The sequence below is a fragment of the Microtus pennsylvanicus genome, chromosome 7 (assembly GCF_037038515.1).
Source record: "Microtus pennsylvanicus isolate mMicPen1 chromosome 7, mMicPen1.hap1, whole genome shotgun sequence".
NCBI lineage: Eukaryota > Metazoa > Chordata > Mammalia > Rodentia > Cricetidae > Microtus > Microtus pennsylvanicus.
In genome coordinates this window covers 83,922,711-84,066,889 of record NC_134585.1, presented here as the reverse complement: position 1 = coordinate 84,066,889, position 144,179 = coordinate 83,922,711, and the positions used below count along the sequence as shown (strand labels likewise).

The 144,179-nt window shown below is 41.2% G+C and overlaps 1 protein-coding gene and 1 pseudogene across 1 annotated transcript; one reads left to right on the top strand and one right to left on the bottom strand.

Moving 5' to 3' along the window:
- The first annotated feature begins 55,464 nt into the window (after positions 1-55,464).
- Slc39a8 (solute carrier family 39 member 8) lies at positions 55,465-110,843 on the top strand. Its single transcript, XM_075981273.1, has 9 exons — positions 55,465-55,615; positions 56,066-56,529; positions 79,156-79,318; positions 84,638-84,807; positions 87,051-87,173; positions 87,655-87,825; positions 106,641-106,848; positions 107,014-107,198; positions 109,353-110,843. The coding sequence occupies exons 2-9, from the start codon at positions 56,311-56,313 to the stop codon at positions 109,500-109,502; spliced, it is 1,389 nt and encodes a 462-aa protein (XP_075837388.1). The 5' UTR covers positions 55,465-55,615; positions 56,066-56,310; the 3' UTR covers positions 109,503-110,843.
- An 8,938-nt stretch (positions 110,844-119,781) lies between these two features.
- LOC142854029 (transmembrane protein 126A pseudogene) lies at positions 119,782-124,070 on the bottom strand (annotated as a pseudogene).
- Positions 124,071-144,179: the final 20,109 nt, after the last annotated feature.

Genomic DNA, 144,179 nt, shown 5'->3' with positions numbered 1-144,179 from the left:
GTCTACAAAGTGAGTTCCAGGATAGCCAAAGCAGTTACACAAAGAAAGCTTGTCTCAAAGAACTGAACATAAGTAGGTAAATAAATAAAAAATTAAAAAATGTGTTTCCTCAACATTTAGAGGCTGGAAGTCTATGATCAAGGTAATAGCATGGCTGGTTTCTGGCCAGTCCTTTTTCTTGTCTTGTAGAGGGCTCGCTCACTTCTCATGGCAGCCCTACCTGAGTGGTTATCCCTATGATCTCTCTTAAAGAATGCTAATCTTATTAGAGTAGCCCCCATCCTATTTGACATTAAACTTTAATTACCACTTCAAATGCTCAGTTTGCACACCCAGTTATAGGAAAGGTTATAGTTCAACTTAGGAATGCAGGAAGGAGACACCCAGTGAAGTAACTGACGGCACAATAGGTATTCTGGAGGGAGCTGAATATAGCTTAGAGTCAAGTCAAGGCTCCGAAACAAAGAGGCAGAGTGTCTGATATTTGGTACTTAGAGTCATGCGGTGGACTCTTAGCTCTGGTGAATTATGTGGCCAAGTAAGTCACTCATCCCTTTATCATCTACCATAAAATGGAATATAGTAATAAACTGTTTATGAAACCATAAAGAGCAAAAATTGAAGCTTGTGATACATTAATGGTTGATTACAGTGAGGCTAATAAGTTTTACTTTAGCAGCCTAACAAATATGTATTGCTTTTTTCTGTTCTAAACCCTAATCCTTTAGCACCCATCAGTGTGTCTCAATGGTCCACTCTGCAAACTTCCTTCAGTCCCAACCCTTCCTGAGCCTGACTCTGTGTTTGAGGTCCACCCTGCACGGTGCCATTCTCACCTCACATATCTGTGGCCTCTTCAGAAAAATTCCCCAAATAGCTGAACCTGTCTCAAGTGTCCTGTTTCAGGTGGTTCGCGTTGACGGCTGGCGTGAACTCAAGGAGACAGGGTGGTTCCCAGAGACTCTCCTTTCAATTAACCCCGAACACAGAGCAGCCTGCCCTATGTTTTAAAGACGTTTTGCTTTCTTAGCCTTGTTCTGCACCTCTAGGAATTCAGCTCAAATATTTGCACTTGGCCCACCTGTCAGGCAACCCTTACTAAGTAAAAGAATTGGCAGGAGGCGTAGGTGAAAGGTGACTTTCATGCTGTGTCTGCCCCTGCCCTCTGCTGATGGGCTGACACATTCATACTCACATTTGGAGAGAGAATTTCTAACCTAGCAAACCTAAAATTTAAGATATCATAAGGAATAAAGGATATGATAAACTTTAAAACTTGATGCCTACAGAATTTTCCTATTGAGTCTGTTCCATGGCACTCATTACCCAGCTCAGTCATGAGAATCTTGAGATGTCAACTCAGATCACCTGACCCTCGAATTCTAATGTTTCTGTTATTAAAATGCGTGTAAAGATGGTAGTTCATCTTTCTCCCCTTAAAAATAACTGTCAGCATAGTAACATGTAGAAAACTATAATACTTGAAGGTGTGAGTCTGTGATGTCATTTCCCTCAATGGCCTAGCGTCAACTCACTTTGGAGGGTTAGACTAGAAATAATCTCTGTGGGCTCTCATTTCCCCTTATCATAATCACTGGCTGGAGGATGTGGAAAGATTTTCTACATTAGCCACCAAGACTCAAATGGATCAATATTGAAAGTTGAGATAATTTGCTTGTGTCTTACAGGTAACAGTAAACACGTGCTTTTCTAGTTGGGGGTTACCCACCCCCAGGTCCTTAGCACACAAAGCAAACTTCTTCTTTCTTCATGCTAGCCACGCCTCCCTTCAGGGGATACGGAATGCACACTGTGTAGAGTTTCAGTCTTGATTCTGTGGACATCTACCAACCGCACTTAACCTTGAAAAGCCTTTTCACTTCTAGAAATTGAGAATCCTGGAATCTGCTGCACGTGGTCAGAAAGACCAGTGTTGCAGAGAGTCCCACAAGCTATGAGTGCTCAGCGTGGGCCGTTGTTGTGACGTCTGTTATCACTGCTGTTGTCATCTCTGCAGAGCGAATGAATGATAAGGCAGTCTCTGGCCATGTGGCTTTGGGTCAGTGATCCTTCAGGGTGTTTGTGGGTGTGGGCAACCTTGTTGGCACAAAATAAGGCAAAGGGGGTGGAGGCTGCGGAAGGGGAAAGAGAAGGGGAGGAAGGAGAAGACATGGACATTTGTGTTTTTCCATGGTTGCTGATGTTGTTGTTTAAATTATATCTACCCTAAATCGAGCCCTATCCATCAAACTCACAAAGTTTTATATTATTTTCTAACCGGGTGAAATCGGGATCCTGAAATGTCTTTTGTGCATGATCTTTGTTTTATGGGCGGACAACTTAAATGACATCTACCGAGTGTGTGTGGAGGTAGGAGATTGATTATCGTGTTCACCTGACCCAGAGAACAATTGCGCCTGACTCTGGATTCCTTTGGTCTGCTCTTACGGGAGAGAACAAAGCCAGGTGCTGTCTGGATGAGGGCACTTGGGGGCAGCGTGACAGGGAATAACTTTTGTTGCATTGGGTCTGGAAGGGTTTTTTTTTTTTTTTAAAGAAAATCAATCACTTTGGCTTCTTTTTAAATATTATTTTTTTAAATCAGCTTACAAGGTAACATGTTTCCTTATGACTTTTTTTTCATGTTTGTTTAGTTTTGGTTGGTCCTGCACTGGTCTTCTTGTCCCCCATTTCCTGGCCCACTGTGGCCTTCCACCCCCAGTTTTCCCCTTTCACCACTGTATCCATGAGTTCATTCCATCCCTGCCCCTTTCCCTTGAGGTTTATTTTCCCCTATCTTGCTGTGGGCTTCCTGACGGTTTCCTGGCCTCTACCCACACTTATTCCCACGTAAGTACAAGCATGTAATAACTGGAACCCAGAATCCACGTATGAGAGGAAGCATGTGTTTTTCTTCCTAAGCCTGAGTTGCCACGCTTAACATCATAATATTCAGGTTCACTCATTGTCCTGTGTTTCTCATAATTTCAGCTTTCTTGCAGCCGAACAAAGCTTTATTGTGTGAATACATCACATTTTTTATGACCCATTCATCTGTTGATGAGCATCTAGGCTGTTTCCATTTCCTCGCTATTGTGTCTAGAGCAGAAATACACACGAATGTCCGAGGGTATCCGCGGCAGGTCATAGAGTCCTTTGAGCAATCGCCAAGGAGTTTTACAGCTGGGACAAATGGCGGTGCTATTCTTGCCTTTCCTGAGAAGCCTTCTGACTGATTTCCAGAGGGGCTGCACCAGTTTGTTCTTCCCCAAGAGTGTGTAAAGCTCCATCCCCTCCCCCATGCCCTCACCACATCAGCCACCACTTGTTTTGGGGATGGCGGCCATTCTAACTGGTGTGACACAGAACCTCTAGTTTTAATTTGCATTTTCCTGAGGAATGTTGAATAGTTCCCCCAATATTTACTGATCATTTGTATTTTGTCTTTTGAGCACTGTCTGTTTGTTGGCAGGTGTCCAGATTTAATTTTTACAGATCTTTATATGTTTTAGATATTACCTCCTTGTCTGGCAAAGGTTTTATCCCATTCTGTAGGCAGTGGAGAGTTCCTTTTGCTGTCCAGATGCTTATTAATTTCAGGTGATCTCATTTGTCAATTTTGGGGGGCTTTTACCCTTGCTATTGAGAGATTCTATTCAGAAACGCATTGCCTACACTTGTAACTTGAAGTATATTCCTTGCGCTTTTCTTTGGAAGCTTCAGGTTTTTGGCCGAGTTCTTTGACTCACTTTGAGTTGGTTTTTATGCAGGGAGACAAATGTAGTTCTAGTTCCATCCATCGCAGGTAGATTCTAGTCTTCACGTGGCCTTTTCATTTCTGGTTTTCTTTTTCTGCCTTTGTCGCCTTCTCTCAGGTCTATTTTTTTGTGATTTTACTTTGGTTTACTCATCAAGACGAGTTTCCCTTTTCAGTTTATGTCATTATAAACAGTACACCAACGTTTTATTAGGTTTATATAGGTGATAGAGAGCTTCTCTGAGAGACTGGCCACGTGGTCAGGACATTGCTAAATTCTGATGGGATAAATTTACCCCTAGTTTGAAATGCTTTGCTTCCTGGGTTGCTCTTGGAAGCAGCACAATTGCTGGGGAAGATGCCACCTGGGCTTTGATTTCATGATGCAAATGACGATATTTATGTACCACATCCACATTTGGCTCCATTAGAGAGGATCTCATAGCCTTAGATAAAGAGGATGCCCTCCACCCCATTTTGTTTCTTTCTATCTCAGTGCTAGAGCGATGCGTCTTAGGCTGGCAGCCAGGCAATGGGATTTTCTGTAGCCTATTCCTGCTTGACCTTTGCCACATTTGGGTTTCAGCTCCAGAAACAATCACTTTCAGTCCTGTCCTCTCAGGACTTCTACTTCACTGCCCTTGCTGGTCTGGACTTAACATTGCCATCACCTCTTTCTGCTCCCCTGTATCCCATGCCCACATGGCAAAGTCGTATTGATTCATAATTGATAACATATGTAATCAAGTGTCAGTTGTGAGTCGAGTCACTTTCGGGAGATCTAGACAAGCACCCGATGATCATCACAATTGTGATGTGAAACTTAACCCCACCTCACGAATCCCCTGTAACCTTGCTGTGTCCCCCTTTCCTGGTGCTTCCCCTGTCCCTCGCCCCATCTCCTGACAACTGCTGACCTGCTTTCTGTCAGCATGATCTTGCCTTTTTCAGAATTTTATTTGGACAGAATAATTTTATTGCATGGTTTTCTGAAAGACCACAAGAATGATTGTGTGGCATCTTTTACTTAACACATTGCGTTTGCAATTTATCCATGTTGCTCCATTCAGTTTGTTCTGACTGCTGCGAAGTATATAGCTGTGTAGATGTGCTATATATATATATATATGTTTTTATTAATATTTTATTAATCTATGCAATGGTTGATGGGTATTTAGTCTTTAAGGTTTTCCTAGTTCCTTTCCTGGGTCTCCAGTTCTGCTCCACAAAACCAGAAAAATGAAACATTTTACTTTACACCTCCAGAAGTGATCATTTCTTATTTTATACTGCTTATACTTACTCATCCCTGATTACTGTGACTCCTCTAATGGACCTTTATTGCCTTAAGAGCAAAAATAAGATTCAGTCACCCAGTTGTCTTCAACACCCCCTGCTTCTCAAACTCTCAGTGCAGTGGGTCAGATGTGACCAGGGACCAGGCATAACTTTTCTACCTGGTCTACAGGTGAAGCTAAAGCAGCAGGAAGGATGGGAATTAGCGGGCTGTCATCATGGAGATGTGAATTTGGCTATGGTTTTATGAGACAGACAATGGCATAAGGAAGGTGACTGGAAGGTGACTGAAGAAAGAATTTAAATGTTCTAAGGCAAAAAAAAAAGTGCCTGGGACTGAATGTACTAAATAACCACCCCTACATAGTTTCAGGTTTACAGGTCTTGAAGGAATTCGAAAAGGGTGTGGGAATGAAGCAATAGTGGAAGTTCCTAGAACCAAATGGACCAAGTATTTTAAAATTTGCACAAGCTTTGAATATGGCCCAGCCATTTTCAGTAAACTTGTATGATATTTCTCAATTCTGGGATGACTGAAAATCAAAGACGGGAGGCAGGGGGAGAAGAGGCAATTTATGAAAAGACAGAAAATGCTTCTAGCATAAAACTGAGTAAATCCTATTTTGCTCATGATGTGCCTAATAGTGACTGTGAGATACAGGCCAGTTTTAGCATCCCCCCTTCTGTGGACAGCCTTACCCACAGATAGCGATGGATTTAAAACAGGCAGATGCAGAGTGGCTTTAGAGGAAATGAACTGACAAGTAGCTAGGCCTGTGCCAGTGCCTGGGCTGTGCATCTTGTCTCTGGGAATGTGTTTTGGGTTTAGGAGAGAGAAGAATGAACACACGGATTAAGAAGTGGGAGGCGCTCAAGTTTCCCTCCAGCTTATGGCCTGCCCCTTCATTTTGAAACACCTTTGAATACGCATAATTGAGAACACGGGCCTCAGTGAAAAGTTGACAGAATATTGAACACCTTTAAATCAGGAATGTGAGAACTTGGTCTCTTCTGTCTCCGTTTCTTTCTCTGAAAATGGAGCCGTTAGTAATTAGCTATGTCTTATTGCACATGTGTCAAGGGTCTCACGTTCAATGTCATCTCAGAAATCTTCTAAATGGTGAACTAGGGAAAGAATAAGATACGAAGAGGTTACCAAAACACAGGGAACCATGCGAGTAGTTGAGCTGGTGCTGGACTGGAGTCCCTGGACTCTATAGCCTGCTCTGTTTCTGCACAACGCAAGGCCTCAACACTGCTTCCTGTCTGGTGGCGCCTCTGCGAGGAATGAAGACTGAGCATGCTCTCTGGAAAGCTGATACACAGGAGGCAAGAGAAATGTTAGTCTCTTACCTAAAGGGTCCAAATCCTCAAGTCCTGCCCTTATCAATATTGCATCTCTAGCTGTGTGCGCGCGTGTGTGAGAGAGAGTGTGTGTGAGAGAGTGAGTGTGTTTGTGTGAGAGAGAGACAGAGAGGGGCTATTCATGGTTTGGTGGTGGCGCTGTTGTAATTCATCGCGAAACAGATGTTCAGCTGTGGATCATTTAAATTTCATTTCTTTAAAGGAGATGAGATTTTATTATTTGTTGCACATCAGGCATAGATAGAGGGGAGTAGGAAAATTTGAGATGTTCATGATGATAGCTAGCTGAATGGAGAACTTTGACTCTGCTCAGCACATAAGGCAGCAATGGGGGACTCCTTCCACAGGGTCCTCTTTATGGGAGCTCAGAATACATTGTGTGCTGCCGGACAGGACTTGCTGGATCACTGGGCAGTGGGGGATAATCATTCCATTTTAAGGACTGTCAGCTTGTAGGTCAGAATCTTTCAGTGCACCAGGATTTTTAGTTTGAGAAAATGGAATACTTTGGAGAACTGGAATTAAGACTCCTGAGGGCCCCTGGGGTAATTTATTCTCTGGAGGGCCTTCAACCAGATCCGGCTAATGTCCAACCTGATAATTCCGAAGTTGAATTTTGACTGATTCTCTCATCCAAAAGAACTTTGAACTGCAGTTTTGAATTAGAAAAGGAAGGAAGGAAGAAAGAAAGAAAAGAAATAACAGCCAAAGAAAAGAAACGCTGACAGTAAATCTGGCTTTAGGGCAGGCTAATGTATCGCAAACGTATGCCAGGAGCTCACACTCGGCACGCTTTCCTGCAGACTTCAGTAAAGACTTTTGCCTCATCTTATGCTTTGTGTAGTAGAACACTTCTGTTCTTATTTTACCAAGCTTAAAAAGTGCTTTCTGGGCAGAGATGGCCTGCAGGACAGCTAAGTTTCCTGCTGTGCAACCTACCTTGCCCTCAGGCCTGCTAACTGCCAGCCTGTGGCGTGGCCGTTTCTCTACCAGCCTGACAGCCCCGGCCATCGAGGGAAGAGAAATTGGTTTTAACAGCACCTGTTCTTCCTTGCATTGATTCACCACTGCAAAAACAATAACAAGTAAAACACAAGAAAGAAAACAAAATCCCACGGCAGAGAGCTGGTCACCTCACCAGGGGAATACTCGCTGAAGTGGGGAGTAATGCTGGCTGAGTAGCTACCATGGGGGGGCTGTTCCCACCTGCGAGTGTGGCCCAGACATGCCATTCGACTTAAAGAACTAAATCCAGGGGTTTGGCGTGGGGATGAGTTGTGGGGCATAATCAGTGGGTGCAGACATTCCTGAAGCCAGAGTGACCTGTGCAGGTTAGGCGCCTGAGCTTTGACTTTGGCTTCAAGGTTTGCTGTGGTCCTCTTGTCTGAGTCTTCTCCAGACTTTTCTAGTCTTTTCCATTCAGGAAGGGAGGAAGGCTTGAGATTCTTGAGTAGCATTTTTTTTTTAAAATGTTTATCCTCTTAACTCAATTTTATATCTGATTTCTTTTGCACATTGAATCTCTAATTGCAGCCTTTGGTTGAACACTCTGGTGTGTGTGTGTGTGTGTGTGTGTGTGTGTGTATGGAGGAAGGGCACAGATGGTGACTATTTCTTCTTTATAATTCATCAAATTCTTAAAACAGTAATACTTTAATCTGGGTGTGGTGGCACACACCTTTAATCCCAGCACTAGGGAGGCTGAGGCAGGTGTATCTCTGTGAGTTGGAGGCCAGTCTGGTCTACAGAGCAAGTTCCAGGGCAGCCAGGACTACACAGAGAAACCCGGTCTCAGAAAACCCAAAATGAAGCATCCCATCCATCGGACACTGTAAGCTACAAGTCCCACTCTACCTCCAAACCCTCCTTTACCCCCTGCCCACGATCTCAGTGGAACTCTGAAACACAGCCTGCTGCTACGCAGAGAAGACCAAGAGGTGAGTGACCACCTACCCAGTGGGACACTTTAGGCCCTCCATATCAGGGCAAAAATCCTGGGCCCCCTTTCCACCTGCCTCGGCTTCTCTAGTCAGCCAGCAAGAGAGTTTCCTGCAGGTAGGCTGCTCCAGTGCCCCATCCCATCCTTCAGACCCTGCAAGCTACTAGTTCCACTCTGCCTCTAAACCCTTCTGCCCCCAACAATGCTGAAACACAAGCTACAACTACACAAAGAAGACCAAGAGAGACCTCAGTGGCTCCCTAAGACACACAGAGAGTAACAAACAGTACAGAACAGACCAAGCACAGTTCCCAAAGACACAGATAGCCTCTACAAGGGTTGGACCAAAAGGCAAAAACACTGCCAACACCAACTGAAGGAAGAGATGGGTAGGTGGCAATGCAAAACTTCATCCAACAGCCTAAAACACAACATGGTACAACATCAGAACCCAGAGGTCATACAACGGGAAGACTTGATCATCCTAGCCTAGAAGAAGCAGAAGAAGACACTTTTAAATGTAACTTTATGAAGATGGTGGAGACCTTTAAAGATGAAATGAAAAATTCCCTTAAAGAAATAGAAGAAAAGACATACAAGAAAATTGGAAGAAATTAATAAATCTTTCTAATAAACCCAAGAAAACCAAGAAAAAACAAACAGGTGAAGCAAACAGTTCAAGACTTGAGGACTGAAATAGAGGCAATAAATAAAACACAAACCAAGGAATTCTGGATATGGAATATCTGGATAAATGAACAAGAACTACAGAGGCAAGCATAACCAAAAATACAAGAGATAGAAGAAGAATCTCAGGTGTTGAAGATGCTAAAGAGGAACTAGATTCATTGGTCAAAGAAAACATTAAATTCAACAAATTCTTAATACAAAGCATTGAGGAATCTGGGGACACCATAAAAAACCAATCTAAGAATAATAGGGATAGAATAAGGAGAACTCCAGCTCAAAGTCACAGAAAATATATTCAAAAAATCATAAAAGAAAACTTTCCCAACCTAAAGAAGGATACTCCTATAAAGGTACAAGAAGCTTACAGAACACCAAATAGACAGGAGCAAAAATAAATAAATCAATAAATAAACCCTCCCCATATAATAACCAAAATGCAAAACATACAGAATAAAGAAAGAACATTAAGAGCTGCAAAGGAAAAAGGTCAAGTAACATGTAAAGGCAGACCTATTAAAATTACACCCAACTTCTCAATGGAAACCACAAAAGTGGAAGGTACCTGGAAAGATGTGCTGCAGACACTAAGAGACCACAAATACAAGCTCAAACTACTATACCCAGCAAATATTTCAATCACCGTCAGTGGAGAAAACAAGATATTCCAAGACAAAACCAGATTTAAGCAATATCTATCCACAAATCTTAGCCCTAAAGAAAGTACTAGAAGGAAAACTCCAACCCAAGGAAGCTAACTGTATCCACAAAAACACAGGCAACAGATAACCTCACAGCAGCAAACCCCAAAGAAGGTAAATACACAAACACTACCACCAAAAAAAAAAAATTAACAGGACTTAACAATCACTGGTCATTAATATCTCTTAATATCAATGGATTCAATTCACCTATAAAAAGACACAGGCTAAGAGAATGGATATGAAAGCAGGATCCATCCTTCTGCTGTATACAAGAAACACACCTCAACCTCAAAGACAGACACTACCTCAGAGTAAAGGGTTGGGAAAAGATTTGCCAATCAAATAGACCTAAGAAATAAGTGGGTGTAACTATCCTAATATCTAACAAAATAGAATTCAAACTAAAATCAATCAGAAGAGATGGAGAAGGACACTTTATACTCATAACAGGAACAATCCATCAAGATGAAGTCTCAATCCTGAACATCTATGCCCCAAATACAAGAGCACCCACATATGTAAAAGAAACATTACTAAAGCTTAAATCAACACCCCACTCTCCACAATGGACAGGTCAACAAGACAGAAACTTAACAGAGAAATAAGAGAACAGATGTCGTGCCTCAAATGAACTTAATAGACATCTACAGAACATTCCACCCAAACACAAAAGAATATTTCTTCTCAGAACCTCATAGAACCTTTCTAAAATTGACCACATACTCAGTAACAAAGTAAACCTCAACAGATACAAAAAAGTTGGAGTAACCCCCTGTATCTTGTCAGATAACCAAGGTTTACAGCTAGAATTCAACACCACCACTAATTGCAGAAAACCTACAAACTCATGGAAATTGAACAGTGTTCTATTGAACCACATCTGGGTCAAGGAAGAAATAAAGAAATTAAAGACTTCCTAGAAATCAATCAAAATGAAGGCAAAATGTACCCAAACCTGTGGGACACTACAAAAGCAGTGCTAAGAGGAAACTAATGCCCACATAAATAAAGTGGAAAACTAGTTCATAGCACTAGTGAGCACACTTGAAAGCTCTAGAACAAAAAGAAGCAGACTCACCCAGGAGGAGTAGAAGACAGGAAATAATCAAATTGAGGGCTAAAATCAACAAAAATAGAAACAAAGAAAACAATATAAAGAATCAATGAAACAAAGAGCTGGTTCAACAAGATAGGCAAACTATTATTCAAACTAATCAAAAGGCTGAAAGAGAAAACATCCAAATTAACACAATGAGAAATGAAAAGGGGGACAGCAGACATTGAAGAAATTTAGAGAATCAGTAGGTCATACCATAAGAACCTGTTCTCCACAAAACTGGAAAAATGTAAAAGAAATGGTCAATCTTCTGGATAGGTACCACATACCAAAATTAAATCAAGACCAGGTGAACAATTTAAATAGACCTATAGCCTGCAAGGAGATAGAAGAAGTCATCAAAAGCCTCATCCCCCCTCCCCCCGCCAACCCTCCCCCCCCAGGGCCGAATGGTTTCAGTGAAGAATTCTAACAGAACTTCAAAGAAGAGCTAATATCTATCTATACTCCTCAAAGTATTCCAGGTATTAGAAACTTAAGGAACATTGCCAAACTCTTTTTATGAGGCTACAGTTACCCTTATACAGAAACCCCACAAAGACTTAACTAAGAAAGAGAATTACAGACCAATCTCATGAAATAGACAGGATTGCATGACAAAATTAGGAGCATGGGGGTAGGGGAAGAAGGGAGGATGGAAGGGGAAAGGAGGGGAGAAGGGGGAGGAGGGAGGAGAACTTGAGGGAACAGAATAGTTGAGATGGAGAAAGGACAGAGATAGGAGCAAGGAAAGAGATATTTTGATTGAGGGAGCCATTATGAGACTAGCAAGAAAACTGGATCTAGAGAATTTCTCAGGAATCCACAAGAATGACTCCAGCTAAGACCCTAAGCAATAAAGGAAAGGGTGCCCGAACTGGCCTTGCCCTGTAGTCAGACTGATGATTATCTTAAATATCACCATAGAGCCTTCGTCCAACAGCAGATGGAAACAGAGGCAGAGACCCATATTGGAGCACTGGACTGAGCTCCCAAGGTCCAGTTGAAGAGTAGGAGGAGTGAGAATATGAGCAAAGAGGTCAAGACCATGAAGGGTTCACCCACTGAAGCAGTTTACCTGAGCTCACCAACTCGAGCTGGACTGGGAAGAACAGGCATAGGACAAAGCTAGTCCCCTCTGAATGTGGTTGACAATAGTATGGCTGGGACAGACCAAGGGGCCACTGACAGTAGCATCTCTACTGCATGTACTGGCTTTTTGGAACCCATTCTCTTTGGAGGGATACTTTTCTCAGTCTAGATATAGTAGGGAGGGCATTGGACCTTCCACAAAGCAAAGTGCCTTACGGTTTCTTAGGATTAGAGGGGGTGGGGTGGGAGGGTGTGTGGAAGGAATGGGAGGAGGGGAGGGAGTGGGAATTTGGATTGGTATTTCTTTAAAAAACCTAATAAAAAAGAAAAAACCCCAAAAGAAATGATAATAATAACAACAATAATAATAATGCTTTTGCTTTGCAACAAGAAAAATTTATGTCTAAAAGAAATCAATTGTCAACTTATGAAAAGGTTCACTACATTATGATATTCCTTTTGATAAAATATTTTACAGAGTGTAGGTAACTACACTAAGACTATTTAAGGAAAAATACACGTACTTTACAATTCTTTTCTAAGTATCTTAATGGTAAAAAATATAGGAGTTAAGGAAAGTTCAATAAATTTTAGCTAAAACAATGATCAAGTATTATTTATAGAAAACCCACAGTGTGTTAAATGCTATTAATTAATTTAATGTTCACAACAACTCCAGGAAGCAAAGCAAATTTTATTTCTTCCTTTGGTGGTTAAAGGAGTTTTGGGAAAACTATGTCCAAGGTCAGGTAGCTACGGGGGTCGATTCTGGAGGAAGTTTCTCTGAAACCTGAGGTAAGCACCTCTGTTCCTCCAACAGTCTTAAAGTTTCTTGAATGTCACGTGGTAGCTATAAGGACTGTTGTCTGCAGAGGATGATTCTATGCATCAGTGCAGGCAAGTCCACAGTGCTCAGGTGTTTCGTCAGATGTGGGATGTTTCCATCTGATGAAGTAGAAGGGCCGCATCCGATTAGCTGAGGATCTTAAATGAAAAGGATAAGCTCTGTATCCCTAGACAGGAGAGAATTCTGGGAGCAGATAGATGCGACTCCTTCAGGTTTCTACCCTGCTAACTTAATCTGTAATATTGGCCTTCCTAGTGAGAGTTGATAATGTAAAACCACTCTCCTTTTTTTTTTTTTTACTGTTTCTTGGGAAAATGTTAGCATACTAGTAAATTTTTTTTCTTGCAAAACTTTTATTTCCTCAAGTCAAATGTCTAAGATTTCTGCTCTTTCCTATGCCTCTTAACTTCAGGAAAGAATTGCCTGATATATGTAAGAGAGAAGGTCAAAGAAGTTTAGAAAAATCCAGCTATTTATATAGTTAGCTGTTTAAAAGTTAACACTTAAAAATCTAATTATTGACATTTTCACATATGCATACAATGTACTGTGAATTCATCCACCAACTACCCTTTCTGAGCCCCGTCCGCTCCTACAGACCAGGCCCTTCTTCTTGACTTCTCTGTATCCTCCTTTCGTGGCTCAGCCACAGCTACAGTGTGTGCATGATTCCATTAGCCACGCCCGATCTGGAAGGCAATGTGTCACAGTCCCGGTAGCATCTGGATATCTTTCAGGACTACTAGTGTCTAAATAGTGAAATGAAATGGGAACTAGGACTTCAATAAGACCAAGAGGGGGCGAAGAACTATGCCAACTAGTCTTTTGTAGAAATTATACAGATGGCAAAGTTAAAAAAAAAAAGAAAAAAGAGTAAAACATGACTCTGCCTATTTAGCCGTGTTAAAAGAACACAACAATTTGATTGTAAAAGATGCATGCATTGAAGGAGATCAAGACTTCTAGAACCCAAGGAGAATTAACCACGCAACATTCTACAAACTGGGCCAATTAGTTTTAGTGACTGTGAGAAACCCAGTTGTTTCTTTTCTTATACATGGGCTAAAAGGCTGTGTGTATGTCCTCACGTCCCCTGTGTTAGTCCTTTGTTCGAGAAGCTTGTTTGACCAGGTGTAGAATTCCTGAGAAGAAGCTTCAAAGTCTAAACGCTGTCACTCATGCGTACTACCTCCCTTCTCTCCCTTTACTTGAGGCTTTCTAACTGTGGGTTGAGCTTAGTCAGAGAGGAGCTGCCAAGCTCCCTGTTGGTGAGGGTTAAACGAGAGAGATCTTCTTAGCCATGCGGCTACTCCGTGTTCTGGTCTAGGAATATGGCACACCCTTTTTACGAGAAGACCGCACCTTGACAGGTTCCATGCACTGTGTTCCTTTGCTAACATAACACCCGCTAAAGTAGAGATTACTATGTAGGGGGTTCTTATTTGCTACCAAAGTTTTCTTTAACGGAGGCCCTGAAGAAAGTTACAAATTTGTAATAAGGAAACAGAATTCCTTATGATGTGTGTAAACAGAAGCTTCTGGAAAGAAACTATGCCTTCCACCGAACCTTCTGGAAAGTTAAACAACTGGTTAGAACGTCACTGATTGTGGAGAGCTTGAATGTCACAGGCCCAAAGCCAAATTACCTTGGGCCATCTTTAGCATCTTAATAACCATATGTTGTCTTCCTCTGTGTCTCACTTAACAGCTTTGTGCCCATTAGGTAAATCCTTTGGGATATTCAGACAGACACTTAGCCCCACCAGCTAAAAGGTTCAGAGTATCATGAGGTAACATGTGAGGCTCATGACAGGTATTTCTCCTGCTTTGCTTTAACTCACCTAATGTTTCAACCAATATGCTTAAAAATGTCTTGATTTAGGGGATTTGAATTGGAAAGGAAGAAGTTAAACTTTTGTTATTTGCAGATGATATGATAGTGTACATAAGCGACCCCAAAAACTCTACCAAAGAACTCCTATAGCTGATAAGCACCTTTAGTGATGTGGCAGGATACAAGATCAACTCCAAAAAATCAGTTGCCCTCCTATACACAAAGGATAAAGAAGCAGAGAGGGAAATCAGAGAAGCATCATCTTTCACGATAGCCACAAATAGCTTAAAATATCTTGGGGTAACTCTAACCAAGGAAGTGAAAGATTTATTTGACAAGAACTTTAAGTCTTTGAAGAAAGAAATTGAAGAGGACACCAGAAAATGGAAGGATCTCCCTTGCTCTTGGATTGGGAGGATCAACATAGTAAAAATGGCAATTCTACAGAAAGCAATCTATAGATTCAATGCAGTTCCCATCAAAATCTTAACAAAATTCCTCACAATCCTTGAGAGAACAATAATCAACTTTATATGGAAAAACAAAAAAACCCAGGATAGCCAAAACAATACTATACAATAAAAGTACTTCTGGAGGCATTAACATCCCTGACTTCAAACTCTATTACAGAGCTACAGTAATGAAAACAGCCTGATATTGGAATAAAAACAGAGATGTTGACCAATGGAATAGAATCAAAGACCTGGATATTAACCCACAAACCTGTGAACACCTGATTTTCAACAAAGGAGCTAAAAAAATTTTTTTTTTGTTTTTGTTTTTTGAGACAGGGTTTCTCTGTGGCTTTGGAGCCTGTCCTGGAACTAGCTCTGTAGGCCAGGCTGGTCTTGAACTCACTGAGATCCGCCTGTCTCTGCCTCCCGAGTGCTGGGATTAAAGGCGTGTGCCACCACCACCTGGCCAAGGAGCTAAAATTATACAATGGAAGAAAGAAGGCATCTTTAACAAATGGTGCTGGCATAACTGGATTTCAACATGTAGAAGAATGAAAATAGATCCATATCTATCATCATGCACAAAACTCAAGTCCAAATGGATTAAAGACCTCAATATAAATCTGACCACACTGAACCTGATAGAAGAGAAAGTGGGAAGTAGTCTGCAACACATGGGTACACTTTATGACACAGTCTCCTGTAGCCCAGACTGGCTATACCACAGACACTTTCCTCTGTCTTTGCTTCCCAAGAGTTATAGTTCCTGGTATGTGCCATCATATCTTGTCTGTGTTTTGGTTTGTAGCCCAGGTCTTGTTATATAACCCAGCCTGGCCTTGAACTCAGGCTGGCTTCCAACTCCGAATCCCACGATCCTCCTGCTCAGATAATATGTGTGTATCTGTCACGTGCCTCTCCTGAAGGCAGGTACTAGGAGAGACCATAGAGCTTTTGAAGTTCACAGGAAAGTAATCTTAGTGCAGATCAGTAGCATGCAAACAAGTCAGCAAGAATACAGGCAACCAGTCACAGCGATGTTTATTGGTTAATTGATACGTCACTGCCTGTCTGAGTGATTGCGATGACCAAGAGAAGTAAGGAAGAAGACTAAGAAGCTAAGCGTAAGGTGTTCTGGAGAGAAGCAGTGCCTGTGTAGAGCTCTGATAACAAACTCTCTGGTTATCCATGGAGAACAGACCAAAGATGGAGACTCCTGAAAACAGTGACCCAGGGGGCCTGGGAGGCCTGTGCACCAGGCCTTGGTGCTTTGTTCTCAGTTGAATTCCACAGATTTCTAAATAAGGAATGAGATGAACTCATTTGCTATTTTTGATCATATTTTTTATTAGGGTCACTTTATTTTTATTGTTTATTTTGTATGTATTTACTCGTGTATGTGTGTGTGTGTGTACACTTGTGGTGGTTCAGGTCTGGAGGTCAGAGGGTAACGTTTTCTAGTCTATTGGTTCTTTCTACCTTGTGGATTCGAGAACTCTCACCCAGGTCACCTGGCTTGGCCGCAAGCGCCACCTCCCTAGCCCATAATCATTTTAAACATACAATCAAGCTGAAAGTTCACAATCTATGTGCTGTCCACCTTAGTCTTTGCATTTTACCCAATTTGTTTTTAGCATATTTCTACTGATTGGTCCAGCCCTCTAATCATCCATTCGTCTTTCAGATTTGTAGATGTTGTTTCGTAACAATCCATAGACTCCTTAATATTTATTCATAAATGATTTAATATGTATGTTACTACCTAGAATTGTGGGCTCTTTTCATTTTGTGAAATTTTATGTAAAATACAATGCACTAATTGTACATCTTGACATATACTTGGACCTGTGCAATTAGGCTTCTTTCAAAATGTAGCCCATTGCCTGCACGGTGGTAGGGATTAGGGTAGGAGTGGGGAACTGATCATTGGTAAAGCTCTTGCCTGGTGTGTGCAGATCTGCAGAGAAAGATAAGCAGATAAGTAGCAACCTTTCCCAGCAAACCTCCCTTGGCCACATACCAACTGCATACAGTACTCATAGTACTTGCTCCTGTGAATCTCTATACCACTGCCCAAATGACAGCTCCTATGCTGGTTTTCCCCTTTCAGTTATTGTATTTTGCTGTAAGTATCTCATAAGTATGTTCATAAGATATGTAGTCTTCCTTGAGTACAGCGCTTTTCAGTTAGCATAACCTTATTGAAATTTCTTCATGTTGTTCCATGTTTTGGTTATTTACCCGCCCCCATTTTTTGAAAATCCGGGTTAGCATCCAATGATATGAATACATTACACGTTCTCTTCTCTACTGATGCAAATTAAGACTGTCAAATTTTGGGCCACTTGAATAAAATTACAAAGAACATTCTTGTAGAATTTTTTTTTTTGCAAGCATATACTTTTTTTTTCCTTGGCAAATGTATGGGAACGGAACTGGTGGGTCACAGAGTAGGCTTATGCTTTAGAAGCTGTAGGAGATCTTTCCAAAGTGCACACACCTTTTTCATTTGTTTAAAAAGAGCTTATTTTGGTTTAAATTGGAGAGGATAGTAGAATAAGGGCCAAGCAACCAGGATATTATCAGTGTGCAGATCATTATGGAGGCTGTAGCCAGAACGTCTGTAAACTATTTGAGTAATTTTAATTGCAGGGAAAGCCGACATCTGACTCAGAAGGAGATAAGCAACAGCGGTGTGTTGGCAGGTATGAGAAGCATCTAGCAAGTTCCACTTACGGGAAAGCACTTTTCAGCTTAGAGAAAGGTATTTCATAGTAATGCTCACAGGAAAAACACCCCTTAGGCCTTGGTGCTGCTTCTCAAGTGGGTGAGGAGCAGATTAGCTAACAGTTGTATTGTTTTTTATTATAAATTAAATATGTATCGAGAAAAATTACATAGAACAAATGGTATAGCTTTGAGCTACTATTAGTTAAATACTTTCTACATCCCAGGTCAGCACATAAAGATTCAGCGTCCTTCTAGAAGGCCCTTCTGTTGACCTGTCCAGCTTACACATGCCCTGCTCTGGAGAGAAAGATGGTTCATAGGTACCAAGGAGGCTGGAGGGTGGTACTGTTGAGAGCTGAGGGCAGCCTGGGCTATCTAATGAGTTTCAGGTTAGCTTAAGATAAAGAATGAGACTTTGTCTCTCTTTTTGGAGGGTTTTGTGTTTTATGTCATAGCATATGGCTTTATCTTCTATTTCATTTTTTAACCTTATAGTCCCTCTGTTGATATATCTTGCACATTTAATATAGGTGTACCACAGACTTGGGTGTTTTGAGAATCTTACGATAGAGTTTAGCAACACAATCTTTTGTTCTCTGGCTTTTCCGAAAACAGGGACTTGACCAGTTTCTATTCTTCCCTAATGTCTGACTATTTGTCTCTTTATGACACAGGGAGACATTGATGTTTATTGTCTCAGCTTATTAATTCATTCAGACACTCAAAATGGTGATTTATGATGTAATCATTTGATTTTCCATTATGAATTGAAATATTGTTTAAAAGAAAACTCTCCAGGCGAGGGATAAAGCTTAGTGGTACAGCATTTGCCTAGAAACCCATGTTTTATCAGCAGTGTCACAAAAAGGGGTGTGTGGACTGAGCGAACAGATATTTATTTTACCTATTGACTACCTAGTAGTAAACCTACATAGAACAAGCAAGATGGATATTTGAGTATAGTTGTTTGTTTTTAAGTAATCAGTTACAAGGTAAAGTTATACAAATAGGTGAGAAAAAAAGGTATGCACACATATGTTGACATGTTTTAAAAAGAGACAACGGGTTTAAAATATGCTTTTTTTTAAATTTAATTTATTTATTAAGGATTTCTGCCTCCTCCCCACCACCGCCTCCCATTTCCCTCCCCATCCCCCGATCAAGTCCCCCTCCCTCATCAGCTCGAAGAGCAATCAGGGTTCCCTGACCTGTGGGAAGTCCAAGGACCACCCACCTTTATCCAGGTCTAGTAAGGTGAGCATCCAAACTGCCTAGGCTCCCACAAAGCCAGTGTGGCGGTTTCTCAGGAAATTCGGGATCAACCTACCCCTGGACCCAGCAATACCACTCTTGGGAATATACCCAAGAGATGCCCTATCATACAACAAAAGTATATGCTCAACTATGTTCATAGCAGCATTGTTTGTAATAGCCAGAACCTGGAAACAACCTAGATGCCCTTCAATGGAAGAATGGATGAAGAAAGTATGGAATATATACATATTAGAGTACTACTCAGCAGTAAAAAACAAGGACTTTGTGAATTTTGCATGCAAATGGATGGAAATAGAGTGAGGTAAGCCAGATCCAAAAAGAGGAACATGGGATGTACTCACTCATATTTGGTTTCTAGCCATAAATAAAGGACATTGAGCCTATAATTCACGATCCTAGAGAAGCTAAAAAAGAAGGTGAATCCAAAGACAAACATAAAATAAGCTTTAATCTGCTTGGAATGCTGGCAAGTACACTGTTGACTTCCAAGTTTGCGATAAAAGCCCAGCTCCAAGGGTCTCTACAGACTGTATTTAGCCACCAAATTCTGAGGGTCCTGATAAGCTGGGCCCAATCACCCATCCCCAAATACCATTTTTGTTAAAGAAAAAAAGAAGAATGAGGAGATTGTAAAGGGGTTCAGTGTGCCCCACAAGACTGTCTTCAAGAAACTGGCAGGAGAGTTGGGTTTAAATGGAGGAAGGATGTGGTCACAGGGCAAGAAGCTACATATAATTGAGCAGTTGTGGCCAAAGCGTGTCTTGATGACCATTATCTCAGTTCTGGTTCTGCTGAGGAGCAATCTGGTTCCTTAAAACTCCTGTTTCTGGGTTCAATTCCATCAGCATAGATAATTGCTCTCATTTTGGCAGATGATCTGTGTACTTGCCCCTGTTTGTCTTTGTGTGTGTGACATCCCTCATCATAAAGGTGTGTATCGATCAGTCTAGTTCTTAGTCTCCTCAGTGACCGTAGAGTGAAGACAATGACTGGACACCACCTCTTTTTCTTGCTTTTAGTCACTTGCTAGACTCAAGTGAAAGAAGTCAATGCTTTAAAACAACAGAAACTTCTAAATGATTGTTACACTAACATTCCAAAGAAAATGGCTATATTGCCAAGTTACACACTGCATGTAAACTTGCGTGTGTCTATGCCAAAGGGGAAACACACTGACACAATAAAAACACTAACAAATAATTGATCTCATGAATAGTGAGCATGGCTAGTACTTTTGTTTCACATAAAGTCATTTTTCAGTAAATGAGACGAATACCTGCTGCTTGTCTGTACAATGACATAATAGCCTGGATTAGACCATTATCTTCTTTCCTTTCTACTCGTCTCTGTGCTGGGGCTCAACACCAGGACCTTGCATGTGATAAGCAAGATCTCTACCCTCGAGCGCCTACACCATTAGTTAATCTCACCTTCATGGAAGTTTCTGCATATATATATATATATATATATATATATATATATATATATATATATATGTTTTCAAACTAGCTTTTTCCTTATGTTACCAATTCTGCAGCAATATGATTTTACAGTTGAACACACAGTCTCAACTCACTTCTTGCACTCAGGAAGAGTAACTTTATTTCCTACAGTGAGAGAAGTAGCTGGGTTTCACAAAGTCATGGTTCTTCAGTGCCCCTGTGCTGAGGCAAGGAATCGTAGCTCTAATCTCGGCTGAGCCGCACCCAGGTGGGTTGACTCCTTTGCCCGAGCCAAATACTACTTTACCTCTTAACACAGCACTCAGATTAAGGAATGTGGGTTTATTCTTCTCAGTGGCATCCTCAGGGCTTCAGGGCTCAAGTAAACAAGCCATTTTTTTCAAACCTTAAGTAGATCGGCCAACAACACAAAGCAACAGGGCAGTCTTGTCCCTAGGAGCTTTTTAGCTGAGCGTCTCCTTAGACTGGCTCATGGGATTTATAGAGATTTAAAATAATTGCCCAACTTGGTTTTATTCCCCCAAATAATAAAGCAGTTAGGGCATCTATTATAGTACCCAGCCCAGTGGGCTTTGTCAAATCCCTCTCATGCCTTTGTTCAAAGACATCTAGTAGCGACATGCATAATTGCTAGCCTTTTACATAAGGGAGCTGTGGAAAAAACATTGTTTAAGTTCCTCCCTTGCTGTCCCTGAGAAACAAAACAAAACAAAAAGAAACCCCTTTATACTGGTGACATTTGGTGGCACTTTTGTAAATCTATGGATAGTGCATCAAAGTTCAATGCTGAAATTCTTTCCGATTCTAAAGTTAAAATTATTTCTGTCCCTACTTTTGGCTTTGTTTTAACTAAATGTTAATTATTTCCTAAGTGATATCTTCTATTTAATGGAGTTGAAGAATAAACACAGTGGGTGCAATGTGATGTAAAAGAATACCAAATGTTTTCTGGTCTATGGATGAGGGTAACCTGATCTAGGCCAGTTTCTAAGGCCTGAATTCTCCATCTACTGAGTGATTTAGTGCTGAAACTGCTATTGTTGAGAAAATAAGAAGCTAGAGCTAATAGGCCAAACAGTGATGTAATTAACATGGTTTCTGTGTTATTTCGAATCTGGGCAGCCAGGAACAAACAAGTGTACTCTTACAACATTCCGTCTGATAATAACTTATTTTTATTTATTTTTAATTGTATTTTATGTCTTTATTAAGCTATGTATTTTTCTCTGCTCTGCTTCCTTCCTCTCCACTTTCTTCCTCTCCTTCCCTTTCTACCTTCTCCCATGGTCCCCATGCTCCCAATTTACTCAGGAGATCTTGTCTCTTTCTACTTCCTGTACAGATTAGATTCATGTATGTCTCTCTTAGAGTCCTCTTTGTTGTCTAGGTTCTTGGTGTTTGTAAATTGTAGACTGATTTTTCTTTGCTTTATGTCTAAAAGCCACTTATGAGTGAGTACATATGATATTTATCATTCTGGGTCTGGGTTACCTCACTCAATATGATGTTTTCTAGATCCATTCATTTGCCTGCAAATTTCAAGATATTGTTATTTTTTTCTGCTGTGTAGTACTCCATTGTGTAAATGTACTACATTTTCCTTATCCATTTTTCAGTTGAGGGGCATTTAGGTTGTTTCTAGGTTCTGGCTATGACAAACAATGGTGCTATGAACATAGTTGAGCACATGTCCTTGTGGCACAATTGAGCATCCTTTGTGTCTATGCCCAAAAGTGGTATCTCTTGTCATCAAAATTAATATCTGATTTAAATTTTTTCTTAATATCATGAAAAACCTTGATTTTCTATTTACTGTCTTGAAATTGAGACATAATTTAAATATCCAGTTGGGTAGATGAGATAACTTCTAATTTTCTAAAACTTTGTGAAAAACTGTGATTGACAACTGACTATTTCAAGATGAGGAGCAGTGAGGGTTTTGGGGGGGGTCCCTCAATAAAAAAAAACAGCCAAGCATCACAAGTTTCTGTGGCCACACATTTACAGATCCACTTAAATGTCGCAAAGATCCCTGAAAATGCTTAAAAATTAAAAGTAAAAAATAAATAATATCGATCTTTCATTTCAGAAAGTAAAACTGTATGGAAAATAAAAAAACATGCCACACAGTATTTCTCTAAATTAATGGTCAAATGCTAAGGTATTAGGTCATGGTAATCTTAGCATCTTGTGCAGTGCAGGAGCAATGCATCATTAAGCTAGTTTAGGAAGGTCTTCAACTGTCAGAGCTGTGGGTGGCAAGAGAAACCGAAGCATCTTTTTAAAAAGAGCTTGTGATCTCCTTAAAGGGTAAGACAAAAACATGGGGAATAAAATATGAAGTATGAGGACAGCAACAATGTGGGACCACGGAGGTAAAAGATACCGTACCAAGGTTTTCCAAAAGAAAGAGGGGGAATGTGATTGAATGAGTTCCTTGGGAGGGACAGTGGTTGTGCCTTGTGTGCTGTGCCTTGAAGGGAGTGTGGTTCAGAGGATTATTAGGATGCCTGGTGAGCACGGTGCAGGGATGCTGCTTCAGACTGCAGCATAAGGAAAGCAAGGCATGAGCCTCTGCGCCCCCCCTCCCCCCAGGCAGAAGCGACGGAAGTAAGAGACCAGAGGGAAAGTGAGCAGCCACAGGATGCCACACTGCCAGATGGTGGAAGCCAGCTTCTTTCAGAGAGGGTTGGGAGTTAAGACGGAGTCTGACTGAGGAAGGATGTTCTTCGGAAACTGTCAGGAGCCTGAATGATGAAACACGCTGAAGTTATGTTGGCTTCTGATCATCTGAGAACTTCAGAATAGAAAAGTCTAACCTAGGGTGGCAATGGTGAGGGTAAGGCTGGACATTATAATGAACGGATACAGGAGGAACCCCAGACCCATGGTAGCTCAGCTCAGCTCGGTGCTGGTGTAGATGACCCCCAAGTTTTTGATGTTGATATTTAACAGAAATGTATTTGTAATTTTCATGCAAACACACACACACACACACACACACACACACACACACACACACGGGCAAGATGGTGCATACCTGTAACCCCAGCACTCAGAAGCAAAAGAAGATAGAAGAAAGTCCAATGCCAAACTGGTCTATATAGTGAATGCCATGTTAGTTAGCTAAGTTACATGGCAAGAATCTGACTCAATAAAATGAAAAGCAATATACAAATATGTATCTATGTGGTTTACATAACAGAAAAGCAAATGACAATTCAAGAAAACATGCTCAGTTTCTTCCATTTTATTTATTAAATTGGTATTAACCCACTAAGATCCATAAGTAGATTGCCACCCTAACTTGAACGCAGTGTTTAGATTATTTACATATTTAAGTTACTATATGTATCTAAGTTTAGATAGTGAGGACATTAGGAAGCTATGCTTCTCCGAGAGCCTTGATTAGTGTCGTACTTCCAACATGGGTGTTCTGGTTTACAAGTGTCTTTGAAAGGGAACAAACTCAGGAACGTTTTACACCGAAGTTAGTGATTTATTTAGGAAAGCAAGTTGTATTAGGGTGAGTAGAGGTGATCTGGCAAGTTGCAATGAGTGCCTGACAGGCCACAGTCTAAGACAGATGTCAAGAGAAAAATGTCCCCTTCACTAAGTCGCCTAGTGGTTATACAGGGAGGACAGGAGAGAGCTAGCATTCCCGCTGAGGAAAGTGACTCATTCTCTGAGTAAGGAAGAAAGAGCCAGGGAAGGAGAAGCCAAGGCTAGAGAAGCTCTGAGCAGTGGATCTGAGCAATGTGGACATCCACAGGAGTGGCTGGACATGCCCGGAATGGTAAATTTGGTCCTCAGGTTTGTGAAGTTGTGTGGTTTGGTCCTCTGTCTTTTGTTACTGCAGCTCAATTCTACTAGGATAACCTGCTCAAACTGGCCAGCTTGTGAACTAGGAAAAATAGTTCCAAGGTCATCTGTCGTCTTGTTGGGATGCTAGGAGAGTTCTCTCCTAGAGCAGCAGTGAGATGTGGAAATAACCCGGGTGGAAGGGCCTGAGGCATAGCAAGGTGGTGTGTACCTAAGTGGTGCGTATGTATGGCAGTGTGTGTGTGTGTGTGTGTGTGTGTGTGTGTAAGACATATATATGGTAGTGTGTATGCATGGTGTTGTGCATGGTGGTATGTATGTATTGCAGTGTGTATGTTTGGTAGTGTGTATGCATGGTAGTGTGTATGTATTGTGGTGTTTATGTATGACATATAAATGGTGGTATATGTGCATGGTAGTGTGTATGTATTGTGGTGTTTATGTATGACATATAAATGGTGGTATATGTGCATGGTGGTGTGTATATATTGCAGTGTGTATGTATGATGGTGTGTATGTATGGTGGTGTGTATGTATTGCAGTGTGTTTGTATTTTAGTGTGTATGTATGATATGTCTATGGTGGTGTGTGCAGAAGGATTATTTTTTTTTTAGCTTGCTTAGTCACAGTTTGACTTTCCCAATAGTTTTCAAGGCACAACGTGGCTTGCTTCTCCTTGACTTCATCTGGCCTGGAGGAGTCCCTTAAGAGCATAGCAGGATTATTTTGTATGCATCCATTTTGTTAGTATGTACAACATGCAATCTTATCCTCAGGGCTGAGCGCCATTAAAACCATAGGCAGTCGGTGAGTCAAAGAAATGCAGCACAATAAGCATCAGATTTGGTCCAGTTCTGAGCTCTTGTTAGTTTAATTGTTCTGTCTTGTTCCTGAAGACGCATATGTGGGGAAGAAAGATCAATCTCTCTTATTTAATCAGTGCGGCATTGAGCTCACATATGTGCAACCAAATCCTCAAAACATTCTCTCAAAACGTTTTGTTGTCGATCCAGGGGAGCTTGCATAGCCACACAAGCTTGTTTATTTTTTTCTTTCTGCATTTGTGGAGGTGAGAGCCAGATGAAAAGAGGTACCCTCGTTCTTGCCAGCTCCATTTTCTCCTCCCAGAAACAGCTGCTCTTGTGCTTAAGGCAAAGCCCAAGGCAGTGTTCAAAGTCCGAGTCTTTAAACTCTGGTGGGAACTTGAGAGAAGCTGTGAACTTGTCCTACCAGCTGGAAACAAAGAGGATGGGGTGGGAGAATGTGGCCCACCTCCTCGCTTCCAGCGACTTTGCTCACAGTCTGCCTTGCCCCAGGAGTTGCCTCTTGCTGTCCACAGGTAGGAGGAGAATTTAGCTGCATGGAAACCAGGAGTCCTTTCTAAAGATTGTGTGCAAAGAAAACAGTGTTTCCAGTCTTCAAGTACAACAATCCACAGGTACCAGGTGAATCTGAGTCTTGGGAAATCACACAAATGCCCTTCGTTCCTACCCCACAGAGATACAGGTGAATTCTATTTAATCCAAACTTTAGGATGCTGTTGGCCTGGGGGTTGGGGCACGCTCCTGCAGATGCTGAGGAAGCCTTAGATGGACCACAGGGCGGGATCAGGGAGTCCGGGGCTTCCTCCGCGGGAGATCACTGAGTACCTTTCTGGGGTTTTCAGTGCATAAGGCACCAGTCTACCCTGGCCGCACTCCTTCCTCACATCGCTGACCCCAAGGGGAAACAATCTCTAAAGGGCTTCTGGAGAGTCTGGCCTGTGAACCCAGGCTCTTAGGTCTGTCTCACAGGAGCAAGGAGGAGAGTTTCAAGGAACTAAATCACACGGCTACCTTGGAAACGGATCCATCATCCAAACTCTATACTAAGTCCACTCACGTGTTTCGTTTCGCTTTACAACCACAGTGACAGACAGTAACAGGTAGTAATCAGTGACTCAACGGTGCTAGGTGCAAGATAAGGGGTTGGAGCAAGGAGTCTTTCTTCAGTAACCCCCTTCTGTTCTTGGGCTGGACTGGAAACACACTAGGCAACCAGTGAGTTCCAGATCCTGGGCTACAGGTATCAGGTTGTACACTCACAGGGGTACCATAAGAAGCACCACAACCTTGAATGAGATCAAACTCATTATATTTAAAGGAATTTTCCCTTGTTAAACCCTACGTAAGCTCTTGCTTTTTTAGAATAAAGTGTTCTTTCTTTATTTTTAGGAGATGGTAGAGAGTACGCTTGAGGCAAAACCCAAGGCGCTGTTCAAAGTCTGAGTCTTTAATCTCGGCTGACAGCTTGAGAAGAAGCATGTGGGCTTGTTTTACCAGCTTGAAACAAAGAAGAAGGGGTGGGAGAGTGTGTCCCTTTGCCTCTCTCTCTCTCTCTCTCTCTCTCTCTCTCTCTCTCTCTCTCTCCCTGTAGCATGCTGACTTGACAGAGTAAAAGTAGACATTTCCCCTGAAGGATCTCGAGAAAATATTTTTTTTTGTTGAAATTACAAGATCTGGGTAGCAGTGTTTGGGTGGTGTTTCTGGAACTGGAATCAAATCCATGTTATCTGTCCCTTACAGAACCCAAACAAACAGAGACAGCAAGCATGTCTTTAAATGGACAGCACACCCAGAAGACAACAGATTTGTATCCTAGAGATCTGCCTTCTGTCTTGTGCAGCTAACACATTATATGGCAGGAAGAGAGGCTGTCAATCATTCTGGAGTTTAGTCCTGTCCTTGACCACTGGTCTCTTGGTCAGCTACAGTGCTACAGTGTCATACTTGACATGTCTACTGGTACTTTCTGAACCATTGAGTCTTATCGATTTCCTTAGGAGCACTGAGGCAGGGAGTGGGGTTAACATAGAACAAATGAGACATTAATAGTGTATATATGTTCACCTTGTAGTGATATGTGGGTGCTGGTTCCTTTATGATATTGAGTATAAGTGTGCCTTTACAAATGCAACACACAGATGAAAGTGTTCCTAGTCATCCCTGCTGTCTGCTATTATTTAGAGTCCTATGTGTCAGAGCAATAAAATTAATCAGTCCTTTTCTGATACACACACACACACACACACACACACACACACACCAGGAAAGGAATATAGGGAATATGGAGTACCATGAAAAGACCAAACCTTCAAATTATAGTCATAGATTAAAGGAAAAAAAAAATCCCACGTCAATGATATAGACTAGATCTTCAACTAGACCATAGAGGGAAACTTCCTCAAGCTAAGGAAAGTGTTGTGTGATATTTTGTTTGCGTTCTGACAAATAAAGCTTGCTTGGAAATCAGAGGGTGGAACTAGCCATTAGTTAACCACAGAGGCCAGGCAGTGGTGGCACGTGTCTTTAATCCCCGTCCTTGGGAAGTGGTGACAGGAAGTGATTAGGTAGGTAGGATTTCAACCCCTTTTGGATGCAGGAAGGAGACAGGTAGGAAACAGCTGGCAGCTGCTCCAGGGTCTCTGATTCCCCCCCCCATATCTGACTCCCAGGTTTTTATTGATTAAGATTAATCAGATTAATACTTCAGGAAAGACATACCCATAACAGACATAAGAAACACACGGAACACCAAATAGACAAGACCAGAAAAGAAAACTCTATGGCATATCATAGTTAAACACTTAGTATACAGAACAAGGAAAGTGTATTGAAAGATGCAGGAGGGGAAAACCCCCCACAAGTCACATGTGAGGGAAAATCCATTAGAATAATAGCTGATTTCTTTCTTTCTTTTTTTTAAGTTTAATTTTTTGGTTTTTCGAGACAGGGTTTCTTTGTGTAATAGCTCTGGTTTTCCTGGAACTCTTTTTGTAGACCAGACTGGCCTCTGTCTCCCGAGTGCTGGGATTAAAGGCTTGTGCCACCACCACCCAGCTAATTTAAGCTGATAGAAACTTTGAAAGTCAGAAAAACCTGAATTAATGCATTCCAAGTCCTAAAAAGCTATGATAGCCAAACTAGACAGATACATTCAGGAAAACTATCTACCATAGTTGAAACAAGATGAAAAATTTACCATTGATATAAGCAGCCTTATTTTTTTTTAAAGTTAATCAGAAACGAAAGAAAATACAAGAAGCAATATTTTGGGCTGAAGAGAGAAGTCAGCACAGTGAAGAGACTATGGAAACCATAGTTACTAAAACACAAAGTACCACTGAGAACACAAACACCACCACCAAAAATCAACATCATAATGACTGCAAATAACGTACACATTTAAATAATACTTTAAATATTAATGACCTCAATTATTTTGTCAAAAGACAAAGGCTGGCTAAAAGTATCTAGTAGCAAAATCCATCTATCTGTTGTCCACAAAACCCAATTCTTATTTTTAAAGACAGGTACTACCTTAAAAGAAAAGGATGGACAAAATGACTACAATCAAATGGGACCAGGAAGCAAGCAGGCATCTTTACATTAATATCTGACAAAATAGACTTCAAACTAAAACTAATTAGACAAGAAAAAGAGTGATACTTCATTATAGTCAGAGGAATAGTTAACTAAGAGGTCAGTACTATCCTAAACATATATACATCCAACTTCGTAAAAAAAAAGTATTACTGGATTTAAAGATAGAGATTAACATCAACCCATTAATAGTAGGTGATTTCAATACCCCAGATAGCTAATCTGAACAAAGCAAGCTAAAGAAACAGCAGAAGTAAATGATACCAATTAAATGATTAAGTGGACTGAACAGATATCTATAAAATATTTCATCCAAACACCAAAGATTACACATTCAACTCAGTAGCCCATGGAAGATTTTCTAAAATAGATCACATCCTGTGCACAAAACAAATTTAAAGAGATTGAAACAGCTCCTTGTATCCAATGGAATCATAATGGAAAGAAAACTTAAAATTGATAGTCGTCTTAGGGTTTCTATTGCCATGAGGAGAGACCATGACCACAACAACTCTTATAAAGGAAAAACACTTCACCGGATGAATTACAGTTTTAGAGGTTTAGTCTATAATCACCATGGTACAACATGGTGATGTGCAGACAGACATGGTGTTGCTGAAGGAAATGAGAGTCCTATATTGTGACTCACAGGAAACAGGAAGTGGTCTGGGACAATGGATGTGGCTCCAGCCTATACGGTACCAAAAGATCTGCTACCACAGCTGTTGTAATAGGAGTGGCGGGCTGCGTCCCCAGCACCCGGCCGCCCGCACGGCTAGCTTTACCCGAAATAATTACACGGAAACTGTATTCTTTTAAACACTGCCTGACCCATTAGTTTCAGTTTCTTATTGGCTAGCTCTTACATATTGATCTAACCCATTTCTATTAATCTGTGTAGCCCACGAGCTGGCTTACCAGGAATGATCTTAACCTGCGTCTGTCTGGAGTGGGAGAATCATGGCGACTCCTTGACTCAGCTTCTTTCTTCCAGCATTCTGTTCTGTTTACTCCGCCTTCCTAAGGGTTGGCCTATCAAATGGGTCTAGGCAGTTTCTTTATTAATAAGAAATCACTCCCACATCACACAGTGACACACTTCCTCCAACAAGGCCACACCCATAGCAACAAAGTTGCACCTCCTAATAGTGCCACCCCCTATGAGTTTAGGGGTACCAATTGCATTTAAATTACCACAATAGTAAAGCAAATTTCTAGTAAACATACAAACTCATGCAGATTAAACAGTTAATCACTGAATGACATAGGGATCAAAGAAAAAAATAAGAAAGAAATAAACAATTTCTTGAACTAAATGAAAATAGAAATACAACAGAACCAAACCTCTGGGACACATTGAAAGTACTTGGACAAGGGCAATCGACAGCTCTAAGTGCCTACGTCAAAAAATCAGAAAGAACACAAATGAATTACCTAATAATTGCACTCAAAAACTTTTGAAAAATAAAAACAAACCATCCAGACTCCACTGATGTCAAGAAATAATAAACATCTGAGCAGAAATTAATGAAATAGGAACAAAACAGTACAAAGAATTAATGAATCAAAGATGAGGTTCCTTGAGAAGGTAAAAAAGGTTGACAGACCCTTGACCCAACTAACAAAAAGGAAGAAAGAGTGGACCTAAGTTAGCAGAATTATAAAGGAACAAGAAAACAAATGAACATCGCAAACACCAAAGAAATTGAGAATGTTATAAAGGAATACTTTATAAATCTGTACTCCATTAAGCTGGAAAACATAAAAGAAGTGAATGGATTTCTAGATTCTGTCATCCACCAAAATTAAACCAAGAAGAAGTCAACAACCTATACAGACTTAAAACAAGTAAGATTGAAATAGTAATGAAAAGCTTCCTAGCTAAGAAAAAGAAAAGAATCTGAGGCCAAATGGAGTCACTGTGGAATTCTGAGACTTTCAAAGAAGATCTTCAGCTATTATTCCTTCTTAAACTATTAAAAAGCAAGCAAGCAAGCAAACAAGCAAGTAAGCAAACAAGCAAGCAAGCGAAGGAACACTCCCAAACTACATCCCATCTATGAAGCCAATATCACTCTAATACTATAAACAGGTAAAGACACATTACAGCAAAAAAGAGAAAACTATAGTACAATAACCATGATAAACAGAGATTCAAAATGCTTAAGAAAAATACTTGGAAACAGAATGCAGACGTACATCACAAAGATTACCTACCATGACCAAGTTGGGTTTATCCCTGTGACTCAGAGATGGTTCATCATATAATAAATCAATAAATGTAATAAACCATACAAATGGACTTGAAGACAAAGAACCCCACATGATCATCTCAATAGATACAGCAAAATTCTTTGTCAAAAACCTACATACCTTCATGATAAAAGTACTAGAGAATGCAGGACTAGAGGGAATGTACTTTAATATAATAAAAGCTATATATGAAAATGTCATTGCCAGCATCATCTTAAACGAAGAAAAACTTGAAACAATTTCATTGAAGTCAGGAATGAGACGAAGCTGTCGCCTACCACCACTCCTTTTCAGTAGTTTGCCTGAAGCACTAGCTGGAGTGATAAGACAAGGGAAGGAATTAAAAAGGTACAAATAGAAAAAGAAGCAGTCTTGATTTGCATTTCCCTGGTCGCTAAGGAAGTTGAGCATGACCTTAAGTGTCATAGCAGCATTGTTTGTAATAACCAGAACCTGGAAACAACCTAGATGCCCTTCAATGGAAGGATGGATGAAGAAAGTATGGAATATATACATATTAGAGTACTACTCAGCAGTAAAAAACAAGGACTTCTTGAATTTTGCATGCAAATGGATGGAAATAGAAAACACTATCCTGAGTGAGGTAAGCCAGACCCAAAAAGAGGAACATGGGATGTACTCACTCATATTTGGTTTCTAGCCATAAACCAAGGACATTGAGCCTATAATTAGTGATCCTAGAGAAGCTAAATAAGGAGAACCCAAAGAAAAACATATAGGCATCCTCCTGAATATTAACCTTCATCAGGCGATGAAAGGAGACAGAGACAGAGACCCACATTGGAGCACTGGACTGAAATCTCAAGGTCCAAATCAGGAGCAGAAGGAGAGAGAGCACGAGCAAGGAACTCAGGACTGCGAGGGGTGCACCCACACACTGAGACAATGGGGATGCTCTATTGGGAACTCACCAAGGCCAGCTGGCCTGGATCTGAAAAAGCCTGGGATAAAACCGGACTCGCTGAACATAGAGGACAATGAGGACTACTGAGAACTCAAGAACAATGGCAATGGGTTTTTGATCCTACTGCATGTACTAGCTTTGTAGGAGCCTAGGCAGTTTGGATGCTCACCTTACTAGACCTGGATGGAGGTGGGTGGTCCCAGGACTTCCCACAGGGCAGGGAACCCTGATTGCTCTTTGGGCTGACAAGGAAGGGGGACTTGACTGGGGGAGGAGGAGGGAAATGGGAGGCGGTGGCGGGGAAGAGACAGAAATCTTTAATAAACAAATAAATTAAAAAAAAAGAAACAGTCAACCTGTTTCAATTTTCAGAGGACATGATATGGACATGATATTATACACGAGAGATCCTAAAAATTCTATCAGAAAATTTCTAGAAATGATAATCAAATTCATCAATGTGGTAGCGTATAAAATCAACTTATACAAATCCATACCTTTACCAGAAGAGAAATCATAGAGAAAAAGATTAGGTACCTACTTCTGTTCACAATAGCATCAAAGAAAGTAAAACATTTGGAATAAACCTAACAAAGGAGTTGAAAGACCTTTATAATACAAATTGTAAACTTCTGAAAAAGTATAGAGAGAAAGACACCAAAAAAATGGAAAGACATCCTTTGCTCATGGATTGGTAAAATTAACATTGTGAATGACTATTTTTCCAGAAGCTATTTACAGATCCGATCAATCTCAATCAAAATTCCAATTTCACTCTCTACAGAAATAGAAAAAAATACTAAAATTAATATGGAACCAGAAAAGACCCCAAAGAGCCAAAACAATCCCCAACAAAAGAACAAAGTTGGAAGAATTAGCAATTCAGATTGCAAGATATATTACAGAAACGCAGTAGTAAAAACCATGTGATACTGGTCCAAAAACCAACACGTAGATTAATGTAACAAGGTCAAAGACCTCAACACAACTACATTTATCTTCAGCAAGAGAAACAGGCAATTTCCTGTGAGATTATGTTTCCTAGGAATGGCAGTAGCTACACCCATGGAGTCTCACCAACATGGCTCCCACACGTGAACTGAGCAAGATCAGCAATATACGTGCTAAAATGAATGGGAGAAAGCTCAACAGGCCTCACTCAGCCCTCCAGGCAACCAAGGAATGCCAAGAGTGGGAGAAATAGTTTTACCCAGGGAAGAGCACACCAACTGGCTACCCAATGTCAAATGGTCAGCTCTTAAAATGGACTTACAAGTAACAGCATACAGATTCAGCAGGTTATATTTATGTATTTAGGAACATGCAAACACACACACACACACTAACAGCTAAGAAAAAAAAATTAGGCCCTGAATTTGAGAGAGAACAAGGAAGGGTATATGGGAGAGCTTGGAAGGAGGAAAGGGAAGGGAGAATGTATGTAATTATAAGTAAAAAAAAAAAAGGAATTATAATAAGGAACTTGGTGCTTCCTGCCAAAAGCCAGCAATAGTTTACTAGCTGTGAGAAGAAGCCATGTTAGCAGCTCAGCACTTTCTCTACCCCCGTGAGCCTTCAGTGACTGTCCATGTCCCCAGCATCTCGCTTAGCTTCCTGGAAGCATGACTCACAGTTATTCATGTGTGATATGCAAAAAAACATGAACTGGCACACGCTACTCCTCTAAAAATATATGACTTACTGTTGTAATTGATTCTGTAATAAACAGCAATTGTACCCTCTACATTTTCTCCATCTGTCAGCTTTAGAAAATTATTTAAGGACAATTATCAACCGTTTAAATTTTACAAAACTGATCTTTTAGAGAAGCTTTTACTTGGTTTAGAAAAGGCAAAAAGTACAAAGATATAATTAACCTGATTTACTCCAGGTTTCTTTACTTTGACATATTTGTCAAAACTTATGAGCCAATATTTGTGTGCTAAGTTTTGTTTTGTTATTACTACTACTAATACTATTATGTCAACATATCTATATTCCTCAGCCTGGCCTTGAACTGACTCCAATACCCCGCCTTAGCCTCCTCCTAAGCACTCAGGTTACAGGTGTGTGTCATGGCAGTCAGCTAGATGTATTGCTAGTCATTCAAGTCTATAGTTTATATTAAAGATCATGTTTCACATTAAATATTGGGGTTTGTATGACCTATAATAGCAGTCTTTAGCAGTACAGTATCATGTTGAATGATGTCTCAAAGCCTCTGTGCACTCTTTACCCCTCCCAATTCCTCTCCCCCTTTCCTCCTCTTCTTTAGACTTCCCGATTTAGTTTTATCTTTCTTTCCCAGGATGAAAATTCTGCAGGAGTTAAGATACCATAGTTATAACATCTACTAGTTAGAATTATGCAGTATTAAGGCTTTTATTTTCTCCCCCCCTCATATTTTGTGTGTGTGTGTGTGTGTGTGTGTGTACTGCAGTGCACATGTAGAGGTCAGAAAACAATCTGTAGGAGTTGGTTCTCTCCACCATGTGGGATCTGAGAATGGAGCTCAGGTCATCTGGCTTGGGTGGCAAATTCATGTGCTGTTGAAGTATCCTGCTGGCCTGGTATGCAGCCTTTCCAAGTGGGCTTTTTTAAATTTGTTAACTAATATTTCTCAAATATCCTCAATGACATTTCTGTGATTTGATAATCCATTTTTAATCTCCAAAGGATACCCCTTTTAATAGTTATTTTCTATTTATCTACTGAAGAACATCTTGGTTGTGTCCAGGTTCCATCAATTATGAATAAAGCATCACCTCAGTAATTTTGTTTTATATTTAAAAAATACAGAGTAATATCTATCGGCTACTAATAAATACTACTAGTATCTCACCTTAAAGATAATACTAGTAATTGTTACTGTACATGTAGATGCTCTGTGTTCCTCATTTCCTTCTGTCTGTCCATTTATCTGTCCATCTGTCTGTGGCTATATCTGTGTAAGCTTCTATTATGTTTGCTTTTTACAAACTTGGGAATCATACGTATTTGTTGTTTTTGTCTTCTAGTTTTTCCACATTTAGCATTATATCTACATATTCCCAATTGCTTAAATTTTGATTTTTGAAGAACATGGTATTTAATAAGTAAATATAAGGGCTTTGAAAATGAGCTGCAAATGCTGTTTCATTCTATTCTTGCTAAGATGTGAGTCTAGAAAGGTGAGATTTTTAGTATGTTTATGTTCACACACAGCTTCCTAAGGATATGCAAGAGAGCATGCATGGCTGGGACAACCCCCCCCCAAATATTTGTTAAATAAAAGAAAGAATCACATTTCTGAAACTATGATTTCATTAGCTACTTCTAGGATCAAACCAGAACTTCGTTGTGGTAAAAATGCCTGCTTGTTTACTGGAGGATCAGTAAATGAGCATGCGCTGTCATTCTCATGTAGTGAGCATGTGCTGTCATTGTAATGTAGTGAGCATGCGCTGTCATTCTCATGTAGTGAGCAAGCGCTGTCATTGTAATGTAGTGAGCATGCGCTGTCATTGTAATGTAGTGAGCATGCGCTGTCATTCTCATGTAGTGAGCATGCGCTGTCATTCTCATGTAGTGAGCATGCGCTGTCATTCTCATGTAGTGAGCATGCGCTGTCATTCTCATGTAGTGAGCAAGTGCTGTCATTGTAATGTAGTGAGCATGCGCTGTCATTGTAATGTAGTGAGCATGCGCTGTCATTCTCATGTAGTGAGCATGCGCTGTCATTCTCATGTAGTGAGCATGTGCTGTCATTGTAATGTAGTGAGAATGTGCTGTTATTCTCATCATATAAGAGGTGGAGGGACCTTCAAAGAGTGGGGCCATTCCATGAGGTGAGAGATTACAACAATCTCATTAAAACACTCATCAACATATGGGGTTGGATTAATTTATTTTTGTATTTGAAAACAACCGTTTTTAGCATAACTTTAAAGACTGCTTTCTAAGAAGTAGCATCTTTTTAAGAACTCTGCGTAGGTTGTATCCATGGTTATGTTGACAATGGCAGGGAAGATTTCCTAAGATGGAATTTTTTTGTCCCATATTTTTACCTTAGCTTTGTTTTGGTGTGCTTGAACTCCTTGTGGGTTGAAAGACTGCCTTTTTTTGTCACTGAAAATAATTAATAACTCAATTTAAAGTTTTTTTTCTTTTTTCGAGAATTTCTTGGATAAAATATATGAAATATTTTAGCTAGGATGTGAAACAGAGCCTTCAATTATTACCAACTGGTAACACACAAACATAAACATATTGTTAAAACTGCTTAATATACCTGAAGAATACATAAGGGAAGACCTAAGCAAAAGTTCATATCAAGGAAGGTTTTTAAGGACATGTATCATCTAAACAAGAAGTGGCAAAGACAAGAGAGGTGGTGCTGGGCATTGGTGAATGTGCCTCAGGAGAAGGAAGTAATAGAGGTCCTGAGGCAGAGGCCACACAGCTGGCCTCATTCATCCATAAGTGACCCGCTCATCCGTAGGTGACTCGTTCATGCCATAAGATGTTGAGATGGGCGAGAGACGAGACTGGTGTGGGACAAGCTGGCCTTAGGGAAGACATTAACAAGCCTGCTAACCACATCTTGTGAGCGATGGTAGGGAAAAATTGAAGGTTTTTATGAGTAAGTAAGATCGGACAGCCCATCTGGAAAGTACATGCTGCCTTTCCCGTGGAGAACAACTTGGTCAGGGGCAATTTGCAAGGCGTGGAGATCAGTGGAGGACAGCAAATTACCCAGCTGGAAGCTGGTTGTGGCTTTAGGCACTTGAATATCGCAGAATAACAGTGAGGATTTTTTTGTCCTTAATTTTTAAATCTCTAAAATGAAAATTAAGCATCACCATTTCATAATAAATAACACACACACATATCAACAGTTAAAGTTTAAAAGTTTAAAGACTTTTCAGTTTACCTTGGGATAGAAATTTTTTGATGATATATAGAATATTTTTGACAGAAGCTTTTATTTAGCAGCCTTCATAGTTTTGAAAAGCTACAGCGAAATTCTTGCAAGACTTCTAGCATCCTTAATCAGAGTGTTCTTGAATCCATATGGAAATCAAATTTGCTGCTGTAACTAGAATTCTCAAAGTAAATTTTTTTTTGGTTAATTTCCATGGAGAATAAAATGAGTGGCAGATTCTGGAACATGGTGAAGAAGAACCTGTCTTGTTGACCTTTTTGGAACTTAGTTTCTGGTGAGAAAAAGGCAGGGCCTACATTAAGAATGAAACATATAATGTCATAAAGAAAATTCACATAAGGGGTGGAGAGATGGCTGCATACAAGAACACTTGTTGCTCTTGCAGAGGACCCAGAAGCTGATGGCAGCTAAGAATCATCTGTAACTCCAGTTCCAGAAGATACAACGCTCTTTAGGCCTCTGAGGGCACTGCATATTCCTGTATACACACACACACACACACACACACACACACACACACACACACACACAAACAGAGGCAAAAAAATCTGTACACACTGTAAAAAAAATACCTTAAAAAAAAAGAAAATTGGCCTACAGTAGGCCCTTTGACAAAAGAGACTTTTGGAGAATGAGAAGAGGTGGGGTTCGGTACCAGGTGGAAGTGCGTGAGAGAGACTGGTAAGGGTGTGGGTTGTGACGATGATCCTGGGGCGACTCTTTAGCTGAGTTTACTTTCAAAGAGAAACCAGGTGAAGAGCTTGAGAGCAATGTCAGGCCAAGGGGACTTTGAAGAGATAAAAGATTGCACCGTGGGCTCACAGAAATAGCCTGCTATTCAGCAGCAACTGGTGGTATTTCCGTCCCTAGGGTTGCTGCGGCAAGAAGACTTTAACCCCACAGTAGTAGTTTAGCACAGAGGTCATGCTGCTGTTCTATATGTGATCAGATACCTCACATCTAATAGTTGCCAAGACCCTACTACCTCTAAAAGCTCGCGGAGATCCTTTCTTGTCTCTTCTTAGCTTTGGTTGGGCGACCTCAGCCCTTAGCATGTCTTGGCTTGCGTTGCCTTCCTCCATTCCTGCCTTCACCCTCACATAGTGTTCATCTTTTGTGTTCTCTCTGTCTTCTCTTCTCTTTTTACTACACCAATCAGATAGTGTCAGGATCCAGCCCATTCCACTATAACCTCTTCTTAATTGATTCCTTCTGCATTGACCATATTTCCAATTGAGGTCAATTGCAGTTTAACCTATAACACACAGCGTGGCAGCTTGAGGGAGAGAAGGGGTAAAAGCATTGGTAAGAGACGATGTTTTCTTTTCTTGAGAGTTATTGGCTACACAGATGAAAACGGGTGATGCAGTAAGAAGAAGAGGGATAACGCGATAAGGAGAGCTTGAGTAGAAACCTGAGGATGGGGTTCATTGTATCAATACTCAGGGGTGGGGGCTTAAAAAACTCATTTGCTATTATAGGAGAGAAGCTGGAATTCAGAGAAGAGTGGTCTGTATACTCATTAATATGAAGAGAATATTTCTTTTCTTAGTATATATACAATTGAGTGCTGTAAAGTAGTTTTGACCGATTATGGACAACATATACGACATTTGAATGAGAGCAGCCTCCAGGCTCATATGTTTGAACGTTTGGTCCTCAGTTAGTGAAACTGTTTTGTGAAACATTAGGAGATGAGGCCTTCTTGGAGGACGTGTGTGTGACTGGGGGTAGACTTTGATGTTTCAAAGGCCAACTCCAGTCTCAGTGTTTCTCTCTCTGCTTGCTGCCTGCAGTAGGATGTAGCTATCGGGTACTTCTCCTGCCTGCCACCATACTTCCTACCCTGACGATAACTGACTAACCTTCTGAATATTGAAGCAAGCCCCCCAGTTAAATGCTTTCTCCTAGAAATTACCTTGGTCATGGTGTCTCTTCATGGCAATAGAGCAGTACCTAAGACGAGTACCATAAACGTATCTCCACTGGTCGTCTGTAATACTTGCCTGGTTTGCATGTAGTGCTGGGTTCAATTACCAGTACTATATAACTGGGCACAGTGATGCATGCCTGCAGTCTCTGCACTAATGAGGTAGAGGCAAGAGGCTCCAGAGTTCAAGAAATGTGAGACCTGCATATACATGCATGCATACATACATACATACATACTACATATATACATTTTGAGCACATCAACTAGTAACTTGGTATCCATTTTAGTTTGTGCACAAAGTGATGTTCAACTGATGGTTAACCTTTAATGAATCATGTCTTAGAATGTACCCTTGTCTATAAGGGACATAGAGTTTTATTTTCTCAATGAAAAGGAAACTTGTTTCCTTCCTTCCTTCCTTCCTTCCTTCCTCCCTCCCTCCCTCCCTCCCTCCCTCCCTCCCTCCCTTCCTTCCTTCCCCCTTCCTCTCTCTTTCCCTCCCTCCCTCCTTCCCTCCCTCCCTCTTTTCCTTCCCTCCCTCCCTCCCTCCCTCCCTCCCTCCTTTCTTTCTTTCTTTCTTTCTTTCTTTCTTTCTTTCTTTCTTTCTTTCTTTCTTCTTTCTCTGTTTTTGTTTTAGACAGGATCTCACTATGGAACCCAAAGTAGCCTTGACCTTACAATAATATTTCTGCTTTGGTCTCTGAGTGATATGTGTAGGTATGTACCATCATGACTGGACCAGAAAAAAAAAGTTTAGAAATCAATAAATCCATGTCAAAAATTATCACCGATACTGTTTTATGGCATTGTGGTTCTGGGAAGAGGAAGATAGCTGAGAGTACAGTATGGTGCTTGAGTTGCACACACACACACACACACACACACACACACACACACACACACACACAGACAAACATATATGTTCATATATTTGTTGTACATTGAATAAGCTTATAAGTATATATTTATACTGAGTATTTACATATAATTTATTTTTTTTAAATAGTTGCCTTTGTTGGAGTTTCTGTTGCTATGATAAGCACCATGACACAAATAACTCTAGAGGAGGAAAGGGTTTATTTTAGCCAACACATTACAGTCTACTGCTGAGGGAAGCCAGGGTATAAACTCAAATAGGGTAGGAACCGGGAAGTAGGAGCTGATACAGAGGCCCGAGAGGAATCTGCTCACTGGCCTGCTTCTCATACCATGGTCAGTCTTGATACCATTCAGAGCCATCTGTCCAGGGTGGCACCGCCCATAATAATCATTCATCGAGACAATACCTCATAGATTTGTCTACAGGCCAATCTTATGAGGCATTACTCTTTCAAGTATGTCTAGGTTTGTGTCAAGCTGACAAAAACCAACCAGTCCAATGGTACTTCCTGGTCAAAGTCCTGGTACTTCCTCTTTTGTTATGTGCTTATGTAGGCTAAGAGTCTGTGGTTGTAAACACATCTTTTTGTTTTCAAGTTTTTTTTTTATGTAGTTAATACAAAATCAAGAAGAATAGAATTTTAACATTTTAGCTAGGCTGCTCGAGGGGCTGAGAGAAGGGGATTCCAAATTGGAGGCCTTTCTAACACGTGGTGAGGTCATGTGTCAAAAGAGACATATGAAAGAAGACATGCTCAGTGGTTAGGGCCTGGCCTGGCATATGCAAGGCCCTGGCCTCCATTCTAAGAAGCAAACAAACAAATGAAAAAAATCCAATGAGCCTTGAGGAGTGTGGTTCAGCCGTACAGTGAGTGTCAGGCAAGCAGGAAGCCCTGGAGGGGAGATTTGCAACATCACACACACACATGCACACACACACACACACACACACACACACACACACACACACACACACACACACACAGGGGTGGGGGTGAGAAGGGCAAGAGCTATTTTAAAAGGTCTTAAATATCAATAAAGAGAAACAAGAATGCAGTGATTAAAAGGGTTTAAAATAGCAAAGGCAATAACGCAGTGAACAAGGACACTGAGTTGGTCACAGGAGCTTCACGGGCTGATCAAATACTGTGGCCTCTTTGTACTTTAACCTGGGCTTGTTGGCAAGAATCCTGGTCAGTGTCAGTGTGGACGTTCTTCCAGTTTGTTGGTTTCTCCAACATAGATCAATTTGTCAGTTGGTAGTGGTATTTACTATCCATATCAATATTTATATCTAAAGGGGGGACTACAAATTCAAAAATGGTATTGTTTGTAATATTAAATTTTGGCCTGTGTTTTCAAAATGAGTCAACACTAAAACTAAAAAAATATTTTTTTTTTCTTAATTATGCCTACCTTTGACTTAAATTTACTGCTAAAACTTAAGAATATAGACTCGGTGCGAAGTATTCTTGTCTGGTTAAAGGAATAAGTTAATTTCCCCAATGTTTGCATACATAGGATTGGAATGTATGCTAGCAATTCACACGAGGTTGTTTGGGGGAAAAGAACATGTCAGATGTTGGTGGCAGTTGGCCAAGATTGCATTAATCTGAATGATATGGTGAGAATATTGTTTATTGTAGGTTTTGACCAGACCTGCCCCACAGGCAAACTCCCCCAGAGTTATGACATCACTATCCTCACTGTGGAGTCAGGAAAATAATTATAGAGAGGGCTTTTGTTCATAGCATTGGTTTTATCTCCATAAACATTGAATTTTAAAGTGTTCGCAGCAAACAGATGAGTAAAAACCACGCTGATATCATGGTGCTTAGTTCTCTGAAAACCCAGATCCTGAGTGTGGTGGCATGTGGCTCTGTCCTTTGGTTTTATGGGCCCTCAGGCCCAGGTGCAATGCAGATTGGAATGCCTCACATTTCTCGTCCCTTCCTAATTGCTGTCACATTTCTGGTATTTTTTTTCCCAGGCTTGGTTAAGACGTAGGTATTGAATATTGGACGATGTATGAATATATTCAATACCTGCATAATTAATTATATAATCATTATCTTACAAAAATCCCTCTGATAACAGAAAAGGCTGCATGGGTTCATGAGCACGGAAATTACACACATACATACATAAACACTCAGCTCTGTATATGATGAATTAATTTTGTCTCCCAGTTTTTCTCAAAAAGTTTTGGAGTCTTTCCAGAAAATTCAAATTCTAGAATCATAAAATCACAAAGAACAAAATAGAAATGGTTTTGTATTCTAAGGGCTGAAAACTTTGGCATAATGTTGGTAAAAGTTTGCTTTATAATTAAGTTTCTGTGGATTAAATAGCACGAAACAACTTGAAGAGAGTTCCTTTCAGTTTTAGATAATTCTGATGGAAGGTTTCAGACAACTTTATTTTGCTTGAATACTTAGTATATTAATTACATATTTTATATTATTTTGATAGTGGTATTTTAGATTTTAACTGTCCAAGCTAGCAACACTTTCTTAGTGTTATTCTGCAGGATCGTGGCTTGCCAGAGTTCACTGAGTTGTTCATTACCTGGCACTCACTTAGATGTTAATGTTTTCATCTAGATTTTCCTTCTAAAGGTGGGAGGGTGCAATTGCAGTAGGAAAATTTTATGAAGCATAACAGTTCTGGCCTTGAGGAAATCTTGTTCCTTGATAAATAGAGGGCTTACTGACTCAGCCCTTCTTGCAATGAGTTGAGAGCTCAGATGGATAGCAAATCCTCAAGTCAGGTCAAAAACAAAAATTTGGAAGCTGCAATTTGATACATCATCACATTTTTAAGTTCAGGAATATGTCAAAGGAAATAAGAGCTTACTTCACTGACTCAAACACGGTATTAAACTCACGTCGCCCTCTTCCGTTTTCTTCTCTTATCCCAAATTCACAAATGATAGGCATGAAATATTGAAGTAGATTGCATCTAAATGCCTGAATTTTCAGGAATGAATGTCACCAGAGCAGTTAATTTACATTCTAGATGAGAGAAGTCAGGTAATAGACCATGGGGCTTTGGAACACAACACCCATGTTTTTCTACTTTTTGCTAAACTTGAGAATTATGTTTGTTTGTTTGTTTTTCCGAGTAAACATTTGTACTTCTTTTGGCATGAAAAAATCCATCTAATTTAGTTTCAAGATCTCCATGTTAAGTAAAATGTTTAGTTTGAGAAAAAGAATAACCATGTTTGGGATAGCTTGAATGAAGAATTGTTCTGTAAGTTTCTACAGGACAGTCAAAGGCATCATAGAAGGGGCAACAAAGACCAGCGGGCATAAGGAATGCTGAAATCAGAAGAACCAGTCTTTCCCAGGGATGACATCAGTGATTGGATAACTAATTATCCAATATCAAGTGCTCAGTCCCGAGATCATGTACGTACAAGCAACATTAAGTTCACTCAACAGGTTATGTTTATAGGTTTTTACGTATATATTATGTAACACTGACAATTAAAGAAAAAGACATGAATTTAAGAGGGAAGGGGCAGACATGGGGTTTATTGGAGGAAGGAAAAGGAAGCAGGGAAATTATATAATTTTATTTTAATAAAAACATTTAAAAATTAAAAGAAGTGGAGCTAGGAAGAATTCCATTTTCTCTGACACAATGACGAATCCCACTCAGCCATAAGTCGCAAGGCTGCCACAGGAGGGGCAGAGACTCATCAAGGATTTTCCCCTTCAATTTTATCTCAAATTGTAAATAAATTTGCCTTTTCTTTTAAAATATGTTATAATATTTCCTCATAATGGAAGTGAACATCTGGCTTAGAGCCAGGCCTTAGCCCAAGGACAGTTTTGAAAGAACAGGAAGAATTCAGTATTCACCTGCTGCCTGTTGGGTGGCATTCTTTAAAATCAGATGACTTTCAGCTATGAGTTAATGAAGAGGAAAAAGAAATCGTTTTCTTCTGTAACATTGCCTGAAATCAGGAAAACAATGGCCTGAAAATGGGTCCTGGAGACAGCAATTGGCAGTATTGAATTCAGTCCAGTCAAGGAAAACTGCCTATACTGGCCAGGGTTCTCTAGAGTAACCAAACTTACAGAATGAATCTCTCTGTCTCTGAAAGGGATTTTCTGGAATGACTTACAGACTGTGGTCCAGCTAATTCAACAACGCCTGGCTACTGAGAAATTCTCAGTCCACGAGGCTGATGTCTCAGCTGGTCTTCAGTACACACTGGGGTCCTGAAGAAGCAGACTCTAAGGCTAGTGAAGAGCCAGGCCTAGTGAGGTGAGAACAAGCAGGCAGGCCAGGAGGAGCAGTGTTCTTTTTCCATGTCTTTATATAGACTTCCAGCAGAAGGCATGACTCAGATTAGATCTGGTTTAAAGATCTGGAGCAAGGGTGTGTCTTCCTATCTCAAATATTGGCTTAGAAGTGGATCGCCCCATTTTAAATAAAGCCAAATCCCTCACAAGTGTACCTTCGATTTTTGAATTTTAGTTAATTCCAGATATAGTCAACTTGATAATCAAGAATAACAATTGCGCTGCTACTGGCATTCTTAGGAATAGTTTGGCCATTACTTTTGTGTTTAGCAAGGGTTTATCCTACATTCTTTCATGTACTTAAGTTCATGGCAATATCTTGTAGCCTTTTAAATAATTTAATTTGGTTCCCTACCCCCAACTTTGCATGTTATTTAATCATAATGTCTAATTAAGGTGTCTGTGAACACCATTAGGACAACTTTTCAGCTCTATCTTCTTCTTTTTCTCCTCCTCTGTCTCTACCTCCTCCTGTTCCTTCTTCTCCTCTCTTCTGATGGCTATGGTTGCTCATATTAAGGTAACCTTTTCATTTCATGTTACTGGAAGTTTTAGGTGTAAATTCCTAGCTCATTTCATGAAAGAATCATACTTTCAAAGTGCAAATCCAGAGATAAGATTGCTTAGGGTTATTGATTTAGAAAGTGGTGAATAGATCTGTAGTGGAGGTAAAAAACCTTTGGGAAGCTGGCAAATGATGAATTTAGGTGAAATTGCAACATCTTTCTTATCTGTCTATATGCATGCTTGTGTATGTGTGCTTACACTTGCATGTTGTCTACATGGTACCAAGCTGAATTAACAATTAAATGACCATCCATACATTAGCAAGGAAGCAAATACTTATCAATGTTCAAGTGACTTGTTAAAATCTTCAGTAGGTAACTTGTTTAACAAGTTTGCTCTAATCACAAGCTGCTGATTATAATGCACCTGTGTATTTAACTTGATAGAGATCTCGCTTATATGAAGATGGTTTCACATCCACGTGTGAAAGCATGTTTACAGAATAGCTGGCTACTTTTGTTTAGTATCTCCAAATTTTCATGATTAATTTGGACAATTGTTGAGAATAAGTAAATTAGATGATAAATCTATCTATATCTCTCTATCTATCCATCTATCTGTTTATCTATCTATCTATCTATCTATCTATCTATCTATCTATCTATCTATCTATCTATCTATCTCTTTTTATCTTTCTATCTTGCTTTTTTGAGACAAAAACTGGAACTAGCTGTCCTGGAACTTACTTTGTAGACCAGGCTGGCCTCGAACTCACAGAGATCTGCCTGCTTCCACTTCCTAAGTGTTGGGATTAAAGGTGTGCGCCACCACTGCGCAGCAAATAAAAAACTATATATGCATTTATAAGTGACTTTTTCATGACTTCAAAGATCTCTTTCAGTAATTTGAAATCTTAAGGTTATGTTATACTAAACTAAACCATTGGTTAGATGTCTACTTAATTCTTTGTGTGTATGAATGGTGTGTGTGTGGGTACATGTTTATGTGTGTGTGAACATGAGTGTATGGGTGCTTGTGAATGTGTGCTTGTGAGCGTGGACTTCAGAAAACTAAAGTTTCGTGTCTTTTTCAATCATTATGCCTCAGTTTTAAGATAAAGTCTTTTTGAGAACCTAGATCTCAGTAATTCAACTAGAATGGCTGGTCAGCAAGCCCCAGGGATCCTCCTGTCTCTGCCTTCTCAGTACTGGGATTACAGACTTGTATCACTGCCTCTCCCCTTTTCATTGGTGCTAGGGATTCAAACTCAGGAACTCATGAGTGTGTAGCAAGCATCTTATTGACTGATCCACCTCCCCAGCCCCTAGGTGTTTCTAAGTTAGTTAAAATACTTAATAAACACATGTCTAAAGTCTTTGGCATTTTTCTTTGCATACAAAATAAAGTGAAAATAAGAAGTTTATTTGAAGCTATTTCCACATGTCGATGTTTTTAATGAGCCAGTGTAGTGAGTGTGCCTGTATTTACAGTGAGGAACTCTGGGAAATACAGGACTCATCCAGCTTTAGAACTGTATTGTGAACAAGTACTTATTTCTAAACATTCTTAGTCCACATATGGGTGGTGGCAGAGGTGCAGACATTGCTCCATACTGCTACCTGCAGTGTAAGGACTTAGATTGCCCTCTAGGAACCTTCACTCAGGTAAAGACCCTGACTCTGCTGCAAAAGAATTTCAGTAGGAGCCCGCATGAAAGAGAGCTGGAGTTAGAAGGAGACTCTAAGAAGCTGTTTAACCACAGGGGTTGAGAGAAAGAGAGGCACTTGGAAAAGTGTAAGGAGTTCTGGGGAGTATGGTTGTGGGTTTCCCAAAGGACGGAGAGAGGAGCCTGGAAAAGGGCTCCGACAGTAGCTGGAAGTACTATTCCTGAGGTTACATCTCAAAGGGTTGCTAAGGAACCTTTCTTGTTTTTTTTTTTTTAAATGAGATCATAGAATGGTTCCTGATATGAATCAGATGTGATTACAGCGTGTGAGGTAAGACCATAGCTCACAAGCAGGACAGGGGAAAACAAAAGTTTATTCTCTTGTTGGTGAGATTCCCAGGAACTGAGAGAGGAGTGAAATATCTATCTCGATCAGGATTGCCGTCTCTGTTTTAGCAACCCACAAGGTAGTACTGTCAACTATGCTATAATTCTTGATTCTCAGCTGGCTTTGGCCAGATTTCATTTCTCTTCCCATTTCCCTTTAATTTTCTCTGCCTATTTAGTCTGCCTTACATACGTCTGCTAAGTACTGGTGAAAACCACAACTAGGAAGCAGGCAACTTGGCCGGTGAGGAAGACAACATATGCATGTGTAAGAGGGAAGTTATCATGTATGAAAATGTCTTGAAGGAACATGAAAGTAAACTGTCACTGGAATGGTAGCCCACATCCTGGCACACAGGAAGCTGAGGCAGAAGGACTGTGAATTTGAGGCCAGCTTTGCCTATATAGCAAACCTCTCCCTCAACATGCACGTGCACACACATGCACACATATATGCATTCACACATGTGCGCACACGCACACACTCAAGGAAGGAGAGGATATTCTTCTGTGTCCTAAAAATGATTATGATTCCAAAATGGGAAGGAAGAGTATGGATAGAACCAAGAGTCAGGACAAGGCTTGAGAGAATTGTTAATGGGCTTGGAAAGGAGTGGGCAGACATTTTTGTTCTATAGGATAATTCCCAGTTTGTTTTTTTATTTTTGAGGCAGGGTTTCTCTGTATCATTCCCAAATTTAATGGTGAGCAGAATCTACACTTATTTGATGATGAGTATTGGCGATACTGATATAAACAGAATTAGATACAGTCATGGGAAAATGGTCCAAATCTTTTTGTCACAGAAGCTTGTGTGAATGTTGACGTTTCCTGAAAAGTATCAATTACAGAAGGAAAGGGAGTGTAACAAGACGCTATACCGTGGGTATGTGCTCATCTAGTTCAAATGCGCTGGCTAGATTTAGGAAATTCTCCCCACGTAAAGTTGATGATAACACTTACATAATATTTATCGCAGTCTTATTATTGTGTATGTCTATGAATTAGGAAGAAAATTTGTCTGTGCTCACAAAACTTACTGAAATTTGGATTTCTTAAATGTCTGGTCTTTTGAGTTTACTCCTCTTACTGTAAGTGTTTGTGACATGGGATGGGTCTTTTCATTCAGAAGCAAGGTGAAGCAATAACCGTGTTACTGTCCACAGATAACTGTGTTTGTAGTGTGACGGACCATTTATTTTCCTAAGCTGGAATCTGGTATAACATTAAAGGAAGATGGAAAATCAAATAGACATCAACGAATAAAAGGTTAGGATCAATCTTGTTTAGACATGTAATTAATCATACCATAGAATGTTAGAGCCAAGAAGTCAAGCTGGCAGGAAGAAAGAAACAGGATTGGAAGAAAGTGATTTCAGATACAAACATAAGCAAGGAAATACTTTGTAAAGTGTAGCTAGGTGTAGTTACAAGGGGAAGATGTGTTGTTAGGGAGCCAGGGCACACATGTGGAAGAGTGTGTGGCCGGGGAGGAAGCTGTCTCCCTTTTCTGCTATTGTCCTCTTCTTCAGGCTACACTATGCTTTGGATGATTGTAACTTGAGGTACCTCACTCCGATATGTGCTGCACAAAAGTGTTACATCAGATGCTCAGGACCTAGAAAGAAGAAAATAGAGAACAGAATCCTGATTGCTAAAACACCGCGATCCAGAGACTTCTTCCTTAACGAACTTAATGACAGCTATTTTCTTGTCCTGAAGATCCATTTCTTTTATGCATCCTCATCTCCGTCAGATATTAAGGATGGGCCTTTCCAGTTCCATGGGACACAAAACATTGACTTATCTGTGCATCCATTGTGGTGCTTGGCAACAGGGCGAACTGAAGAGCTGACGTTCTCGGACGATCCTTCCTTGTGTTGAATGAAGCTGCTGCAGACTGGTCCTGACCGAGTAAGAGCATCTTGACTGTGGAGAAGTGGAAGCCCAATTTACCTTGATCTGTCTTGGTTCCTCCAATAGTAATTTACTTTCAAACCTCCGTGTGTGACCTACCATCCTTGTGGCTGTAAAGTGAAACTCTCAGAGTGTGTCTCAATCCTTAGTGGTCTTTAGTCTCCTCCAACACCAGAGAATCTGAGTCCTGTACAAAAGATTTCCTTTCTTTCCTGTAGCTGACAACCTGCGCTTTCACCAAGGTTTTTATAAATATCTTGATTTATGATCTCTTGTTACATGTACATAGAAGTTCATATACCTCTTCCCCCTCCCCTTTTTTTTGAAAAAACAGATCCAGGATAATTTTGAATCAGTTTTCCTGGCCACTGTCAATCATTGGCTCATAACAAACTCTTTTCTTTACTTAAGTAGAATTATTCTAATTTGACATTTCATTCTACAAAGTTGTCTATGCCTGAGCATAGACATGATATGTATTTTCTTATCTTAAAGACAAAAACTACTGTCCCATGATTATATTTCCAAGATCAACTTCAACCAAACTTTGGGACTTGATCCTAGAGAACTGATATAGGAAGCATGCCTTCCGTGAATTAATCTTACCCACTGTTCAACTCACCCCTTTCTCCATCAAAGACCAGCAGCCATTTAGTCAATGAAATTGATTCACAATAGCATCATAAGGATATGAGTGATCAGGGAAACTGAAAACAAAATGTACCAAAAGCTAAAATATACCAATAGTGTGACCCTATTGCTAGAAAATTCCATGTCATGTCAATTCATTTTATGCACAAATTCAGAATATTGTCAAAAATTGACTTGTGTTTTAGTTTAAATAACATTAAATTTTGTGTTTAAACTTGGAAATTGAAATTAATCTATGTAAATATTTCAAAATCTGAAATATATAGAACACCAAACATTTCTGATGTTAAGCATTTCAGATAAGGGATGCTTAACTGATATTATCTTTGAAGCATGGATTTATTATTTCTTTTTTGGTGGTAAAATAGAGAAGAATGGGCTTGTGTTCAGTCTAAATGTATTAGTTCACCAAGTCACTTAACTTTCTTGAACTTTCCTTTACTTGCTGATGAAATGATCAGGGTAGACTTGATATTATCTATAGTTCTACCTCTGACTATATAGTGGTTTCTTAGAAAAAAAATCTTTGAGAATTTTGCTAGGTACAAAGCGGTCTTTGTGTTGTGATATCCTGCTGCTTCCTGCCCCCTTCCCATGTGAGTTTACTAGGTCTGTTACACAGGTCACATTACCCTGTCACTTTAGGAGATTGCCTGCACTTCTCTGTGCAGCTGGTATGGGCATTTTTGTATCTCATCACCTCTGTACTCACAGTTTTCCAGTGATGAAAATTGGGCTGATATTATCTCTATTTCATTAAATCAAGGATTAAGTTTACAGAGCTCTAGCAGAAATATGACGTCTGTTTGTGTTGTCTCTGGCACTGATGAGTGAGTAGACATGTCTGCATGACCTGCTGTCTTAACTGTGTCTTATCTGAGAATTTTAGGTGTGGCATATTTTTAACAATAAGGAACTGATTCTTGATGTTAAGAAATATGTAGGCAGGCAGGACTTGGACTTCTGATCCTCCTGGGATGACAGGTGCATGGCGCTACCCTAATGTGAAGACTGTGTTTTTAGCTGAAGGCAACCACAAGGAATGTTCTGGTGTACAACCAGCATCTTTTATTCAGTGGAGGCTGAAGGCTCCCCAGACTCTGTTCATACCTCTATTCTCCACAAGAACATCCTTGCAGTTGTCTCCTAGGGATATAGGGGTGTTTTGGTTACCACTTCTTGCAATATCTGTTCTCTTCTAGTCTTTCTGTCAAAGTTTTATCTGTTCTTTAAGCTCAAGGGTTACCTGCCCTGTTAATTATTTGCTTGTAATTACCCACAGATATAGGTGCCCTTATCTTTGTTTACTGCAACCCTGGTGTGGGAGGTCCTTCTGTCTATGTGTTGCTTTTATTGGCTAATGAATAAAGAAACTGCTTTGGCCTGATAGGATAGAACTTAGGTAGGTGGGGAAAACTGGACTGAATGCTGGGAGAAAGAAGGCGGAGAGGGAGACACCACCATGGGGCTGCCACCAGAGTCAGATATGCCGAAACCTTGCTGGTAAGCCATTGCCATGTGGCTATATACAGATTAATGGAGATGGGTAAAATTAAGATGTAAGAGTTAGTCAATAAGAAGCTAGAGCTAATGGGCCAAGCAGTGATTTAACTAATATGGTTTCTGTGTGGTTATTTCGGGTCTAAGTTAGGTGGGCAGCCAGGACCAATAAGCAATGGCCTCCATTCAACACAACCCTTCCTTCCTTCTTTCCTTCCTTCCCTTCCTTCCTTCCTTCCTTCCTTCTTTCCTTTCCTTCCTTCCTTCCTTTTTTCCTTCCTTCCTTCCTTCCTTCCTTCCTTCCTTCCTTCCTTCCTTCCTTCTTTCCTTTCTTCCTTGTAGTACATGCAATGCTGTGTTGCAGCCTTCACAGTCTCCATCAGAGTACACCTATTCTTTCTTTCTAACCTGTAAGTAAGTTTCCTAGAGGTAAAATTGGGAATACTTTTTTTCTTGTCAGTGCTCTAGTCTTAATGCATGCTGGCAAACCTATCGGCCAAGAGCTGCATTTCAGGGGGCATGTGGTCACTCTTGTAGTCTGAGAGAGCATAGATCATGATATACATGCTGAAAATATGTGTTAATTAAATTAGCTTTATTGAAGATGATTAAGTTAACATTTTAGTAAAACTTCAGCCTTGCTTCCAATGTAATTTGTTGCAGTAATTTCCCCTTCCTTATTAGTACTCAATGTTTTACTTTTTAAAATTGAAAACACTCATAAAATGGAGGGGGGAGGACCTTGGACTTTCCACAGGGCAGGGAACCTTGACTGCTCTTCGGACTGGAGAGGGAGGGGGAGAGGAGTGGGGGGAGGAGGAGAAGAGTGGGAGGAGGGGGAGGGAAATGGGAGGCTGGGAGGAGGCAGGAATTTCTTTTTTTTTCTTTCAATAAAAAAATATTACATGTAATGGAAGGAATGAAAAAAATATTTATGAGTATTATTGATTGTATATAATAGATAAATATATCCTTAACTTCCAGAAAAAAACAAAACAAAATAAAAATATATAAGGACAACGAAAGCCTTTCTTCCTCCATAGAACTATGTGAAATGCTGATCTCCTGCTTCAGCACCTGGGATGATTTAATAGCGATTTATTCCATTTTTTGAACATGCTCATTTCCAGGATTCTTTGAACATGCTTATTTCCAGGATTCCAAGTATAAGCAGGCATTCCAGGTTCATCTTTTTGCTGCCTTCATGGCCTGGAAATCATACATTTCCACAAGTAGCCCTGGTTTCACATAGGGTAAAAAAGTACTTAGATATACCAAGTTTGGTGCTCTCACTGTGTTCACTGATATTATTGTTTCCAGGCCCTCTTAATGGCTAAGACAGGAGCTAATTGCAATGATACCTCTATCTGCCTGTTTCAATAATAGAAATGAGCAATTAATGTTGATATCTCAATTTTAGCCCCAAACTACTAGTTCAGTCTAGTTCCTACCCAGTTCATGTTTTTAAGTACCCTCTTAGACATTGAGTGTACCAGTAGATGACATATAGTATAGTCATATTTACCTGATTCACAGATTCACTTATATAAGGCTCTAACTGACCATTCTGATTGCCTCTCTTTCTCTCCCAGACTTACGGTTTTTCCCCCCATTGTGTTTGGGCTCTGCAGGCCACACCAGGCCCCTGCTTTGCTTGGACACTCTGTCCAAGTGCCTCTTGAACACTGTGCTCTTCTAGGTGTGCTCTGACAAAGCACACTGAGAAGGTTGCTTCCTGAATCATCTTTGGACTATAACGGCTTGCCTGTGTGCATGTGCAGAGCCTTGACTCATAAGGGATGCATAGTCTGACTCTCTGTTGCTTCCCCTACTTAGACACAGTCACCACTTTGTTTAGACTCTAATTTCCTTTGATGTCCTTTCCCCTTGCAGGCCCTTCTCCCTTAGTCAAGCCCCACTATGTCACTAAGGATCTTCTCCGTGCTGGCGTTATTTGTTGATACTCCTTGGGAAGAAAGGGAGGCAAGTAAGCTAGATGTCCTTAAGAACAGAGTTCTCAACCTGTGGGTCAAGGTGGATCAACCTTTGGCAAACCCTTATCTCCAAAGAAACTTATATGATGATTCATAATGGTAGCAAAATTAGAGTTATGAAGTAGCAACAAAAATAATGTTATGGTCGGGGGGGGGGGGTGTGTGTGTGTCACCACAACACAAGGAACTGTTTCAAACTGTATTTAATGTTGCAGCATTGGGAAGGTTGAGAACCATGGTGTTCTTAGTGTTTCCACAGAGAGACACAGTTTAAAGAAGTAAATTTGCCCCTATATGTTACAGTAACAAAGGATTTGGGCTGGAAAAAAATTGTAGTTATTAAGAAAAGTAGGCTGGGATATAACTCAATTGGTAGAGTGTTTGCCTAGCATAAGCCTTAGGTTTGAGACCCACCACGAGCAGGAGAGGAAGTATAGGCCTAATTAGCCCTTGGGAGGTAGAGGCAGGGGGATCAGAATTCAACAGTGATTTTCAGGTACAGACATAGTGAGCTTGAGGCCAATCTGGCCTATATGAGACCATGTCTTAAAAAACAAACAAAAAATCCAACAAACCCTGAAAAAGTTGAAATCAGGGGTCCTTTCCATTGCAGAATTAAATTCTTAATTCTCTCCTGTTTTCATATTTTATATTCTACTTTTAAATTAGATGCTTAGAAACAAAAAGTCTGGATGGCTTCTCAACTTTGCTAATCATCTTGTTTCTAGATGAGAAAATTGAGGAGTCCTGTGTTTGTCAAGCGACTTTTCACACGCCTGAGTCAGAAACAGAAAGAACATATTTCAGACCCTCTGACCAACATTCATGGCTTGCAAACCTCGTTTTTATCATTTAAAACTATTTGAATTTCGAAGTACATTTCTAAAAAAAAGCATGTGTTTTGTACATTGTACCTTATGTTTTAAACTGGTAACCTTTTTTCATTGCTAGTTATATTACTGATAAATTGCCACATTTTGAGAGCCAATCAGAATCTAGTAGATCTGTGGCGATTATAATTTATTAATGTAGAAGAACTAGAAATTAGCCCTAATTATCTGTCAACTTGCAATTTTATGAGTATTTTCTTTAGTCTCATACTTATATTGTATGAACTATACTTAGGTTTTCAAGCAGCTTATCATTTGTTATTTTATGGGATTTGATTGACTGGCAAGTATGTGCATAGACATCCGTGGCTGTCAAATTATACTAAAAAAAATCCACAATGTAACGTTTGTGTTATTGAAAATCTGTTCATTGTACTCGTCCCCCAGCCCAAGGTTAGTCAGCACACCTCTGAGTCCTCAAAGGCAGTTGTGGGTATGCTGGGAAGAAAAAAACATCTTATTGGGTGGAGGCCAGCCTTTGAAAGCATCCATTCATGTGCAGGGGCCACTTACTTGTTAGTCACCAAAGCAAAAGGGAGAAACAGACCACACTCCAGTAAATGAAAACTCCAATAAAGAGCTTCAGCTGGGTCCTGAAGGAGCCCTTTGTGCTATCAACTTACTTTAGACCCGTAGGTGAGAACTTTGCTTTTTGAGCATCATTCTGTAAATTAACACCAACAAATGGATAGAGTTTTATTTATTTATTTATAAATTGGAAAGAATCTGCTCTCAAAGATCATTCAGGCCAGGGTCTTTCGAGGCAGGGCTTTTTGTGTCCTGTATATGCAAGCACTCACCAGGGATCTGTTGATCTGAATTGCTGCCAGTCATGAAGAAATTATTCTCCACATTAGTGCTTGGTGCACTTATGCAGAAAACTTCCTCCTGGCGGCTGCCGTGGCACAGCTGCTTGATGCCCCTGCTGTGAGACAGCGCATAGCCCCGCCCCGCCTTCCTTCGCTGGACAGTCCTGCAGCTGCTCTCACCTAGGCCCCCACCTTCCTGGAATTTTCCCTCCTCCCCCATTCTCTCTCTCTCTCTCTCTCTCTCTCTCTCTCTCTCTCTCTCTCTCTCTCTCTCTCTCTCTCTCTCTCTCTCTCTCTCTCACACACACACACACACACACACGCACGCACACAGATACACAGAGGGAAAGGAGGGAAACTCCCAAATTTCTTATGAGTAATACTTTCTTTTTCCTTTCACCTCTTTACTCGTCTATTAGCTGTGTATCTGTTTTTGAACTTGCTATTCTTCGGAGTTTAAAGCACACCCACCCTGAAAGGCATGAGCTGCACTTTTGAATTCTTTTTTAGCCATCTGACAGCCAAGCCGGTTTCACTTTATTTCTCTATTTCTGGATCGTTTCATCCACCGGATACAACCTTTGTCCCCCAAACACCACATTCACTTTACACAAACTTGTTGACCTCACACCCAAGTCAGCTTTTCTTGAACCTTCATCTGAACAAATAAACATTCCGTGTGATCTGCGGATATCCCGAGCGGCGTCAGGAAGGGCCCGCAAGGACCGTGCTGGCTCAGCTAGCCCACCAACAGGAGACTGATCTGGCTTCCTCTTTCTCCTCTGATTTTAAGAAGTGAGGCAAAAAGCCAATTCCTGTTAATTTCTTAGACAATGCAAGGGGCTCTAGACTCCGCTCCAGGAAGCTGATTCCTCGGAGGTAACAAAAAAGTGGCACCTGACACCAGGAAGGGGACTAGGGACCCCATCCTGGAACTGGGCTCCAGGGAGGGAGCAGGCACCCCTGCGACTGGGATGGCAGACCCAGAGGTAGACACCTAGGCTCTGCCTGCGCCTCTGCGTGGACACGCTCGGGAGCTCAGCTTAGGAGAGTGTGACACCACGTGTTACAGAGGCGGGGACAGCACCCTCCCTCCCCCTCTTATCTCTAAAGGGTGCAGGCCGGATCCCAGAGCTTCCCAGAGATAGAGGGAGAGGGGGTACGGAGAGAGAAGAGAAAGAGAAAGAGAAAGAGAGAGAGAGAGAGAGAGAGAGAGAGAGAGAGAGAGAGAGAGAGAGAGAGAGAGATTTTGAACCTCAGAGACCGACATAGACACTAGAGGTGAGAGGCTACCGTCTCCTTCCTATTAGCTTGCCAAGTCCACAGCGTGTAGAGAGAGGGTCCTGCTTAGACTGGGGAACCTCGAAACCTGGGGGTCCTGAAGGCGAGTTTCTCTGCAGCTCCCTGGGGGGGGGGGGAGGGTAACAGTCCCTACCCTTCCACGTCTGCAGCGGGAAAATAAAACCTCAAGACAGGAAGAGGAGTTGGGGTTGCACAGTCGGAGAGGATTTAGTTCCCCGAAGTGTGGCGCGCTTGGGGCTTTATATCCGGGACAAGCGAGTGTCACCACACTGTAAGCAAATCCTGAGGCTTCAGCAAACTCAGCTCCGGGCAGCTGGCCCCGCGCCCGGCTTGGAGTTCGAGACTCTGGCCACGCTGTGCTCTGGGGCCCGCAGGAGGCTGACCCAGTGGCCTTTATCTCTGTCCCCCCCTTTGTTCCTTTTATCTCAGGTTCCGCACGAGGCCTGGAGGGGCCACGCCGCCTATCACCGCCTCCTGACTGTGCTAGCTCTTCAATGCCCTGAAGGTCTGGGGCTGCAGAGGACCGCGGGCACAGAGTGTCTCGCTAACTGGGCCAGGCAGTGACGCGGGACGGTGGCCCTCCCACTCCAAGGGCACTGACACCAGGGCACCCGCGCGGGTCCCTGCATCCGACAGCTCCGGTGCTGTAGGCTCCACACGCTCCACGCTCCACGATGACTCCCTGCCGGGCAGTGGCCGGGCTGCTGCTGCTGGCGGCCACCGGCCTGGGACACCAGGAGGAGGGACCGGAGCTCGCCTTCAGTGAGGACGTGTTGAGCGTGTTCGGCGCCAACCGGAGTCTGTCCGCCAAGCAGTTGGGGCTCCTACTGAAGCGTCTGGGGGTTGCACCCCACCAGGGAGCTCTGGATCTAGGACAGCTGCACTTTAACCAGGTAAGGAGCAGCCCGGTGGTCTATGGTTTCCCCAGATTTCCATCCGCAGGGCAGCCTTTTCTAGAAGGGAGAAGCGCCAGAGAAAGGATTTCGCCAAGTTTTTAAAGTTTGAGGTGGTGACTGATGAGTGTCATTTGATTCTCACAGGTTCGTTCACTGGGGCTCAGGGACTACTTTTAGGGATCTGGCAGCCAGAATGATAAGCTGAGCCACCAGAGGCTTGTTGGGGTAGAGAAAAGTCGATAGAAAGGTGTATGAAGTAGTTGAGCGAGGGAAGCCACCCTGAGACATGTGTCTTAGAAAAGAATGATATTTTTCAATCTTGCCGAAAGAGAGCTATTGACTTAACTTACCCAGTCAGCTGAAGGAACCTGTCACGTGCGGTCCTTATCAGTCTCAGGATGAGTGACCACTCCCACTTAAAAAGCACTCTTGTGTGTATTGCATAAGGCCCTGCCTAACAGCTGGAAGGGCACACTGTACTGGTGGGGAAACTGAGGACACCTTAAACCCAGCTCACAGAAGGGTTGGTGATTCAGTTGGTGTCAGGCTGGGATTGGAGTTAATTTCTAGTCACTGTCCCGTCATGTAAAGTATTTGATTCTAGAATTAATTCAAAATAATTAAACACATGTTTTCAGGCTTGAATTTGAGGGCAGACTTGAACTTTAGAGAGTAATTAGAAATCATACTTGTCACAGAGCTGAAGCTACGGGGCTTGGTGATGGCGGCCCAGAATTCTGAGTTTTAATCCCTAGTACTGTAAACCAAGACAGGGGGCAGTTAAATCAATGCTTCATCTCCCGGTTTCTGCTTGCCCACTCATGTTAAACTGCCGATGAAGCAGTTCATAGATCTTTTATCATTTCGTCTATGGCTAAATTCGTCTATGGGAAATTCTACATTCTATAAACTCTGCTTTGGAAACATGGCATTCTCCAATGAATCTGATGTTTGATTATAATTAAGGAAACTTTACTTAGATAAATTTCCTCATGTTCATCAGCACTATAGTTCAGTTGCCTTCTCCCTTCTTTCCTTCCTTCCCTCCATCACCCCTACTCCATCTTCTCCCCCTCCCCTCCTCCCCTCCTCTCCTCCTCCCCTCTTGGGATTAGAGTTAGACATAGTGTGTCTTGTATGCATGCCAAGTGCTCCACTACTAGCTATAGCCCCAGCCCTGTGATTTTGCTTATGTTAGTAATGTCTTTCAACATTTAAAATTTATATAATTTAAGACGCCAGATTCCCCGATGCTGTGACATGGTCTTTCTTTGACTTAGAAGAGTTTTCTGATGCCCTTATGAAGAATTTTTAAATGTAAGCAGTCTCTAGTTCTATTTCTTGCATATTTTTAAATTTGATTCAATGTTTGAAAGATTACATGTAAAAAGAAATGCCCACATATTTTAATTGTTGCCCCCTCCCCTTTTTTATTTATTTATTTTTTTGCGGCAGGGTTTCTCTGTGTAATATCCTGGCTGTCCTGGAACTCACTCTGTAAGACCAGGGTAGCCTTGAATTTACAGAGATCTGACTGCTTCTGTTTCCCAAGTGCTGGGATTAAAGGCATATACCACCATCACCCATGCATTTTCTTCTTTTAAGAAAAAAAAAGATAGTTTAGCTGACTAGTTTCTAGGTAGGTGTGGTCATTTGCTTGGAATGAAGTTTAGGGACAGGACTTGAACTGTATCTGTAGGTCACATACTGTGCTGACTTAAAGGATAACCTTATCTGGCAGTGTCTGGAGGTGACTTTTAAAGGGGCCAAAGACCCCAAGCTACCCTTGCAAAGATAGTAGAGGGTATGCCTAAACACTGTAGGAAAATTGGTTTTATATGCTAGTAGTACAATTCTTAGTTTATAAGATGGTAGGGTGTCTCAATAGGTAAATTATATGTTGATAACTTTAGGCTCTTTCTCGAGGTTGCATGTGTATTTTCATTATGAGCATCAGAAAGAGGCAGGAAGAAGGCAGTAATTAGCCTGGAAACAGAGAAGCCAAGAAAAACTCCTACACTAATCAGGCTTAACAAACATCTATTTGCACTTCTGTGAAGTCTCAATGAAAACAGCAATCACTGGTGGAATGATGACAATGGTAATCTAGAAGAATCCATTAATTCACTGGTAATTGATAGATAGACTCGCCAAGGCACTCAGATGTGCCCCAGCATAAAACCATCAAATGAAATTTAGAATCTTTAATGTCATCACACTTGAAAGAATGCCCCTTTGGTTCTCTGTCCACCACAGAGCAGAGCGATATAAATTCTACTGTGGGACATTTAGCTATTTGACTTTGAAAGAGTCCGAGAATGTAGAAGGTTTCCTCGGGCCAGAAATTTCTTAATCTTCTACAAGGCCTGTCAACAAAATTGTACTTTTGGACGAGAGCTTTGATAGCAGTTGAATCAACAGCAGGTTTGTCTGATAAATTTGGATGGGGGGCAACCATAGGCACCATTACCTTGCTGCTTTGAGAAACAGAGGTGACATAGTGGAGAGACTGAAACAACCCCGTTTATAATTTTGCCTTTTATAATGGCTACTGTGCATAAGAAGTTAGGTGGAATAACCCAAACTATGTGAGAAAGAGGGCCTTCGTAGCCAGATGGCTCTGGACTGCCCCTCGACTGACACAGAGACTGATTTGTCCCAGGAAGCGCTTGTCATCCACGAGAAAGGCCCAGAGTTCAGAGTATCTAGGAATGATGGATCAGCCTTCCGTGTGTCCCGTGTCGCTTTCCCATTCCCCTCCTTTACTTTCCCTTTATTTCCTGTCTTCAGGAAGTTTATCTCCATGCTCTGTCACGGGGACACTGGTTCAACAGCTCCAAAAGAGAAACCCTTGTTTTCTAGATTAGTATGCTGATCTCTAGGAACACTTCCAAACATTCCCTGGGTTCTGGAATGGATGGTAGGTGGCATTGTGGCCTTTGCTGCACTCCGTCCTTCTGCACCCGGGCTTCACTTCCGCAGCTCTTCCTGAGTGTCCTGCAGCCATCCCCTGCATCAGAGGTTTCTCCGTCCCGTTCCTATTATCATCAAGTTGCCTTTTCTTAGATAGGGTGCCTATTTTTCGACTATTTGAATTTATAAACCATCTTCCTAAAGCAAGGTGGCATTCTTTCTTTGAGCAACAGTCTACAAACTCTTTTTCACTAATGAAGTCCAGATCCTGAGCTTGGCATTTGAGGCCCTGCTCCCTTGTGCCAAGCTTCCTTGCATGGCACCTGCAGGACTATTCATGCTTCTCTGAATTTCTGTGTGCTTTCTCTCAATGTCTTCCCTAGAAGGACCTGCTTTCCCATGAGTTCGCCAATCAAAATAAACATCTTAGAAAAAGCCTAGTTAATCTTGCCCTAAAATCATGTAATCCTCAATTTCTCTATTTTCTGAATTCTCACAAGATTTTTATTATGGTACTATCAGTTACCTATATGTGTTCAACAGGTTCCTCCATTAATGTCTATAAATATCAGTGCTTATTTTAAATCCAGAGCTTATTATATCACTCCTCGAAGCCATCTCATCCCTGTGAAATAAACTATGAATACATCATTAGTATTATTATATTGTTGTTTTTAAATCATTATTACTATTATTATTTTGAAGTGCTAGTAATGGAACCCAGGAATTCTGAGGAGCTAGGCTCATGTTCTACTGCTTAGGTAGTCATCATCCACATCAAACTTCAAGTGCTTTAAGATGGCTGAAAAGCCTTTTTGTGCTGTGTTCTGTATCTTCCAAGCTACCTTTTGGTACCATAGACACTCACGTGCATTGCTATATCTGTTTAGATATTGCATTCCCAGGAGCTTTCTCAGTCTGGCCAAGAGTTTAGGAGGAATTGGTGGCTCTACATCAGTTGATGCAATTGCTACCATCTTGGGGGGCATGATTGGGATCGTTTTCTTTGACAGTTAAAGAATTAAAAGTCAGAAAAAAATCTTGCGTGCGACAGGTGGTGGCATGGGAAACCTCAGACACAGCAGACAGAATCAACCAGTAAAGAAAGACTTTTATTAGGGGTGAGGAAACACACACACTACAGTAAGGCATAGAAAGAGAAAGACACTCTGCCAAGTGGGGTGGGGCTGGGGGTGAGATGGGAAGTTGGGGAGGAGGCTTGGGAGCCCCAAATCTGGCCTCTCTTTGAGGGAGCTGTTTAAAGTATTTGAGTGGGGGATAGTGTAAAATCTTTGAGGGATTTCCCCGAATTTAAGGTTTGGTCACTCTGAACAAAGACAGGGAATGGAATAAGCCAACAACCTGGGGTAAACTTGTCCTGGTCCAGGTCTTGAACTTGTCATACTGATCCACAGGCAGGGAGCACTAAACAACTAGGCCTTTGTCCCAGGTCTAAGAGTATTGGGAAGGAGCTATACTTTTGTCATTTTAAATTATCTTTCTGTCTGCCTGCCTAGCAGGGATCTGTCTAACTGCTAAGCCCTCACAATCATAGTGCAATGCAATACGTGTGTAATTTCATTTGTGTCGCCGCGCTTTTCTGTTTGTGTGACTGCCTCACACCGACACTTCTCTCCAGTGAGACTTGAAACAGGCGGGTGGGAGTGACCCCCTCCTCCCTTCAGGGGCTGACATAGTAACCTGGTTCATACCCTGTATGCAGTAGACATTTTGTTTGGAATTTTGGAGTCATTTTTCTAGGGCCTCAAACTCTTGAGGTTCCCGCCTCCCGGACTTGCGTTTCTAACAGTTAGCGTGAGAGCATGGAATGCATGGGATGGGTGAAGACTGGAACTGAGGAGGCAGCTGCAGTGGGTTTTACAAAATCTCCTGACCATTTCAACCTGGAGGTAGCAGAAGGCGCTTTTAAAGGCTTTCCTCCCAGGCTTATGCAGAAGGCCCCTCCCCCCTCCAAGAACACATATTCTTCAACTGTATTTATTTATTTGATAAGCATGCTATCACCAAACTATGTCCCTGTTCTGCTTCTGCAATCTTTGGCCTGGTATGGTCATTTAGTTACAATGTCTTTTTCCCTCTATTCTTTCTGGTCTTATGATGCTAGAATGTAGATGGAGGTTTCTATCCCACTTGGGTCTTACAGCCATTCAGTCTCAAATAAACACACAGAGGCTTATATTAATTATAAACTGGCTGGCCTATTGCTCGGGTTTATTACTAACTAGCTTTTACAACTTAATTTAACCCATAAATTTTATCTGTTAGCCACGTGGCTTCGTAACTTTTATTGGAAAGGCATTCTCATCTTGCTTCCTCTGTGTCTGGATGGTGACTGCTTCTGCCTTTCCTCTTCCCAGAATTCTCCTAGTCTGGTCACCCTGACTGTATTTACTGCCTGGCTACTGGCCAATCAGTGTTTTATTAAACTAACATGAGTGACAAATCTTTGCAGTGTGCAAGAGATGATCCCATACTACTGTAGGTCTCTGTCAGTAGAAAGATAATTCCTTCCTCATGTAATGGATGACCAGGGTAGCAGTACATAGCAAGAAAGATGTGTGTATGTGTGAATGCTGGTCACTGCATACACAATATACATTATTGTATGTATTCTTTTTTTTTTTTTTTTTTGGTTTTTCGAGACAGGGTTTCTCTGTGGCTTTGGAGCCTGTCCTGGAACTAGCTCTGTAGACCAGGCTGGTCTCGAACTCACAGAGATCCGCCTGCCTCTGCCTCCCGAGTGCTGGGATTAAAGGCGTGCGCCACCATCGCCCGGCTTATTGTATGTATTCTTATTGTCATCTGTTACATATTTTTTTCCTGTGGCAAACGCAATGATAGACATAGTGATGGAAGGCACTCTAGGAAGCATTGATGATGGGTGGACACGTTCTTTTTTCCTTTGGCCTTTTTGTGTCGAGGTATGATAGGAATAAATCTGGCAGCAATGCCTTCCAGCCTGCTGCTTCTCCTGAGACCCTGGGGGTGTGATGGAGAGAGGTGATGCTTGGGTCCTTGTTAATCCTCCTAGATGATGGCTTCCTGATGCCTCTTCACCCCAGCCCTCCCATCGTTGGCAGTGCACAGCGTGTTGTGTTTGCAGGCTTTGGTAAAACGAGGGATCTGCATGATTCATTCATTCGGCTGTGATGTCAAGAGCTGCCTTTGCCTTGGCACCAGGTGTGGGTGAGATCCACTTAAGGAGAATGCTTCTCATTCTTTCCCTATCTCACTCCCAAGTGCGTGTCTTTACCTACTCCCCCACGAGTCATGTGGTCCCTTTTGTATAAAGTGTAGGGATTTCTAATATCTCATTATTCTATACAACCCGTTTAATTATTTACTTGTAATACCACATTTTGTTGTCAAAACACTCTTATGATAAAGGCACCATTGTGTGTCTTCTCTATCAGGAGACTATGACACAGAGATTAGGTACCCGAATTAATGTCATAAGTGGTGGAATCCCTGATAACCTTAAAAGCTTTTGCGGTAGTGCTTACGTTTTTCTTATAGTCTAAGAAAACATTTTATCTAGGTAGATAAGCCATTACCTCATATTTTGAACTATGGCCAGAAGTTACTAACCATCAGTTGCTTATGTGGCCCACTGCTTAGTCAGATGAAGGGAACAGTCATAGGGCTACAAGGGATTGAGTAAGCAGGTCCTTGTCTTCAGAGTGGGAGGTGGGAGGGGGGGGAGGGAGGGACGGAGGGAGGAAGGGAAGGAGGGAAGAAGAGAGAAAGAGAGGGAGAGAGAGAACATGTGCATGCCTGTGTGTGTGCGCTTGCATATGTGTAAATGCGTGCCCACACACATGGAGGCCAGTGGACAACCTCAGCTGTCATTCCTTAAGGTTTTCCTCCCTCATCTTTTTTTTTCTTGGACAAGATTTCTCTGATTTAACTGTCCTGTAACTAGCTCTGTAGACTAGGCTGATCTCAAACTCCCAGAGATCAGCCTGCTTCTGCTGGTATTAAAGGTGTGTACCAGTACCGTCTGGATTCCTGTTGTGTTTTTGAGAAAGGTTTTCTTCTCACTGGTCTGGAACCTGGCAGGGAGGCTAGGCTGGCTAGCCAGAAAGCGTGATGAATTTGTCTGTCTTTGCCCCTCAGCTCTGTGATTTTAAGTATGCCATCGTGCCTGCTATTTTTTTCTTTTTTTAAACATTAATTCTGGAACTGAACTTAGGTCCTGATGTCCTCCATAGCTGCTTCCTCAACACCTCAGAGGCCTTTTTATGCAATAAGTAAATAAGATGGGAAGGTGTGAAAAGTCGGGGTGTGAGACAAAGTGCAGTTCTGGGCGGGAGGTGGCTCAGCAGGTAATGGCACTTGCTGCCAAGGCTAATGACCGGAGTCTGTTCCTCTGGACCCACCGCGTGGAAGGCGAGAACCATCTGTAAACTGGCCTCTGACTTCCACAGGAGTGCCTTGGCTTGCGTGTGCAGGCACTGAGTGTAAAGAAAAGGAAAACCGCTGCTTAACCCAGACGTGCACAGGGGCTATCGAAAAGGAAGATGTTTCCGCTATCCTTCACGTTTGCTCATTACAGATGGGAATTTTGGGTTGATAATAGACAGCCAAAACTTGTGTGCACACACACTAAACAAATAAAGCTAGAAAAGCCACGGTGTTTAAATATCACCAGAGCAAGCCTGCAAGTCATATCACAAGGTCGTACACACTTGGTTCCCACTCTACCAGACAGCATGGACACACGATGTAGGAGAGTTGGGAATAGCTTTGGAAAAATCACAACCTAGTCACCTCTGCGATTCTGCTTTGGTTTAAAAAATACATACTCACGGAACATCTGTTTTTGCCAGTTTTATCTACACAACGTTTTAGTTACATGTTGGATTTCCCAGAGAGTAACGCATTCCCTTTCATGGAAAGAAATTTTCATGAATTCTAATGCTTAGATTGATTTCTCCCCATCCTCAGAGACAACACTTTGAGCAGCAGCTGATCCTTCTTCCATAACTACACTCGAATGTGAGAGAAATACCTGTGTTATTGGGATGGCTTCCAGTCCAGTGCTTACAGCGCACTTTGGAATGGAAACCCTTCTGGCAAAATCCAAGTGGAAATCTTCCTTTAGACAGACCTTGACTGCATTCTGCCTGGGGAAGAGTTTGTGCATGGGCTTTGGGGACTGAGTTGCAGCAAGGAGGGAATGCAGGTGATCAGAGCATGTCTCCAGAATCACTTGCTGTCATATAACAAGGCATTGGCACGAGGTAGCTATCAGGACGGGGAGAAGGAAGTTCTCCTTGACAGCTGTGCTCTCTCTTGGGCTGGTACACGTAGAGCAGGTGGGCGAAAGGTTTGTAGCCTCTCCATGCTTCATGACTTATTCTTGCTTCCTGGTTCTTCCCACAGTAAGGGACAGTGACAGTCAGGGGTTGAATCCTCCCACTGTGAAACCCACTACTTTGCAACCATGACCCTAGTTTTAGTGTGCTTTCTTTAAATTTAACGCACTTTGGAATCCTGCATCATTTATCACTTCCGGTGGTAACCGGAGGGACCTGCTGAGAACAGGATAATGGGAACATAAATAGGAATGTAAAATGAGGCCTGCAGCTGAGAAGGATGGCTGAGTGCTCTGTACAGGAAAGGAAACTGACCCCAGGGAAGGCAACTCTGTGACTGGTTGCTGGAATTTGTGAGTTAACTGCACGCAGGGCAGTGTTCTTGAAGGGATGTACAAGAGTGAAAAGTTAACCTTTATGTAATTTACTTATTAAAAAAAAAGTTTGGAAGCCCTAGACAATCTTAGAAACTACACCATTTTCAGAGACCTAATGGTAGACTCTTCAGCTCACCTAATGGTAGACTCTTGTTTGTAATGGACGCCAGTCACCTTCTTCTCTGACTACTTCCCTGTTGTCTGTTTCTGTAGCCAAGTGTGTTTTCTGAATCCTGAGATTTCTAAAGAAATGAAACGATTGTCAGATTACGTTTGTGATGATGGAATCGGAGAGCTCAGAAGTCTTCAGAATGGAGTTCTGTTTAATTTTGGTTTCTGTCTCCTTCCAAAGATTCTCTGTTGTTTCTTTTGGGCTGAAGTTTAAGGGAGACGAAAGCATAAGTCAGTGAATCAATGGTGCTAAACTGAAAAGTACCATTACATCCTTTTAATCCAAATATTTAACATCTTTGCTTCAGAAGTTTGCCTACTTTTTAAAGAAATATATACATGCCTAGCTGAATAGTTAGAGGAAAAAGAAAAACATAGCCTCTAAAATAAATGATCTTAGACAAAGCCCCTGAGGCGGTTTTAGTTCTGTGAGCCTAGTTCAGTCTAATCCATGCTTGTCACTACTTGGGTGAGTCCTTCAGATCTCTGACTATTTTAGACAATGTAACAATGGTTAACAGTGTGGCATCTAGCCTCAGGCTGAAATTTAGATTCTGTCACTTAGTAACATATTTGTCCCAGTCAAATGACTTATTCCTTTGCTCATAGTGTTCACCTTTGTGAGTGGAAATGGATGAGCCCTACCCATAGATAGGGTGGTTTGAACGGAGGGTGACTATGTGAGAAACAAGCGTAGTGCATCTGCTGTATTTCAAACACTCATGTATCCAGTGTGCGACTTGACCTAACAACAAAACCAGAATCCTTTCCTTGAGCTGCTTCACACAAAGAGCAGTAAAAGAGACAATGCTTAGAAAACGATCAGTGTGTACCTGCCTCAGACCATGTGCTGAATGCACAGCCATTGTCCTCGTAATACCATTAACTGATATAATTGTATCGCATGTAACGTTGGGGACCTGAACACCTTACGGTCAGTCAGTTTATAGAGGAAGGGATGGTGTGAAAAGGCAGCCAGGATTAGTGAGATAAAGAGGTCATGGGGAAGCATGCCAGCTTGGGGACTTTAGTTCTGGTGACTTTTACTATGAGAGAAGCCCTACCACTCTGCCTCTTCTTCCCTTCATTGAGCACTGGTATGTTCCGAAGATGTCAACCTTAGGTGTAGAGTCTAAGGACAGGAAGAGTACTTGAATAGATACTGGAATTATGCCTTCCCCCCAGAGGACCTCTCAGGCTGTTCTTAGGAATTCTCTGACCTTTTTTCTTTCTTTATACCCTTTGTATCATCCCTAAAATGTAAGTGGCTTGGGGGTCCATACTGTGCTTCTAGAAACTGTTAGATTGTGGTTTCTAAGCTTAGATCTACTTCTAAATCTATGCAAACCTCGATATGGATTTTGCAAGCCAGAGAACCCAGGGCCCTCTTAGTTTAGTTGAACCTTAATTTGCTGGGAGAAAAATCAGAGAAATAGTCATTTTAGTCTCCCTGGGAAGAGAAGAAACTCATGGCTTCTTCTAGGATGGGGAAGAAGAGCAGTAGGGTAGGCGTCAGACTGATGAGGACAGCAGTATCAGTAGTATGATTTGAGATGAGAAATAGATCATGTGCCATGAATTAATCATTCATTCTATGGCACACAGGCCCTTCTGTTACAGGTCACGTGGTATCACTGATACCAGATCATGGGTTTGTGTGAGGAATCATGATGGAGTATGGTTTTCTTCAAGAGCTGTGCTCTCAGGGTTCGGTCAGTATGGGCCACTTTACCTATATCTATTAATATGAGAAGCAGTTCTTGATCTTGGGACGAATGGCATTGAAGTACATGTGGCAGGAAGCATTGAATTCCTATTATTCTAGCGGGAACAATGGCTAATATCTGCGGGTGTGCCAGGCATTGTGCGTGGCGCTTCCTTCTGTACCATCCCGTTAGTTCTCACAGTCCTCTGGGGAGACGGGGCTGCCAGCTCTGATCCTCAGTTCTTTGCCCTTGTTGATCTGGAGCAGATGCTGTGTTGGTCAGGCAGCTCTGTTATGAGTCCCCTGAGTATTCGCTGGTTTTGGTGCCTCCTTGTGTGCATGACCAGATCAAGAATTGCCTGAGTGCCTCCTCCATTTCCTCACTTCCCAGCCACTTCTCAAAGCACTATGGTCCGATGACTCCCACAGCTTCCTTGAGATTATTCTCCACAAGGTCACCTGGACCTTGATGTGTTAAACACAATGGATGTGGCTCCTGGCTCACCTTTCTGTGGATTTTTTATGATGCCATTATAACCTCCTTGAAACCTACCCTTTCCTTGTTTGCAGCCATGCCTTACTTAAATTGCTGTTAGGTTCTTTTTAATGTTTTATGAATTTTTCCTTCGTCTTTCAATATTGCTGTTCTTAGAATTCCTCAGGCCCATCTTCTTTTGAGTCTACACACTCTCCCAATCCCTTTAATCTGTATACTTACCTCTTTCTGTATTTGTACCTATTTTCTACCTGGGTTGCCTTGGTGTAGATTTTTCCCTTGGGATTCAGCTGTGGTCATAAAGACTCAACATGTCTGCACTTGCCCCAAACTGAACTCACCAACTCCATCTCACCGTCAGACACTCGAGAATCCTGTTTTCTCCCCACCAATGTTAGGTAAGACCTGGATCTTACTCTGTTCTTTCAGCCCCCCTTTTTTTTTTGCCTCTCCTCTCCTCTCCTCTCCTCTCCTCTCCTCTCCTCTCCTCTCCTCTCCTCTCCTCTCCTCTCCTCTCCTCTCCTCTCCTCTCCTGTCCTCTCCTCCTTCCACTATTTTTTCTCTCTTTCTCATGTATAACATACATGAGTCCTATCACAGTAACCTAAATGTCTGTTATTTGATCTGAACGCCAGTGTCCCTCTTTGTGTAATGGAGGATTCTAAGTAAACACCACTATTGTGAACTTGACATTAACTTTAAGAAATTGGTTTCAGCACAACTTTCTAAATTAGTTCAGTCCAGTTAAATGGCTTATTCGATTGAAATAAATCAGTAATTCTTTGTTTTTCTTGGAAATGAATTTTGAGAGCAACATGAAAGCAACATATATTAAAATTTCAACAATATGTTATCCGAGTAGAAAGAAATAATGAGAAACTATTATATTTAATTTCTGAAGTTTCCAAGATTCTTTTTTCTTGTGTAGATATAGATATTTTTCCTTATTTCATAAGTACATCTTTTAGAAAGATTTGGAAACCCTGATATCAATGCTGAGATAATTCTGGGAAATTTACATAGAATAAATGTAAAACGTATGCCTTTAAAAATGATCCCACATTTCTCAGAATTCGTTTCAGATATATGTCCTAGTTTTAAATCTCCCCTCATGTGCCTCCCTTATATCACAAACCTTGGTAGGACTCAAAGAAATATAATATGCAGGAAGTCCATCCTCCCTAGATGTCCATTGTCTGCTTAAAATGTATGCATTTTTGTAAATAGATATTATAAGGAAGTTATAGTAAGTGCTAAACAAATAAATAATATGAGTATGGGGTTCTAGAGAGGGAGGAATTAACCTGACAATGTCAAGTCCTGAAGGTGGGTTTCACAGGGGGCTTTGCAGAACAGGAAGCAGTTAGATAGTTTGAGATAAGAGTATCAGAATTATGGGTCATGAGGGTATAAAGTCACACTGACGGAAAAATACAGGATTTATTAGAGCTTGGTTAGAGTATAGAGTTTGTGGATGTTGGAAGAAGTATTCCTCCAAAAAGGGAAGGGTTTATCCGAGATAGATAGTTGAGGTTTTTAAGTGTCCTAATACTCAAGAAAATACATAGTTTCGAGAGTTTGTTTTTGCTATTGTATGTGTGTATGTCTTGGGGGAGAATGAGTCAGAGGAGGCGGTGCTAGTGATGTTTCTAACAGAAGGAGTCTTGTGGTGTTGTAGGACAAATAGGATGAGGGCTACACAAGATTACATTAGGAACTCTGCTATTAGAAGTCCTCTGCTATGTGACCGTGGTGGTTTGAATGAGAATGGCCCTCATAGGCACATATATTTGAATGATTAGTCACCAGGAAGCGGCACTCTTTGAAAAGATTAGAAGGATTAAGAAGTGTGTCCTTGTTGGAGTAGGTGTGGTCTTGTTGGAAGAAAAGTGTCACTAGGGGTGGACTTTGAGGTTTTAAAAGCCCATGCATGCCATGGCCAGTTTCTCTCTCTCTGTGCCTGTGGAACAGGATACTACGCTCAGCTGCTCTTGAGCACCACACCTGCCACGCCTGTTACCCTGCTCCCTGTGTGATGATAATGGATTAAATCTATGAAACCCTAAGCAAACCACCAGAATAGTGATAGCTGTTGAGTACCAGCCTCAGCACTCTCTCAGGGTTCAGAACAGGACTTCTAGGACTAGAGAAGCCTGGCTTGGGAATGGGATCTTCTGGGGTAGAACAAACTGACTGACTTGGGCATGTTTACCTGTATGTTTCTTTATTCCTTGGGGGAAGATGCAAAAAAGAGAGAAGAAGAAGGCCGTAAGGTATAAGTATAAGGCATAAGAATAAGGGCAAAGCAAAAGGTTAAGGCATAAGGGCCTAGGGCTAAGGGTAAAAAAGGGGGGTGATCTCCACAAAGCTTTCAGTTTATATAGGCATACAGACAAGTTAACAATCTCATAGGCGGTAACAACAGTATCAAGCATGCATTTTCACAGAGTCATAAGAAACCAGTGGATCTAGCAAGGGGCACCTTATGTCTCAGAGGGGTGTGGCTGTGAAGTTTCCTTGTGGCTGAGAATTTATAGCCTTGGTAGCTAGCTATACTGACCTGATGCTGATTTGTATCAGCATCTAACTGGTTGAGTTAAAAGGAATCTGTTCTGGGAATCCTGCTTTTGACTCCAGCAGGGTGACAAGGTGAGAAATTTTCTCTCTGAAGCTAGTTTAAGCAACTCAGGATTTTCTTTTTCCTGTATACACAGTTAATTTCCTGGGCTATGATCTTATATTAGTTGAAACCAAGGTAAAGTGCAGTACAGAATATTAGTAGCCTGTTAAGTCAGAGAAGAAGACCAGGAGATTACATCTTCCTGAGTCTGCTGTTAGAGCAGTCATATTACCTCATGTGTGAGGCTCCTTTCTTATCAGTGACTACTGTCAATAAAGAAGGTCTGTGGGGGACTATTTTTAAGTGTTTGAATTGGTAAAGACTGTGAGATTTTTTACATTTGAAATATGTTTTATGTTTGTGATATTTATTAATCTGATATCTTGGAAATGACCCCCCCCAAAGAAAAGTTATATTTTAAAAAGCGTTGTGTGTTAAGTTGACAAGGGTTCAGTTGTGTTGGCTAATTTTATGTCAACTTGAGACATCTGAAAGGAGGGAGCCCAGTTGAGAAGACACCTCTATAATACTGGGCTGTAGGCAAGCTTGTAGAACATTTTCTTACTTAGTGATTGATAGAGGAGGGCCCAATCCACTGCACATGGTGCTGTCCCTGGGTTGGTGGTCCTGGATTCTATAAGAAAGTGGACTGGGCAAGTCATTTGGAGCAAGCCAAAAGGTACCAGTCTCCATGGCTTCTGTATCAGCTCCTGGTTTTCAGCCTGTTTGAATTCCTGTCCTAACTTCTTTCAGTGATGGACCATGCTAAATAAACCCTTTCTTCTCCAAATTGCTGTCATGGTGTTTCATCATAGCAATAGTAACCCAAACAAAAACATCTCCCACGCCAATGATCCTTAATCTTACATACTAGGTTCTCAAATAATTTAGCTCCCAAACTGCCCCACACTCTTGTATAGGGGACATAAAAAGTCTTAGCTTTTGTGATATGTCTCTTAATAGATTATAGACACTACTTTTATGTCTTAAACGATTATTGACACTGCCATTCAAAAAATATAAAAGGCTATGGAAGCTCAGTTGGTAGGATACTTGCCTAGTATACACAAAGCCCTGGGTTTGATCCCCAGTAGTGAATAAAACTAGGCATGGTGGTTCATGCCTATAATCTCAGCACTCTGCAAGAGGAATTTGGAGGACTGCTTTAAGTTCATTCTTAGCTTCGTAAGACCCAGTGTCAAAAGAGAGAAAATTAAAAAAAATATTTTCAATTTACTAACAACAACAATAGTAAACCTTTGCATGCTGATGCTTTCCATTTTGAAAGATTCGTTATTTTTAGTGTCCATCATGTGTACGTCTGTGTGAGGGTCTGTGTGTGGATGTGTGCAGGTGAGTGTTGGTGCTGAGGAGGTCAGGAACTTGGCATCTCCCTGGAGCTGGAGCCTTCTGAAGTGGATGCGGAGACCCAGACACAGGTTCTCTGCAAGAGCAGCTCGTGCTGTTGGTTGCTCGTGCTCTTTACCAAGGTGCCGTATCTCCTCCATCCCACATGGGAGTGTTTTAAATAGAAAGGAACTCCTCAACTGCTTTATGCTCCACAGTGCTGCTTTAACAGATCCCCGGGACTGTCACGTCAGCTGCAGCCTTTAGTCTGCTGTGACGTGGGCCGTGGCCTGTTCACGTGGAAGAGAGTGAGAGCGGGGAAAGGGAAAGAGTCAGTAACATGACGAGAATCAGTCTGAGCATGCGCGTTCTCTAGCATCTCTAGGTACCCAGGACTAGGCTTTGAGAACCAGTATGCCTGTGATGGATAAATACAGTCCTTGTATGCAGAGGGTTTATAGAACATACTTCACTTACAGAGAGGTTGAGGAGGAGGCCTTTGAGCGAGGCAGAACAACCAGCCCTTTGAGGCTACCTCACGGACACAAAGCAAAAGTACTCCTGCCTTTGGGACAAGTCAGGTTTGAGAGCAGGAACCCAGAGCAAGCATCTCTGTCTCCATACTAGGTCCAGGGTCTTCATGGCGAAAAGGTCTTGAATGATGGAAACAGACTGGGGTAGCGATGAGTGGATACCGAGTGGGAATCATGCCAGTTATGTGTGCATGCATACATACATGCATACATACATACATACATGGTAAAGTCGGGAAACTTTGCCAAACTCTTTGAAAAAGCAGGTTTAGCTTTTGAAATTATTATTTTTTTTATTTCCCATGTTTCTTTTTGTAAAATCAACTTCTGTTTGGGGAACTCCTTCTACAAACTCCCAGCTCGCCCTCCATGTGTGTAAGAACCTAGACAGAGATTAAAATGACAGGGAAAATTAATGGCTTACTTTTATTTTCCTAAACAAATAGAAACACAAGTACAGTGTTTAAAATTGTGATATCTAAACAGGCAGAAAGAAAAAGAAATCACTTATAACCTCAGCACCTGTGTAGAAATACCATCAACATTTGGGAAACTTTGTCTCTACATTAGCCTTTGTGTGCTTTGTAGTAGCGATGCTATTTCTACACACGGCCTCATCAGGATTCTTTTTTTCTTTTCCTAACAGGCTATAATTAAGCAAGGCATGTTTTTTGGTCTTTTAAAAATAATATGTTTAGGAGGAGAACTTTTCATCTACTCTTCAGGAAGAGTTCTAAGAATGTGTGTGTGTGTGTGCGCACGCGCTCGCTCACGCACATGTATGTGCATGCTCATGTGTGTGTATGTATGTATGTATGTATATTTACAAGTATCAGTGTGTCTGTGTGTTATTTGTATGTATGTGTGTGGACGTGAGCACACACTTGTGTCCGTATGCATGAATGTGAGTGGTGTGTTTGCGTGTTGTTCAGAATACATGCGCACCATTCAGGCTTAAGTAAGAAGCATAAGAAAACGAGATGAAAATGAAAACATTAAGATCAGAGAAACAGTTGGCGTCCCTAGACCAGTGTCCTCCTACACCTAGAGGTTATTCTTCTGCACTTGGGGCGTTCTTTACTCCAATCTTCTCCTTTACCGTGTCAAGAACGCGTCTAAAACCCAAGCCCCAGAAGATGGCATCAACTTCGAAGAGGCACTTTAGACTCGGCACACTTTGAAAAGGCTGGAAGAGAGCGGACAGCTGGGGTGAAGGGGAGGAACACTGACGCGCTTCTGGTAACTGAGTTAGGCAGTTCCATAGCACGCCAAACAAACCTGGCGGTAATTTATTGCCTCAGCGACTCTGGCTTTAAATGTTCCTATTGTGAGTGTCATGCCTATAAACCACCTGCTTTATGACCTTTAAAGTGATAAATTAGTGAAATGTTTCCTTGTTTTCTGCGTTAAAAAGACCTCCCGCCAGTTACATTCAAAGGGACACTTTAAATTTATGTATGTAAATTGTTGGGGTCTAAACTTGTCCCCTAGGAATCCTTTCCTTTCTGTGCTCATTCCACTTGGGCTACTGTTGGGATCTTAATGCACTTTTACATTTGGTTGCAAAACCGAGCACGAGTTTATCCATTCATTGCCTCGTCTGTTTCATTTGTCACGGGTTCCAGGAGCTGCCGAGTGCCAGGCATGGCTTCCGTCCTCTTAGTGAATATTGAGGTCACATGAACTTGGGATCTGCACGGCTTCTTTCCTGTTAGAGAGTCATTTTAGACTGTCACTGTTTTCTTCTCTGCTGTAATCTGTGGCCCATCACGGTCCTAGTTTCACAGACACCTTCCATAGAGGTGGGTCAGGTGCATGGATCTGCTGGGAGCTGGGAAAAAAGTCCTGGCTTTAAACAGCTGTAGGGGATCAATGCATCCAGATGGTACACATACAGCTTTTTGGCGGCATGTGACTGTGATCCGCCCTTCCAGCTGTGCTAGGCGTGTGCGCCTGTGTTTGAGGCACTGGGACACGTTGTTGTTAGTTTCTGTTGCTCCAGTGCGACACTTTGAACCTCACTTTTCCTGTTTGAATGATGGGGTGGGCAAGATGTGGTAAAATTGCATGTGAATGATCTCTCTCTCTCTCTCTCTCTCTCTCTCTCTCTCTCTCTCTCTCTCTTTCTGTCTCTCTGTGTGTCTCCCTCCTTTCCTCTCTCCTTCCCTTCCTCTTCTTCCCCACCACAAGGATCCTAAGTAGTTTAAAGAGTAATTTAACTTTATGACTCAAACAACCAATAGGTTCCATAAAATGCACTCCTTTGCAGAATCTAAGTGAATTTCTTTTTAGTTTTTGAGTCATTTTTTTTTGTGTGTTTAACAGAGACATAACAGTCAGTCTCCAATGGATTAGTAATGAGAAGACATGAGAATATATGGACTTGAATTTTATCTTCACCTCCCATAAACTAATCGTGGACAACTTACCTTTTCAATATATGATTTCTTCATCCACATTCTTCTCTTATTAGTAGTTAATAAGCCTATAGCTTTTGTTTCTCAGGGTGCCTGTGATTATTTTTGTTTAGAAAATTCATTTGTCATCAAATTGCAATTGATTTTTCTTTGATTGAAAACCTTTATCTCATAATAACTTAACCCATTTTATATCTGATTCCTATGCCAAGTGACAAATCTGTTGAGGATGGGAGCCAGCACTTGTTCCCAACATTTGCACCATCTGGAGAAAGTGTAAATAACCTATTTGCTTAATGAGTACATTGAGTGAGAGCAAGAAAGTAGTGGAAAGTCCTCAAGTGAGCAGAGGTACCTGAAAGTGGCAGGAAGGTTTTGATGCCACTGCCCCACTGTGGCATTCCTGCCTACAAAAGGAGGCTGTCTGTCATGTGGCGTGGGGGAGGAATGGCTGTTGAGGCTTGGGTCACCTCTCTACACATGGCGGATTCCAGAAGGAAGCTGTAGTTTTTCTAGAAACCATAGCAGTCAGCGATGGAGCAGGGAAGGGAGCAGAAGTCACTAAAAAGAAAGAAGTTAAGAATTCTTTCCACTTGGAACTCAAAGCCCTTGTCCAGCCTCTGGCTCTCATTAGAACTTTGTAATGGGATTTACTGTTTGCATAGAGGAGTTACCTGATAATCCAGGGAAATGAACTGGCCTTGGTACTGCTTTCTAAGTTTAATCACCAGTACGTTGGCAAGTGTTATACGTCACTCTCACTTCCTATATATACACGGAGAGAACACAGCCTGTGTGACAAGAATCCCCAGTACAGATAGAACACAGCCTGTTTGACAGTCATCCACACTGCAAACACAGCCTCCATGGCAAAGTCGTGTGAGTTTGACCTGAAAGTAGTCAGTCATTCAGAGTGGGAGCATTCTCCCTAAATAACTTCACAAGTTCTTTAGTAAAGAGGAGATGAAGGCCCCATAACAATGACCATTAAAGTTGAGGCCTGAGGTCAGGCTAAAATTTAACCAAGAAGAGAGTCCTTGTAAGTTTTGGAAGGCTACTGCTTCAAGTCTTGCCACATGCCTTGGGAGTCATCATAATAAGAATAATTATTATAGTAATAATTTGTTACACAGATTTCAGTTGTATAAAATGCAGAGGGAGGAACTTGTAATCTTTCCCACATCCTTTCCTTACATTAGTCCCGAGCATGCCACTTCTAGAAATGAAGCAGAGAAATTTGAGTTGGGATTAGGAAGGAGCAGGGGCACAGACACAGATGCATGAAGTCATTTGGTGAAATGATTTTGAGTATAATTCGGGGGCTGTGTGTAATGCAACCTAAACCATCTTTACCATCATGGCTGCCTTTCCTTGGTGTCTTGTGTACATAAGGTGCTACAAACCAGTTTACCGTGGCTGAGAGGAGCGAATAGCAACCCACTGATGTCAGGGTGTCTGCAGAGGAGAGTTAGGTCCCCAGAGCACAGAGCCTAGAAGGTCATAGTCTGGGTGGGACGCTAGAGAATAAGAATACCTGTTAGTAGGTAAGTGTGACAGTCTGGGACGTGCAGTGAGTCTTCAGGCCATGTGGTAAAGGGTGCTATCACCCGTGAGTTGTTCTTACCACACCCTCTTGTGACCCTGCAATTCCCAGAGGGTACCACTCATTGTTTGGAGGTGAAAGGATGTGCTCCAGAGGGGTCAGGCTTCAGCAATGTCACTGGTCCAACCGGTTTCGTGCCTTCCCTACAGAGGCACTGGGCTCTAAATTCTGTTTGCTTCTCTAGTGGAGACTCTGCCCCTTCATAGACACTGCCTTCTTTAGTTCTGGGTTTAACTTAGTAAATTAAGACTGAAGCAGACAAAAATAGGCCTTTGTTCAACTTTATTTGCCTTCCACTTCTTTGTGGATGAGCAATTTTCAGCCCGTTAGGCCTGCATCGATTCTGTTTTGGCGCATAGTCTGTGCTCATCCTCTTTCCAAAAGGCAAGCGCAACCTTGAGCTTTGCCATCTCTCTGCCTGTTGGGTGGTTGCAACTGTCAACTACTGTAATTTCTGACTACCTGCCCAGCAAAAATTCTATATAAATACTGACAGATCGTGAATTCTGAGTTCTCGCAAGGTGTTCATGCTATTCTCATTTTACTGCCCTGATTATTTTTTCCTGATTGCCCACAGGAGAAGTTTTAGTAATACACAATTGCCAATTAGGGCATCTTGAAAGGCTATGGCATTTAAACTGTTACTTCACGAAGAAATACTAACTATGCCTTAGCAAGCTGACTTTTAGATTTGGGTCTAAAAAGAATTCCTTAATAATTGTCACATTTTGAATGTCTTAGGGCTTGAATTCTGACAAGTTGGACGTTATTCATAGCTTGCTTTGCTTTTTCCTCATGTTTTTATTTCGAGGAGCCGGAAGACCGTGTGGGTTAAGGCTCCTTTGCTGGGCACCTTGTGTTTTTGTTGGCACACCTGTTCATGACCGGAACCAAGACTGACCCAAGTATGCTCTGTAGGTTTTGAGTCTGGCAACTTTGCCTCTGGGCATCCTCCAGGTCAGGCATGAGCTGTACCTTCTTACCTTTCCCCAGCTGGCTACCCAGCTACTTCCTTCTTCTGTGAGACTAGTGTCTTGTGCTTGCAGCTATAGGAATGCCTAAGAGGAGAGCAGCGTTGGGTATTTGACAGCCAGTGCACAGCTGTCGTTATCATATACCACACAAGAGAATGGGTTGGATAAGGAATAGCGTATACATACTTACATGTTATATTCTTACGCATCATACACATATGTGTGCATATATACATATGGTAATGAAATAGAGGCGATGATATTGAAAGGCAGCAAGGAAGAGCAAATGGGAAGTTTTAGAGAGAGGAAATGGAGGGAAGAACTGGGGTAATATTAAAACCTCAAGAATTAAAAAAAGAGAAGAAAAAATAAAATCTTTCAAAAAATCTGAACATGCATTTCTTATAAAGTAATTGTCATCTCAGTTTTTGATAGTTGTGTGCAGTTTGCTGTACTTGATGTCTTTACGTTTTTCCTTGACAAAAGCATTGGTTTCCTTTATCAATATTTACAATTTCTAAGTTTATTGTTTCTATCGTGAAACCAAGTGCTTAAAATATTTATTTTTATTTCTATGTATCTGTGTTTCCCTTGCTTATCTGTATGCGTACCCTGTACATGCAGGGCCCATTGCTGCCGGAAGAGGGTATCAGATGCCCTGGAGCTGAAGTTACGGGGGGGTCGGGGGGCTGTGAGTAGCCCTGTGTAGGTTCTGGGAACTAAACTCCAGTTCTCCGCAAGAGCATAGAGAGCTCTCAACTGCTGAGCCATCTCTCTGGCCTCTACATCAACCTTCACATCCTCAACACCATCCACGGGGAATTATTCAGGTCAGGCTGCCATGAAGTGCCTTAGCCAATAGAAATTAATTTTCTAGTTCTAGGGACTGAAAGTCCAAGGTCAGAGCGCTAGAACGTGAGGTGAGGGCTGTTTTGTGGCTCATAGTCGGGCTCCTTCCAACTGGGCCCTCTCTAATGTCCCTTCTCATGGGACACTCATCCTCTTGGACTAGGACCCTTTCTGCATAGCCTCTTCGAACCCTAATTATTTACAGGAGACTATCTCCATATATCACCATCCTGTGGATTAGGGGTCTGACATGAACTTTGAAAAAAAAATTTAAGTTTATAGAACTAAAAGCTAAAGCTTTTAGTGGGACTGGAGTATTGGCTGAAACAGACAAAAAATATTTCTCAGGCTTTTGTTTGAGCGAGTGAGTTTGCCCACCCTTTCTAATTTTTATAGTATTAATTTATTATTGTTTAATCTGTTTTGTTATCTTCTTAGTAACGCAAGTATTTAGAATATAGTTTACAGTGAAAATGCACTTGAGAGTAAATGAGCCTTTAAAAATTATTTTTGAAGAGATTTCTTTTTCTAATGCAGATTCTTTGCCTCATTAAAAAGTTAATGAATTTCTAAATGGCCCAGCACTAGCTCCAAAACTCTCCATAATATAGAAAAGCTACTTATCATCATTTAGATTAATGCATATTTTGATAAACAATAGTTTGTGCTAAGATAGATTTTAAAACACTTTTTATATAATTGAACTATTATTGCTACATAGACAGATACACTTTTAAACTGTGGGACTGTAAGGAACCGAATATCTATCAACACAGAATGCTAGAAAGCCACGCTGACAACCCCTCCAAGTATCCATTTAAACAACCAAAAAGGTGAATTGAGACGATGACAGAGCCCTGAGTTCAAATGCCACCAGTGTGCTTTTGTTCATATCATGTTTAATGAGTACTCAGACTTTGTGTATACCAGGCAAGTCCGCCACCCCTACCCCTGAGTTATAGCCACAGCCTTCTCTCACTATTATTTTTCAAGTATTTCTCAACTTCTAAACCAATTTTTAATCTTTCTTTTGTTCACATTAGATATGCTGTTGATTAAGTAATCCTTTTGCCATTTTGTTTGTTTCTTCCTAGTATTAGAGGAATGGGCTGGTTCGCCGTTGTGGAGGTTTGTTCATTTCTGTAGTGGGCTCTGGTGTAGAACCAGCGCCGTATACCGGGATGGAATGCCGTCTGTCTCCTTAGACTCTAAGGCTTAGAGTGCTTGCCCACGCGTGCTGACCGCATCACTGCTGGTGCTCCTGTTTCTTCTGTTTCAGTGTTTGTCCGCAGAAGACATCTTTTCTCTTCACGGCTTCTCAAATGCTACGCAGATAACCAGCTCGAACTTCTCTGCCATCTGCCCTGCGATCTTACAGCAGCTGAACTTTCATCCCTGCGAGGATCAGGAGAAGCACAATGCCAAGCCGAGTCTTTCCGAAGGTACCTAGCAGCCGCCACCTACCTCACTCGGAAGGTCTGAGAGGCAGCGGGAGATCAGGCTCACAGGCACCCTTTTCTCGTTTATTGCTTTTAATTAATTTGCGAGAGACCTCCTGGTAAAATAAGATTCAGCCAGTGTTTAGATAAGAATAGTGGGAGCTCATAAGCTTTGTAAGCAGCACTCTTCCCTTTGTGGGATCAAGACTACCCTTAGTACACTTTAAACTCCCAATCTTCTTCTTCTTCTTCTTCTTCTTCTTCTTCTTCTTCTTCTTCTTCTTCTTCTTCTTCTTCTTCTTCTTCTTCTTCTTCTTCTTCTTCTTCTTCTTCTTCTTCTTCTTCTTCTTCTTCTTCTTCTTCTTCTTCTTCTTCTTCTTCTCCTTCTCCTTCTCCTTCTCCTCCTCCTCCTCCTCCTCCTCCTCCTCCTCCTCCTCCTCCTCCTCCTCCTCCTCCTCCTCCTCCTCCTCCTCCTCTTCCTTCCTTATTCCTCCTCCTCCTTCTTCTTCTCTTCTCCTCCTCCTTCTCTTCCTCCTCCTCCTCTTTCTCTTCCTCCTCCTTCCTTATTCCTCCTCCCCCTCCTTCTTCTTTTACTTATTGCGTTTTTATTGTATATACTCAACAAACTTTGTGCTCTGTTACATATGGACTTTTTCATACAAATAGATGTTGTATGTTGATCACATTTATCCCCCCCCACAACCGCTCTCCTTTCCCCTTCCCACTTTCTCCATACCTACGGTCTTCTCTGTTCCCTTAGGGCAGGGGTTCTCAACCTTCCTAATGCTGAGACCCTTAAACAGAGTTCTTCATGTTGTGGTGACCTCCAATCATAAAATTATTTCATTGCCACTTCCTAACTGCAGTTTTGCCTCTGTTATGAATGATATAATAATAATAATATAAATATCATATGCAGATATAGGACTGAGACCCACAGGTTGAGAACCACTGCTCTAGAGAGTTTTATGTCCACAGCCACATCATAAAGATAATTATATGTGTCTGTATGCAACCACTTCTGTGATACCAGGTTGCATATTATTTGGCTTAGTTGATGAGTCAGTTTTCTGTCACCTTTTGCCTGTGATAGACGGTAGAGGGAAACTAATGTGTTTCTAGATGAACTCTTAAAGCGTGGAGTTGCTGACCTTTAAGCATTTGTAGATGGAAGGAGATGCCAGAATGACAAAGGTTTGCTAGAGCCTGTTTACATTTCTGGAAGCCTTTCACGTTTTGATGCTTTATACTTTACACTTGAAAACAAATGCAACAGAACTTTTAATATTCTAGCACTTACTGGGAATGTATGTGAATAAAGGCACAGACTTCAAAGTCCATTTTCTGGCCTTGTTGGAAGCCTGTTTTGACCTCTTTTTACCTCAGTTTCCTCAATGAGTCTAGCTCCAATAACAACACTCATAAAATACCTTGGATAATATTGGCTTCAGTATTGTCCACAGTTTCAGGAAGCGTCACCAGTAAAGGAAAGTTACTGAGATTCCAAAGCATTTCTAAATCTGGGTGTGGTTTCTCAGGCTCACAATCCTAGAACCTCAGGGCCTGAGGCAGGAGGATCACCATGAGCTCAAGGCCAGTCTGGGGTACAGATGAAGAGTGTGCCAGAAAAGCAAAGAGTGAGAGCAATTGATGGAAGGGGAGACAGACAGAGAGAGAGAGAGAGAGAGAGAGAGAGAGAGAGAGAGAGAGAGAGAGAGAGATAGATTCAGCTGTTCAGGTTACTCTATGTCGGGTGGGGCCAGGAGGTGAGAACAGGGAAGGAGAAAGCAGGAAGTGAGAGAGAGAGAGAGTTTTGGGTCAACACCACCAAGTCATAAAGCAGAAAGTAAACAGTTTCCAGTTACAAGATCAGAAAGGCTCCAAATATTTGGACAGAGAACCCAGTAAAGGGAGTGGAGTGCTTGCCTCAGCTAACCTGTTTTGTTTGGCAATGCATTGTCATTTGGGGCGGCACGTAACAGCTTTATTTGAGTGTGGTTGAGTGGTCTTGAACAATTATTCAGTGTCTTTCTGCCTGCGTCCCTTTATGTGTAAGCTGGGTGTAATCATCGCTCCTTTGTCATAGAATTGTGGGTAGCACCAAAATGAACCAATGGATGACAGTGACTGGAACAGTACTTGGTACAGCTTGAGAGGATTATGTCTGATCTTTCTGTGTGTGTCTGGGTGTATGTGTGGAGACTATATACATGTATGGGTTGGAGTGCCCTCATGTGTGCCTTTGGGGTCAGAGGAGGATGGCAGTTGTCCACTCTGTGGCTCTCCACCTTGATCTCTAGAGGTAGGAGCTCTCACTGAACCTGGATGGCCATCAAGTTCTGGCAGTTCTCCCTGTCTCTGTTTCTGGAAACACTGGTATTGTACGCATGTGTGGAGCCATGAGCTTTTGATGTGGGTGACAGAGTTGAACTAAAATCTCCATGGCTGTGTAGCAAGTGTCCTTCTTTGCAGATCTGTCCCCAGCTGCTCACACAAGTGCCCACAGCACAAATGTTCAGGTTTACTGTACTCCCCAGCCCTTATCTTTCTCACAGGAAATTGAAAACAAACAAATGTATACAATTTTGAATGTAACTTTTCTCTGCTTGCAAGTCGAATTCAAGGTCTTTCAAGGGACTTAAGGGACTTAAAAAAAACTCAAAATGAATCTAATTCAAAGGGGGCCACCATACAAAAATGGTCTGAACAGATTTATATTGACATTTTGGTGTGAAGATAAAATAGTCTCATTTTTCAGAGATCTTACATTTCGCCAGTTTTTCGAAGTTGCTTTCATTTGCCTTATAAACCACACTGATATATATACAGCTAATGGATGATAAATTAGCTTCTTTAGGAGAGAAATTAATCATATCTTAGTAGTAATTTAAAGGTCCAAAACTGCCTTATTTTTGGATGAGTTAATAGAGTGCTATTTAATCTAAATAAGATATAAGAATCATAGATTCTTACTTTAAGCATCCTTGAGGAGTATACTGTCCATCATCACACGCCAACGATGGAGCTGTGAACTCAGAAAGGTGAGGTGGACGGTGCACATGAGTTTCTCTAGGACTACAGGAACAGATTCTTTTTCTCTGCTGATTTAAAGAATAAAAAAACAGAAAAGGAAAGATCTCAACACTTGGCCATTTTTGTCGGAAACATGTCACACACACACACACACACATCACATACATACCACACATACTACATACACATCACACCCCCAACCCCCCAACATATCACATACACACACTAACACACACACATAAACACCACATACACATCAACATATACACCACTCACACCAACATGTACACACCACACACATACCCCATACACACCACGTACACACTACACAAAACAGCACACACACACCACAGACACAAAACCACAGACACACATACCACACACACCACACACAAGCACACGATACCCCTCCCCACCCCATAGACCCACACAAAGAGACAGATCCACCCAGGGGGGAGAGTACCTGGAATCTGAATTTGTCTGGCAGAACCAAAATTTTTATGTTTTTGGTAGAGTAAGTTTGCTTTGACCCTCAGAACTGATGGGATTGGGCTATCTCAGGGGACTGGACAGTTCAGATAAAAAAAGTGGGGGCAGGGGGAAGCCAATTGTTTCTTGCCCAAGGACAGCTCCTACAGGTGCAGGAGAGTACAAGTCTTTTAACTCTAACCCTATTCTTTTCACTGCGCAACAGTCAACTAAACAAAGGAGAAGTTCGCTTATTCAATTTTTTGAAATAATAATAAACAACATACATTGAAGGCTTGATATATATATTTATATAATATATATATATATATCTCAGGAACAATTCTGTTTATTTTATTCTTGTAAAAACTATGCCTGTATGTGCATATGTATGTATGTATATATGTATGTGGACCATGTAATATCTGGTATTCTTGGAAGTCAGAATAGGACGTTGGATGCCCTGGAATTGAGTTACAGATAGCTGTGAGCCTATCCATATGTGGCTACTGGGAACCAACCAAGGGTCCTTCACAAGAGCAGCAAGTGCTCTTAATTGCTGATTGAGCTCTCTAGCTCCACTTTATCTTTTTCTCATATTTATATGTAAAAAGCATTTTTTTTAAGAAATTGATGTCTGTGTGTTTTTGTGTGTGTGCCTGTCCGAATGTGAGCCACATGCATGAAAAACCCACAGAGGCCAGAAGAGGGCACTGGATTCCCCAGCATGGGTGCTGGCAATTGAACCCTGGTCCTCTACAAGAACAGCAACGGCTTTTAACCTATGAGCCTCCTCTCTAGTCCCTAAATTCAGAGTTCTGTTGTGTCCCTTGGGCTTAGAGGAACTCCACGTGTTCCTCCTCAGCTGTGTGGAGGAAGTACCTTGCCAGGTTTGTGGATTCAATGGCCTACAAGACTTTGATGACTTAACCCCGTTCCTGACACGTGGCAGATGCTTGCTGTGCCCTGGGTATTACTTGTATACTGGTCTGATAGAGCCAGCGAGAAAAGACAAAATTTAAAAGCATTTTCTTATGGCTGCTTAAAAATTGACAATGCAAAGGCAGCTTTCTTCTTCCACACAGTTCTCTGTGCCATGTGTAACTTGGCTCCAGTGGCTGTGGTACATCTCAGACCACCCTGCTACCGTGGGCTAGCCTGTGCATGCTTCACTTCCATGCCCGGTTCTTAAACTAACTTCTCCAATCAAGGTGATGGGCAGCACACACAGTTAACTGTTAGACTCAGGAGAGCCTTGCCTCATGGCTTCCCAAGTAGCATTATAGGGTACCTATTTGGTAGCTGAGTGAAAGACGAACCACCTCTCTCTGTTGTCAGCATCTCTCACGTCTTCATCTGGGCCTGGCAAAGTGAATTTGCACACCGCAGCGTAGGGCAATTAAGCCACAAGCACAGTTTGCTATCTCCTTTCCCATCCATAGCCCCGGCTAACCTTGAGCTTGCAATGTAGATGAAGATGCCCTTAAAGTGGTGCTCTTCCTAATTTCACCTGCCAAGTGCTGAGATCACAGGCATGTACCACTATGCTTAGTTTATGAAATGCTTGACTTAGGACCTTGTGGAGGATAAACAAGGGTTGTACCAAATGACCTATAGCCCTAGCTCTTACCAACCTTTCTATTAATTTTCAGTCTGCTGTATGTATGCTCTCAATTTTCTGTATGACTTTCAATGAGAATTTTAGTTTTGAAGAAGGTGTTTTTGAAGCCTTTAAAGAAGAAATGTTGCAGGTTATTGTGTAGCAATGCAGTTGGCTCCTTGGCCATAACTCATGTTTACTCTTTTCCCTTGTACCTGTAGTCTGGATCTACGGAATCCTGTCGGTGACAATTATTAATTTGGCATCTCTCCTGGGATTGATTTTAACCCCGTTGATAAAGAAGTCATACTTCCCCAAGATTCTAACTTATTTCGTGGGGTTGGCTATTGGGACCCTTTTCTCAAATGCCATTTTCCAGCTTATTCCAGAGGTAAGGGGTTGGGCTATGTGTTTCTGTGAATAATTGCTTATTTTGAACCTTTTAGTATGTTGTGCATTTTAGCCTTCATAATCCTCGCAGCATTTTATGATGGATCTATAAGGCTGTGGATAGAGAAGGCAGAGCCACAGTGAGTGGCAAAGGTTGCTTTGAGTGCCAATGAATGTTGGAGTCAGAGACAAAGTGACTGTCCTAGGAAGGCATCAGGACAGGCTCAGACAGTGCTAGGACACGTTGGAGGACTCCACACTTCATCCTGCCTTTCATTTGGCAAATTTAATTTTTCTGCAGTTTGATTGCTTATTGTTTTCTATAGATTATCAAATGTCCAAATTATTGAAGGTAGACTACATATTCCCCCCCTATACTTACTTACCACAGGCCTGCAAGATGAGATATTAACTGTGTGTGATTGACAGAGGCTACTCGCCCCTTTTTTTTTTTAATTGATCGAGAGGATAAAATCAGCCATGGGCCAGTAAATAAAGAGCAACTTCACTCGGGAGGCAGAGGCAGGTGGATCTCCGAGTTTGAGGTCAGCCTGGTCCATAGAGTGAGTTCCAGGACAGCCAGGGCTACAAAGAGAAACCCTGCCTCAAAACAACAACTACTACAACAACAAACAAAACAAAACAAAAAAACAGAAAAAAGAGCAACTTAATGTTTTTCTTTGATTAAAGTGTATTATTTGATATGACTATAGTACATTATTCACTTAATCAATATAAGATGTGCGTGTTTTATTTAATATTTCTGTTATGGCCATATAAGAAAAAAGAAATAATGGAAGGAAAATAAGAGAGGGAAAGAAAGAGACCATTGAAGAGAAAAAGTCACAGACGCCAATGAGATAAATCCATTTATATGGGAACCATATCTCCCCACATATTCTGCGCACGTGAAGAAGGAGAGATTAGTGCCAAACAAAGTGAAGGTAGTGTTCAGGCCATGCCCCTCCTGAAAGGTTCCAAAATAACAAAAGTCTTCTAGCTTTTCATCTGTATATAAAAATGAGGCATAGGGGCTGGAGAGATGGCTCAGTGGTTAAGAGCATTGCCTGCTCTTCCAAAGGCCCTGAGTTCAATTCCCAGCAACCACATGGTGGCTCACAACCCTCTGTAAAGAGGTCTGGTGCCCTCTTCTGGCCTGCAGACATGCACACAGACAGAATATTGTATACATAATAAAAAAATGAGGCATATATTCTTAGAGCTATAGATTTTATTGATAACAACCTAGAAAGAGCCTCAGAGAAATACTTACCAAAGCCTGTCAAATGTGAAGAAAGCTGAAAATCTGAAGAGATTAGTGATTTGAGGATAGCCATTCAGTTAGCTAGTTATGAGAATTACAAAGCACACTTTTCTTTCTTTCTTTCTTTCTTTCTTTCTTTTTTTTATTTATTAAAAATTTCTACCTCCTCCCATTTCCCTCCCTCCCCCTCCCTCTCCATTCCTAAGAGCAGTCAGGGTTCCCTGCCCTGTGGGAAGTCCAAGGTCCTCCCCACTCCATCCAGGTCTAGGAAGGTAAGCATCCAAACAGACTAGGCTCCCACAAAGCTAGTACATGCAGTAGGATCAAAACCCAGTGCCATTGTCCTTGGCTTCTCAGCAGCCCTCCTTGTCTGACACGTTCAGAGAGTCCGGTTTGATCACACGTTCCATCAGTCCCAGTGCAACTGGCCTTGGTGAGCTCCAATTAGATCAGTCCCACCATCTCAGTGGGTGGACGCACCCCTTGCGGTCCTGACTTCTTTGCTCATGTTCTCCCTCCTTCTGTTCCTCATTTGGACCTTGGGAGTTCAGTCCAGTGCTCCAATGTGGGTCTCTGTCTCTATCTCCATCCATTGCTGGATGAAGGTTCTATGGTGATTTGCAAGATATTCATCAGAGCACACTTTTCTTTACAAATGCATTGTATGATACATTTAGCATAATGCAGCGTTCTGTGTATGTGTATTTAGCATCTTGTCTGCTTCAGAAATCACTCAAGGCAAATGTTCCTGTGGATGTTCCAGACAGGAGCCTGTAAGGTCTGATGGTTTTAGTTCACAGGGTGACTTCTAGTCAAAAGGTTTTAATACATCACCTGTGGTCTGGCTACTCATGTTTCAGAGTATTTGTGTGAGGGTGGACTTATAACTTTGGGGAAAATTGCATAGTAAGAAGTTATGGCCTTGTTTTCCAGAAATCAATTAAACTACTTGGTTTTGTCTGAATTGTCCTCTTCCCTAGGCATTTGGATTTAATCCCAAAATTGACAATTATGTGGAGAAGGCGGTTGCTGTGTTTGGTGGATTTTACATGCTTTTCTTTGTTGAAAGAACACTTAAGATGCTACTGAAAACGTATGGACAGGTAAATGGACTTGACCAAAAACATTTGATGTCTTGCTTTCTCAGGATCCCCAACAAAGGCAAGAATTGTGAGCTCTACGAACAGTCAGTCTGACTCTTACGCTAGCAAAATATGAAGAGAATAAAATATATATATATATGTATATATATATATATATATATATATATATATATATATATATAGACATGTGTATTTGGAACTACCCTGATTCAATGCAAAAATAATAGATATGGATAATTTGTATTCCCTTTATATTCCTCAAATAAGAACATATATATCTCCTAACACAGAGAAAGCTGAAAATAACCACGTAATCTAGTACATAAGAATCTGTTTAAAGGAGAAATGTTAGCACTTTAAAGAGATTGCATTATAGATATATAAAGTTTTTCTCTTATAAAATGAAAAACAGTGGACTATCTTGATATCTGCATGATCATTTTCTTTCTTCTTATAACCTTCTTGTTTTATTCACATGTAGAATGATCACACCCACTTCGGGAATGATGACTTCGGTTCTAAAGAAAAAGCCCATCAGCCCAAAACGTTACCGTTACCTGCAATCAACGGTGTGACATGCTATGCCAACCCTGCTGTCACAGAGCCTAATGGACACATCCACTTTGACACCGTCAGTGTGGTGTCTCTCCAGGTACGCTCTGCCGATTGCGTGTTTCTCTTACTCTTCTGCGCGCTTTTCACGGTAAAGGCGGGGGTTATCGTCATGTCGATGTTTCACACATTTGTATGTGTTAGACACACCAACCTCCATGGGATAAGCCTGTACTCTTTCTGCTCTTCTGGATGTTTAAATACATGCATTGAAGGAACATGGACTCTTGGTCTTGGGGTCAATTGTTCTCAAAGGTTGTTTAACATACATGAACCTTTCAGTTAGACTCACAAAACATATTTAGTAAAATTAATTCAGGACATTTCTGACACTTTAATTCTTTCAAGATCCCAAACTAAAGGATCCTCTGTGTGATTTTTGAAACTGCAAAAAGATTGGAAGATTTGAAAAATTGTGTTCATTAATTAATTGACTTAAGATTTATATTTGCACTGTCTGAAGAATATTAATGGATACCATTTTTAAAACAAGTATTATATACAAGGTGATATGCGAGGCAATTATTGATTTTTTTTATCTCACCTATTTTTTATAACAGCTACTGAAAGTAGAGGTTACTCTGTTGAAGGAGGCTGCTTGGTCATTCTGGTTGCTCTGCAACTCAGACCCAAAATAACCACACAGAAACTGTCTTAATTAAATCACTGCTTGGCCTATTAGCTCTACCTTCTTACTGGCTAGCTCTTACATATTAATTTAACCCATCTCCATTAGTCTGTGTATCACCACGTGGCTGTGGCTTACATGGTAAAGTTCTGTCCAGTGTCAGTCTCTGGGGGAACTATGTGACTTCTCTGCAACTCCAGCCTTCTTCCTCCCAGCATTCAGTTTAGTTTCCCCCACCTAGCTATGTTCTATCCTATCAGGCCAAGTCAGTTTCTTTATTAACCAATGGTATTTATAGCATACAGAGGGGAATTCCACATCATTACTCTCTATGTATTACGATTATTTTCATTTCAAGTGATAAAACTCAAACTCAAATTGTCTGTGACCAAAGGATTAATTATTGGAAAAAACCAATGTCTTGTATGGGAAAGCCAAGGTTCTGGGCCAGCAAGAACCCTGGAACCATCAGTACCACTTTTCTTCTTCTCTGCAAATGTCTCAGCATCATTATGTTCCTCTCACCCTGGATGGTCTCCTTCCACAAGTGGGACATATAACCACAACAGCTCCTAGGACTTACATCTTATAATTTCAACATTTAGGATGAAACCAACTTTTTATTCTTAAACCCCCAGTTCCTTGTAAACACTCCCTTGTGTCACTTTCTGTTAAAAAGCCACTTTAGACTAAACTAGGTGTCTAAATGGCCAGGCTCCTCAATGGGCTTTGAAGGAAAACTTGTAAGCCAACAGGAAGTTACTTATTACAGTGCAACCAATGATGCTTGTCACTAAGAATACAGAAATGTCTAAATAGAAAATTTATATCATCCTTACAGTTAACATTTTATTGAGTGCTCCAGGTCTGTGACTTTAACAGTAGACTTATCTTACTACCTCTATAAACTAGAGGACAAATACTGTTTTAATCAGGATTCTAGGACTTTGAGATGTTAACCAGCCCAATATAGAATACAGATGGAGCAGACTGTTGATTAAAGAAGGGTGCTGGGAGGACAGGGCCGCTGGTGTGCACTGTAATTATCATTGGGCAGATGGAGGGGGAAATCTTCACTGTGACTCAGCCAGTCAACGTAGATTTCCAAGCTACAAAGTCAAGCACAATAGAAAAGCGAGCAATTGAGACAAGAAGGCAAAATAACTGAGAAACATAAAAGACAGAAAAGAAATATTTGAAAGAGGTTGTTACAGAAGACACTTAAGAGTTTTCTTCTGTAAAGAACACATTTCTTTGTCATATTGTTCTTCCACCTGATGCAGGTAAATTCTCAAGTGTGTTTGAAGCAACTTTGCGTTATTATTAAACTAGTTGGAAATTATCTCAGGTAGTGTAATGAATGGTGATTTTAACCAATGTTCTTAGAGAACATGCTAATGTTCAAACAGATGATTACTTGTAATAGTTAAGGAGTTACAGTGAACATTTTTTAAGTGTTCCTGGTCAGTGTTGAAACAGTTGAGGGCTGACCTTATCTGATCCTCTAGGGCTAAGCACAGTTAAGGTAAGGCTACTCACTTAGAGATGTTAATCAAGCCAAGAACATTAAACTTCTGAGACTTGAATCTTGGGTTGCGCTGGGCTATTTGATGCTGTGTTCTTACATGTTTTGGGGGCTCTTCTTCTCCACAATGTTGGAAGCAAGATGATAACATCAACTCTTCTTTCAATATGTATTTATTTTACTAAGAGGAGAGAGATAGATTAGCTCAAGAATATTGTTTTCTGAGGACATGGCCATGCAGGGGACACAATAGAGGGGACATAGAGAACAATACCCCAAACCTGCCTTCCACTGTGTGTCTAAATCCTAGCTGCCTTACGCAGGCTTTGGCAAACAATGGATCCTTGTGAAATCATGGCTGAACATTGATGAAAATTCCAGAAGAATCAGTCAACTATGCTGCCAACTTAAACACTGATTAACGATGCTTTTAAGCCAGACATGGAGACACAGGACTATAATCTCAACTCTTAAGAGTTTTTTCCAGTGCATATTTACTGAGTCCTTGTTCAGCGCCCAGGCCCAGGGTTTGAGGCAAACACATTCTCCTGCCTTTTAGTTCATGTAGTGGAAATAGTTAACAAAGAGGGAAGCAAGAAGCTACGAGAACGCAAACATCCTTTGATGGAAATAAAACCTGGAGGTTGACATGTGGGGGCTTCTGTGGGCAGAGCAGTCAGGAAAGATTCCCTCAAGAAATCAGCAGAGGATTAGGTAATGACAGAAGCCACCCATGAAGGTATCTAAGAAAAGAATGTCCTGATAATGTATAAAGTAGTCAACCATGTCCTACAAAAGGGAACTGGGACTTCAATGATACGAAATTGTGTGTTAGCATGGTACACCCATGGTGTGATTCCTCCAATTTTGGGATAGAAATGACTGGGCTTTCTAACCATCATGAAAAATGAATCCATGGACAGGTGAGAATGAGATTAGAATTCTAGAGCATACTTCCAGGAACTGCACATTTGATGAAGAGGAAAGAGAAGATATGGCCTTGGATGATACCTATGTATCAGGTCCTGCTGTGAACTGCACAAATAGTATTGCCCTTCTTTCTTTCCTTCCTTCCTTCCTTCCTTCCTTCCTTCCTTCCTTCCTTCCTTCCTTCCTTCCTCCCTCCCTCCCTCCCTCCCTCCCTCCCTCTCTCCCTCCTTCTCTCCCTGCTTCCCTTCCTCCCTCCTCTCCTTCCTTCTTTGTTTTCTTCCTTTCTTTCTTCTTTCATTTCTTTTTTTTTCTGTTGTTGTTTTGTTTTTTGAGACAGGGTTTTTCTGTGTAGTCCTGGCTGTCCTGGAACTTGCTCTGTAGACCAGGCTGGCCTTGAACCTGTAGATCTTCCTGCTTCTGCCTCCCAAGCACTGGCATTAAAGGTGTGCACCACCCATGCCTGGCACAGACACTGATATTTTGTCGGGTTTGTTTTGTGAACCTTTTGTTGGTGGGATAGTCATGGAAGAACAGAGGTTTAGATACACTAGCCAGTGTACTGCTGTAGCCGGAGGCTTTTCTCTGTATTGCCTAAGCCCATTGTAGTGGTTTCTTTCCTGCTCGCTGGTCCCGACAACCGGTTATAGAATAATCAATCACTCAGAGGCTAATAGTGATGTAATTGCTTGGCTGATGGCTTAGGCTATTACTGGCTAGCTCTCGCTTTTAAATTAACCCATTTTTAATAGTCTGTATATTGCCAAGTGGCCAACATTACCTTAGATGTTCTGGCATCCTGCTCTATGGGCGGCTCCCTGGCAGCTCTCTCCACCTCGCCTTCTTTCTCTCTCTAGCTCTGCTTGGATTTCCTGCCTAGCTATATTCTATCCTACCATAGGCTCAAACAGGTTCTTTATTAACCAACGGGATGCATACATATTCGCAGAGTACAGAAGGCATTCCACACCATACTGCCGTTTTCTATGTTCTTTAGACTATATAGAAATGTAGGTGGAGTTTAAGAAACAAAGTTGAAAGGCCTGGTGTGACTCCATGAAGCAGCAGGTGTTGTGGGGTCAGTTATAGTGGTCAGAATAAAAAAGGGCTTTATAATATTGAATATTTATAATATTGAATGTTCTAGATGACTCCATTGAAATGCTGGTACACAGTATTAAAAAACGTGGTTTGTTTGAATTCAAGTTCAGGAATTGAATTGGCAACATCAGATGCTAATGTTTTTAACAGAGTTAGACTTTTTTTCAAAATTGAAAATAGTAAGAAACTATTGAAATTATGAGTTAAGAAAAGTTTAACTTGATATGACATTGATAGAACACAAATTAATAGTAATCTAATTTTTAATAGCATAATTCTTGATTCGCTATGAAATACAAGAAGACTGAAAAAATATTATAAAACAATTAAAATGCATAACTAAGGAATGAGGTATTTATTTTTATTTTTTTTCAAACAGTCTGGCTTATCAGCATGCAGACTGTTTAAATTTAGTCTCTAGTATTTTGTCTGTGTTTCGTCATATAAAACCAATAGCTTTTGACAATTTAAAAACACGTTATCATCAAAACATGTATTTATCACAGATGTTAGAAGGTAGATGGGAGTTCCACTTATAGCCTTTAGACAAACTCTGAGATTTCGTTGCACCTAGAGAATGGGAAACACAGCAGCCTGTGTGACATGGGGACGCTAGTCACTTAGCTGTCTCTAGATCGTGGGACGCATCCTGCCTTGAGGTTGGTTAGTTCTATCCTCTGAGACGGAGGGGTTCTGTTAACCTCTGTCTGTGGAACATTGCTTCCTCTAGGACACACAGCTTGGGAATGACTGCTGTTACTAGATCTTGATTCCCGAGGAATACCAGGTCCTTGGTGGCGTGTGTTAGCACTGCCAGGCCACTAGAGGGACCATTTGGCTCACTCCTCGGGCGGTCTGCAACAGTCTCCTACTTATTTTGTAGGAAGAGAAAAGAAATTCCTCTGCCATTTACACAAGTTGAGTACTCTGTGTGTTATGTTGACAATTGAGGTGCAATGACGTGGGATTTGTTCACAAAGTCCGTGATGTCTGGGAGACGGAGGACATCAGTAGCTGATATAAAGTCATACTCCATAAATAAAAAAGTGTTTTTGAGATGCTTGGATCTCTGTGAGAGCCTTACAGATTTAAACACATGAAGTCACCCAGTAAGCATTTTTCAAGTATCCAATGTGTTTCTGGTGATCTTCTAAGTCCTGGTAAGCTGTCAGAGGGATGGAGGAACACACTCTCTGCCCTTTGGTATGTAATGCTACAAATGTTACAGAGAACTGGGCCACTAAAAGCATTGACCATATATCTGTCTCCAGCGTGGGGCTCAATTTCAGCCTTGTTTGCTTTGCCTGTGAACGAGGCTCTTGGGTGGAACTTTCCCAAAGGAAAATCTCCACTTTCCAGAGGTGAGGGCCACCTGGCTACACTGGCTTAGAAGAAAGGAACTGGGGTTCCTAGTGTTAATGTGCCTCAAATGGACAAATTATAAACTAGTTTTTTTTTTTTGAGCTCCACTCTGCATTCATGTGGTCAGCCGCATAGCAAGTATTTACTATTTTCAAAATTAAAACAGTAATTTTTTTTTCCTGAGGCTGGATCTCTCCAAGTGATCCCAAATACTGGGCTTGCAGGAATGAGCCACACTCTGGCTCTGTGTACTATTTTACTTCTTTACTTATTTATTTATTTATTTATTTTCTTTCTTTTTTTTTTTTTAAAAGATTTATTTATTATGTATATACAATGTTCCTCCTGCATGTACTCCTCTATGCCAGAAGAGGGCACCAGAACCTCACTACAGATGGTTATGAGCCATCATGTGGTTGCTGGGAATTGAACTCAGGACCTCTGGAAGAATAGCCAGTGTTCTTAACCTCTGAGCCATCTCTCCAGCCCTCTGTGTACTATTTTAAACCATATAATTCGAATGCCATATCCTTTAAACAAACCAATGTCAGTTAATTTCATATACGTGTCTATGCTAAGAACTGGTTAAAATGAAGCCCAGTGTCAGACTTCAGTAAGAATTGAAGATTTCTTTTGCCTTAATTTTTTTTATATATTTATTAAAAATTTCCATCTCCTCCCCTCCTCCCATTTCTCTCCCCTCGCTCTACCTCCCCCTCCCTCTCCAGTCCAAAGAGCAATCAGGGTGCCTTAAAAATTTTTAAATTAAAATATAATTACATCACTTTTCCCTTTAACCCATCCCATGTCCCTTCCCATATCCCTCCTTCACCCACTCTCAAATTAATGGGCTCTTTTTCTTTGAATATTATATTTCATATATATTACATATGAAAACAATATATGTATTATGTATACATAATATAATATATAAATATATAACATAATATATAGTATCTTATATAAAGACACATAAATACATAGATATCAGCTGCTGAGTCAGTTTCAGGGCTGACCCCTTCTTACTGGATAAGCAGCGGGATCTCCTGTTGGCCTTGCACCCCAGTTCCCTGCTCCGCGTGCTCTGTAGGCGGAACTTCCCGAGGGAAGCCTTGCACCCCAGTTCCCTGCTCCGCATGCTCTATAGGGGGAACTTCCCGAGGGAAGCCTTGCACCCCAGTTCCCTGCTCCGCATGCTCTATAGGGGGAACTTCCCGAGGGAAGCCTTGCACCCCAGTTCTCTGCTCCGCATGCTCTATAGGGGGAACTTCCCGAGGGAAGCCTTGCACCCCAGTTCCCTGCTCCGCATGCTCTATAGGGGGAACTTCCCGAGAAAAGCCTTGCTCCAATCGGTTCTCATTCCACAAGAACAAAGCTGGCCATGAACAGAGGGTGGTTTACGGGGTGGTGTCCTTGTTAATTTTGATTCTACCAATCAGGTGACTGGTCAGTTAATTATGATTTGTTCTTTTGGGTTATGGGCTGGGCTGTAGAATATCCTGGCAGTATTTGTAAAAAACTGTCTTTGAGGTTTTTTTTTTTACATGATTTAATTTAATTTTATTTATTTATTTATTTTTGGTTTTTCGAGACAGGGTTTCTCTGTGGCTTTGGAGCCTGTCCTGGAACTAGCTCTGTAGACCAGGCTGGTCTCGAACTCACAGAGATCCGCCTGCCTCTGCCTCCCGAGTGCTGGGATTAAAGGCGTGCGCCACCATCGCCCGGCTTAATTTAATTTTAAAGAGCTGAAAAAGATGCCCATCTTAAAAAAAATGCCCTTACGTAACTGCCAGGCCATAACATTTCCCCATAGATGGTGGTGGGTTTTTCTTGAGGACCGCCCCTGCCTGTGCCTGCTGCTGCAGCCTCTCTCGTTAGTGAAAGTTCTGGAATCAGTGAGAATGCACTTATCTAAACATGTCCTACACTAAATTGTTTTCACTAATCAAGCAAGACTTATCCCTATTTAGAAAAATTAGTGAGATTTTACTCAATTAGGCTTGATGTCAAGCTAATTTTCCCCCATTAGTATACTGAAGAATTGCTATGTTGCTCTATTATGCATGTGGATCGATAAAAAGTTGAAAATTAATGCCAGACATTTTTTTTTAATTTGGAAAATAAAGAGAGAAGGGAGAGGTCTGAGTAAATGATTCTGGCTATCAGAAGAGCAGCTTAATTTGTTCCGTGGAGAGAGCCCAGCTGCAAGCCAGCACAAGCCACAGAACACTTACACACACACCCCAGAGCCAGTGGGTCTGCGGCACCAGCTTTCTCAAGTTTGATTTTATTTTTAAAGATTGCATCATGAAAGACTCTATCGCGCAGTTATTGGTCTTGCTAAAGCAGGCTTCTTTCTCTTTTTTACCGCTGATTTCAAAGCTGTTCATCTTGTGCTCTATTCTTTCCATGCCGCACCCTGCAGCTTGGGAAGTGCTGAAGCAGGACCTGGTGAGTTAACGTTTGCCTCGTGGGTCGCATGATGGAAAGTTTGCTAAGCAAAAGGATATTGGTGGTTCAGTGAGTGGCATTCATGACTCTTGGTAAAGCTCCTGGGAGGCAGAATTTGTTTAATGCTTTAGTTAATCTATGTTCTATTTTTATGTATATTTAAAGATCCCAAGCTAGAGCAACCACAAAGATAAAGGACTCTGCAGATGAAGTAAGGCCTTGCCAAGATGGTCTTGGGTCTGATGTCATTATGTTACATAGTAGAGTCTTACACACACACACACACACACACACACACACACACACACACACACACACAACTGAATAATACCTGCATCTGTCTATAATGATGTTATTTAGTTTATGTCTGAGGCAAACATCAAGATTAAAGAAATCTCATTTTTATAATGATTACTGCTTTACAGATAATACTAATGAATAAAACATAATGGAAGGCATTTGGAGAACAACTTAAGTGTCCATTCATAACAAATGAACCTTCAGGGTAGAACTACATCATTGATTGGCTGGTAACTTTGATCTTTCTATATGATTGCTTTTTTCTTTAGAGAATTTTAGTCCTTCTGAGAATCTCAACCCCATTAAATTAACGGATCCTCATTTATGTTATTCAAGTGGTGATTTCTCTGGCCTTTAATGTGGTCCAATTTATCAAAAAGTATGGTTAAGTTCTGAGTTCTAATCAGTAGGGAGCCCAAGTCTTTTGGGAGTGGTTGAGATATTATTGCTTTTTAATTCTGTCAGCAGGCATCAGAAGACTAAAAAAAGCCAGATTGTGTTTTTTTGTCATATATCTTACTTAGAATATCAAAGAGCTTAATGAACATGACTTCATTAAACCTTCATAGCAACTCAGTGAAGGTGGATAGAAGTTGGAAACGTTTACTGGCGGAAAAAGGGCACCTATAAAGATTACCTTTGAAGGTTTGTTAAGCCATTCAGGTCTCTGATTTGATACTTTATAGTTTGTCCTCCTTTACTGCTGGATTATAAAATGCCTTTGGAAAAAACCTGAGGTGAGAGATCAAACATTGTTCATAGTTTTCTAGACTTCAAAGCAAAACTTAAATCTGGAAGTTGTGTTGTAGTTGGAAAGTAAAATCACAAATTACTCATTGGGTAGATGCCATGTGTGCAGAAACGGTTCAGACTTTCTGTGTATTTTATCTTTTATCTTTAGCCCAGATTTTACAATCTTGGACTCTTATATGAAAACAATAATATCAACCCTAAATTGAGTTTGCAGACTATACATGATACACCGTAGAAACATTTTATCCTCTATATGACATCTTGCTTCATGAAGCACATCACTGAAGCTACATGAAAGTATAGGAAGTGGTCTTCATCCCATAATTCTTTCATCCATGCAATATCAGGTGATCACCTCCACGAGTCAGGCTGTATTTTACGTCCTAGAGATACCACTGCAAAGAGATAACTAGTCAGACAGTCGTATGGGACACACATTCCAGCATTGCAGGGCTACAAATGCCAGGCACAGAATTAAAATGTTGTGAGGTGGTATCCACATGACCATATTGGTTTGGGTGGTCAGAGAGGGTCTCTTTGAGGAGGATACATTTAAGTTCGACACTCACTTGTGAGAAGAAGCTGTCCCTGCAAAGGCTGTAGAGCTTACATCCAGTCACATGTCTCTAGGCAGGACAGAGCTGAATGGGTTTCAGGAATGCAAAGGTGGTCTGAGCAGCAGAGACCAGTGTGCATGCCGCTACATAGACAGCAGAGAAAACTTTCGACGGAAACTCTTCAAATTAAGCATCACTGTATTCTAACAGTATAGCATGATCTAAGCAAGGCGTTAGTTCTCAAATTACTTTTTATTAAATGCGATGAGACGAGTCAGGCAAGAAGAAAAGCAGAGTTTTCCGCTTATGCTTGCACTTGGTAAACAACAGTGTATACTTTAAAATCTCTATAAAGTGTCAGCATACCTCAGAACACCTCAAATCAGACCAACGTATTCCGTTCAAGGACAGACTTGCTTGTTTGAGTCACTGACATTGCCCAGTACGGAGGATGGGAAATAATAGCAATAAAACAACCCACTACTGTTGGAATAAACCTCTGGGCCCAGATCAACCTCCATGAGTTATGTCAAGAAGCTCAGAAATATATCCAACATAATACAAACAGTGAACTGGCTGGCCCTGCAAAATGCAGCAGCAGCAGCAGCAGCAGCAGCAGCAGCAGCGCAGCAGCAGCAGCAGCAGCAGCGCAGCGTGCTGTCTCTTGGCTGTTGGCTTTTGTTGTGCAGGCTCTGAGTCAGGCAGTCTGACTTCAAGTCCTGGATTTTTTTTTTTAAACTGCATGATCCTGGTCAAATCCTTGCTTCTAGTATTTTTATATTTTTGCAGTTAGAAATTTAGCACCATTTTTCTCAGGTGATTCAGAAGGGACTTTTCAAATAAGAAGCATTTGGCAGGTTACATATTCTTTCTGCTACAACTTTAATGATCCCCCAAATCTAAAAAAATTTCATCTTCACCTCCTCACTATAAAGACATCTCTTTTCTCATAGTACCCAGTGTACCTTTAGAATGGTATGGTGCTCGGTCCGCCCCTTTTAATGTGGCTGCTACCCCTTACACGTTCCACGTACAGAACAGATGTTTCCTGTTTTCCTAGATAGGGATCACCTCTCGTAGAGAAGGGATTTTGATTCTGCTTCTGTGTTGCTCACTTTTCTGCTGGCAGCCCACCTGCTTGCCCCCACCCCACTGCTGTCCTAATTGCTTGCTCTGGCACAACGGCCGCAGTTACCGCCGACTTTCAGCCCGGTCGCATCTGCCATTCTTTGCCTCTTATCACTTTGCCCAAGTTCCTTGACTTAGTCACTCCTGGCAACAGTAAGAACTTCTCTGTCATCCCCCATCCGTCAGTCAGTCATTTGTATTGCACTGGGTGGGATCCTTTATATTTTAGTTTTTCTTGACATCACACCTGTTAATTGATGTGTATATAATAGTCAGTGCAAGACCAGGCCCCGTCTTCTGTGGAGCCCCACGAAGCCATATTTCTGTATTTTGGAAATGTTACTTTTCAAGATACTAGCAGCTGGTTTTTCCAGCTTAAACTAAAACTTAACCAACCTTTGGTATCTCTTGAAAGCCCCTTTAAGATTCCTCAGTGACAATGAGAGGTGCGCAGGCTGGAGAACAGCTTATTCAGAGAGTCTTAGGAAATGGTATCCCATTTCCTGAATGAACCAGAACCTCGGTGTTGGCATTCGTAGTAACAGGCGGTAGCTTTTCAGAGAGCTGGGAATAGTCTATTAGGATGACTGTAAATATTTAATTAGTATGTAGTTTAAATTCTATTGGAAAATAGTAGCAGATTTCTTGAAAACCTTTAAAGTTTCTCTTAAATTAGTTTTTTTTCCCCCCAAAGCAATAAAGTGATGTGGTCCCAAGTGGAACGTGAATGGCAATTATTTCTGCTTGATTATTTAAACCACGCCCCAAACAACTCGACTCACATTCCACAGAGGGCTTTCTCTCCAGAGAAAGAAAACACTTTTGAAAGTTTCTGGAAATTGTTATTTTCTTGTTAAGGGTTCTTTTCTTTAGCCAAAAAAGTTGTAGACGTAGTTTTGAGATTTTCTCAAAATCAAAGACCTGTTAACTTAATGCATTTGAATTCTACTTAGCTATATGTGTTAATACCAGAATTAATTTCTCCTTTTTCACATGAAGTTTCACTTTGGTGACAAAGAGCCAAGGAAGGATGCCTTAACCATGAAATACAAACATTAAAACCATTAGAAAGCCTAGTCATAACAACAAAATTTATGAATATTTCATATTTTTAGAATGCCCTTACTACTGTATGATTCTTTTGCGTCTACGTAGCCCAGGTTTATTTTTCATTAAATTATGTGTAATGGTGCATATGCTATTTGTAAATACTATGTTAGGAATGAAATTAGGCTGCCCTGTTGAAAGAGGTGAGACACTTAAATGAAGATAAATAAGAAAGAGAGAAGGGATAATTCGTAGAGCTCTGGGAGAGAGTCAGTGAGCCGCGTTAGGGAGACTCAGTAGCAAGAGGCTAGAATTAGCAGAGTTAATGGTCTACATCCTAAGGACCAGAGAAGGAAGAAGGTGCTAGAAGTGGAAGGCTCCAGTCTTAAGACTTCATTGTAAGTAAAACAGTGATTGGTAATTAGGGCAAACCTAGGCTATATCGCTTCTCAAGGAGGAAGCCAAGGTAGAAAGAAACATTCTCGTCTTTTCTCACCTTTCCCTTTGGTTATGTGTATGAACTTTTTGTCTGGAGCCAAGCAGAGGTTAATAAGGCATGGTGACCATACAGGGCTGAGGTAAAAAGTACAGAAAGAGTCTACGGATGGGTAAATGAATGAAATCTATAAGTTTCTACCTTCTTTCCTTATATTCTTATTCTTCATGTGGTTGATAAAACACACAGAGTGAGCCAAATGCCTTCAGCTCTCATAGTGTCCCTGCATGATGTCATGTAAGGATGCTGGTAGCCTTCCGTTGATCTCTTGGCAATGACCAGGATCTGTTGATGCTCGCCACTATTCTTCATGTAAGATGCGGGAAGGGGAGAGCACAGAAGAGGCAGATGAGGGGCGTTAATTTTAACTGCTCTTCCATCTCCTAGCTGTGTGTGACTGTAGGATGACAATTATATTTCCCTCTTCCAATGTACATTCTATGTTTGCCACCCTGTCTACCATCACCTCCGTTGGCTGGGGCCGTTTCTAGTTTTAGCATCCCTTTCCAGAAAAGCCATTTACATGAAGACAAATAAGAAAGGGAAGAGGGGCAATTCACAGAATTCTGGGAGGGAGTCAGGTCGATTGCTGTCTCATTCTCTATGAGGACATGAATCTCCATGGAACTAGTGTAGTGACTTCATCTATCTGCTGGCTTAGGTCTATAAAGAACCTCATATTGCTAGGAGTTTATTCTTCTTCCAAAGATCAGAATATGATGCCGTTCCCTGGTGCAAGTATGATTCTCTTGAGCAGTAGGCTTTTCACAATCATCAAGTTCAAGGTCTTGGGGACAGGTAACAAGAATTCTTTAAATTTTAATTTAAGACTGGCTGCTCTTCTCTGTAGCTAGAGTTGGAGGTGTACATCTTACAGCTAGGGCTGCTTCCTGTGGCTATTTTTCACTGGGAATATTTTATGAGACTCTGGGAATACAGACATATAAAATAAGTATATAATCAAGGCATGTACTAATAATAACTCATAAAAAATTTATCTTCAGAACCGGTATAATTTCACCACTCATTAAAAAGACAAAAGCAAGTTTGCCTGTGAGTGAGATGGATGAGCTTGTTCATTTTTACATCAAGTATTCAATCTTTGCTGAATGTTTGATACTGCAAGACATAGATCATCTTCACATTTTTCAGAGCTGATTAATATTTTGATTTTATGATTGCAAATGCCAAAATGTTGCTTAACATGAATACATAGTAAAGAATGGCAGGAACAGGTTTAAGGCTATTTCCGATTCTGTTTTTTTTTTCCTCATCCCAAACTAAAATCCACTAAATGATTTATTCTGAAAAATGTAATCAGCAATTCAATTAGCAATTTGCAAATCAAACACTTGAATATAACACAAATCAAAATATACTGGGGAATGATGGTAGAAAAATATTAAAAGTCTGTTTACCATAATTAAATTATCAATGTTTCTATAAAAGTAGAAAATATTGTGTGTACAGTATAACATTAGCTAGTAATTTTGGATCTCAGCTGGCATGATTCTGACAACTGTTCATTGTCATTGCATGGTGTGACAGTGTGCACGAAGCCAAGGATGTGTGTCTTCAAACAAAGGCCGTAATGTGATCAAAATAAAACACCACGAAACATGTCTGATTCAGTCATCATTTGATTTTTTGAGTTAATTTTGGGTCATTGGATGGACAAAAATCATTCACTGTTGCTAGCTTTTTGTGATCCCCCCACATTCAGTTATGTGCACCCCATGGGGGTCTTAACTTAGGGAAACTCAACTCTGTAGAGTACCTGCAACTGCTCCACAAGCAGTGAATTCTCTGCGTCAGAGTTAACCACACACACACACATGCATGCACACATGCACATGCACGCACACATGCACATGCACACGCGCATGCACTCATGCGCACACCGAGAGAGAGACACACACACACACACCTGATGGCATGAGGCATATGTCTACAGTCTATATACAGCATGCTAAACTTGCTGGTCCTTTGACGTGTATTCTAGCTGAGCTTTCACTAGGGCACCCAAAGTTCCATCCAGATGCTTCTTTGGGGACTATGTGACCTGATCTACACATTCTATGAATGAATTGATTGGGTTCCTTCTTTGGCTGAAAAATAGTGTGGAGGCCAATTTTGGAGAAGACCTCGGCGTACTATATAAATCTCTAAAAGATGCTATGTGCACACGTATCAGAGGTAAAGAAAGCATGTATCAAATAGGCCTATCTTTGTGAGTCTAATGAGTAACCCCTAACAGTGAGAGGGGGTCTAGAGTCATTGTCCTGGCCATGCATAGCCACCTGGGCCATGTTGTTCTTAAGTAGGAGCTCAGAGTCGTCTCAGTTTTCCACATGTTGGGTGTTTCTAGAGCTCAGGAAAGCCAGGTCACCTCTGTAGAGGAAAGGGGGTGTTAAAACTACAAATTGCCTCTCTCCCCACTATTTTGTATGTGGGCTCCTTAAGCAAATATCAGGACAGCTATTGGAAGGCACAGAGTGACATTTGTAATCAGACTTTGTTCACTTTATTATGGAAGCTATTTTCTGTTTTCTGTGATGTTCTTTCTGAGAGTTAGGCAAAGAGAATTAGCTTCATACCCTGGATTTACTAAGAGCTCCACCCCACCTTACAGACATCTTTGCTATCAGTCTTCCAGTTTTTATGTCTTGAAAGTTGTATGTTGTAAGAAGGGCACTGCACACGGAAAAGTTTAGCTGGTAGGCCACTGTCACGTGGCGATACACACATTAATAGAAATGGGATAAGTCAGTATGCAAGAGATTAGCCAATAAGAAGTTAGAGCTAATGGGCCAAGCAGTGATTTAATTAATACATTTTCTGTGTGAATATTTCACGCGTGCATGCACACGCGTGCGCGAGAGAGAGGGGGGGGGGAGGGAGGAAGCATTGCAATGACCAGGAAAGATCTAGAAGCCAACATCAAATCTGCTTTATAAATTGTGAAGTAGTGTGGATGTGTAAGCTAATGCTGCTTCTCACCTTCCCTCCCAGAGTCTGCAATTCTCGGGTTCATGTTAACTCATGAGCTCAGACTGTTATCAGAGATGAAGATGTGAGGGCTGGAGTCTGGTTCTTGGCAGCCCTAACAAGCAGACTTGATCACCTGTCTTTAAGAGGCTAATTAAGTAGATACGTGGTAGTGAGGTTCAGAGAAAGGAGACGGATTCAGTGGTCACACTTGGAAGAAGAACCAAGGAAGAGATCCAAGGACTCACTAAGGTTGAGGTTTGAATAGAAGGCAAGCGTATGGATCACTGAGCAGTTCTGGTGAAGGTGCAGTCCCTGCTCCTTTAATCCGTGGTTGCCTTGGCTCTCCCTCTTTATCAACCAGGTGAAGCCTCTTTCTGTGAAACAGGTTCCTTCTTCTGTGTGTGTCAGAGCTTTGCTCTTCTCTTCTTCCTCCTCCCAGCATGAGACTCTTGGGAAAATTCGATTTCTTAGAGATCACTGTGGTAGCCTGATGGCCAGAGGAAAGGGTCCAAGTGTCATTCCTTAGAATATTTTTGTCCTCTGCTAAGACAGTTGGAAGATCTCAGCCTCTTCATAGTGGGCTTTTATTTCTCCCTAATCAATCTCCTGATGGAGCATCACTTTGTCCAAGCTCATGCAGTCTTAGTAAATGTCTTCTATTCTTTTTCACACATTTGGCACTCACACTTTTGTCTGGAGTTCTTTGTTTGCGGCTTTAACTTTTCTTCCTTGTTTTCTCTGGCCAACTTGGCCAGTAGACCCTTTACAGCTTCGAGGATCATCTAGAATAAACCTTTTGTCTTTGGAACTCTTAGACAGTTTTGGTGTTTCTTCCTTGTAATGTCATTCCTTCTGTGCATTTTATGGGATGTAATGATACTCTTTTGTGGTGCACTCACAGGTTTATAAATAGCATCTCATTTGATCCTCTGACATTGGAAGTAAGATTTTTATTCATTCTATGGGTAAGGAGTCTGAAGCTTAGAGATGAAAATCCTTTCCCAAGGGCAGATAGTAGACTCAAGTGCAGGTTCCGCAAGGTCAAGGCCTGTACCCTTTTATCAATAAATTCATATTCTGCATTTCCTTCCTCCCTTCTTTTTTAAAAATGTTTTTTTGAGACAGGATCTCACTATGTCACCCTGGCTGTCTTCTTAGGTGTACGTGGACAGTGAGCTTTATCACACCCAGTCACTTTCTCTGTGGCTTTCCCCATAGATACCCTTGTTTAACCTTCACCAAAGATCATTATTGTTTATTATGTCATGCACATAAGATACAGGTGTAAAACAAGGGACCTCATCTCCAGAGAAGATGAAACTCTCTGTGCAGATGACAGGGTTTTTAAAGTAAAGGAGACTAGACGTTTATTCTGCCATTGCTTCTGATAGTCAGAAGAGTTTGGGGGGCAAGGAGGATTCAGGAAGAATTCCCCATGTGAATTGCTTTCAGGGCCCAATGCAAAAGAGACCCCCTCTTTCCCATTAGTTAGCAGTCCTTAACCACCATTGCCAAAAGAGCTCACTTGCTTCATTTTTACCACTGGGTAAGTTCACTAATATCTTTGTGCTTTATTCTCCTTATTTATAAAGTAATGATGACAGTTTGTTCTTACCTCAGAATTATTTGAGGTAAATTAAATATCTGAAGTTCTTAAAACTGCACCAGGGACCCACTCAATGCCATTTGGCTTTGCCAACACTGCTTCACCACATCCACAATGAGGGTAAGGATGGGGACTAAGAGTGACCCTCTCCTTGTAGAGTAATTGAAGACTTTATTGCTCTGGATGACTTTTAACTGTGTGCCTAAACAAAAAACATTCCCCTAAAGATTTGAATTTTCACCATGTAGACAGTCAAAAGATGTATTTTAAGACCTATAGGCAGTTATCAAGGTAGGACGCCACAGTGCCTTGACCAGTGACATGATGCTGGAGTAAATGTTGGCATACTCAGATAGTTGCTTTGATAGAAGACTCTTTAAAAAACTCAGCCATAAAAATTTCATTTTGTTTCTCCAGTGCCTATTACATCCCTCAAAGATAGACGATGTGCTTTCCTGTAACACTGTATTGCATTTGAGAAATTGCTATTGCTAAAAGATATTCTGTTTGGATGCTTAGAAAGTGGTGGGGGGAGAAGAATTAGGACCAAAATGTTCTCCAGTTAATTGTGACTGCATTCCTACTTACAGGCAAGTTTACATTTTACTATCTTTTCCTGTACCGGCTAGAAAGTGCTTTGGTAGGCATTTATCATTGAGGTTTTAAAAAATTGTCAAATTTATGGAACTTGAAATTCTCATAAAGAGTCCGCCACAGGATTTTCTACTTTTACTGTTACTTTAAAATGAAATAAGTATTCACGCAAAGGCAAGCCTGTGCTCATCACACTTTATAGAATTTCTAAGACTAACAGAGACCTAGAACACCCAGAACAGTGTGAACTAACAGAGACCTAGAACACCCAGAACAGTGTGAACTAACAGAGATCTAGAACACCCAGATTAGTGTACAGAACAGTGTGAACTAACAGAGATCTAGAACACCCAGAACAGTGTGAACTAACAGAGACCTAGAACACCCAGAACAGTGTGAACTAACAGAGATCTAGAACACCCAGATTAGTGTACAGAACAGTGTGAACTAACAGAGATCTAGAACACCCAGAACAGTGTGAACTAACAGAGACCTAGAACACCCAGAACAGTGTGAACTAACAGAGATCTAGAACACCCAGATTAGTGTACAGAACAGTGTGAACTAACAGAGATCTAGAACACCCAGAACAGTGTGAACTAACAGAGACCTAGAACACCCAGAACAGTGTGAACTAACAGAGATCTAGAACACCCAGAACAGTGTGAACTAACAGAGACCTAGAACACCCAGAACAGTGTGAACTAACAGAGATCTAGAACACCCAGAACAGTGTGAACTAACAGAGACCTAGAACACCCAGAACAGTGTATGGAACAGTGTGAACTAACAGAGACCTAGAACACCCAGAACAGTGTACAGAACAGTGTGAACTTGGCGAGTTATTGATGAATAGTTGGATCATTGTACATTCACTTCAATTCATGGCAGAAGAACCTCCCAGGATAATTTGCTAATGGTCACACAGTGACATGGAAAGTGAAATGAACATTTCCTGATGTCATCATGCTTTAATTATTGATGTCATATTTAAACTGTAATAGGAAGATGATTTTCGATTTAGTCTTTGAATAACTTTAGGATGTGCAAATATATCAAATTCCTAGTATAACATCTGTTACATCATCGGAAAGCAGTTGTAAGAATTTGTTCATAGAAGTCAAAGATTGATTTAAGGGGGGGACTAATTTAAAATGTCTGTAAGTGACTTGTTCAAGGGGTGTCAAGTGATTCATTTCCTCTGTTCCTGCCATAAGCTTTTTGTTCCCCTCTGTGATATATTATTATGGTTTCTCATATACTACCAGTGACTTTTAGTTGAAACAATCTGTCTCCCCTGGGACATAACCCATCTCTTCTCCGGATTTCTCGAATGTTCACATCACACCAGGTTTCATGTTGATTGATTTTTTTTCTGCTGTTTTACAGGATGAAAAAACAGAGTCAAGTTCATGCACCTGTTTGAAGGGACCCAAACTGTCAGAGATAGGAACAATTGCCTGGATGATCACGCTCTGTGATGCCCTCCACAATTTCATTGACGGCTTGGCGATCGGGGCATCCTGCACTTTGTCTCTTCTCCAGGGACTCAGTACTTCCATAGCGATCCTGTGTGAGGAATTTCCACACGAGTTAGGTGAGAGACCCTGCTCACAGGGCAAGAGGTGATGGATTCTTGCACTGAGCAAATCCTGTTCCTGCACTGAAATGAATAACCCTCTGCTGGAAATTGTTCTCATTATTTTGAGTCTTGTCCCCAAATAGAAGGAAGCACAGCTCATTTGATGTTTTCTTCTTCTAGGGGACTTTGTGATCTTGCTCAATGCTGGGATGAGCACTCGGCAAGCCTTGCTCTTCAACTTCCTTTCGGCATGCTCCTGCTATGTTGGGCTAGCTTTTGGCATTCTGGTGGGCAACAATTTTGCTCCAAATATTATATTTGCACTCGCTGGAGGCATGTTCCTCTACATTTCTCTGGCAGATATGGTAAGAAAGTTAAGTATTTTATTTTGTGATAATTTGACTTTTGCAAATGAGTATCTGGGTTAGGAGCTGAAAAAGCAGCCTTTTGGTTTCCCGTTGTCTTCAAGGCCTGGGAGGTAATCCAGGTAATCGTAGCTTTCCCACTGCAGAACACCACACTGTGTGAGGAGTTTTCACTCACACTGACCCGACATGGTTGTCCTTGGTTCCTTGGTATCTGATCTTATTGTGAGGAGGTGAACAATTTTTACTAGAACAGGGCTATTTTCCACGGCCCTTTTTTACTATATGATGAATAAAACTTTACTTCTATTATAGTAGGTTCTTGTAAGGCCTGATCCTCTCTTGCTTAAGGATATCACATTTAGAAGAATAAATAACTTGGTAGAGTAATAACTTTTTTTAATTCAAATGATTTATAATAAAAGATTTTGAAGTTAAGAAAACACTATTATACTAATTTACGAAAAATTAAAATTTAGCAGTGTTGTTTGCTTATTTTGTTTGGAGACTAGGTTTCTTTGTGTAACAGTCTTAGTTGTCCTGAGATTCACTTTGTAGACTAGGCCCACCTTGAACTCACAGAGATCTGCCTGTTTCTGCATCCTGAGTGCTGGGGTTAAAGGCATGCGCCACCATGCCCAGCTGAAATCTGACAATATTTATACTGTATTTATGTCTGTAGGTGTATGCCCATGTGTACCATGTGTATGACTGTGTGTGTGTGTGTGTGTGTGTGTGTGTAGATAAATACCCTGTGTGTTTTTACAGGCATCATGGACAGTTTTCTAGAAAATGATGTGTCAGAGTATGAAAATCAAGGAATATTTGTTTGCATTTGGAAGTTAACGTATTACACATATAATTTAATAACAACACCTCTCCTCTCTATTATAACCTCCCAATTCTAAGTGTCTGATTCAGTTTGCTGTTCAGTGAAGACCCTTGAGAAAGTGAGGATTCAGCTCTTCAGAGAATTATGTCAGGCCCCGTCTTTACTCCAGACGGCCACTTCTTCCCACAGTGTCAATGGCTCCGTTAAGGTTACTCCCTCTATAGGGGTGACACAAGCGAAGCTCTGCCTGGCACAGTAGTTTTGTCATTTTAGAGCTGTCCCCCATTTATCCTGGTAGGAACTTCACACAAGTTCTGGCTTGCCTGTGGACTCTGGGGCTTCCTAGCGTGGCTCTATACAGGGCATCACTGCGCAGGTAGCAGACCAGACCAAAATGTGTTTCTGAAACTTGACTTAAACGGCCCCTTTTGAAGCCTTTGCCATAGGTGCTATTGCCGAGTAAGAGCAAACTTATTTATTTACTTTTTTGCTGAAACACTTAGGATTTCATTTGTTTTCACTATAATGAAACGATGATAATATTCAACACTGGACCCACACAATTTATTATAAAACCTTGTTATTTTGTGAAGACAGCAAGCACAGTGGGACAAACTAGAAAAGACAGGAAGTAAATCAAGTTTTTTCAGCACATTGGTTCAGGCAGCTACACAAACTTTTCTTTCCTCCAGCCAGTCCTGAGAATTATAAGACAGGTGGGGTAACTGCTTTCTTGAGGTTTCCTGTCCAGGATCAAATTTGAGCAAACCAAAATGTCACACATCTAATAAAAAGGACCCCAAAGACCACAGAACCACGGTGTGGTGGCACGAGACAGGGCAATTAGAAGTTCCAGGTCATCACCAGGGACATAGTGAATTGTAGGTCAGCCTGCGCTGAGCAAGAAACAACAGCCAAGCCATATAGAAGACTGAATATCAACAAATAATTTAAAATTACTGTGAAATAAGAGGAAAAATAGTATATATAATGGGAGATGAAGTGGACCCTAGTATAACCGATGAAGGACTATATATATGCCTGAGGATGAAACCTGAAGGATTGAATTCCTTAAATTCTGATGCGTAGAAAGTGGTATATGGGAAGAGAGTGGAGGACAGAATGTTTCAAACCAGGTACATCCCCTGTGACTGTGTGTTTCATTCTGGATGCCCCAACGCACAAGAATTTCTCATTATGAGACCCTAACCAAACCTTTGACCTGTCCGAAATAAATGCTCATTTGCTCTGCAAAAACCCCAGACAAGCATTTCGGGTTTCGCCACAAGATGGCGACAGCTGTTTAATAATGTATCTTGTAGTTTCCAGAGATGAACGACATGCTGAGAGAAAAAGTAACTGGAAGGAAAAAAGATTTCACCTTCTTCATGATCCAGAACGCCGGGATGTTAACCGGATTCACCGCCATCCTGCTCATCACCTTGTATGCAGGGGAAATCGAGTTGCAGTAGCCGGAAGTGGAGCACAGTGCTAAGGAAGGAAGACATTTAACAAGCAATAACACAAAACATCTCCAAAGGGATTTTTTTTTTTTTTTAAAAAAGCGTATCCTATTTAGTTAAAAGAGGATTTTATTCTCAACTTGAGTCTAAGGAATCTAGTGACTGGTTCAGACATGTAAAAGAACTGACATTTGTTGTTAAAAACATTCCTTAAAAAGTTTTTGGTTTCAGTCTAACATGGCTGGTGGATGGAGGCCTTTGGTAAATACCTGGTTTTCAATGCTTTATGCATATTAGAAAATTATCATGAGGCAAAAGAATCTATAAGCAGACACACAGACCCAGAGAAAAACCATCTAGGTCACGTAAGGTTTTAAAACTTGGTTGGATAAAAACTTCAAGTGTTTTCAGGGTAGTTGATTTCAATTAATGTGTTGGGACACTTTCAAGGGCAGGTGCATCGGATGTGGGAGAAGATCAAAACAGCTCCTGTCCACCCACGAATGATTCCAGAGCTCTAATGATCCCCGGAAAGAAAGATTGCTCACGGTGTTTGTTCACTTTCATGTCTCAATCAGCGACTTGTACGATTGTTTGAAAGCTGTTCCAAAGTAACATGAATTAGGAAATATGAAAGGCGTTGGGCTTAGGGGTTTGTCTCTGAGTGTAAGCTCGACCAGACTCTGCACAAAGATCAGAATGGCTTCGCAATGACTTCCATTGCGGTTCCAACCCTCCGAAATGGCAGAGGGCTAAGCAGGACTAGTCAGAACTCATCATCTTCCGGGATTGCTTTGTGATGGTGAAGAATATGTTGGGTGGCAGAAAGAAATTGAATGTAATTTTGAGCAATTTACTTTTTAGAGATAAGCATGATTATTTAGCAGGGAGAATTTCAGTAAATGTAAAATAACAGCTGGGCTGTGCTGTGTCAGAGACTGACTGACGACAGAAGCGTGTGCTCATTAGGAGTGATGAACAGCAGTAGGAAATGTCTTCTTTTATGTTCAGCGTGTATCTTTCCATATGGTATACCTTTGGAAAAAGCTCAGCATACTGTCATTATTTTTCTACCTTTTGAAAGGGACAGAGTTTGTTGAGTTTTTGACCATTAGTCTGAATTGAGCATCCTAATCTCAATCCACACTCCCAAGTAACTTGAAAAACAGATGATTTAACGTGATGAAAATTATTAATAAAAACCAACAGTTATCTCAGGAATTATGTTTTCCTACAGGCCAAAGCAATGCAAATTGGATAACCATTTAACATATATGTTTATGTATATTGACCCTGTGTCTGGCAATTGGAAAGTGTCATTTGACCCAACAGTAAACAACTTTGAAGCCATGTATTGTGTGACCTGTTTTCCTTTCATTATGTCTTTGTTTTGATTGGCTACCATGTTCCTGGTGTTATGGGGGAGAGAGACAAATAGGAAATTGATGTTATGTTGTTTATTTCAAAGATATCTAGCAAATAAATCCTACAAAGATTTATTTTTCATTTCAATAAACATAATCTATACTATTACATATTTCCTATCTGTGCTTAATAATATTTGCTTTTTAAAGGTGTAGGTTATATGTATTTAAAAATTATTTAATTTTGCTTCATGTGCATTTGTATTTTGCTGGCATATATGTCTGTGTGAAGGTGTTAGATCCTCTGAAATTGGAGTTCCAGGCAGTTGTGAGCTACCACGTCAGTGCTGGGACTTGAACCTGGGTCCCATGGAAGAGCCGTCAGTGCTCTTAACTCCTGAGCCATCTCTGCAGCCCAGTTAAATGTATTTTTGTAGAAACAATTTATTGCACAGTATCTTAAAAAGATAGTTTAGTGATCCTCATTGTCCATGTGGATTGTCTGGAGACTTTTTGATGTACTTTCTATGTATTTGGCTTTTCACTGTTTTCCTTTACTATGGAGAACAAAGGACACGGGACAATGACGACTCAAAAGCAAAAGATAATTGCATGTTGGAGGCAGAAGGAAAGCCACGATGGCATTCACATTATAATAGCTAACTTTTTTCAAGTAAGCACAATCCTATCAATTAACTTCACTCCCATGGGGGCATTCAGTATACTAAACAAAGATTCTCTAATCTTAATTTTTTTTTTGAGGAAGAAAGGATTTATTTCATATTATAGGCTGCAAATCATCATTGAGGGAAGTCAGGGCTGGAACTCAAGCGGGAATGGAAGAAAAACCATGGCAGAACACTGGCTACTGCCTTTTTCTCTGGCTTGTTTGGCTCACGTTAATAGTAGCTCTCTAGTTGGACTGAAAACCTACTCAACAAGAGGGAAATGATGCCTGGTACTGTAAGCCTAGCTATCTGTTCAGTGGATATTGGAGGAAAACCTACAGCTACTACTTACTAAACCAGCATAACCATTAGATTTACACACACACACACACACACACACACACACACACACACACACACACACACTCATCATTAAACTTTAAAGAATGTGTACTAATAGCTGACATTTAAAAGGCACTGTAGCAGACCCAGTTACCATGGTAATACTGTGTCACAAAACACTTTGGGAAACTGAGGCTCAGAGAGTAGGTCATTTTCTGCCACAGAGGTGCTGGTATTGTCATGGTTTCAGGGTGTGGTTTCCCATTACAGTGGCTGGAACAGCAAGTTCATGTGGCAAAGGACATAGTTGCCCATGTCTAGTTGTGAATAAGGTGCAAACAAGTTTGAGTAGTCTTAAGCAGCCCCTGTGAAATATCTGTTCTTTGCTTTTTACCTGATTAACAATACCTAACATTAATGACAGGCCATCAGAAGTTTCCAGAGTCACTTTCCCCTTCTAATATTTATCTGAACCGTTTTAATGCAAGTAGTTTTTTTTTCCTACCAATATAGGTTACATGCAACTGTGCTTTAGCTCAGTCCTACTGCGGATAACTGATATCTTCTTAGCTTCCAGTTACTCTTCTGCCCTGGCTTCTTGCTGCAGCAGCAGTAGGATGTAGCCAGCTTTTGAGCTCAGAGTGGGAAGCCTCTGTAGGCTACATAGGGCCATACTGATTTCTAGATGCTCAGGGAGACCCTAGACCCTGTTGAGTATTTCCGATTTACCACATTTACATACCTGTCTTGCCTTGCACTACTTGACATTATCTTCCTTTAGATCTCTTTGATTTTATCAGGAGGCTCCCATGATTTTCAGACTATTTCTTAAGATCTGTTTATTTAAGATCTGTTGCAGTACAAGAGGCTCTCAAGTGGATCCTCTTGGCTTTCATCACCACAGATTCTCCTCCTCCTCCTCCTCCTCCTCCTCCTCCTCCTCCTCCTCCTCCTCCTCCTCCTCCTCCTCCTCCTCCTCCTCCTCCTCCTCCTCCTCCTCCTCCTCCTTCTCCTGCTTTTTTGGTTTTCGAGACAGGATTTCTACCTGACCTGGAACTAGCTCTGTAGACCAGGTTGGCCTCGAACTCACAGAGATCTGCCTGCCTCTGCCTCCCAGTTGCTGGGATTACAGATCATTCTTAATGGCTACTTTGCCTTGCACAGCACGGGTTGTAGTCCCTGTACTTGGTTGCTATTCTGTCACTTTCCTTTCTGCATTAGGGATGCAGAAAACATTTCTCATGACCACGTGACTTCCTAATTAAAAATTCCTCCACGGTTCCAGAACCAGAGATTCTACTCATAAATTTAAAGTCAGTGAAAAAAACTGGCTAAACCAGAAACTCCAAATAATGTTCTGTTAATTAGAAGGTGACTCCCCTCCCACCGCTTCAGAACTTTCCAGATAGATGGCATCCTGCAGGAGTCGGCAATGACATGGCACCCTGAAGGTGGTTCTTCGAGGTAAGAAAATGATAGTATCATGGTGTGGAGGATTTCATCTTGTATCAGAACTAGAGTTTAAGGGTAAGAAGTTCTCTCCCATTTTCACAGAAGAGCTGTGAGCTGCAACATGGGGCTGGCGCAACAGCCTTAGAAACCCGGACTCCTTCCCTTTGCCTTCTGTGCTGTATTGGGTCTGTGGTTCCCACTTCCAAGGGGCTTTAAATATCAAGATGGTTTCTAGAGATCTGACTTTGAACTCTAAACTTCACATAGCAGGAACAAAGACTGGATAGAAAGGCAAACAGTTCATGCTCGGCTCTTACTTTTGCTTTTTTAAGCAATATTTGTTAGATGTAATATCCAACAGCATCTGTTTCTATCCACTGACAAGAATGAGACACGTGTATAGACCAGCCTTTAGCTAGGCAATGCTGCATTCAGCTGGATGCACTCCTATGGGGGGAGGGATCAAGATTTTGTCACTAAGAGAAGCACAGAATGACTGTGCATTTTGGCCATCCTTCTTGTCTGAACAGGTTTGTACCTATTTGGTTGGTTCTGAGTGTGTGTGTGTATGAGCCAGAAATTAATGTTCAAAGTTTTTCTCAATCCTCTCCAATCCCACTATTTTGGAGAAAGAGTCTCTAAACCTAGAGTTTACTAAGTCAGCTAGATTATCAGGCTAGCAGGCCTCAGAGAGCCTCTTGTCTCCACACCTCTGAGATTAGAGGCATTTCCTGTGGATCTCACCTCAGGCATTCATGTTTATGCAGTACACACCTTTTTTGTCTCTAGCCAATGACCACTATGATAGTTTTATTTGTTTTTATTAGTGTAGTAGGAGCTGCGGGGCTGCATTCCGCCACTCAGCTCCCGCCACCAGCTAGCTTTACCCGAAATAACAATACACAAACTGTATTCTTTTAAACACTGCTTGGCCCATTATATCTAGCCTCTTCTCAGCTAACTCTCGCACCTGGACTAGCCCATTTTTAATAATGTGTGTAGCACCCCAAGGTGCGCTTACCGGGAAGATTCTAGCCTACATCCATCCTGGGTTGGAGTTCATTGTGTCTGCCGCAGAGAGGGGAGCATGGCGTCTCTGAGCTCACTTCCTCTTCCTCCCAGCATTCTGTTCTGTTTACTCCACCCACCTATGTTCTAACCAATAAAATGGGCCAAGGCAGTTTCTTTATTTTTTAACCAATGACTTTCCTCCATCATATTAGCATGCATTAATTATGTAGAAGAATGGGTTTTATTTTGCTTTTTTCACACACATGCTCAGTGTATTTTGACCTTTTTACAATACACATAATGTATCTTGCCATTTTCACATACAGATTTTTTTTCCTTTTTCCACACACTAACATATTTTTGCCATTTTCACAGGTATAATATATTCTGACATTTTTGCATACACAATGTATTTTTTTATTTCCACACACACAAAAGTATTTTGAAACACACATAATGTATTTTGAGATTCGTGTGCGCACACACACACTGAATGTACTCTGATCACACTCCCATTGCTCTTTCTCACTGCTGCTAACCCCAGTTCCTTCATTTCCAACTTGCTCTTCCTCTCCTTCCACACCTTATCTTTTGGTGACCCAATGACTTTAATTAGTGCTACCTTCAGGAGTAAGAGTGAGGGCCTGGTTATAGGAGCAGAGGCATCTTACTGACAGCTACACCACTGATGAAAGTCTCTTGCCTTCCCCAGTAGCCGTCAATGCCATGAGACCCTCAGGGAAGGGGAAGAGTGCCTTCCCTAAATGCCCCTGCCCCCTGCATGGCAGGAGATTGACAGTTAGAGCCAGTGTCATTCACACACATTTTCCTCATCATTTTTCTCCCTTAGTCTGTTATGAGTGGTATTCAACTTACCTTAAAAATTTTGTCTTTAATAGATAGTGTAAAGTTTAACGAAACTTCAAAAAATTAGTTATGCATTAAAAAACCATGATGAGTAAATTCATATCCACAACTATGAAATTAAATGCTATCAGAAGAAATTAGCAATAAATTTTAAAAATCACGTGTTTTCTTTTATCTGTGTGCTGGTTATTTCTAGACATGTTGCATAAGGAAAGTTAGGTGTAAAAGGTTATCTGTTATATAATTTTTGCAGAAAACAATTTGAAAATATTTTATTAGAATAAGTAAATAAAAATAAATTATGGGTAATAAAGTGGTCTGCACACAAAAATCTCAATTTCATCTATTTGGTTTGAGACTCTGTTTACAACTTAAAGTTGTATGATTTTACATTCTCCAGGGTCAGAACAATGCTCATGTCATTCCAAGTTTCAACCAGAAGGCCTAGACAATCCTATTTCCAAAGCAGGTCTCAAAGGCCAATAAGAAGTCAAACCAAAATTGAATTTTATTTGCTCCAAATATGCTCCTCAAAAATCAGTGCCAACAGCAACCCAATGAAATGGGTCCTGTTCTGAATGCTAGGCCAGGCTGCTGCTGAGAAGCCAGAGAGAGACTGCAGGCATTTCAGGAAACATCTGTGTAGAGCATAACAGGAGTCCTCCCACCCACATAGCAACACACAGCAGGGGAGCTCCTTCCTCATGAAACACCTGGCAATGGCAGTCCTGGCGAGCTCACTGTGGTGCCTGCTTCCTGGAAAGAACTGTTGATTAAATATCTTCTGTCCATTGTGGCAGAGCTTGTGTTGAGATATCAATCGAAAGCTGGGTGGCAGGATGTCAGTAAATGATACAGGGAGCATGACCCAAATGATCTTAGTCAATTATGATGAATAGACATCTATTCTTCACAATTCTTTCTTTTTGTTTCTACAGAAGTTTAAGTTGTCCAAAATTCATTTTAACAAAGGAGCATCAACAAGATTGGTGTAATAATGGACAATGAGGTTAGTTATTGATTTTGCTTGTCTGTCTTCCCACTGACTCTTTTGACTCCTTATGGCTCAAGAAGCCTTCTCGTCCAAAGGACCAAGAAGTCTACTATTAGTTTTGAAAAGGCTATGAAATCAGTGTTTCCAAGAAAAATCTGTACATGCATCTAGAGTCACCACTCTTCACAATAGTTAGAGAACTGATGTGTCCCCTGACATACGAATGGATAAAGAGAATATGACATATTTATACAATGGCACAGTGTTCTACTGCGAAAGTTACGGTCCTGTCATTTGTAGCAATGTGAACATTATATTGGTGGAACAAGTTAGACTTAGAAGACAAATACATGTTCTCACTCACATACGAAAGCTAAAAATTTAATCTCACAAGAGGAGGAAGTGAAGGCTGGGAGTTGGGCATTGTAAATGGGAGGAGAAGGTGGTTAAGGTGTGTAAAGCTCACAGAGCAAGGAGGAATAAATTATTATTTTGGACATCACAGTAAGATAGTGACTATAATTGACGAAAATGAACTGACTGTTAAACAGAGCTAATACAGAGGGTTTTCATTGTCTCAACCCCAAGAAATGTCAAATGTCTGAGGTGATAGCTTGGCACCTATCTGATCTGATCACTGTACACTGTGTACATATATTGAGGCATCAGACTGTACCCACAGATAGGTATGATTATGCCTTAATCAAAAAGACAAGAAAGTTTTCTCCAGAGCAGAGCTGTTTATTCTATCTATGGTGAGAGCCTTGTCTGTGGGTGTTATTTCCAGTTTGTCACAGGTTGGTACTTTGTAACAGAATGCACAAGAATTAAGAGAAAAATGAAATAAAATTTAGAATAAAGAGAGAGAATCTGAACTCTGTTTCATATTAGGTAGTAATAGACATATGTGCAATGATACCAGATTGATGTGGGATTTACTGATGCGTGCTCTTGGTTTCTATACGTACTCAGTTTCTGTACTTGACTCATCTAAGGAACAGTTCCTGAACCAGCAGCTCAGGCTTCTCCTCAGCTTCTCTAATCACTGTCTCTGTCCCCTTGGTCTGGAGTAGTCAGTTTTGCTGACTTTGATTAATTTGCATGAGTAAACCACTAAAAAATTACTGTAGATATTTTGAATGTAATTGTTCCCCAAAAGCTCATAAGGAGTGACACTATTAGGAGGTATGGCTCTGTTGGACTATGTAAGGCATTGGAGAAAGTGTGTCGCAGTGGAGGTTGACTTTGAGGTCTCATATATGCTCAAGCCATACCCAGTGTCTCAGAGCACTTCCTGTTGCCTGCAGATCAAGATGTAAAACCCGCAGCTCCTTCTCCAGCACAGTCTGCTTGCATGCTGTTATGTCCCACCATGATGATAGTGGACTGAACCTCTGAAACTGTAAGCCATCCCACAAAATGTTTTCCTTTATAAGAGTTGCCATGGTCATGGTGTCTCTTTGCAACAATAGAAACCCTACTAAGGCAGAAGTTGGTACCAGGGATACCAACTGGGTTATTACTGTCATAGGTCTGACCATGCTACCTATGCATGAAAGATCATTTTTTTCCTGTTAGGAGGAGATATTTATGTAGGATTATGATTATTTTAAGTTGATGACTTTTAAATGTTGCTGTTTTTTTCAATGAGTATGTGTACAAGTGCTTTAAATGATGTATTACTTTTCTATTGCTGTGATAAAACACATGACCAAGACAAATTATAAAACAAAGTATTTGAATGGGCTTACAGTGCCAGGGGGTTGGAGTCCATGAGTGGAGGTGTGGTGGCTGGAATAGTTAAGAGCTCACATCTAAAGCTACAAGCAGGAGGTAGAGTGAACAGTGGGAAAATCTCCCAAACCTTTTGACACCTTAAATCCAACTCCCAGTGTCATTCTTCTTCCAACAAGTCCATACCTCCTAATCCTTCCCAAACAGTTTCTCCAACTGGGGACCAAATATTCAAACCTAAGAGCCAATAGGGTCCATTCTCTTTCAGATGATCACAAATGATAAAATACCAGTCGGGATTTTGGTTTCAGTTTTCCATTTTTTTTAAGACTTTCAGTTTTCCAATTGGCCTATGTTATAAATGTTAATAGATATGATTAGGGGAAAAAGAAAAAGCTTTTAATTTATAAATGTGAAAGTTTTAGGAAAATGTGACATACTTTACACCTTCCCAACTATCCTCCCTTTTGTTTATCATTTCTGTTAGTAACTTCAATCTTTATGACATTTTTCTTCTACATTTTTGTGATACACTGCAAGTGGTGAATGAGAAGTAAGTACATGGGGTGATTGTGACCCCTGGAGCATGTCAGAGTATGCTTGGGATTTGTCTATTTAAGAGAATAAAGAAGATGCTCCCTGTAGGTGGAATTTGTTTTTGTTGGTTGCCAGCTCCCAAATAACCACACAGAGATGTAATATTAATTATAAACATTTAGTCAATAGCTTATGCTTGCTGCTAAATAGCTCTTACAACTTAAATTAACCCATCTTTCCTATCTACCTTCTGCCATGTTGTGCTATCTTCTTTCAGCACAGCACATTCATCTTGCTTCTCTCTTTGTCTACTCAAGACTCCTGAGACTCCACCCTTCTTCTTCCCAGCATCCTCCTAGTCTGGCTCTCCCACCCAATCTCTTCCTGCCTGGCATCGGTCAGTCAGCTCTTTATTAACCAATGGGGGTAATAGACATTTACAGTGTACAAAGATTGTTCCACAACAGGTCCCTGTTCTTTCCCGAGATACATTTGATTTGAGTTTGGGAATAGGTGCAGACTTTGAGGAGGAGAATAATTCTGTATCCTTATATAAGTCACGTAATCCTGATTTTTAGATGAATTCTTAAGTGGCTACCCTGCTTCTACCTGTGTTGATTGGTACAGATTTAAGGAAGCGACTGAAAAGTCTTTGGTGTTTTTAACCAGGACTGGGTTCTTATTTATTCATTCATTGAAGAAATGGTGGTGGACAGATGCTCAGAGCCAAGCATTTTAAAGATGGTGATTGTCTGTTGGGGAATTAAGACTGGAAAGTGTCTTTCCCAAATGTTTCTCAAAGCTGAAATTAATGCCTTGTGACACATCTGTACAGAATGCGTAGAGGTAAAAATGATTTCTGAAAAGGGCTCAGCGGGCGCCAAGGAACTAGATCATCCTTCAACCTAGTTTTAAAACATAGAGTTGCAGCTCCTATTTCAAGATCAGGTGTAAAAATAGATAATGTAGAGTGAGGAAAATTTCATTAAATATAACATTTAAATGCTATAGTATTGACCTATTGTCAATCAGTCTGTAGGTATTAGCCAAGAAGTGCTTTTACTAATTTACATTACGTTATATTACTTTGTTCATTCACTATCTCTTATAACTGCTATGTACTAGGTGCTACTTCCTCTAAACATGGTTTCCTTTAAAAACAATTCCTATATATGTATAATCATCAAAATGTCTCTGGGGAAACTATAGCATATTTTCTTAACTAAAAATTTGCTTATTTTCAGTTATGTTAGTTTTAAACATTAATTTTATGTCATTGGAAATTTTCCTTCCCCTCCCCCCCTTTTTTTTGCTTCCAGTCAATGGATTTCTAGGCCAGGGTGAGGTAATTGAGGTCCGTGAGAGTCGTTGATATTGCCTAGCCCCAATGTACGCTGTGAACACAAGAATTGGAAACTCTAATCCAGTTATTTGATGTGTTTCCTTTCTATGGCTGAGGGCTTGATTCACAGCTGGCAGCTAGGCCACCATGAGCTGATGTAGCCAAAAGGATCGGGATCAGATCACCCAGCACAGAAAAGAATAGTCCACCTGGTCTCACCGTGTGGGTTTCACAGTTCAGATCACCTGTACTCAAACGTTTTGAAACGTTAAAGACACGTTCACTGTTAAATGGGATTCCTGAGGCTGGTAAGGCGAAAGCTATTTAAGCTTCCGTCACGTGCAAGATGCGCCGGGAAAGAGTTTGCTGTTAGGCCCCTGAGAGCAGCATTAAGAGCAATCAGTGTATGCCGACCTGTGTTCAAGCAGATTCCTCTCCGATTCTGGAAGCTGTTTATTTCTTCTGGGTGTGATATAAAAACACTAGTTTTTTCCCCTTAGTTCTTGGTTTATGATCTTTTGTCTTGGCCCACCCCGGGAAAAGGACAGCATGTTACGCCCGCCTCCCGGAAGTGGGTGCTTGTCCAGATTCTCCTGTGGGAGGCTTAGCAAAACCTTTGCTCTGGACTCCTGGGTCCCTCTTTTCTAGGCCATTTCTTTACATTTGTTGTTAGTTTTATAATTTTTGGAATATTTATTTAGAAATAACCATTTATTTCTTTAGAAAAGCAGCAGGTATATTGTGTGGGTAAAGCGCTTTTGGAACTGAAGAGACCAGGTCTTTAATCCTACCTCTGATGACTAGGAGCTGTGGGAAGCAGGTCACAGGCTTAGTCTGCCAGTTTCTCTTTCTATAAAATAAGGATAATAATTTCCATCTCACAGAACTAAATGTGACTTCATGAAACAGACCTGATAAATGGCAGATATGACCGTGTTTTGAGTACCTTGACTAATATTATTTAATATTCCAGAATCCTCTAAATAACACCTAGGGACCATGAATGGTTTGTATTTCTTGGTTACAAGACCATGAAATAATTGCCAATTGCAAACAGTTTTATTTATTCTAATTATCTATATTTTAGAGTCTTACAGTGCAGTCCAGGCTAGCCTTGAACTTTGGATTCTCCTGCCTCGACCTCTCAAGTACTGGAACGGCAGGAATACATCCCTATGCTTAGCATTTGATGCTATTTTTACGGTCTCACAGTTGTCCTATATCTGCACTCCTGTTTAGTAGGGATATTATTGAAGCACCCTATGACATTTTCATTTAAAGCTCTGATACTTATTAGCAAGTAATATGTGAGATTATTGAGATTTCTGCTTGGATTCAGAGGCACTTATTAAATAATGTGTCATTTCCAGTTTGCCCAACCGAGGATGCTTTGATTTTAGTTTTTGTTTGGTATTTCCAATTTCTTTGTAGTTATGGTGTTTTTCAGGTATACATGAGATATCTCAAAAATGCTCCAGAGGTTTTTTCTCTTTCTTAGATTGCCTTTACTGGGAGAGATACAATTTAATGTATCCCAAAACATGATTCTAATATTTCCTTAGAACTTTATGTTCACTGAAACTTCTCTTAAGAATTTACATAATTCCATAACCATTTTAACTTTACAAACTATGTGGAACAAATAATACCACCATTATAATTTAGATGAGGAAAGTCAGCTCCAGGGAAGCGGTGATAGGTAGGAATTAGATGTTAAAATATCTCATTTGAATGGTTTTGCTTGTTTTAGTTTGTTTACTATTATTATTATTTAATTTGATTTTCATCACCATCATCATTTGTGTGTGGTGGGGGATGAGTGCGCCACTGAAAGCAATCAGAGAACAACTTTCTAAAGGCCATTCCTTGCCTCTCATTGTGAGTTCCCCGTCTCAGGTGGCCCTTCTCGTGTGGCACGTGCCTTTGCCTGCTGACCCTGCTTGACTAATTTTATTTAAATAAAGCACAGTTGACCACGAGCCTGCTCTGGATCCTGAAATTCCTTTGAATCTTTGATGCACAGGACTGTGTATGTCTTCATATCATAGCAGGCACGTAAAAACAAATATCCACGTGTCCTCCTTTCTCAGTTCAGCTCACGCGTGAACTCCAGCACAGCAGGTCCCACTGACAGAGCCCATTGCCTCTGCAAGGAAACAAAGGGCCCCAACGAAATCCAAAGAATGAAAATGACATGGAAGCTAGACTGAATGATAATCTTGCAAGATCGGGTTGATTGGCAGGAGTACCCAGGGCAGTAACAGTGACTAATATTCCCTACAGTGCTCTCCACTGACTGAATATTATGTGGCAACTGATATTCCTGCATGTTTAGGAATTGCTATTTTTTTCATAGGGTGTCCTTCTATTCCTTTCCCCATTTACATCTCTCTTTGTCTCTCTATCCATGGTTTCCATGGTTAACAAACACTTTGCTTTACAGACTGACTTAACGCATCCTGATTGCCAAGGGACTTTTCAGAGGCACACGTTTAGTAAGGTCTGCAAGCTATTTTGTAATTTTCCACATTGAGCTAACACCTGGTTTGAGTGAGAGTAGCCAGGAGGGTCCCATAAGCAGGAGCTGGCTAGCAGGGGCCCAGTGCCTCCCACTTATCTGTAGCATATAAACCTAAGCCTACTTAAGGCCTTTTTTTCCCCTTGAAAATGGGCCAGGGTGTTTTCATTTGCTACACTCCTACCTAATAAGGCATCCCAGTCTGCTGGTGCCTGATCCTCAGAAGTGTGTGTGAGCGAGCACCGAAGACACGCCAAACAACAACGTCTTCCCATCAGTCTCGCTCCAGAGGATGAGGAAAGATAAACTCATTCCAATGACGGGCCAGGCAAATGGGCAAGCGGCACATGGTAACAGCTCCTAGCTAAGAACAAAGAATGCTGTATTCAAACAGTCACGTTGCTGTCTTGGCATCAAGATTCCCAGCAGTACGCCAGACTCCTGCAGTAAAACGACCTGTGAAAGTCTTAGAAACATTTTGTTAGATTTATGGTTTTATTTTATATGTGTGAGTGTTCTGTTTGCATGGGCACTGTATATGTACCATGTGAATGCCTGCTACTTACAGAGGTCAGAGGAAGGTGTCGTACCCCCTGGAGCTGCAGTTATGGATGGTCGTGAACCACCATGTGGGTGCTGGGATTTGAACCTGGGTCTTCTGCAAGAACAGGAAGTGCTCTCGGTCTCTGCGCCATCTCTCCTGTGTAAGTCTTTTGACTCAGCTTCTCCACGTATTATTAGACCATGTAGTACTTTTCCTCTCGCTCGTTTGGAACTTTCTTATCAAGGCTCATCTGGGGCTATGGTGGCTGCGGTGGCTCAGTTGCTGAGCTCTTGCTGTGTCCACCGTTTATCTCCAGTACTCACAGTGTGGATCTGTGTCACCGTTTGAGGAATCGAGAACCCCTGGACCCCTACTTCCTTTCTCTATTTATTTGGAGTAATCAGGTTCACCCGAGCCAGAGAGTAAGACCATTTCTGTGTTGTCTACTAATTCAGTGTATCGAAGTAGAGATGGAGCTGAGTTTTCCTAGTTTTTATCCCAATAGATTTTAAAGACAAGAGGAAGCAAACTCACCCATAGAAGTACTCAATAGTTTATGAATGCGTGCACACACATGTGAGTGTGTGCAGGCATGTGTGTGTAGATGCATGTGGAAGCCAGTTGTTGATGATAGTTTCTTCTGTCATCATCAAATTTATGTTTCTGGCCTTTAAGTAAAGCCGAGTCCACTGAAGACCAGCTGGTCTGTAAGCTACGGCCTCCTTCCAGCTCTCCCTCTCCAGCGGTGGGGTTTCAGGAGTGCTCTGCCGTGTCCACCCTTCCTGCTTGGGTTCTGTGGATTAAACTCAGGTCCCCATTTTCGTGCAAGAGGCCTTTATTCTCTGACCCACCTACCCAGCCCGACAGCCCTGTTGCTTTATAAACGATCTTACTTGCTTTGCAGTGACAGTTGAGATGGACACCCATCCTTTTGGAACGCTCCTGGGAATCTGCTGTCATCATCTATGTTTAGGAGGCAGCAGAATGTAAATCCCATTGCTTTGGGGATGAAAGACTCGAGCTTAAATTTCAGGTCCCTGAGAATCAGCTGTGAGCCATACGATTGGCCAAAACACACCTGCAAAATGCAGGGAGGAATGGTGTTTTCCTCGGGGACCGCTGACTTGAAGCAGCTAACATCTCCATGGTTCTTTAAACTGGGCCTGGCTTGTAATGAGTGCTCGTTGGTACCAGCAGAAGTCATCCCGGCTTGTTGGCCCTGCAAATGAAGGACCTGGACAGCAGCTAGTGCTGGCATCACAATTACCCACCTATCTCTCCATCTGTATCTGTCTCATCATCAGTTTCTCCGTCTATCCACTTTCAGTGCTGGGGCCAGAATCCAAGGCCTCTTTTAATTAGGCAAATGCTTTGCCATTGAGTTATAGCCTTAGACACTTATAATGACAATAACAATATTGACTGCGTTCTCATTGTCTTAACTTATCCATTTTAGAGGATGATTTTGATAAAGCTATTTATAGAAATTCCAGTTCCTGTGCCCAGAGCTCCTGTTATGAAATTGATAAATTATCTTGTTGTTGAGTTTTAATTGCACATGCTCAGTAAAGTACATTCTGTTTTCTTGCTCACTTGAACTTCAGTACCAAACTGGACCTGAGGGCAGACGAGCTATGGGTTTGAGGATGTGTCCGCACGCGTCTCAGTAAGCTCCATGGAGAAGGAGAGGCAATTATGCTAAACTTTCTGCAAATCCACGGTCATCAAGGAAGCCACAGTTAGTTAATGACGGAACAACCCAGTCCTCATTCCCGTGTTGATTTCTGCGCTCTGAACCACTTCATTGCCTTTGTGTTCGGATGAAGGGATAGCCTTCATGTAGGCTCTAAACCCAAGGTGATTTAGGCCTCTGTTTTCTGTCTATGCTTGCATGGTCTTAAAAAACAAAACAAAACAACAAAATAAAATGATTTTCCCCTTGTTGTGAGAACATGTGCATAACAGTTTCAAGTATGAAATCATTTGCATAAATGAGGATTAATTTCTTTCTAAGAGAAGATAGCCAATACCAATTTAGATTTGTTTGAACTGGTTGAGAGTTTTGTTTCACGAATTGGAGTGATGACCTTTTAAGAACTGGGCTAGTTTTATCTGAAGGCAGGTGGGCTTGGTGGGGAAGAGGGGTCTGTGGTAAACTCTCCAGTTGGTACAACTGGGTGAAGCTATGTAAGAGGACTCTGGGGAGGATGCACGGGGGTCTGTCAGGAAGCAGCTCGTGCCATTTTTGTGTGTGTGTGTTTTTTATGGTAGGACTAATTATCAACATGAAAATTCCTTTGGAACCCAGCTTCAAAGAGGAGGCCATCAAAATGCTACACCTGTGAGCAGGTGGCTGCCAGGTCTGGCCCTCAGTTTCCCCAAGAGTTCCACTTAAAAAATAAAAAAGAACTCAAGGTTTGAAAAATACTGATAACTAGAACCTAGGAATATCTTTATTAAATTTGTTATTTTAAGATACCAAGTGAAGTACTCTTAAGTTGTTAAGCGTTTTTCATATTTTCTTTTAATTATGTGTGTATATGTGAGCGTGTGCACATGTGTGTGCACATGAGCTCAGGTACCTGCAGAGGCCAGAGGACTCCCTTGCAGCTGAGATAATTGGTGGTTGTGACCCAACCATCACGGGTGCTCTGCAAGATCAATACGTTCCCTCTTAACCCCTGAGTCATCAAATAGCCCCTCATTTTTCATATTTTTAAGGTATACTCATAAAGAGGATCTGACAGCATTTCTGGAAAAAAGTAGGCAACACATGTTTTTTATGCTCTCTGGGCCAACTTGTAAGACTGAGTCTATGATATCCATGCCTAGAGAAGACAAATTCCCAGAATTAAAAATATAGTAATAATTATAATCACCACCGTGTCTAAGCTTTTATAATGCAGGTTGGCTAACGAGAAGAATTGAGTTCTCCTTTTGAAAAATAGCATTTTGCTTAATTGGGATTCAAGTTAATGTTCCCCATAAGAAATTGATTAGCAATGCTCATCTGCACAAACAGCCTTGACTTGTGAGCTGTGCACGCTCAGCGGGCGGGGCTTTGATTCATGGGCCTGTCAAAAGACGAAATTGCTATTAAGCTGAAAGAAGTTTCGCCTCAAACTCTCTCTGTTATTGGCTGATAAAGTTTGGCTCGAAACCGTTTCCAAACATCGAACGGCATGCTGGATCGATGTAGGAAAATCCCTGACTGTGTAGTGTCCATCGGTAACCAAGCAACTGAAATCCAATTGCCTGGCCTCAGCCAATTACAGCCAGCAGTAAAGCTTGAGCCAGTCACAAACTGCCAACCGGTCCCCCTGTATCAAAGGAGACCAATGCCTTGCAGCAGGCACGCTGATTGCTGCCAGTTAGGCTGTTTCTGTGTGTCTCTTCCTTTGTATTCTAATTTTTAAAAACTTTTAGAAAACTGTTGAGATCATAATTACAACATTTCTCCTTCCCCTTTTCGTCCCTCAGGCCCTCCCATGAATCCTTCCTTGTTCTCATGCAAATTTATGGCCTCTTATTTCATCAATTGTTATTGCATGCATATATGTATAAGGATATACATATATTCTTACAGACAACCTAGTCAGTCTATACAATGGTCCCTGTATGCATGTCTTCAGGACTGAGTGTTTAGTTCTGGGCACCAACAGGTCTTCCTTTGTTTGGTAGAGCTCTCTCTTCCTCTCGCGGCTAGCATGGACACTCAGTCATCTTTGGTATGTAGCGCTGGCCTGTTCTAGAACCTTTTATTTGATTTTAAAATTCCTTTATTTCTTTGAGGCAGATCTTGTCCCACTGGTCTAAAATTCACTGTGGCCCAGGTTGGCCTTGACTTTGTATTGGTGCTCCTCAGTGCCGCTCTTCCCTCGTGGCGGGAGTACCAGTGCCAGCATTTCTGGAGAGAAAAGGGAGGTGAGGTGGAGACAGGCTAACATTCAACGGTGGCACCCAACAGAGTCCTATCTATCAGTTTCACAAATACACTCCTAAGTTAATTGGCTTCATTTCTCATGAATCTCTCCACACTTGATTGTCATATTGGGCCCAGTAAAATTGCTTAGCCCAAATTGAAGGTCTCTAACAAATGTTATTTAGCTGGTCATAGTTGTGGAACTCTGTTCTGGAATAAACTTCATCAGAAAAGCAGCAATTAGGTTATTTATTTGTATTTTTTTATTGAAAAAAATATTTTTTAAACTACAATATATTCTGATCATGGCTTTCTGTTTCCCAATTCCTCCCAGACCCTCCCCAGTTTCTCCTCCACCCAAATGCACACGGTTTCTTTCTTTCTCTCATTAGGATACACACATAAAAAAAATCTAAAACAAAATGAGATAAAATAAAAACAAGCAAAACAGAACAGGACAAAGCAAACAAACAAAAGATAAAGAGTCAAAGAAAAAGTTCAGGAAACATGCAGATATGGAGACACGGCTTTCAGGTGTTTTGTTTCACACGCAGAAACACGCAGATATGGAGACACGGCTTTCAGGTGTTTTGTTTCACAGTGAGAGCAATGGGCCAGCTTCTCGGTGTTAGGTGTTCAGTGATGTTTTTCTGTTCACAGGTGAAATTACAACTCCCAGTGTGGATAAAGTTTTAGTAAAAAAGAAACTCAAAAATTCTCTGCAGGAGTCTTTTCCAGAAAGGAATTTGTCAAAATATGTCAAGAAAGCTAAAAAAAAAAAGCACATTCACACTTTGTTTGACCCAGTAATTTAATTTCTAAGAATTTAACCTGGTGAGGATTGTACCAGAGTATTTAAGAGCAAGGTTATTCATTGTTCGTGTGAAAATCTGTGCACATCTTAACTGCTTGATTGTAGTATTATCAGTAATAGAAATTACTAATTAGTATATTAGAAATTAATATATTATTGCAGACATAAAATTGGTTGTAGGTCCATCCTGAGTTACTGTGGATTTTGATTTGTGGACAGGGAAATCTGTTCATAATATACTTTGAAACTCTTTAGGAAATTAAGCCACAGACATGAACCATGTTGCCATTCCCTTGTGGCATAAAATACATGAAATGATTAATATGGAAACAAGATAAAAAACCATATATTCAAACATTAACAGTGCTTATTTGCGGGCTAGGAATGGAGATCAACATTTTTAGCATTGCAACAAAGAGCAATATTTCTTGACTATTTGGCAAGGTAATCGGGAAATACTTTACATACATAAACTCACATAATCCTTACACTAATACTATGAAGCAGAAATCCTTATTCCTCCAGTAAGGGTGATGGGCTTGTGGTTTCCAGGAGTCAAATAGAATCCCCAGTTTCACAGAAAGTGTGAACATCTGTCTGATCCTAGAATTTATGGTGTTGTCTTCTATACTGATAAGTTTGCATCCTTCCTGCAATTTTTTGTTCTTCCTCTGCCTCCATTTCTAAGTTGGAAACGAGAGCGTTAGGTAGAAGTTCATTAACAATGAATCACCCCGCAGGTGTAATCATTACCGCTCTCCTGTTTCCATGAAGATTGGGAGGGTTAACATTCCTATGTTGGGAGTGGGCACTCCGTTCACCTTAGCGCCACAACCTAGGTCCCCTAAACTCGCATTCTCCAGCGTGAAGTACAGTCCTGTGTACCCTTAAGAGAAATCACTTGGCCTGGAGAGGCGGTTTGACCCTAACAGCTCTTTAGAACTGGCACAGGAAGAGGGAATGGTTCACTGACGGTTGATCAAGGTACAGCCAGATATTTTTCCAGAGGATTTTAACTTATTCAAATGAAAGTCCTGTGCGCTCCCTTGGATAATAACATGCCGACTACAAATAATCACCTGGACCTCCACCTCATGCTCCATTTATTTCTTCCTGAGTGCTAAGGCTGAGGATGCTGTGAAAACGATGGCTATTAAAGCTGGACATTTTCTCTTCACTGGATGAGGTGACTTGTCCCCTGCTGCTGCCCTGCTCTTTAGGATAATGAGGCCTGTCACAAAGGTCAGTGGTTACCTTACACTCTGGTTTATGTGGTTACTGGGTTATAGTGCAGAGACAGCGCTGTCAGCCCGTCCATCCTCCCTCCTCCCCCCACCCTTCTGAAGGGTTTCATCACATTTTTGTTCCTGCGCCTTGAAAACTGTATTGGCTGTGGGAGATGAGAAGAATCATACTTCCCTCCCTCCCTCCCTTCCTCCCTCCTTCCCTTCCTCCCTCCCTCCCTCCCTCCCTCCCTCCCCCTCTCTCCCTTTCTTTCTTCCCTCCTTCCTTACTCCCTACTTCCTTCCTCCTCACCTCCCCCCACTTCCTTCCTGTCCCTTTTTCCTCCCTCCCTCCCTCCCTCCCTCCCTTCTTTTATTTCTTCCTTCCTCCACCTTTCCTTCCTTCCTTCCCTCCCTTTCTCCTAACGTACTTCCCTCCCTCCTCTTTCTTTTTTTTTCTTTCTTTCTTCTGGCACAGGTTCTCAGTCTGGAGACCAGGGTGGCCCAGAATTTGCTGTGTTAAATTGATGATGATCTTCCTGCCTCAGCTTCCTAAATAGTAAGATTTTAGTCATATGTCAATATGCCCTCCTCCATAGTTGTATTAAATGCAGTTAAAATTGTCTGTTGTGTAACAATCTATTTCTACCTAAACAGATAGAACACATAAGAAGTACAGGAAAATTCTGAGTAATGCTAAATTCAAAGTGGTTTGTTATAAAATGGATGTGATTATCCCAGCTATTCAGGATGCTGAGGCATGAGGACCAAAAGTTTTAGGTCTACCTAGACTGTAGTAATATGGGGCGGCGGCGGGGCTGCGTCCCCAAACACCCCAGCCGCCTGCCCTGCCCGGCTATGCCCCGAAATAATTACACGGACACTGTATTCTTTTAAACACTGCTCTGGCCCATTTCTAATCATCTGTGTAGCGCCCCTAGGTGCGCTTACCGGGAAGATTCTAGCCTAAGTCCATCCTGGGTCGGAGCTTCATAGCGTGCGTCTTCCCTGGAGCAGGTAGCATGGCGTCTCTCTGAAGGCGTCTGCTCCGGAGAGCAGAGCTGCGGAGTCTGACCTCACTTCCTCTTCCTCCTGGCATTCTGTTCTGTCTACTCCTCCCACCTATCTTCTAACCAATGAAATGGGCCGAGGCAGTTCCTTTATTGCTTAGCCAATGAAATCAACAGATTGATATATGACACTCCCACATCACTAGACTACATAACAAATTTATGCCATTCCAAGGCACTTCGATGAGATCCTGTCTCAGAATAAAAGTGTGGGGGGGTATAGCTCATTGGTTGTATGCATGCTTAGAATGTGTAAGGCTGAGGTTCAATTCCCAGCATGCCAAAAATGTCATTATAAAGAGGAATTCGAGTATTGAGTGAAAAATTTAAGGGTTATTAAGTTAATTGATCCCAAGTAATTTTGGAGTAGGGAAAATCCCACTGTTCAGCGAAGGATGATAGAGTTAAATGTGGCATTTGGGGTGAGCAGGGCTGCTATACAACTGACAGTAGCTCTGTCTTCGCTAGTCTATAACCAGCAGTAGCTCTGTCTTCACTAGTCTATAACCAGCAGTAGCTCTGTCTTCGCTAGTCTATAACCAGCAGTAGCTCTGTCTTCGCTAGTCTATAACCAGCAGTAGCTCTGTCTTCGCTAGTCTATAACCAGCTCTGTCTTCATTCAGTTGCTTCCCACCCACCCATTCATTTAACTAATGCTCCTCCTGTCCTTAGGTCCTGAAGTCAAATCTGGGAAGACCCATTCTGCCCTGAGGGGACATAGTTTCCCGGACAGTCACTAGGGATCTTGTAGTGTCGCGTGAACTATATTGTCCTTCAGAAGTCAGAAGGATGTATTCTCCTACCCCTCATTTGTAGATGAGGCAATACAAGATTCAGATTGACTCATAATTTAAAAGTACTCTCATATCATCCATTCAGACCAATAGGGAATTATTATTTTGATAATTGCTATTTTTTATGTATTTAAATTTTAATTTTTTCTTTTTTTTCCATTCTGGGATTGAACCCAGGGCCTTATACTTGCCAGGCAAACACTCTACCAATGAACTCTAGGTCTTTCTATATTATTATTAATCTTGTTATATTTTGGGCTGGCCAGGAAGTTGCCTTGGCTTCCTCAGGGCTGGGATTATAGGCATATGCAACGAAAACCAAATTCCTTCAGATTGTTATCATTTTTGAATGTAATTTTAAAAAGTTGATTCTTTGGGAATTTCACATGATGTACCCGAACTCATTTCCCAGCCCCTCACTATTCACCCTTTACCCTTGCAGCATCCACCCCAAAAAGAATAAAATACTAGCCTATAAGAGACAAAAACAACACACAATACAAAACACAGCAACAAAAAAGCAAAACAAAACTGACCAAACAAAAAGCACTTTGCTCCTCCGCCTTTCCCGTCTCTCCATCACGCCTTCAAGATTCATCTTAGTGGCACTGGGAGCTGTGACGTATCACCTGGTAAGCCCTTTTGTTCAAACTCGCAAATGTTCGTTGTGTAAGGAGTTGTTGGTTAGGTTAAGGCCTCTGGGGTAGATGTTGTTGTGGGCCAACTCAAAGCCTCTGATGTGGGTCTGGGTGGTAGCTGAGTTGGTCAGTGTGGGCCACTGGGATCGCTTCCCTCAGGTGAGGGGCGGAGCTGGCTGTCCTGTGCTCATGGTGAGGAGTAGGAACAGCTTTCTCAAGTGCAGGGGGCTGGTGTGGGTGGGTGGGGGATCAGCTCACTTGTGAGGAGTGGGGTTAGCTTTCCCATACCAGGGTCATCCAGCTCTTCCAGGGCTTGAAAAGGGTGGGGCTTACTCAGCAAGGTTCTCAGACTTCAACAGGCATGGTTTGCAGGAACCCCTGCATTAGAATGGGCAACAGATATCAACACAGACCTCCTCAGCCATAGGACCATGGAGCCAGGAGTGGCCCTCGGCAACAGTTTAGGATGTCATCATGGCTCCAGGTAGCAACGAAGGACATTTAATTTTTGAGTTGGCTCTAAATGGTGACAATGCAGTCGTGTCTCTTCTGAAGATTTGTCTGAGATCATAGAAAGACAAGTACTGCTTAATTTTCTTTGTTTCAGCAATGAAAATTTCCAATTCAGCATATGTGCGTTATATAAATAGCATTAAACAAAAGAATAATTTTCAAAGGCAATACTTTCAATGAGAATGAAGAACAAGATGTCGCCAGCCCCACTGATAAGAACATTTTCTTTATCAGCTCTTCAAAATCCGGAGCTGGAAGTAGTAATTTCCCTCAGCAATTTGTTCTTGATCCTCATCTAGCTGAGTGTCAAACTGATCCCAGCTACTTGTCTTTGGTTCTTTTAAGTTAATTTTGACATTAGACACAATTAGTCTCTGATATTTGGAGACTTTATTCTTACAGGGGAGGGAGAACTTTTCAATTTTTTATCCTCCTAAGATGTCTGGTTGGGTCTGAGAATGAACTGTCTTGAGAAACACACACACACATACACACACACACACACACACACACACACACACACACATACACACACACCACAGATTTTCCATGCACAGATAGATTCCAACAGAAATGGAAGACTCTCAGAGTTCTCTAACCCAGATGCTTACATACTGATGAAATATGGTGGTTGTGCAAAATTCAATGTATCGGGAGACCAAGAAACAAAAAAGGTATTTTAACAATATATGTTCATACACATGCTTTTCTACCTCAATTCCCCATCCCAATATTAAGGTTAGAGTGCCCCCTTTCCATCTGTTGTTTTTGAACTTTAATGCAGAATAATCCTAATGCCCCTTTGACGTATTTTGGGGTGACATCTTTATTTATTATACTAGGCTTACTTTTAGTTTCAGAAGTAATAAAAACAACTTCACAATGTTTTAGAATCACCAAGAATTGTGTGCTCACATCATAGTCTCTGAAAGGAAGTGTCCCTTGTGTCCCCTCCCTGCCACCTGAGTTCTTATGACTCATAGGTCTTAACCTACGCTAGTGCAGAAAAGGGTATTAGAGTTGTCCGTGGGGCTTTGAGCCTCCGTCTACCTCGCAGCTATGGGCTTTTTGAGAGCTGCTAACAAGGGTTCAGTTCAGTTAACTGACACATAAGAAGGATGAGTGGCTGTTGGCGTGGGATGCTATGCTCTTCCCAAAGACATTTTCGTCAAGTTAATGTTATAAATTTTGACAAAAGTTATTTTTTCCTCTTAGGCTTGTAAATTTCTTTCTTACTTCCAGTGCTCTGATATTTCTTCACTTTATTAACACATTCATAAAATTCACTATTTAGATACAGGAGGATATATTTACAATGGTCCAACACAGAATTTGGTGTGTTTTAATGACACTGTATTGAGGAAGTTGTATTTTCATGAGGACTACCTAAATGTTCAGGACTTACAAGGGAAGCACAGAAGGAAGAGTTTACAGATGTTCGAAAGAGAAAAGAATCATGAATTAACATCTCCCTGTCATCGAGCTATGAGGGCTGTGGCATTTAAATCTCCATTTCATTAGGGGTCCCTTTTTAGGTAGGTGACTTATCAGTGAGGCAAAGGATCAGCGAAACATAGGGATGGTGTCACCAACGGGAGCAATAATATTCTTCATCCTTTTTATCAATCTCAAGGTACACCAGAACTCCAAACATGTGGAGGTAATCACGTGATGTGCGAGCTATGGAAAAGATGAAGAAGCCATTTCTAGTGATGGCAGGTGGATGGCTGTCTAGGAAACCACTAAGCCCCCCTTTTTATTATGTATATATATAATTGTCATATATATACATAGATATATATATTCTTCTCATTTGAAACATTGGCCAGAAACTGATGGATGTGCAGAATGAGTTGTAAGACAGTTAGCGAAACTCATATGTGACAAACAGTATTGACTTTAGGAGTCTCTGGGATTTACATAGAGTGACCTGAACATTAGCGCTACCAAACCATTTCTTGGTTAATTTGAATATTATTTCTCTTACTGCTAATATACCATATACAATATTATACTATTATACCATTACATTACATCATATGATGTATGCCGTAGGGTTTTACAATGAAATTACTTTTGCTTGGAGAAATTTTATATCTTTCTTTGTTATGAAGCAGAAGCTCTAAAGTTTGACATCGAGGATGATTTTCTTTAAGTTGTGCTCAGCACAAATAGTAAAGTGAGAAAATGTTTCAATTCATTTTGGATCACACAGATTTTTATGCCATGGAGCCTGGGAGATGGAAAGAGTGACGGATTTAAAAAATTATAGCTCAGTTTTCTTACAAGGTATAAAAGACCAAGGATTGATCTATCTATACTAGCCCTCCAAAATCTGTTCTTAGCAGCAGGGGTAGCAATCACAACTCAGTGCTCTTTAGGAGAGGGAGGAATGGCGCCTGAGATGGCGAGGATGTAGCTCAGTTTGTAGCGTGCTTTTCTGTTGTACTAGAATGCCTTCAGTCTGCTTCCCCTTTCTGTCCTTGTCTCTCTGAAAGTCTTCTCTGTTTTTGATATTTTGTTTATTGTTATTTTATGAGTGTGGGTGTTTTGCCCATGTGACCATGTGCCACCTACCTGCGGTGCCCACGGAGGCCAGAAAAGAGAGTCAGATCTCCTGAAGCTGAGCTGAGGTTACAGATGGTTGTGAGCTGTCCTGTGGGTTCTGGGAACCAAACCCAGGTCCTCTTGAAGAGAAATCAGTGCTTTTAATGGCTGAGAAATCTTTTCAGTGCCTTCAGGGTATTTTCAATAGTGACCCCACTAAGCATAAATCAGTTGATAGGATTTTTCTGTTCAAAAAGCATCCCCTAGTTTCTCTAGATTTTGCTGAAATAAAATTCAAAGATCATGACACAGAAGTTGGGGAAACAGTTCATCAGGTAAGAATGCTTGCAGAATAAGCATGAGGACCCATGATTACATGCCTGGGACCTACGGGAAATGTTGTGCATGGATGGTGTACACCTGTAACTCCTGTGCTAGTGCGGGTAGATGGGAAGACAAAAAGATGGCTGGGGCTTGTTGGTTTCCAGCTTGGGTCCATTCCATGTTCAGCGAGAGACCTGGTCCCATTACCACCACATGTCTCTCTCTCTCTCTCTCTCTCTCTCTCTCTCCGCATACAGAGGGAGGTAGATTGATAGATAGGTAGGTAGATTATTCTATCTGATAGAAAAAATATAAAATTAAAACAGATCAGGCTACATTCCTCTACTGGAATTATATCTAATGTACTTCTCTCCCCTTTGGTGACCTCTCTCAAGTCATGTCTGGCCTCAGGTTTTCTGCCTCAGGTTTTTGCCTTGATATTTCCTCTGCCTTAAACTCTGTCTCAGGCATCAGGTCTTGATTGGCAAGGTGTGGTTCTGCGTCATGTTCAGGTTTCCAATCAGATGCCTTCTTTTTTTTTCTTCTTTTTAATAATTTTTTACTGATTCTTTGGGAATTTCACGTCACACACCCCCAGTCCCACTTATTTCTTAGTCATTCCGTGTTTACGCTCCACCCTTGTAGCCTCTCCCTGAAAAGAAATTAAAAAAATAGAAATAAAAATAAAAATCCTCTACATCTCTCCATCTTTCCAATCTCTCTATCACATATTCATTTGTTGTAGAGGGCCGGGCGGTGGTGGCGCACACCTTTAATCCCAGCACTCGGGAGGCAGAGGCAGGCGGATCTCTGTGAGTTCGAGACCAGCCTGGTCTACAAGTGCTAGTTCCAGGACAGGCTCCAAAACCACAGAGAAACCCTGTCTCGAAAAAAAAAAAGTCATTTGTTGTAGAGGCCTTGGGAGCTCCAATGTGTCACGCAGTATATCCTTTTGTCCAAACAGCTTTACTTGCAAATGTTCATTGTAATGAGTTGTTGGTCTGGTTCAAGGCCTCTGGCTTCTGGTATAATCTCAACACTGGACACTCAGAGACTCCTCTTGGATATCCTGCTATTGCCCAGAGTCATGGAGATTCTGCAGCTATGATTCCACAGGCCAGTTCCTTCGCATTCTCTAGCAAGTCAAGGATTGGGTAGATGTTGGGGTGAACCAACTCAAGGCTTTAGATTTGGGCTTGGGTGGTGGCTGGGTTTGTCAGCCCAGGTCTCCACCTGGACACACTCCCCGAAACCCCAGCAAGAGGCAGGCCGAGCTCTCTCTATGTGGTTGCTCTCTAAGCATCAGGGTAGCTTTCCCATGCCAGCTCCATGGGATCAGCTCTCCTGCTGCTTTGACAGGCAAGGGACAGGACCAGTTCTTCCAGGGCGCATGGGGGGCTGGCCTATTGGATGTCAACATAACCTCAGGTGACAGTCCAGACCATGGGCATCTTCATGGCGTCTGGAGGTAATATGGGCCATGGATATCAACACAGAGCCCACCTGCAGAGATGCCACCTTCTTTATGAGATCTTTCTGTACCAGTTATTTAAAAGTGCCAGCCACTATGGCTTTGTGCTTTTCTTTTGCACTTTCCACTATTTGACATAGATATTTTACTTAGTTGTTTTTTTCTCTCTGCAATGGCCTGAGGATTGATGTCCTTACCTCTCACAGAGCACCGCCTGTGTCTTAATTAACAATGCAATAGATACTATTAAATATTTGAATGTGAAATGCATGAATAAATGAATGGTGTCTAAATGCAACTTGTGCAATGTTTGAGGAGGTAGGAAATAAAATAACATTAGGTTTCTGTCTTTTAACATAAGAAATATCTTGAATGAAAAGCAAAAGGAATTCTTTTATGGTAAATTAAAAGGCTATTTTTTGTAACTGGTAAGGTAATATAGGGAAGTAAACAAAATTATTCAAGCCAGCGTTCATGCCTGTCTTTGTTACTTTAGAATTATTTTCCAGAGTAGATTTTGTTTCCTCTCACTCAGTGGGTTTTAATCTTTTCCCTCACTCCACTTTGGTTTCGAAATGGATTATCTTCATTGGTCATCTATATGAAAATGAAGCCTGTCACATTTACAAATAATCTTTTGTATGTTAACAGAAACAAACTGAAGAAAAAAGTTAGTGAAAGTTAGTATTTGTAGTAACTCTCAAGCTCTCACAAGTGGCTTTAATCTCAGGGTGCCCCATAGCCCTGGGAGCTCCCACACAGCATCCTTGGCTCTGTTCCAGGCTCGCCCTGTAGAGTTTCTGCAGAGCAACCCCGGATGCTTGCTTTAACAATGCCTCCCGGGTTCTGCAGCGGGAGCACAGAGGGCCTTGCTTTGAGAGACTGGCTGCTCTGATCTCCCAAAAGGCGCTCAGTGTCTTTCCTAGAAATCCAGCAGGAGTTCACAGTAAGGAGACAAAGAGCAGATCTCATTCCTGCAGACACCAATTATCTCGCTCCCAATTGTGGCTGGGCTGGAAAACTGTTCACCCTCCCTAGGGTGCCATCTTGCCTTGTGCAGTGACTTACCAGGGGAAGGGAGAGGAGAATAATTTCAACTAAACCTCACTTGATCAATATTAACCCATCCGTCTTACTGAAACACAGGTCTAAGGACATATCACATAACTGTGGGTAGTTAAGAGTCAACACCGGCCACATTTGCTGACCTGCCATCATCCACTCCACAGATGGCTACGGTTTTTATCCTAAGGTCTTTGTCTCCTCAAACCTTTTTTTTTTTTATTCTAAGAGAATCAGGTGATTAAAGGGGTCAGAATGTGGCACTCTGTTACCATGGAGACGGGAAGCTATGCAGCTCCTATGCTGGTTGCTTTCACTCTTTAACCAGCAGCCGTAATTCTAGCAGAGCAGAGGATTTTTGCTAAGTGGAAATATGAACCTCAAAGATTGTTTCATTCAGTGTGTGAAGGAGGAGAGCCACTGTTTTCACGTTTCTGAGACAGGGTGTCAAAAAAGACCTGGATTTGGCTGCTTAACCTTCCTGTCACCGCAACACTCTAGACTTGAGGTTGTTTTGTTTTAAGCCTTTTAAGCATCTTACACCCATGAGGAAGGGGGCATGGCATGCTTTCAACACACTTACTTCCTGCTGTGAAAGAAGCAATTATAACGTGTTTGATAGAATTCTACTGACCCCTTTGAACATGTGACAATGCCCAGGCTGTCCACGTTTTACCCACACTATCTCATTTGCCTCTCCCTCAAATTATGAAGTGAACTCTATTATTTCTGGTGGATGTATTTGTTATTGTTCTATTACTGGGTTAAAACCAGGACCAAGGCAGCTTGTTAGAAGGGTTTATCTTGGAGTTATGATCCTGGAGGGTTAGAGCCCAGGGATGGCAGAGTGGAGTAGGAGGTGGCGAAAAGCAGCATCTGAGAGCTTACATCGCAAATCACAAACAAGAAGGTTAGAAAATATACTTGAAATGGCATGTATCTTTACATTCTCAAAACCCACCCCTAGGGGCAATACTCCAGCAAGTCCATACTTCCTAAGCTTTCCCAAACAGGGCCGCCAACTGAAAACCAAATATTCAAATGCCAGAGACTGTGAGACTGTGGGACATTTATCATTCAAACCACCATGGTGAGGGAATTGCAAGACTTTGCCTTTCGATGATTGTCTATGGTGGAACTAGGCATAGAAATGGGCAGCTTCCACACTTGAACTATGGACCCTGCTCAATAGGAGAGACTGCTTAGTCAATTGCATACTTAATAGAAACACTTCTCTATAGCCATAAATAAGTTCACATTCATATCAAATCTAATTATGTAAGTCTAAGGCCAAACCAACAGTTATTCCAAAGGTTGCAAAACATCTTGGACCCAGCATCCATTTCAAATGCTTGCACCCCAGCTACTGGTTCACCTCTTTTCAGCAGTGCCTGTGGTAGATTTTTTTTCATGGTTCAATCTTAATTCTAGCCTTCTTTGGAGTCCTTTCTATACCGTATCACTGAGTCTGTTGTATTGGTCCAATGAGCCCAATGGAAACAGAGTAAATTCTAGCTTCACTTGCTTTTAGTTACTTCCTTTAACATTAGTTTTAAAAATCGCTTGCCCCCAAAATGAAGTATTAGACAACTTCCCACTTTCTCTTCTATCAGGCTCAGTGTATTATATTGAGGTCTTTAATTTGGACTTGAGTTTTGTGCATGGGGAGAGATATGGATCTATTTTTATTCTTCTCCATGTCAGCATACAGTTATGCCAGCACCACTTGTTGAAGATGCTTTCTTTTCTCCCCACTGTATAATTATAGCTTCTTTGTCAAAAATCAGGTGTTTATAGGTGTGTGGATTAATATCCAGGTTTTGATTAGATTCCATTAGTCACCCTCTCTGTTTTTATGCCAGTACCAAGCTGTTTTTTTTTGCAGTAGCTCTGTAATAGAGCTTGATGTGTAATCCATCATATAAATAAACTGAAAGAAAAAAAAATCATATGATCATTTCATTAGATGCTGAAAAAGCATTCAACAAAATCCAACACCCCTTTATGATAAAGGTGTTGGAGAGATCAGGGATACAAGGAACATATCTAATTATAATAAAAGCAATATACATCAAGCTGACAGCCAACATTAAATTAAATGGAGAGAAACTCAAAGCGATTCCACTATAATCAGGAACAAGACAAGGCTGTCCACTCTCTCCATATCTTTTCAACATAGTTCTTGAAGTTCTAGCAATAGCAATAAGACAACAAAAGGAGATCAAGGGGATTCAATTTGGAAAGGAAGAAGTCAAACTTTTGTTATTTGCATATGATTTGATAATACACACACACACACACACACATATATGTTACCCCCAAAATTCTACCAGAGAACTATAGCTGATAAATACCTTCAGTGATGTGGCAAGATACAAGATCAACTCAGAAAAATCAGTAGCCCTCCTATACACAAATGATAAAGAAGCTGATAAAGAAATCAGAGAAACATCACCTTTCACAGTAGCCACAAAGAACATAAAATATCTTGGGGTAACACTATCCAAAGAAATGAAATTCCTATTCAACAAGAACTTTAAGTCTTTGAAGAAAGAAACCGAAGAAGATACCAGAAAATATAAAGATCTCACATGCTCTTGGATAGGTAGGATCAACATGATAAAAATAGCAATCCTACCAAAAGCAATCTATACATTGAATGCATTCCCCATCAAAATCCCAACACAATTCTTCACAGACCTTGAAATTTATAATTTCTTAAGGTAAATTTTAACTAATTACATAATGGTAGGACTGATTGTTTGATTTTTCTACATATCGTGTGCTAATCCTAGACTCCAATGTGATGGTATTAGGAGAAAAAAGCATTGAGGAGTAACTGGTTCAGAACTAATTCATGAATGCGATTAGTATCCTTACAAAACAGACGCCAGAAAATGCCCTGTCCCTTCCACCATGTGAATGCATTGAGAAGGGCAACTGTCCATGAACAGAATGTAACTCATCCCTAATAATGTGTCCACCTGGATTGGGATATTTGGATCTCTCAGGTTCTAGGGTTGTGAAAATGGCGTTCTAACCAAACTTTCTTCCTTAACAGCTTATTCTAATAAACAAAACTGGCATCTGATTTGAGTTGAAAAACAGTGTGAGATTTATACCTCTTGTCTCTGTCTTTACAGATACATATTGTTTTCTCTCATTTGAATGGAAAAATTATGGAGAAATTATTATATGCCAGGTATTTTGCTTGATGTAACAGTTAAGTTGCTCTTCATGATGAAGTTATTCTATCCACAGTGCTAAGAGTTTCTTTGTGGAGACTGGAAAACACACACACATACATACACATGCAACTACAATACAATTTATTTGTTTGGGGGCCCATGGAGTGTCCTTTGACTCAGTTCCAGAAATCCAGGAAGAATACCTCTAGACAGTCTTATTTGTATTTGAGATCTGAAGCCTGTGTAGTTAGTGAAGGCCAGTGGATAAGGAGTGGGGGATGTAAAAATGTGCTCCGGGTAGGTACATTAACGGCTCGGTCTAAGAAAACTGTAGTGTTGCAAGGGCATATTATAAGTTTATTATGTTTACAAATTGACTTCTAGGTTGAAGACAGGAAAGAGGTTTGCATTTCAAGCAAAGCCTTGGAAGGCAGTGGAGTGTTTAACTGGAGATGCATGATCTGATTTATGCTCTCAGGCCTCGAGGGAGAGGCTTGAATGGTGGAAACTGGAAAGGAAACAATGAGAGCCAGGAAAGAAGTTGGGAAGCTTTGCAATAAACCAAGGAAGAAGTGGTGTTGGCTCCACCTGCAGAAGCCGCTGGCAGTATTGGGATAGTTGGCTACTGGCAGAAATTGGTATTAGTGACTGATTAGACGTAGAGATCTCAAGCCCACGAGTCCTTCACACTCTAAATTAGTGGCAGATGATGATGGTTTCAAGACAGGAGGATCCCATGGAGATTATGCTGTCGAAGACTTTAAAAGTCAAGTTTTCCACTTGCTATTGTTCTTGCATCAGCTTCAGTCTCGTGGGCTTCCATGCTTTTTCCTCCACAATTTAGTTTGTTTCACAGATTAAGATGTCTTACCCTTAGACAACTGGATTTTCTCTTCTGATGTATTTTGTTTTCACTCCCGTGTTTTGGAACTCAATCATTGAAGGATGACAGAACCACAGTCATCTCAAAAACACGACAGCTGTGATTACCTCCCCAAGACCTCTCAAGATCGGGACCACACTCTGTGGCATGTCCTTCCTCCCACGCATCATACACATAAACAAAGAAGCAAATGTAAAAATGCTAAGAAAAACGCCTTTTTGGGCTCTTCTCAGTCCCTGTGACCCTTTAGATGGCCCTGTGAACCTGAGCAAACTATTGTCAATTGCTCTCTTTCTCTCTCTCAAATCTATGCTTTGAGTTTTCATTGAACATTTGTTTTAGATTGTCTTCATGCTAGTCTTTTCATTGTTCTGCATCAGTTTCATGTAAGTTTGCACTGTTGGTAGGTGGATTATGGATGATTAGTTTTGGGCGCACTAATCCATCAAATATATTTTCAGTTTTATTACAGTGGCCATTAATACATAAAGGCTTAAAATTAAGACAAAATCATGCTACAATTAAGAGTTCTTTCTTTCTAGTTTTCTATTGCTATTATAACAAATTAGCACAATATTAGTAGCTTGAGAAATAACCATTTATTATTTTATAGTTACATAAGCCTGGAGTTTAGGGTTTAACCGGGCTAAAATTATAGAGTTGGCAGAGTTGTGTTATTTTTTTCCAAAGGTTCTAGAGAAAAAAATGTTCCCTTGCTTTTCCACTTGCTAGATGCCACTCCAATTCTCTTATCATGACCTGTTCCTCACTCAAAATTATCCACAGCAGATAGACTCCTTCCCATTTTTCATCACCTGTTCTTTCCTCTTCCACTTTCAAGTACTGTTTGAATGCATTGAATTATGTGGGCAACTTATCATAATCTTTTTCTTTAGAGTCCAGCTAATTAGATTCTGCCTATAACTTTAATTCCTCTTTTCAGTGTTGCATAGTATGAGGACTAAGGAAGGGATGTCTTGAGGTGGCTACTTTTCTGCCTACTGTAAACTAAAATAAGCCATGTGATCACTGCTTCAATTGTTAAAGTTTTTCTTTGGCTTTTCTACTTTAGCCTCATTAACATCATTGGTAACATTTTCATTGCAAAGCACAAAGGTTAGGTCCTCTCTTTTCTGAGGTACTTCCCCATAACGCTCATTTACCTGGCTTCCAACCCTCACACTCCTGCAGATTTTCCTATCGCATTGTTCATTCTCAGCATGTAGTAGTGGATGTCCCTGTTTTCCTTTAACAGTTCATCAATTGCTCCCTGAATCATCAAGGTCCCTAATGGTTCACCCTGTGCTCTGTCCTTGTCATCCTTCCTAACTCTATGTACTTTTGTGAATTTGGAGGCCGTTCCCATGGGATGACTTTTTAATGTGATTGTTTTAGTTTGGTTTTTGAACAAGTCTTCACTCTCTATCCCAAGCTGGTCTAGAACTTCATTAAAGGTAAGGGCGGCCCTGAACTCGCAACAAATTCTTCTGTAAGCCTGGAAAGTACTGGTATTGAGGCATAAGTCATCACACCTGGCTAAGCTACTAGTTTTTTTTAAATTGATTTTTATTGAGCTCTACATTTTAAGGTACTAGTTTTTAAACTTGTCTAGATCACTCTTACTGAAAACTTTTATATTCATTCAACTACCTCTTCCACATCTGCATCTAGATCTCTAATAGAAATTTCAAAGTCAACATCCCTATAACTGGACCTCTTCTCTTCCCATATGTATCAGTTCCATTCATGGCTTTCTCTGTCTCAGTTGATGTCAACTCCATCATCCTCTATTCTTAGGACCAACCCCTTCGAGTTCTTTCTCTTCTTTCCATCTCACATTCATTCTGTGAGGAAGTGCCATGCCTGTTTTATATGTGTGTGTGTGTGTGTGTGTGTGTGTAATTCATCACAGCTCAATACTGCCACTGGCCTCAAACTACATCCAGGGCTTCATAATACTGACAAGATTATTGTTGCAAGGGATACTGCATTCAGAAATATGGAATGTGAAAAGAGCCAATGTCTCTCTCTCTCTCTCTCTCTCTCTCTCTCTCTCTCTCTCTCTCTCTTTCTCTCTCTCCTTCGCTCTCTCTCCAGTAAAGCAAGGTTTATTCTCAGTCACTATATATAGTTCTTATGGGGTGGGGAGCAGAGACCACCCACATCATCACTTAGGTTCCCAGGCTGACAGAAATACCAGTTATTTAAATAAATCTGTGTCCACTGGGCTTTTTCTTTTCTCTTATTAACTATTTATTTCACATCCCAACTACAACTCCCTTATCTCTTCCTATTCCTTCCCCTCTCCTCTGTGCCTTCCCTCCATCTACCCCTCCTCCATATCCACTTAGGAAGGAGTAGACCTCCTATGGGCATCAGCACAGCACTGCATATCAAGATGTTGTAAGACAAAATACTTCCCCCTATATTTATGCGGTCAGTGCAAGAACCAGCCAGTCAAAGCACCAGGGACCACCTTGCTCCCACTACCAGGAATCCCACAAATAGACCAAGCTATACAGCTGTCACTTATCCTCTGAGGATACACTGTAGGCAGTTCTGCTAGTTCTTTGTACTGCATGGGACCCCCACTGCACTTGGCTGGATAAAATGCATGATCTTGGATACAAGGCCTATCAAGGTTATGTCATATACAGGATTCACATCAGTCGTGGTGGCCGTAAACAGCCATTTCCTATGGGTACAACTTATGCCAAGCCTGGTCCATCACAGCGTTAACAAGCACAGAAAGATTTATGGGCTGACATTTGCAGGTCTCGAGTGCCATAGTCTCAAAACAGTCACAAGTTCCATCATGGTATTTGTGGCTGTCACTGTGAAGCCAGGAGAAGACTCAGTCCTCA

What these genes read in the sequence shown, in the direction of transcription:
- Slc39a8 (XM_075981273.1), top strand. Translation starts at nt 56,311, where the DNA reads ATGACTCCCTGCCGGGCAGTGGCCGGGCTGCTGCTGCTGGCGGCCACC. An exon ending in GGAATTTCCACACGAGTTAG is followed by an intron (nt 106,849 to 107,013) that starts GTGAGAGACCCT and finishes TTCTTCTTCTAG; the next exon opens with GGGACTTTGTGATCTTGCTC. An exon ending in ACATTTCTCTGGCAGATATG is followed by an intron (nt 107,199 to 109,352) that starts GTAAGAAAGTTA and finishes TGTATCTTGTAG; the next exon opens with TTTCCAGAGATGAACGACAT.